The sequence below is a fragment of the Miniopterus natalensis genome, chromosome 15 (genome assembly GCF_054644295.1).
Source record: "Miniopterus natalensis isolate mMinNat1 chromosome 15, mMinNat1.hap1, whole genome shotgun sequence".
NCBI lineage: Eukaryota > Metazoa > Chordata > Mammalia > Chiroptera > Miniopteridae > Miniopterus > Miniopterus natalensis.
This window is the reverse complement of record NC_142095.1, coordinates 9,357,853-9,502,031: the sequence shown is the minus strand read 5'-3', so window position 1 is coordinate 9,502,031 and position 144,179 is coordinate 9,357,853. Positions and strand designations below refer to the sequence as shown.

Sequence of the window (144,179 nt, the reverse complement as noted above, 5' to 3'; positions counted from 1 at the left end):
GAGATAAAGGAGGTGTGAGCGAAGTCTAAACATATAAATCTGAACACATACTGTAGGAAAACTGAAAGATCTTTCTTAAGAGTGGGCTTTGATGATTTGTGAATCCTAGAAGTTATTTAAGGATAATATAATATTAAATATTAATATTTAATATTAATTAAATATCCTTACATAATATTAAATCTATTCCAAAGGAAGGGGCCAGGGGAGAAAAGTTTCCAAAGGTAACTTTACAAATAAACTTTGAGATTAAAACTGTACCAAGAGTACAACCAGAGCGCTGAGAGCCGACATAGGATCAGCACCTCTCCTCAGGCGTGCTCAGGGCAGGGGGGTTAAGAGCAAGGAGGTGAGCATAGAGCCAGAGTAGAAGTTCCTTTTCATCCAAACTGTAAAGGGTCACTCAAATAAAGCCGCCCAAAGGAGGGAGGACTGGAGAGCACCTCAGGTAGAAGAAGAGTATTCGTAAAGGCCCCTGAATGAAACAGCGCACAGCATTGGGGACCTGCAGGAGGCCCGCTGTGCCTGGGGGTGAGAGCGAAAGGGAAGGTGAAGGGGCCTGAGCTCCGGCTGAGCGGGAAGCCAGGGGCGCGGGGAGGGCAGGTCACAGACGCGGCCCATCCCGCACACCCCACAGTGCTGCAGCAGGAATTTTACATTTTTCCTGTGTTAATATTAATGTAGGTAACCGATCATTTAAAATTTGGTATGCATCGTGATTTTCCATTTTACTTCAATTTTTCACTGAACATTTTAATTATATACCCTGCTCATCAAACTTAAAAGTTGCTTCTTGTTTCACCCATCAGCATAAATCCTGTCAAGAGTTAATTTCCCCAACTTGTTGTTGCAGGTTCACTTGATGTTGGCACCAGCGTTTTATCAATATGTGGATATGTGCATATAAACATGTACGCAATAGACGTCCCCAGACACCAGTGTACAAATGTATGCATTGAGTCAGCTCCGTGTGTGTTCCTTAATGCGTTGAAGTCGGCATCAGCCAGTTGCCATAATTGTCTCAGGTAAGCACAATTAGGCACAGCAGATTTTTTATGCTAGGCTGCACAAGTCACTTGTCAGATCAGATTTGCTGGTTCTTTACGTGACAGCATTTCTTGCTCAGGGATGTCCCAGCGTTTGGAAAACAAGTGACTCAAAGGACCATTCCAGAAATAAAATGTGGGCTCCAGGTAACTGACAATAAAGAAGTTGAAATTGGCAATTAGAAAACAAGAAACGAAGCATTTTGTTCCAGGACCTTAATGAGTTTTAACCTGTGGCCTCAAAGACCTGCTGTGGCCTAATGGAAATAGCAACCTAATTTCTCCAGGTGAGGAAGGGAAATGAGAGAAATCGGAGCCTTGTAAACTGGAATTCAACTCTGAGGAGCACACCAAGCTTCCGTCGGTGAATAGAGTAGTGTTTGCAGTGCAGTATTTCTGACCATGTGCAATTCATGGGGAAGCTGCGATAATTCTGACAAAGAGTGTCCACCAAATAACACTTTTTTCTCCCTTACAACCATGTGGCAGCCTTCTTTGACAATAAGGTTAAAAAAGTATTTGTGATAAAATTCTTCTTAAACATTTCCATCCTTTCACCCAGAAGGTTTTTACTTTCCTAATCACACTGACTATTCCCATAGTTTTCTCCCTGTTTATTTTATTGAGAGTTATAGATTATGTTTTAATTTATATTCTATACATGATAATTTCCTACACCAGGGTCTATGATTCCCAAAAAGGACTGTGGACATATAGGGTGTCCCAAAATATATATATACACACTATAACAGCTGATAACTGTTGAATGATAATGAAATATATTTTAATAAACACTGCCTTTATAATTATTCAAAGTGTGTGTATACATTTTTGGGGGGAAACCCTGTATACTCAGCCCTTAAATATATCAATGAGATTTAAAGTTATGTTATATGAGCATTTGAAAATATTAACTATTTTATATCTGGATCTAAGTCTCCATACACAATTTCTGTGCCTATGTTGATGTATGATCTATCAACAGAAAAAAGGAAAGGCCGTCTTCACTCTTAAAAGATGCTTTCAAGCTACATGAAGGCAAAGCGTGAGATGATGTTCCCACAGTTCTGGTATGAGAAGTGAGTCACCACTCAGCCCACAAGAATGAAACAATCCTGACCTGGAAAAAACACACCCGGCCACAGCAAGGTGGCCCAGGTTCACTCTGTGCGTGTCGATGTGGTTTCTACAAAATCATGTTCCCTATCACCTTAAAGTTATTAATTTTGCATAGGTATTTTAATTTATAGTTTCCTTTTATTTAATTTGCAAACTGAATTTCACTTTTATAGGAACAAAGCCATAATTTCAAGGTATATAACTTTAAATATTTATAGACATATATAGGTAACACAATCTAAAACCATTTTAAACCAACCTGAGGGGTCTGAAATATTTTTTTCCTTCATAGGGGTCTCTGAGCTCCTTGAGTTTAGACGCCCTGCTCCTCAAGATGTCCCTTGTTACTTCAGTTAGAGTCTGCGCTTCTCGGGGACAAGCCCCTGCCCCTGCCTTGATATCCCCCAGATCGAGAGCTGTGCGCATACTTGTTAAATTTCCAAGGAATGGATGAGCCATGTTCTTAAATGTTGTTTTATGGTCTTGTGCACCTGGATGCTGCCCTCTGGGACCCAAATTAATATCCCTGTGAGGCACCACACCCTTCCATCGCGTTCCACCAGTGGGACCATGCGGGCTTGTCTTAGCAAATGCGAAGGTGAGACAAAATTCGGAATGAATTATCTCAAGAGTGTTACAAAGCCTTATTATTAGTTAACTTTGTCCTAAAGAGAAAACTTACTAGTTGTAAGGTCTAATTTGCCACATGTATTGATTTCGTGGGAGTAAAATTCTAAAAGTCAAAAAACACATTCTTGCATACTTTGGTTTTTCTGGAAAATAACTTGAACTTGTGCCCCACTTGGCTGCATTATCATGGCCCCGACTCCCAGAGGAAGTGCTATATTTTGATGTAGCAAAACTTCTGATTCCAAAGCCCTGACATAAAATGAAATTTCCATGTGGAGAACTCAAACCCACCAATTAAGTACGGGCACAGCGTAAAAATAACTTTTAAATCTCAGATACCATGTTGTAATGGAATATGCTAAAAAAAATTTCCAGAAAGTAAAATACAAGTATCAGTTACTGAAATCTTAAGGAAGCAGATACATAGTCTAAGTACTAAAACTTAAATCCAGAGACACAATAGTCCCATTCATCAAGCCTCATTGGGGAACTCTGAATAAATTTTTGTCAGGACAAAAATTTGAAAGTTACCCACATTATATCCTGAGACATCAATAAATGCTTTGAAACACATATTTTAATGAAATAGGAAGCCCACTACTCCCTACATATAAACCAGATGACCTGAAATAAGCTAGAATAAATTAGCTCTTTCTCAGTAACTAGATTCTGGTTCAGAAACATCAGGTCTATGAATCAGAAATTTAAGTACTGATTTTGCCTTTGATTTTTGTCTTTTGGGTACTTTTTTGGCTATTTGAATTGGCAGTTTATTATAGTAAACTTATAATACATATTATATAATGGAACATTTACTCATCACGCACATTCAAATAAGATAGGAGTAGGTAGAGAATATGAAAGCTACGGTCCTTTCTTTTTCTCCTCTCAAATCCACTTTCTAGAGTTTACTACTATGTACAGCTTGGTTTTATCTTTCCAGACAATTGGCCACATATGGAAATCGCTGCTGCAAAAATGGGATTGTGTTATATGTACCAGTTAGGGTCACAGGTGAACCAGCACCCTCAAATTAAAATAAAGTGAGGGGAGTTCCGCAGCCAAATTAGATATAAAATTGGGGCAGTGTGAATGCAGGGAGAATACGGAACTCCAAGGCCTGACCAGCGGTGCCAGCAGCTCTGCCCTCTGCCCCTTCCCTTGGGTTCCTCTGAGCTCCCAGAACCCGAGGGCAAGGGTGGAACTTGAGGTCAGCAGGGCCCCAGGGCCCCAGGGCAGGGTGCAGGAGGGCGGGGGCCGAGGGAGGGTCCCACCGTTGGACTCACTGTCCTGCAACTCCAGTTTCTCACTGATGGATGAAGGAGGGACACTTTGCCCCATCGGCTCTGTGACTTCCCCTCATCCCTTTCTCCCTGTGACACAGAACTCCAGTGTGCGGACTTAGGCCAGCAGGCGCTTAGTGATGGGCTCTGGGTTCCCAGCCTGTCGCCGGCTCCGAGCGTGCTGCGGTGTCAGCCTCCCTGCTCACGCTAGGCTGAGGTCTGCGGGACACCTCTCTCCGCAAGCAGTTGCTGAGCCAGAGGGGTTGCCGCTTTCTGAAGACACTAAAATGTTTTCCAACCTCCTCTTTTTAGAAACTGAGACTCCCAGAGAGCTACTGCGCAGGAAATGGTGCAATGACCGTGGCCGTGGCACGTTGCACCTGCCGGCTATAAACCTGAAAGGTAAGGAGTGGTAGACAGAGCCAGAGGCAGGAGAAGCCCCTCCCCGCGCCCCCTGCTTCGCCCACACGCCCTGCAAGGCATCCTGAAGACCAGGCCTTCCCGGTTCTCCTCTGCTCAGAGTATCGCTCCGAAGCGGTACACGGGGAGTTCATTTTCTGAGACCCTGCATGTGTGAAAATGCCTTTAGGACTGCGCATAGAATTCCCTGTGGGAGATCCTTTTTTCTCCATGTATCAGGTGTTCCATTGTCATCTCTTTCCCAGCCATGCTAACGCAGAGTTAGGGTCATTCTGATTCAACTTTTATTTCTAACTCTCTTCTCTTGATCTCTAATTTCATATATTTCTAACTCTCTTCTCTTGATCTCTAATTTCATAAGCTACGCTGTCTCATACATTATTGAGGACGGAAGGGAAGTATCATCCAAATTTGTCTTCGGGGACTTGCAGTAAGTCCTGCGCACAGGTTCACGTTTCCTCCGCGAATCCGGGGAACATACCGCCTTCTGGAACGAAAGAGGGCCTCCTCCTGGGCCTCGCCACGTGAACTCTGGATCCCTGGGTCCTCACATGTCGAGAGCCCCGAGCGGGCCCTGCGATTCCCGACACACCGGCTGCCTGTGGTTCCCGTGGCACCGCCACCACCTTCCTGGGGCTGTCAGAACCGAGTCTCCTGCGAGGGCGGAGGGCAAGTCCCCTGCAGAGCTCCCGACAAACGCTCAACATCAAGGTGGCCCATATCTGGGGCAGCTCCACGGGGCCACGTCTTCACGCGTGGAATCTATTAGAACGTTGATTTATTGTGAGGTCATTTTTAAATCATATGCAAAAGGCAGGATAGGGAGATATGACATCCCCTTTTCACATTGTTCACTGGGCTCCCTGTTCACACACACACACACACACACGGCTGCTGCTGGCTTCCTACCCACACCGATTAGTCTCCCTTTTCTTTCTTTCCAGCCTCAGCTGCATTGCACTGCTGAGTGTTGTCGTCTCTGGGACACAATACTAAAGGGCGCTACTGCTGGGCCTGGGGAGGGGAGCAAGGAAGGATCCAACGCTCCTTGGGGAGCAAGAGGATATTCAGCAGGACACCTGCTCAGCAGCAGGGTAGACCCCGAGTGTCTAACGTGAGGATATGCCGGGGACGGAGGCAAAAGCCCTGTCTCCGTCTCTCTTGCCTTGACACGTTGCTCATTTCGAGACGCTTAGGACTGAGTCAACTTTCAACATGTCTCAATTCCCTCAGGAAACTTTTACAAGAAATTCGCCCATTGCTGAACAATATCCTTTATTACAGTGCCAATGCAGCGTTTCATTTTGTGTGTGTGGGTGTTTTCATGGATATTTCAATGGGAAGATCATTAGGACACTAAATCTGCTAACGATCGCAAGTGAAGCGCCTGGAGCTTTAGGGATTATGTGTTTTTATGGGTCATCCCACGGGGGCCGCTGACTATGAACTGATACAAAGAGGAAGTGCAATTATTTTTGGCGCCTCTGTGCTGAAGGACCAAATCTTTCCCATGGCCTTTGGGTTGGCTCCTTGAATCTTCTCTGATAATTCTTCGGGCACTGAGTTTTATTTCTTGAAATGCTACCCATGGAAGGTCTTCAATCAGGCCATCTGCAGCCCTTTGCCAGGACAGCATCTTCCTCGTGTGCTTCAGGGAGGAATGTTAGCTCATTTTTCCTATTCTGCTTTATCTGCTTAAATGTTACACTTTAGGCAGGTTTTCATGAAGCTATAATATCTTCATGAGGATTAGTTTAAATGTCAGCACAATATTTCATCAAGAGCCTGTTCCACGGGTAATTTACCATTTGCCCTTATTGGGGGATATTCAACTTTGTTTTATTTTCATGCATTATAAATAGTGCCATAAGTGAAAGACTCATGCGTAAGTAACATTCTTACAGATTTTAAAAAATTTTTAGCTTCCAGAGAGACAGATTCTTAGGTCAAAGGACTGAATACTTTTTAAACTACTGTGGTTCTCAATCACTGTGGGGCCATTGCAGCTCACACAAAAGTGCTTATTTCTCATGAGTGGATTTTTAAAGAGACAAATCTCTGTCCTCAGCCTGACATTCGGTGCATTACTCATTTGGACAGCCACTATTGCTCATATTTTCAATTTTTTTTTAATGATCTTGGAAATGTGATTCTCTCGCAAATGCCCTAGGGGCTGCTGGGGTATTTCTGCCTTCACACACAGGAGGCAAACACGCCCTCCTTTACAAACATGACAGCGCCCTGCAGTCAGGCCAGTGGCACGGCCCTGTCACCCGTGAGCTGGGTGCAGGGGAAGCTGAGCCCTACGCCACAGCCACTATCGATGCAGCTATGCGGGCACTGGCTCCTGCCAGGGCTGTGCAACACAGCCCTGGCTCTATGACCTTATGCCCTTTAACCTCATTGAGCCTCAGTATCAGACCCTGAAAAATAGAGGTGATTTGGAAAAATCAAACAAAAAATTATTATCAAGTAGACATAGAACTAATTATAATCCTCCCCTCAAGTTGGGTAGGGAATGCTACCATTTAAAGGAACCGTATGTAGTCTTTTAATTGCCTATCACCCCGCCCCAATTATTTAGTAAATGAACTCCATGCTTCACCCTTAAAATCCAGATTTGTATATATTTGTCTTTATTTAGAATTCTGGTAAAATCCTTCCTATTCCCACCTCCTCCCTTCTTCTCATAATGCAGCACTTTTGTCAAATGTCACCTCTCAGCAGCCTTCTCTAAATCGGTCTTCTCCTCTAGGCACTCTCCATCTAGTTACCCAAGTTAAATGTTTTCATGAAGTTTACCATTTCCTGGAATTGAGCTATTCGTAGTGGTGTCTACTTGCTGATCACCTGTCCTCCGCAGCTAGAATATAAGCTCCAGAGGGCAGAAACTGTGTCTACCGCCGAATGCCCAGAGCCTAAAACAGTGCCTGGCACACCCCGGGCATGCCGCAGGTATCTGTTGCTTGGGAGCCCAGCTGTAACTCATGTATTGCATCATGAAAAACAAAAATTGTTGACTATTTTTTCAACGTTGCTGAATAATTTTTTTTATTAATCACCAACCAGTGACATATGGCACTGCATATAATAAATGCACAGCAATGGACAAACTTTAGCTCTTGGAGCAAAGCTCTCCAGATTTCTCTTTCAAGGTGCTCCAACTCCGTGGGACGGATGACTGATGCCGGAGAGGATGCTGACGTTTACAAATGGCCTCATCTGAAGGGGAATGGGGTTCGCCTGATTTTTTCTCACCAATTCCGTGAGGCCTTTAAATAGCTGCACCTTCTCATGATGGTTGGGGGACAAACTGTGGAATTCATGGGCTTGCTTTCTTAGGGACTAATTTTGAGATTAATCAAAGCTCTGCTTTCATTTGATTTTTGGTGATGCCTTCCCATCCTCCTTGCTATTACAACAGGCTGCAAAAATAGCCCTGCACATAAATTATGCATTAAGTCTTTAAATATCCTGGTCTTTTTCTCTTCTCCCCCCCCCCCACCTCCACCCCAGGAGGAAGTCTGCAAGGCTCTCATGAAGTCCCTGTGTTCCTGCCACTAGGCCTTCTTTTCCCCTGTCCTAGATTACTGTCTTTTCTGAAAGAAACTGATATTTGATGAGACTCTTTCTCCAAAACAATACACGCACACACACGCACACACAACATGCCAATCAAATACATTTTCAAAACTCAAAGTATGAAGTCAAGTTCAACATTAAGACATTTTGCTAGGGCCAGAAAATTCGAGGGAAGACTTTGAGTTGTGAGTGAAACTAAAATTGTGTAGTCTGTCAGTAACCAAGGTGCAGGTGTTAGAGGCTGGGTTTTTATTTAAACAAACAAGCCAATATCTTCAGGGAGGCAGTAGGGATCTGACAGTCAATGCCCTGACTGACTGAGCTCCCTGCATAAATAAGTCTGGGAACGATGCCAGTATGTTCCCATTTGTACGAAGCTCACACGATCAGCCCAAGGATAGGACCAAGTGGTTGGTTGGTGAGAGCCCTGGGACACGGCAAGCAGCAAGAAAGCAATGTTTCTAGACTGTGATCTGAGAGAGTGGGGACTGAAAATCTCCAACACCTTTGTGATGTGGAAACACAAAGTAGGAAACTAATGCAAAAAATGTGTCCAGAACCTGTGAACCACAAAAGCCAGAGAAGAAATAACTCAGAAATTTCTAATAAGAATGTCTCCACAAGCTGAAACCTCATGAGACCAGCACAGACGAGGATTCCTGCCGAGAATGAGCTCACAACCAAGTAGGATAAAGTCATGAGCAATAACCATCAGAAACATCCACATGGAAGGAAGGCATCGTACTCAGAGATTAGGACACAGTACAATTTGAAAGGACACTACTCGATTCAATAAGACGGGGATGGCAAGGTGTGGGAGTGGGAAGCACAAACCTTGGAAAGAAAGAGACCTATTATGTACAGATGACGTGTTTGTCTACACAGGGTATAAGAACCAATAAACAGGTTTCTGGGTGCAAGACAATTCACAAAAATAATAGCATTCCTATCAGCCAACAATAGCCAAATGCAAGCTTTTAAAGTTTCTGTTCACAATAAGAACAGGAAGCATAGGACACTTGGGAACATATCTAATAAAAGATAAGTGTGACCTTCATGGAGAAATCGTCCAGTATTATTTAGGAGACAAAGGACACATGGAGATTCATGAATAAATAAAGAGGTATGTTGTGTTCATGAGTGAAATGACTCAGTCTTAGAAAGATATTAATTCTCCCCAAATTCACCTAGTTTTCTCAACATCACCATTTCTGAAAGTCATAAGACAGAAGGGTCCAGCGACAGCAATTCAATGCAAAGAAATGTAACAAAAAGCGGGAATATCAAACTACCAAAACTACCAATAAAGGTGCAGTAATTAAAGCATTAGTGCACTGCTGTGGGAAGAGCTAAGGGGACCTGGATCAATAGGTCAAACCTGGTAACCTAATAACATAATCACATTATGGAAAGGTGGCATCTATGGGGGCACAGGGCTGATGGGGTACAAAGAGGACTTTCATTTGTCACGTTTTATGTCTTATTTTTAAAAATAAGTACAATATAATAGAAAGCTAGATTTTTTACATTCCATGACAGAATATATGTAGATGTATTTTTATATTTAATTTTTCTAAATTAAAAAAAAAAAAGAAACAGACTCATAGATACAGAAAACAGACTAATGGTTGCTGGGGGGGAGTGAAAAAGGTGAAGGGATTAAGAAGTACAGATTGGCAGTTATGAAATAGCCCCAGGGCTGTGAAGGACAGCGTAGGGAACAGTCAATAACACTGTAATAGTTACGTACGCTGCCAGGCCTACTTGAAATATCGGGGAGATGACCTTGCAGAGTATATGATTGTCTAACCATTATGCTCTACACCTGAAACTAATACAAAAATAACTCTGAATGTACATTGTAACTGAAAACTAAAGCAATAAAAATTTTATAAAGCAATAAAATTTTATAAAGGAAAAAGTTAATATTCTCACTCCAAACCTCTCTTGGTTAAAGTGGGAGGGCATGAAGCAGATAAATAGGGTGGCCACGTGTGGAAGTGCTAACACGTATTAAGAATTTCCTGTATTCCTGGGGTGCAGGTGCTGGCTCGGCTGCAGGAAGCTCCCGGCCGGCAGCGAGGCAGCGGGGTCCTGGCGCCGGAGGCAGAGGAGAGCAGAGCAGTGTTTCAAAGGGTGCAGCTCTGGGTTAGGAACCCCTGCTCTAGAGGAGGGGCACAAGTCTGTCATCTCCGATAAAGCCCAAAAGAGCAGTTTGTAGCACCATAAGCTTCAGGCTTGGTTTTTATTTTAAGGTCTTATTCTATTTATAAGATTTTTAAACAACTAGATAAATTGAACTGTAGAGCCTGAATGAGATTTTTTTTTTTTTTTTAATTATGGAAGAACATACACAGTAGCACAAAAGTTCAACTTGGAATCAAGCTGGAAAAGAGTATGCAATTACATGATTGAGCGCATTTGAAAAGATGCCCTAAACAAGATAGTGATTTCAGTCTATGACCACCACTCACAAAGATACTTAGTGCTTTCTTATTTTAGAACCAAATGATTTTAATGGCACTGCGAAGCAGGGTAATATTATGGGTATGAAAAAAATCACATTGTCTGCATTTGTGTGTATGTATATAGATATATGTATTTATCTGTGTATTTAATTTAGTTAAATTAGAATTCAGAACTCAGCTACAAGGACTAGAAAGCAAAAGACAGAACAATTATGTACAGATGCTGTGTCTGTCTACATAGCATGTAAGAACCAATAAGTGAGTTTCTGGGTGCAAGAAACTGAGCATTTCCAAGAAAATTCTCAGAAATTGTGGATCAGAGACTTTTTACGTGGAGGTTTGGCATAGCGAACAGCAATGGGCTGACTTACTAGAAAGGACAGATTAGGCCATGTTTTAACGGCCTTTTATCAGCAGCAGAAATTCAGTGGGTCAAACCCAAACATCTCATATTGCTGTCTTCTCTTAGCAAATAGTTATGGTGCCTATTTAACTCTGGAAGGGATCTGCTGAGGACACCTAACCAGAGCCAGCGCAGTCAGTGAGCCCCAGGAAGAGGGGTGTGCTGGCTGATCATTTCCTCCCAGACCCCGCTGCGCCTCGCCCCCCTAAACCTCTGAGCACGGCCCTGCTGGACGTGGCTCCTCCTTGAAGCCGTCTCCTTGGTTCCTGGGCTGCACCAAGAAGTTTTCTCTCCCCTCTCTAGAAACTCAGCTTTCTCTTTCTCTCCCTTTCGTGACTTGCCCTGGACCAACTCTTGCTGACTCACACCATCTATTTTTCTAGTGCCAGTTTCTTTCCTAAACTCTAGAGACACATATCTCACTGTCCAAAGCTGAGGGTACCACTCTGAGAGATCGTGGGGGTCAGACAAGGTGGTGGACAAAAGAGGGTTCTGGTGAGTGGGTTTATCCTTGCCTGGGTCGAGTGGGGCCCTGCAGGGGGGTCATTATGGGTTCCCCCTATGGTTCAGTCTCCACTCCACCGGTTGCCTTGCTCCAGCGGCTTAACAACGTAGAGCTGGAGGATTGTTATGGACAATGCTGACCCCTTAGGGTACTTGAGATTACGTTAAATAAAACAACACACGAAACAGCCTGAGGCCACAGGTAATTGTTAATGTGTCCACCCTGCTCTGGCCCTGGGGGGCCCCCAGCTAATGTGGGAGACAGCAAACCAAACCACCACGTACAGCATGGGAAGTGCACCTTAGAAGTATGACCGCAGTGGTGGGAACTCGGAGATGGGATCAGCTCACCCTGCCCAGGGCAGCTCCATGAGGGTATCCCGGGTCCATGTAGTGGTTACATATTTTTATTTTTATATCCCTAAACTCCTATACCTATGTCCTGATGATTTGTTTGGGTTTGAGAAAGGATTTGGGGAAAGGGAAGAAAAGATTGCAGTTCTGAGATTAGTAGGGAGTTTTTATATGATTCAGTTCAGTGAGTCTCAGCATATTTTCTTGGAGCAACTATACCGTGATTAAAGTAGCTTCTTATTAGAGAAAGCGCTCTGCTCGCACGTCAGTCCCTCTCAGACCCTGGGGTGGCCCCGCGGGAGGCCCATCTGGGCTGGTAACTCGTAAGGAAGAGATGCGCCGGTAAGCGGCGCCTTGTTCATGAGTGCTCTCCGTCGGCTGGGTCAGCACTGCCCGAGCTACTTCATCAGCCATCTCCAGAAGCGTGACCAGTATCTTCAAAAGGACTGATGCAAACCCTGTGCCTTTCTGTTCACCTGACTTCTCACAGAGTTCAGTGTGCCTAGACCTGCCCCAGGTCCTAGGGGGGCTGCTGTGAACCTCCCCTGGGGCAGGCCCTGTGTTGGGCACAGATGGTGACCAGGAGCTACTTCTGCCCTCAAGGACCACGCAGGCATTGTCCAGTGTGATGGCTTTCATTTTTAGTAGACCTCAAACACCTAACTTGGAACCGCAATAAAACGGACTAAAATCTATAAAACATAACAAAGAATAATAATTCTGATTGGAGCAATGGAGTAGGACCTGGAGTCACTATCTTTGAAGCAAAATTAGAAGAAAATAGGTCTGGTGAGTGAGGGTGAAGATGTTGCCTGAGTTTTGGAAGAAAATTTGAAGAGCCCTCAGCATGGTGGCCTGAACTATGCTATTGACAGGAAACAAACAAGTCAGTCCTGTCCCCTTACAACCCTTCCTCCAGATACAGTCTCTTCTGTCCAAGGCCCCTCCAGGGGAGGCAGGCTGCTACACCATATGAAAACTGTCCATTCAACTTCCTTTCTCCTTTAAAGTGAGAAAGTTTAATCTTTTTTCACTTTACTTTCCAATCTCTCTCTATCCATGCATGACCCCTGGACTCAAAACTTCATTTTATGGAGACAGTTATTCCACTTCACTTCAATGGTTCCACCTGGGGCCCCCAAGGACTTCTGTTCCCCTGTTACATCAATTTGCACTGCATCTGCTGCGTTGGCATTGCCCTTAGTCACTGCCATGTAGGTGAAGTACCCACACCCAGATGCGAGCTCTTAGAGGAGGTCTCGGGCGTACCCTGCCTTCCTTTATTCCCTCCCACGTCTGCTTGCAGGAGGAGTGGCTGGCCATCCCCCCAACGCCATCATCGTGTCTAGAGGCATCCCAGTACCCCTTTCTCCCATGAAGTAGGCCCGAGGCTGCTGCCCTCTTTTGTTGTTGCAGCCTTTGCCATAACGTAAATGTTATTTTGTATTCCTCCGTCTTTCAAAGGACGCGACTTGTCAGCCATCCGCGTATCCCCAGCTCATTACATCATACCTGGCACCGGAGCTCAATAAATACTTCACAATACTAAGGGAAGTCTCTACGCTTCTACATTAGTTTCTACCGAGGTCCCTGTTGTCACAGACTCAGTGGTGTCTTCTGATCCAGACTCTGTTATTTCTGCGTTGAACTTGGGGCAAGAGAATCTTTAGGAAATTTAGGAAAGCCTGTGATGTTCATTCTCTCCCTCTAGGTGAACAGCGCAGGCTCACCCACTACAGGCCTTGCCTTCTCCGACGGCACCATGGCTCCATGTAGGGTGACCAACCATTCAAGTCTGCCAGAGACTTTTGTGGTTTTAAAACTATACGTCCACATTCTGGGAACGTGAACCTCTAACTTACTTCAGTCATGGTGGGCTCTAACTCTTCTCTGGCCTCATAGTTACTCCACTCTTTCCTCACCAGCCAGGACAGCAGGCACCAGCTCTCCAGCCATAACCATTCGGAAGAGCTGATGATAACATCTGGTTGCTAGCCGGCAAAGGTGGAGGCAGAGAACCCAGATGCTGGTTACGCAGATAACCAGCCAAGGAGGGAAACTACCAAAGAAAGCCTAGCTAATTAGCCTGCCCTGTGCATACAAATCATTTCGCCCAATGCCCGATACACAGTAAACAGTAACAATTATTACCACTCCTGTGGGCCGGATGCAGTCAAAGCAAAATAACAGGGATCTTGGTCTCAATGGCCTGGCACTCTAGGAAGGAGGGAGAGGCAAGAAAGGAGTTGTGTGCGTGCGTATTTTAAGTTAAATCTAACTCATAGTATTTATCTGGCCTGGTATGTGTGCGTTGGAGAAAACTTTTCTGGAGTCAAGAAAAATTGATAGAAGATGGGCAGAGTTTATGGTGTGAAGCCGTGTGCTACTCAGGCCGGGCACGGGCAGAGTTCATGGTGTGAAGCAGTGTGCTACTCAGGCCGGGCATGGGCAGAGTTCATGGTGTGAAGCAGTGTGCTCCTCAGGCCGGGCACGGGCAGAGTTCATGGTGTGAAGCAGTGTGCTACTCAGGCCGGGCACGGGCAGAGTTCATGGTGTGAAGCAGTGTGCTACTCAGGCCGGGCACGGGCAGAGTTCATGGTGTGAAGCAGTGTGCTACTCAGGCCGGGCACGGGCAGAGTTCATGGTGTGAAGCAGTGTGCTCCTCAGGCCGGGCACGGGCAGATTTCAGGGTGTGAAGCAGTGTGCTACTCAGCCGTGCATGGGCAGATTTTACGGTGTGAAGCAGTGTGCTACTCAGCCGTGCATGGGCAGATTTCAGGGCGTGAAGCAGTGTGCTACTCAGTCGTGCATGGGCAGATTTTATGGTGTGAAGCAGTGTGCTACTCAGGCCGGGCATGGGCAGATTTTACGGTGTGAAGCAGTGTGCTACTCAGGCCGGGCACGGGCAGATTTCAGGGCGTGAAGCAGTGTGCTACTCAGGCCGGGCATGGGCAGATTTCAGGGTGTGAAGCAGTGTGCTACTCAGTCGTGCATGGGCAGATTTCAGGGTGTGAAGCAGTGTGCTCCTCAGGCCGGGCATGGGCAGATTTCAGGGCGTGAAGCAGTGTGCTACTCAGGCCGGGCATGGGCAGATTTTACGGTGTGAAGCAGTGTGCTACTCAGCCGTGCATGGGCAGATTTCAGGGCGTGAAGCAGTGTGCTACTCAGTCGTGCATGGGCAGATTTCAGGGTGTGAAGCAGTGTGCTACTCAGCCGTGCATGGGCAGATTTCAGGGTGTGAAGCAGTGTGCTACTCAGTCGTGCATGGGCAGAGTTCAGGGTGTGAAGCAGTGTGCTACTCAGCCGTGCATGGGCAGATTTCAGGGTGTGAAGCAGTGTGCTACTCAGGCCGCGCATGGGCAGATTTTATGGTTTCTCCTCGGGATAGCTCCTGCATCGTTTCTCAAGGGCCTCTAAATCTTCCTTAGTGGCTAAAATGAAATTCTGCTTCCTATCTGGAAACAAAACAGGAAGGGAATTCTCTAGATGCTCACTTTATTGATCTCCAAATGCGTTCTAAGAGTTTGGGGACGTCTCATCATCTACAGTTAATGGGGACAAGGTTTTAAAAGTGGTTTGTTGTCTTGCACTTTTCTAATTAGGTCAATAAGCAAATATGCTAAAGAAGTGTTATCTTTGCAAGCTTTTGCTGGCTGTGCATCTCCAGATTGCCCTGGAGACCCTCACTTTAATTAGATTCAGTAGGGGGTCTAGACACTTTTATTGTCTTTAGAAATTTTTGGTGTCCCACTTCAGGCACGAATTTAGGAAATGGTGGCGAACACATGTATATAAAAATATAGATCTATTTCTCATCACTTGGACAATATCCTTACTAAAGCTCTGAATGGTGCTCTGCTTCACAGATATCTATTTTCCAAATTTAGGGGATTCAGTCCTGTTTGCCACAACATTGTTGATCAGAGTAAAAACTGGCAATAGCCTAAATGTCAAACCATAGACAGGTGGTTCATCTGTAAAATAACCCTACAGCCATTCAACATAGAGACCTGTGCATACATATACTGACACAGAGAAATCAATGGGAAGGACAATATGTATATTAAAATGCTACTTTTGAACACAAACATGATGAGAAATAGGGATGCACTGGGAACAGTGTTAATGTTTATATCTGAATTATTGGAATATGTTGATTTTTTTAATATCTGAATACTCTATTTTCTGAATGCTGGTAAATTACTGGTATATGAGTAACTAGCATAATTAAAGCTAAATAAAATAATATAAATTTGAAGATAGAAATTAGTTTCTGTTGTAGCAGAGAATTGCTACTGACTCCAGTGCCCAGTGGGCCTGAAAAGTAACTCAGCAGGAGGGACTGAAATTAGAGCCCATCAGATCCAATGGGACCCTGGAGACCCAACTGTTCTTCCTCATTTCATAGTGAGGGAGCAAAAGCCTTGGAAGCTAAACATCTTGCTCTAAACCCTACTGTTCATTCATTCTCAAAAAAAAATAAATTTTGGTTCTCAATGTTATTACTTTCCCAGAAAAATCAAATTTTGCATTATATTAGCTTTGCCATGTTTCTACTTTTTAATGTAATTTTTTCTATTTAATAAAACATTGAATTATAAAATATAATACTCATGTAGAAAGGTAAAAGGGGCATGAAATATAAATGCATAACTTCATGAATTATTGTACAGTTAAAACTTGTGTGACCAGAACTCAAGTCAATAAATCAGACATTTCCAGAAACCCTGAGCCCCAGACCTGACCCTCTTCCAGTTTCAGCATCATCCCTCCCCCTCAGAGCTAAACACACTGACCTTTAGGTCAGCATCCCTTGCTTTTCTTTATAATTTTAACACTTATGTAGGCAACCTAAACCTTATATTTTAACCTACATATTTTGGAATTTTATACACAGAATCACAGAGTGTGTATGCTTAGATTATTTTATGTAGCTGTGTACAAGTGAAGACTTAATTTTGTTGCTAAATAATATTCCATTGTATGAATGTACTATTGCTTACTTATTTTATCTTTTAATGAGATTGGCAGTATTTCCAGTTTTTCACTATTACAAACAACGTTGTGAAGTACACTCTTCTACTTGTACCCTAATACACACCTCTGTGCAGAAGTCCTTAATCCTTTGGTCCATGGATAGAATTTAGAGAATCCATGAATTTGAATGGGGGAAATATTACATCTTAATATTCATTAACATCAACGTGAAGCGCAGCATTTTATCCCATTACAAATGGAGGCAAAAGAAAAACACCTGTACCTGTATCTTTGTCTCAGGTAGCTTTATAATTTTGTCATTGATAGAAATAACAGATTTTATATCACATCATGGTTGCAGATATCTAGAAATATCATCTGCATTCATCACTATTTTAAAATTATGATAGTTATTAGACTGACTACTAGAAGTTGTTACTTACATGTTAATAAAGATGTATAATTTTTACCATAGAACAAATTTATTATTTAAATATAATGTAAAGTAATAAAAGGCCAAAAAAAACTATCAAGGTAGAATTCAATACCCAATAAAAACATTTCAAATGTGAAGATGAAATAGCTCCACTTCAGATATACAAAAGCTAAGAGAGTAGATCTTAAAAGTTCTCATAACAAGAAAAAAACCTGTAACTATGTGTAGTGATGGATGTTAGCTAGACCTACTGTGGCGATCATTTCACAATATGAACTTATATTGAATCATTATGTTATACACTTAAAATTAACATAATGTTATATATCAATTATATCTCAAAAATTTAATCAATATCCAATGATATGCTGTTTACAAGAAACATTTGTATGTGTTTTTTACTGATTTTAGAGAGGAAGGGAGAAGGAGAGAGAGAGCAACATCGATGGGCTGCCTCCTGCACAGCCCTCCAGGGACCTGACCCGCAGCCTGGGCAGTGCCCTGGCCGGGAATCGAACCGGAGACCTTCCCGTGCATGGGACAATGCTCAGCCCACTGAGCCACATCGGCCAGGCTGCAAGAAACACATTTTAAATAGAAAGACATATATGGGTGAAAATTAGAATGGAAAAGATATGCTACACTAACACTAATCAAAAGAAAGTAAAATAAGCTATATTAATATCAAAGTAGATTTCAGGGAAAAGAATGTTACCAGAGATAAACAAGGCAAAACCAAAAGCTGGCTCTTTGAGATAAATAAAATTGATAAATATCTAACCAGGCTGACAAGGAATGAGAGAGAAGACAGGAGTTACCAGTATCAGAAATGAGAGAAATGACTTCACTACAGTTTCTAAAGATATTAAAAGGATAATAATGGAATATTATGTATAGTTTTATGCAATAAATTCAATAATTTAGATGAAATAAACAAATTCCTTAAAAGGCACATAGATCCAAAGCTCACGCAAGATGAAACAGGTAACATGAACATTCTTATATCAAAGAAATTGAATTTTTAGTTAAAAATCTTCCCACAGAGAAAACTTCTGAACCCATGGATTTATTTTTTAATTCTACAAAGCATTTAATGAAGAAATAATATCAATTAAACTCAAACTCTCCCAGAAAACTAAACAGGAGGAAATGTTTTCTAACACATTTAATGAGGCAAGCATTACCCTGGTATCAAAATCAGATGTGGACATCACAGTGAAAGAAAACAACCAACTACTATACCCCATGGACAGAGACACTAAAATTATAAACAGATTTTAGAAATTCAAATCAAACAATATATCAAAATAATGTTATGACCAAATTAGATTTATCCGAGAAATGCAAGGTAAATTAAACATTAATATTAAATCAATAGAAAAATAGGCATAAATCTTCATGACTTTGGTTTATGCAATGATTTCTTGAATATGACACTAAAAGCACAAGCAATAAATAAAAAAGCACAAGCAACAAAGAAAAAAGTAATTAAATTGACATAATCAAAATTCAAACTTTGTGCTTCTAAGTTTAAAAAAATGGAAAAAAAACACAGGAAGGGGAAAAATATTTGCAAATCATCTGGTGAGGGACTTATATCTAGAATATATATTTTAAAACACTCTTACAACTCAATAATTACCCATTTGAAAATATGCAAAGAATCTGAATAGGCTCTTTTCCAAAGAATATATTTAAATAGCCAATGTGCACATAAAAAGATGCTCAACATCATTAGCCACCAGGGGAATGCAAATCAAAATCCTGGGATACCACTTCACATTCACCAGGATGGCTATAACAAAAATGACAGGTGACAGCAAGCGTTGGTAAAACTGTGGAAAAGCTGGAGCCCTCAGACGCTTTGGGTGGAAATATAAAACACCGTACAAACAGTCCTTCGGAAACCAGCATGGCAGCTCTTCAAATGGTTAAACATAGTGTTGCCTCATGATTAAGCATTGGAACACGGCAAGAGAAAAAGCATAAGGATTACAAAATAAAAATAAATTGTCACTATTCATAGATGACATACCAATGTACCTAAATATCTAAAAGAATCTACAAACAAACTATTATAATTGCCGGATATGGGTCATTATTAAAAAATCAATTGAATTACTGTATGCCAATGACACATTTTGACATCACAAAGTAAACCTAAAACTATGACATGGGATTTAGCAAAATATTTGGAAAATCTCTATATCAAACTACAAAACAATATTGAGATAATTTAAATAAGACCAACATAAATGGAGCTATGTGTCATATTTATGGAAAGGCTCCTTATTACAAATATTTCAAATGTCCCCTACGTTGCTCTAGCACTTTGATGCAATCCCAAATTCTAAACATGTTCCTTACACGCATTGACACAGTTCTTAAAATTTAAATGGAAGTGCTAAAATTTGAGTATACCCAACACAAAATCAAAGAAGAATGAAGATATAGCATATTATGAAGCTATAATAATTAGGACAGCATAGTATCACTATAAGGATAAAAAATATGACAAAACTAAAATCAGAGTCCATAAAGAGGCCCAAATATATATAGTCACTTGATTGATGTGAGAGATGACACTCCAGGGCAATAGGGCAGGTAGGCCTTTCTGTAAATGGTGCTGTATCACTTAAATATCCATATGAAACAAAGAATCCTATGTGGGCCTCTTCTTACACTATATCCACCCTCAAAAGACATTCCTATTGAAAAGCAGATCCAAATGTGAAAGGCCGCATAATTATCTGTGCGTCGATACTGCTTTATCTGCTGTATCCCAGCCTTCTCCGTGTTGAATAGAACATAGATGGGACTTGGGACTGCGGAGGCAGCGAGGAAGATGTGACCACAGGGGCTGGCCTGGGGAACCAAGGTAGGACAACTGGGGACAAGCCCTGGGGGCAGCTGAGGGTCAGCAAAGGACCAGGAGATCTCTTCATCAAAAACCACCTCCTGGATCCAAAATAAGCTCATCAAACTATGTAAGGCCTCATTTAAAAACTAGTTCAAAAACAAAATCATTTCCTTCTTTGTCCTCAGTTAGCCACAGGAAGAATCCCATGTGCAGGACTATTCTTTCATGTTTTTACATTGAAATTTCTCAAACACCCTGTGTAGCATCTGGGCCTCAGCTGTGTGTGTCTGTCTGTTTACAGAGCAGAGGAGGCACGTTCTCTCTCACTTAGCACAGCTGTGCGGAGCCCACGGGAGAAAACCAACTCTCCAAAGAAAGAAAAATTTCATATTAAAGTTACAGGATTTCCTGTGGGCTGCTTGTTGAGAGAGAACTGATGACAAAGATTATAGGGGAAATGTCGCCGTTTTTCAAGAAAGGCTCACTATCTGTATGGCATGAAAGAGAAAATCTGTTGCTTTCTTCTTGAAAAATGAAAATAGAGTCACAATTCAACGGAGAAAACCTGAGACTGAAAAACGATTTGCAAATCCTACCCTTTTAGAACTTTTTGTTGAACGTATGCATGAATACCAAAAAATGTATGTAAGCATCGTAAGTTTACAGCTTATCAAATTTTCATCAAATGAACACCTCCATCCAGCTAGCACCCAGATCAAGAAACCGAATATCACCAGCACCCAGGACCCCCTCCTGTGCTTTTTTCCAGGCAGTACCCCACACCTGTCAAATGCCACATTCTCCTAATCCCCGCTAGCAAAGATTAGCATCGGCTGTTTTTGCACTTTTGTAAATTGAACCATGCCTCGCATACTTTTTTATGCCTATTTCCTTTCAGAACATTCTCTTTATAGGGATTATTAGTATTATTGCATATTGTTGTAGACCCTCCATTTTCACTGCTGTCTAATATCCCATTATGTAAATATATCACAATTGCTAATAGTTGGATTGGTGTTTGGGTAGTTACTAGTTTGGGGCTATTAAGAACACTGCTTTTGTGGACATTTTTGTACAGTTTCTAATACATACATTACACACTTCAGATAAGAACAGACCTAAGAATGAAAGCTTACTTGAGAAAAGAGGTGTGAAAATTAGAAATTTACTGGTATAATGAACAATGTATTAGAGAGTAAAGAAAATACAGACCATCTCAACACATGCAGGAAAACCATTTTTGAAATTAAACATATATTCATGATTTACATTTTTTTGAAAATAAGAATAAAAGAAATCATAAGCTATGGGCTGAATTGTGACCCCCAAAATACCCATTAAAGCCCTAACCCCCAGTACCTCAGAGTGTGCCTATGTTTGGAAATATGCTCTTTAAAACAGGTGATGAAATTAAAAGGAGGCCCTTAGGGTAGACCTAATCCAGATGAGGAAATATAGACAAAAAAGGAGACACCAAGGATATATGTCCCCAGAGAAAGACCACATAGGGACACAGTGAGAAGGCAGCCAAGGAGAAAGGCCTCAGCAGAAAAACATCCTAGTGACACCTTGATCTTGGACTTCTAGCCTTAGAGAAAATAAATTTCTGTTGTTTAAGCTACCCAGTCTGTAGTAATTTGTTACAGCAGCCCTGGCAACTAACACACCATACATTTTTTTAATAGGGCAAATATTTTATGTTGAAATATCAAAAGCATTTTTGATATTTAGGAACAAGGCAAGGATAACTGCCATCACCTCCTTTACTTAGTATTTTTTTAATATATTTTTATTGATTTCAGAGAGAGGAAGGGAGAGGGAGAGAGAGATAGAAACATCCATGATGAGAGAGAGTCATTGATCGGCTGCCTCCTGCACGCCCCCAGCTGGGGATGGAGCCCGCAACCCGGGCAAGTGCCCTGACTGGGAATGGAGCCGTGACCTCCTGGTTCATGAGTCAACACTCAAGCACTGAGCACGCCGGCCTGGCTCCTTTACTTAGTATTTTACTCTGAGTCCTAGTCAGTATCATAAGGAAAGAAAAAAAACAAAATGAGTAATAATCAGAAGAGAGGACATACTCCTGACACTATTGCAGATGACGTGAGATGTATATGTGAAAAACTGAAACTCAGATAAGTTATTAGAATAAATAAGAGATTTTAGCAAGACTGTTAACTATGAAAACAATATTACATTTTTTATGCCATTAACACTGAAAGAAGAAAGAAGGAAAAAAAGAAAGAAAGAAAGAAAGAAAGAAAGAAAGAAAGAAAGAAAGAAAGAAAGAAAGAAAGAAAGAAAGAGAGAGAGAGAGAGAGAGAGAGAGAGAGAGAGAGAGGGAGGGAGGGAGGGAGGGAGGGAGGGAGGGAGGGAGGGAGGGGGGGAGGGAGGGAGGGAGGGAGGGAGGGAAGAAAAGAAAAAGAAAGGAAGGAAGGAAGGAAGGAAGGAAGGAAGGAAGGAAGGAAGGAAGGAAGGAAGGAAGGAAGGAAGGAAGGAAGGAAGGAAGGAAGGAAGGAAGGAAGGAAGGGGGGGCCCATTCATAGACTCTCACTTATATGGAAGCTTCTGTTATTATATTACACTGTGGGCATTTCTGACCAAAGGAACACTGATTGATTACTTTTAATAATGGCCCTGGGGTCATTAAACATGTATGTCAAATTAATGGATCTTAATCACAGAACCTAGCCAAAAACACAATTCCAAGTAGCTTAAATATATAAATATGAAAGTAAAATATGTTAAACTTACGTCGGTCTCTGGGTAGAAAAGTATTTAAGACTTTAAAAAAAAAAAAAGTAAACCATAATAAAAAAAAATAAACTCAACTACTTCAAAAATAAGAATTTCTAAATACTTGGCAGCCCCCATCCATGGAGGGCAAGGAAGGCCACATAGAGCCTGGCCACTCAGGATGAATAGGTGGCAGATTCGGCAAGAAAGGAAGCGTACTCAGGAGGCTTGTCCCCTGGGGCTACAGGACAAGTTGCCCCCCAGACCCCCCGCCAGGATCTTAAAAGTTTACATGAGGCCTCACCGCGGCTCAGCCCCGTGCTCCGTCCTGGTGGCCTCAGCAGCGCTGCTCTGGAGGCTCCAACCTTGGGGGTGGGGGTGCATTCTGGGGGCAGGAGACGGGGTGGGGCCCGTTCCGTGGCCCAGGCCCAGCTGCGGGTCACCTGGTGCTCTCAGTCTCTTGACCTCCTCCAGCCACCATAAAAAAGTCAGAATGAGTTTTCAAATTCAAAAATTGGTAAAGGAATATTATCATAATTCGAAAAAGTGTCAGAAAAAAAAATTAGACAACTCAAAAGTGAAAATGTGCCAAAGACATGAACCGATGAGGAAATTCAAGCAGCCAATAGACATGCTTCAACTTTACTATTTCTTAAGGAAATAGAAATTAAAACCGCAAGATACAATTTCACTCCGTCTCGGTGGGCAAAATTGTAAAGTGTGGTAGCAGACGTTGGTAAGGCTTTGGAACAAGAGCAATTCTCACTTTTGCTGAGAGGTGTAAACTGTACGGGGACTTAAAAAACACACTATTGACAATTCCCTTTTGACATACACGTAGCTGACAACACAGTACCACTTCCAGCTGGACATATACTGTTAAAACTCTTAACAGCCTGCACTGAGAGATGTGACCAAGAATGTTCAAGGGAGGAAGGAAAAATGAAAATTACCCAAATATTCATCCGGAGACGCTTACCAGAGCCTTGGTCACTAGGATCTGGGGGGAGGTCAGCCTGTAGCACCTGCATGACTGATCTTAGCTACTCGGTGAGAGCCAGAGCCTCTGGCTTACAAAAGCAGGCACTCACCATAAACCGTACGTGTAGTCCTAGTGTCCCAGGGCCAAGGCCTCAGGCAGGCACCAATGCTTTCATCGGGCAGACTATCCCAAGAGTTCAGAGCTCATAATCCCAGCAGCCAGCCACCTGCCGTCCTGAAAACAAGCCTTTCCTGGGACTGCAGGGTGCTGAAGCGACCCAAGCCCGATGCGCTAACCCTGCCCTGCATAGTGGCACAGAAAATAAAGAAAACAGGAAAGGAGAGCAAACGCTAAAAGTCAAAGAGCCAGACAAGAATTAAATGATAAATAATTTTAAAATGTCAGTAACTAAATCTATTCAATCAAAGCCAAGATTCTCAATTGAAATACTAATGCAGGGAATCAAAAGAAGGGAAAGAAGGGAGTGCAATTCGTTGCAGACAGGCAAGCAAACAGAAGGCTCTCAGCGGAGAGGCTGGCGCAGGAGGAGAGAGAACCGGAGACGCCCGTCCAGCCTCCACCTCTCCCAGCTTCACAGGCCCAGCAGCGTCCTAAGTTCTTACAGCACCGGCCACGAGACATCCCACCCGGTCCGAGGGGCCCCCATCCAGAGGCCTCAGGCCTGTGCTCAGCTGCCCTCCTTTCTCTGGGAAGGCTGCTGGCTCTGTCATGCTCATAAACCATGTAGCGCATTCACGCGGGCACCTGGGATTCGAATTGGGTACCACTTGTTCTGTGAGTCCAGCCTCTCCCCACCCCCATGTATCTACATATTACAGGAACGCAGAGGGGGCCATTTAGGGCAACAAATAGCTCATGAACACCATGTCACTGTGAGCAGCAGATGTCTAAAAGTTTCCATGCTAGCCTTCAACAGAGGGGACAAATGAGAAAAAGAGCGCCACGGGCTTTTGAGAGCCTGTTATGCGCCACTGCAAGGTGCAAAATGCATCTGCTGAAAGCAAACTGCCACCGCTTATGAAAAGCTATCAGGGCTCCGAGTCCAATTAAGAGAGGGGGGAAAAATCAATAGCGATCCACTTCCTTGTTAGAGGAATTGATTTTCCTGATAAAGTTCACAATATTCGTAGAGTTTGTCTTAATCATTTTCTGGCAAAATGGAACAGCTCCAAGTCCCCCAAATTGTACAGTTAAACTGAGATCAGTGTTTTAGCCATACAGGGAGTTACAAATGAATTTCATCAAAGAGGACAACACATCCCTCAGACCCAAGAGAAGCAAAAGTACCGTCCAGTCATCCTACTCTTGCCAAATATTCAGATGTTTATTTTATCTCTTTCAAAAATCTAGTGAAGGGCCATAATCTTCCAGTTATCGTTCAGACCTTAGTATCGAGATTGGTATCTGGTTACCTTTTTCTTTTTCCGATAAATAAAACTGTGTCCTTGGGTTTAGAAGACCTAAGTCATAGTCCAGCTCTCTTGCTGAACACATGACATTGAGAAAATCATAACACTTCCCTGAATTATTTCTTCACCTTTGAAGAGCTTGGATTTGCCAGTGCCGTGCTTGATATATATTGCGGCTATGAAACAATTATGTGTAATTCAGCAATTACATACAATTAAGCAATTACATATAGTAGACATTGGCTAAGTGCATCAACTCATTGAACCTGCATAATTATCCCATGAAAAAGCTATTATCATAATTCTTTTTTAAAGACAAGGACATAGGCTCTCAGAAAGGTTTAGGTATTTTACCCAGTCTTAACTGTTATCCAAGGGTATGTGTGAGCTCATTACTTGTGTGTTTTTCTGCCGTGGTTATCATGTTTTATTTCTCCTCTACATATCCTAACACACTACCATTTCACTACTGTGTGACACATTAAGATGAAAAATTAAGCATGAGAAAATGTCCTCTCTACTTTCAAAAAGTTTAATGTTCACAATACCATCAAGCAGTGTGTGTGTGTGTGTGTGTGTGTGTGTGTGTGTGTGTGTGTACATCCTATGGCCCAAAGGTTACACTAAATCCTGCCCTCCTGTTTTTATACATCTCAGGACCTAAGAATAGATCTTACCTTTTTTTATCTATTTTAATGGTTGAGAAGGGAAACATGAAATATGTTGTGACAAGTAAAAATTATATAAAATTCAAATTTCAGTGTCCCTAAATTTCATTGGGATACAGCCACACTGCTTGTTTATATACAGTCTGCAATACGGCTGCTTTCTTGCTATAACAGCCTAGCTGAGCAGTTTGGATAGAGACCGTAAGGTCTGCAAAGCCTAAAATGTTTACTATTTGGCCCTTCACAAAAACGTTTGCCAATTTCTGCCTTATGCTCACGCTTTGCATACAATGTGTTTTGGCTGAAAAAATATAGTTTCTTGAATGAGCAGACATCTGGGGTACAAGCTGAGTTAGTTTTTTTAACTTTTCTTAATTTATCACAGAAGGCTATGATACAGTTTAGCAGAAATCTCAGGGCTTTGGGCCTGGGTGTGAACCTTGACCCTGGTTTCCTTAGCTGTCTGGCCTTGGACAAGCCATTTAACCACGCTCATCCTCAGTTTCCTTATCTACAAAATCAGACTCCTAGGAATTTAGCCCTGTACCTACCAGAAAGCAATCACCTGATAAATGTCAGGTTCCTCTCTCAGTGTCCCAGCAAGATCCGTGGGGAATGCATCGCACATGGATTCCAGCCATTCATCTTGTAGTCTAGACCACAAAACCATTGAAAAGTAGGGAGCAGACATGCTTCCAGCAGCATATTTGCAACACTTTTCATGTCAAGCTGACCAGAAAAAAACAATCTATGTCAGACAGACTATCTGATTTAGCCATGCCTTCCCGTAAACAATCACTTAGCGTTGCATGTGCTCCTCCCTGGAAAGGTGCTTACATGCTGGGCCTCCAGCCAGCACCTCCTCCTGCCCAGCTCAGAGGAGGAGCCCTGGAGGACGTCGGCACAGCATCGCCGCAAGTGGGAAAGGGTGGGAGGTAGGGCACAACTGGGGGGCTGGCCTTCTAACCGCTTAATCAACAAATGACGAGATGAGCCCCTGTCCCTGCCCGAAATGCTTGGTGCTGAAAACACAGGGGACACAGCAGGCTTTGCCTGGCCACTCAGCTCAAGCGCTCCTATGCCTTCCCAGATGTCTTCATGGCTGTATTTCTGCGGGGTCAGAACCCCTGTGTGCTGGATGCTGCGATGCGTCCCCCAGACCCTCTGCGACAGGCTGATGTACCCATTCCCAATAGTCTATGAGTGATGTCCCTGCTCAGGAGGACTGCCCTTGACCAAAACCTTACGGAGCAGCCAAGAGCTGATGAATAACTGGACAGGGGCACAGAAGGCTGCCCTCTTGCCTCAAGACATGACAACTGCACTACTCTCTGCTCCAAGGCTGCTTGCTCAACCCCGTGGATCAGACCAAGGACAGACTTCTCCTGACACCACAGCCTTGCTCAGCTCCTCCCGCTTTCCTATCTTACTACTTTAGTCTCTCCCTATCAGATTTTTCTTTTAATTTTAGAAAAGCACTCCTTCATTAATTCATCAATCCCTGTCTCCGTCTCTGCTTTTAAGAAGCTTAACCTGGGAAGACATCTCGAGTCACCCAAAGAACCCAGGACTGGACCAGGTCTGAACAAGGCATATTTCTTCTGCATCAGATCAAACGTGGCCACCAGTTATCCTAACGAAGGTGACAGCTCCATCAACCCACCCTGAGGAGAGGCCCAAGAGAGGGGCCTGGGAGCAGGGGCGAGCCCCGTCCCCAGGCAGACTGGCTGCGCTGCTCGCCCGATGCAGCCTCAGGGAATGCCCTGGGCCTGGGCCGGCGGAACGGGCGCCACCCCGCCCAAGACGAAGCCTTAGTCACAGCCAGTGTACATTGGATTGATGACAGGGCCAAGTTTAGATGCGGGTGTGGCGAGGAAAAACAAGGGAGCCTCAAGGGAAGCAACTCAAAGGTTATTCTACGAGATTGTCATCTTGGACTGAACCCCTGAAGGGGTGGTCACAGCTTGAAAGCTGGTCTGAAGGGAAGCGCGGCCGTTTTGCAAAGTTAGGCCAAGGTGGGGACCGGGAAAATACAGCAGAAAATGCAGAACAGTCCTGGGAAGAGATGAGAGCCGGCAGATCTAGCTTAGCCCATGGTCAGCCAGGACGCTATCTGACCAAATACAGCACCAGCCTGATCCGAGAGGGAGCTGAGAGCCACGTCCAGCGGAAGCCTCGGTGGGAGAAGGGAAAGCAAGCAGATTTAAGGCCACCCCTGTTCTCGATGACAGAGAAAGGACTGGGCAAGGCCAGCCTGCCAGAAAAATGGTGCGACACAGTGTGGCGTCGGGTGCAATGTGGGCTACCCGTTAAAGTTGTCAAAGGAACTGTACGCGACAAGTTTATCCAATTGCAAAGGCACATGAAAGAACTGTCGGGGGAGGTGACATATTCTATATGTTCATTGCAGTGCTGGTTACATAAGGTTCATATTTTTCACAAGTTACCAACCTGCGCACTTGAAATGTGTGAATTTTATTGTATGTAAGCTACACCTCTGTTGTTATACCTCCATAAAGTTGTGGGGGGTTTTTTAAGTTTATACAATAAATACATACTGATTATATGATAATAAAAGATTATTTTACCTAAAACTTTAATCAACTAATCAGTTGCAATGTATGTTAAATATTGGTCTTGAAACTGTAGAATTGTATTAATTGCATTGATAGCTAATTGAGTTTAAAGAGATACTATTCAAAGATAGCAGCATTTACTGGAACGAAAATGTACCGTTTCCACATTTTAATAATGAGCTACCTTTTTCTGAAATTTCTCTGTGAAACAAATGTGGATATGTGAGCTGGCTGGATAAATAGGTTGCAATGTTTGGGCTAAATGTATGAGATTGTTTTATTATTTCCAGATGGCTTGCAGTCCTCAAGTGTACTGAATCACAGTGGGCACAATGGGATTAACTAGAGCATCATTATTATCCACAATGTATTTTTAAAATTATGAGCTCTGTGTGTTTTCAATAATTATTTCTTGTATTTCAGACATAAATTTGTTTTGGAAAGAGAAGACTCGTTGGGTCAAAGCTGAAAGAGATGGAAAGAGGGTAGAGATCAGGCATTAATAAATGGCATTATGCTTAGAACAATAGTTGTCAACACGATTTTCCCTTAGCTGAATTTTGGATGGAAATTTTTCTGTCTTTTGGCCTCTTTTATATTCTGTGGCTTGTCTAATAAAAGGCTATTTTAAAAAATTAAAAAGATTTACAAATACACATTGAGAACTTTTCTATTTGGAGACTTAATGTTAAAATCTTTTCATAGAAACAAGCAAATGAAAAGGTGTTGGAAAATGTGTATAATAAAACAGGAGAGCTAACATTAAGAAATTCAAATTCTTTATCATCTGCTCTAAATTGGAATGGGAAAAATATTTGGGGGCATGTTTCAATTTTTGTGGGTCACATCTTCTCACATTCCATTGTCTAGATGTCAGTCACATGGCCATGCCTAACTGCAAGGGAGACTGGGAAATATATTCCAGCTGTTTCACCAGGAAGAAGAGAAGAATTCAGATTTTTGCAAAAAAGGTAGCAGATTCTGCCAGAAGGCTCCCTGCTCCCTCCCTCCTTTATATATTTTTATAGCACCTGCCATTTCTCCATCACAAAGCCCAATGCACACGTTATATGTGAGACTTATAAAGTCTATAAAGGCAGGGACTGAGTCTGCCTACTCCCCACTATATTCCTTGCAAGCCTGGCACATAGTAGGTTCTCAATAAATCTTTCACATGTTGAACTATGTGAAATCAATGTTTTATTTGTCATAAAGTTCTAATATCAGCAATTTCAGGACAACTTTTAAAGGCGCACCTTTGACAAACGGGTTGTTTAGCAGAGCATCTTTCACAGGTTGGTGAAAAGCTATTACACAGAACTCAACAGTTTCCCAGGTTGCTTCTTTCCACTTGTTTTAAGACTTGATAGGTAATTAAACTCCTTGCCAGGGAAACCTTGGTAGAACAGTGTTTTGTAGACTAACTGTGAAGTCATACAGCCTGCAGAAACTTGGGTGGGGGTGAGGGGGCCACTGACACACAGAGTCCCACTTACTCTTAGGAGAAAGCTCGGGCCTGCGTGCTGATGAATGACAGGCGTTCACTTCTATCCCAATGAGGCAAACATTTGTTCAGCATCCACCATGTGCCAGGGGCTGGGGCCAGAGCCAAGGTCACAAAGATGATCGCTTCCTCCCAGGAGCCTATAAACTTGCAAGGGACTCATGATCGGTTTGTTTTGGAAATATCCCTTCAGCAGTTTCCAGAAGAATGGGCAGAACAAGAGAAAGAGAAACCATCTGGGAGTTGATTTTAGCAGGCCAAGCAAGAGGTGGCGTCCTGCATTATTTCCTTTCCTTTCTTTGAAGGGATAGAAGGTGGGAGGAGCGGTGGTGACGGGCTCAGGGGCCCGAGGAGCACAGCTGCTCAAAGAGGAAAGCAGTTGTCCTCTGCCTGCTGAGGACGGGAGCAGCTAAGGCCCAGGATGAACGGGCGGGGGCTGTGCTCCAAGGTGCTTCAGCTAAGAAGTTCCCCGCTCCTTTTCAACCCCTTAAGATACAGACATCTGCCAGCCAAGTGAAGAAAAATTGGGATGGCAGGCATGAAAGGCACCCTTACCCTGGGGCTCCACCTGAATGGAGCTGAGCGGGGTGCGGGGGAGGGAAGGGAAGCCCTCCCCAGGGCATGGGCGCCCCATCCTGTCAAGCAGGAGCCGTCTTTCTGCTGGGTCTTTGTTGCTCTCAGGCTCTGAGCTAAAAATAGACTTTCCAAAGAAAGCTCCCTTTAGGTGGTCCTACCACGGCCATTTACACTATCAGCTTTGAGCCTCAAGACCAACTGGGAACACTCCTGCAGCTGATGTGCTCCCGGTTTTTCTCAGGGGTGACTGCTTTTCCACGACAGATTCCAAGGAAGAGCTCACACAGCCATCTCAAACCTGGGGCCCCGAATTAGGTCAAAAGGGGAGGTGGGGAGGGCTGGCATAGTTTAGGTGCCAGGTAAACGCCAATAGGAATCTCTGCACCAGGCTATCAGCCTCTTCTGCCCACTTTTCTCCTACCTTTTTAATTTTTTAAAATATCTTTATTGATTTTTAGAGGGAGAGAAAGGGACAGAGAGAGAGAAACATCAATGAGAGAAATATCAACCGGTTGCCTCCTGCACGCCTGGGGATCTAGCCTATGACCCTGGCATGTGCCCTGACTGGGAATGGAACCACTGACCTCTCAGGATGACACTCAACCAACTGAGCCACACCAGCCAGGACATTTTTCTCCTATTTTAAGGTTAAAAATATTTGCCTACATAATTATATTCCCCTGAGCTTTCTACTAAACCCAGGAAATTGGTGGGGTCCCAATCCCCTTTCAACATTCATGGGGTAACGAGTCAGTTGGAGAGGATTCTGCATCCGTCCCTGTAGAGGCTGAAACAGCACTGACCTCAGAGCACAAAGATCCTGGAGGCAGTCCTTAAATTGAGTCCTCAAATTGAGTGTCATGTCCTATTAGGTCATTCTGAGCAGTGTCAGGGAGCCCGAGCCTGAAACCTGGCTTCGTGGCTGCCTGCTCGGTTGTGGAGCCTGCCTGCCATGCCCGAGATGTGCCTGAGTCCCCGGTTAAATAATCAGCTGTCAGTGTTGACCCTGCCCGAGTGACCCCTTTCAGTTGCCTGACTCTACTGACAGCTCTGACTTCTATTACCAAAGGGCTTATGTATAACCTGCCACATTGTAAAAACATCTTTCAAAGACAATTTATTTGGCCAGTTTTACAACTTCATAGGATGACGTAAATTCTAAAGGTGAGGAAATGAAAACTCAGGAGAGTTCATTGACTTGTCCAAGTTCAAATTTGCCCCAAATCTCAAGCATCAGACTAACGGAAAGAAAATTGATAATTATTTCGGTGACACTCAGCATCTATTTGGCAATATGTCTTCCCATCCAGAAACAAGATACCTCTCCCCATCTGTTGAGCTCTCGAGTTCTGCCCTCCATTTACTGGTTCGACAGTTACAGACTAAGGGCCTAGTGTGTGTGTCAGGCATGCAGTAGCTTTTGTTGTTACAATTTTGTTTTATTTCATTTATTATATATATGTTCTGCATAATTTTATGAAGTCTATTTCTCAAGATTTTGAAAAAGTATTCTTGTTGTTGAAATGAGGCCTAGTTTGCATTATATTTCTCATTTATTACAGGTAGAGAGGAAAGCTATTGCCATTTCCACTTTAATTTTCTAACCACCCACCCAGCTGAACACTCTGATGGACTTTAATAGCCTTCAAGTTAGTTCTCTTGTGCTTTTCAGGTAGACAACTCTGCCATCTGGAAAGACCAGTACTGCTCATTTTAAATTTTTTCTGTATCACTCCCTCTTACACCCTTCTCTTTCTCTCTGCCCTGACTACCTTCCTGAATTGAACTGTCTCATATCGCTAGAAATAAAATGTTCTCTCTATGTTGGAATGGGGATAGTTGAGGTTCAAAGAAAAATTCAATATTTCAGTGGCTTTCAGGGGTGGAGGCAAGACACAAAATCTGCTCTAGCCAGATTCTGAAAAATAAGCTTAGAGGGTGCAGTCTTTCTGGGAGAGCTGGAGGCCGTGTGTCCTATTTTGCGCAAGACAAACTCTAGGCACAAGCATGCGCAGGAGTGCCCAGCACCTCACTTGGCAGGAAGCAGCCCCTTTGCCCAGCACCACACAGACTACTTCTCCAGATGCCACATAAGTTGGCTTATCTCATTTGGTCCTCGAAGTTGACCCACAAGATCAAGAACAGCTCTCGCCCGGCTGGTGTGGCTCAGCGGTTGAGCATCGACCAATGATCCAGGAGATGGTGGTTCGATTCCCGGTCAGGGCACGTGCCTGGGTTGTGGGCTCGATCCCCAGCAGGGGCCGTGCAGGAGGCAGCCGATCAATGACTCTCTCGTCATTGATGTTTTTATATCTCTCTCCCTCTCCCTTCCTCTCTCTGAAATCAATAAAAATATATTTAAAAAAAAAACAAAACAGCCCTCAACTGGGGCAGGACATGACCCCGTGGCATGATAGGTAGGCACATGAGCTCTGGACTTCACCTGAATGGGCTCAAACCCTGGTCCCACCACTTCCTGCCTATGAGACCACTTGGGAAATTTATCTTTCTGTGCCTAATTCCTTAGCTGAAAAATGATATATTTATACCCACCTCACAGGGCTCTAGGGAGGAATAAATGAGTAAATATATGTAAACAGTAGAGCTCTTTTCATCCCTCCACCTACAGAGTGTCAAGGGGAAGGACTGGTACCAGGAACCTGGAAGGAGCAAGTCCTATTTTTAAAAAAGTCTCTGTGAGAAGTGGTGAGCTTCAGCCAAGGAACAAAGCCAGCCCAAGGTGGCCTCGCACAGACGGAGGCAGGAACATAAACCTTTTGAACTCCCTCCTTTACTCCCTGTTAGTCCCCTACTGGAGCCCCTGGTGGTGGATCTCAGCCAGAAACCAGATAGGATGAAATAGGGTTGCCAGGTTAAGCAAATTAAAGTGCAGGACACACAGGTAAATTCCAATTTCAAATAAACAACAAATACATTTTTAGTATAGTAAATCCCAAATATTTCATAGGATATACTTACACTAAAAATGTATTTGTTGCCTTGGCTGGTGTGGCTCAGTGGTACAGTGTCAGATTGCTCGCCGAAGAGTCTCGAGTTCAATTCCCGATCAAGGGCACGTACCTGGGCTGCAGGCCGGATCCCAGGCCCCAGTCAGGGCACGTGCGGCAGGCAGCCAATCCATGCGTCTCTCACACAATGTTTCCCTCTCCACCCCTTTCCACTCTCTCTAACAACAACAACGTATTTGTTATTCTTCTGAAATTTAAATTTTTTTTAAATTTAAATTTTAAATTATCTGCCAATCACAGATGAGAGATCATCGGTGAACTCCACGTAGGTCGGCCTCCCTGAGCAAAGAGCAGAGAGCAGAGTGGAAAGTCCAGAAGAGGGGTGGAAAGGAGTTTGAGAGGCAAACGCGACATAATCTGACACACCCACGAGCTCACCTCTTTTGTCCCAACACATCCAGTATTTCCAACACAGGAAATACAAGAGATCACAAGAGCTGTCACATCATCATGGAGTAATGCCAGTTAGGGCAGAGGCCCCTCTGAAGCCACCTCCAGGACTGTGAGAAATACATTTCTGCTATTTTAAAGCTACCCGGTCTGTGGTGCTTTTATAGCATCCCAAACAGACTAAGACACCACCATTGTTCATCTCTATTAATTGGTCCTAGGAAACTTCCCATGAAGCTGTGGGTTGAGGGGAGACAGTGAATGTGTTGATGGTGTCCTATTTTTAACTGAATCATTGGTACACAATTCAGTTTGCAATTAATATTTATGTTATATGTCTTATCTGGAGGAAAATCTGAAAAATATACCCAAGAAAATAAAATATGACCAGTTAACTAGGCGAGTGGTTGTTTTCTGTATACTAACCAGTAATGGAAAACTGAGTTACTCTTTGATATCAACTCTGAGAACAATGTTTGAGTCAGTCACTAAATCTCAACTTCCTAAACTTTAGAATGAATTCCTAGTACCTAGATTGCAGAACTTGGGGTGAGTTTAGAGAGAAAGAATATATAAAAACTAACACATTCAAAACATCAAATAATGGCTTATTAGCAATACTAAGAGCATTCTTACCTAACAATGCGTAATTTTAATATATTGTGTTCTATTGCTACGACACAATTATGCCACATGTATTTTTTCCAAATCAATTAGTTTAAAAAGTCTGATGAACTTAATAGTCCAATCCCTCTTGACCTCCTGGTCGTACACACAGAAGATCAATTCTAAAATTGCCAGTCTCCAAGGATCATAAGATAGGAATTACAAGGCCAAATTCTTATCAGCATTTTGCTTTCAGTTTTAGCAGTCATGTCTGCTTTTTTCCATTTAGGCTATTTTATGTATCTTCCTCTAGGCATTAGTCATTGTGTTTATAATTTTAGCAATGCTAATGTTTATGTGTTCAGTGAAAAAGTAACATAACTCAGGCACCCACACAGAAAATGTTTTAAAACTCCAATAGCACTTAAATGTGGTTATATTAATAAGAAAAAGGAAGCATAGGACGCTCACCCGGAAATATCTTTGTGGTGATTCTTACGGAATTTTTAAAATTTCAACTATACAATAAACAAAGTAGGTAGTTGGAGGTGGGTGAATATATCAGGTAACAGAAGCTGAGCTCAGAGAGGATGCGGGTAGAATAGCAAATAGCATCTCTCTGAGGCCCTGATTTGACCAAAAAGGAAACAGACCTAAGGCAGTGAATAGATGTGTCACGTTATTTTTGCCAAGCCACTGCAGTTACCTTTGGCTTTATGGTAATTGCCAGCTCGGTTCTAAGTCTCTGCCTAGAACCTTTAATCAAGAAGGACAAATGCTCTGAATTGAGAGGTTTCCATAATGCCAGAGCAAATGACTGCATGTGAAAGAAGCGTATCTGAGCTGGCGATACTTGGACTCAGTGTGCTCCAGGAAAAAGAAATGTGTACTGTACTTATAGAAATGGCACCAATAAAGACGGCGCCCATCTTTAAGGTGAAGGGTAGGAGGTTCCTCTTGGATTTCCTGCTGACACACTTGTTTTTCCTGCTCTTGGTTGAATCACTGGGGTCAGGCTTATATGGAAGATTCAACACAATAAATGCCTACAGGTTACACCAGCTGGTCCTGCCAACATAAGAGGTTGTGCCCAAGATATGTGACCAAAGCAAGCTTTAAAAGCATGCAAATGAATCAATGAAACAGAAGATCACATGGCAGCACACGCATGCCCAGTGGAAATATATGCCGCAACGGGACCAGAACCCAACTGTGGTCTTCTGGAAGCAGTGGTAAAGTGGAAAAAGAATGGAGTGATAGCTGGAAGATCTGAATTTTTAGACTTATTTCAGCATTTTACTGGACTTGTGAGATTGAGTAAGCACTTGGTTTCCATGAGAGTCAGAGAGGGATAATAATGTTTGGAATAGGCTTGGCATGAGGTAAGCATTCAAAATGTTATTTATAATAATTAGTATTTTATTATCATAATCTCCCAAGATGACTGTGTTAAACAAAAATGCATATATGAACCCAACTGCTTACCTACAGACTTCAAAGAGGAAGAGTGATTGTTATCCTAAGCACTATTTGGATGTGATTTGTTAAAGAAGGAAATCTAACTGGTACACTCCATGGCTCTGGATAATTTACTTCGCCTCTTTAAACTTGGGTCTCCTCATCTATAACATGGAGATAATAATAGTACTTGTCTCCGAGGTTGCTGAGAGTATTAAACAGATGATGCATGGAAAATACTTACAGTGCCCAGCACTAGCTAGTGACTAATAGTATGATTGCATGCTTATGCCCAGAATTTAATTTTTCCAGAGATCAGAAGTGGCCCTATGGGATGCCGTATGTTCTGTAACTATGAGAGCCATAAAATTCCTTGGGACATGTTCAAAAAGTAAACAGGGGGGATTTTTGTTGTTGTTTGATCAATGGATTGTTCAGTGTATGTGTATGTTTCATATATGTTAGTAGGTATTAAAATGCTATTTGGTGAAATGCTAAGTTTTTGTGGGTTTCCTTTTTCCTAAATTCAACTCTTTCTTTTTTAACCATTGCCTTTGCACAATGAAGTCTGAGCAGCTGACTTTTCTGCTTTCTGCGACTTCAGTGGAACATCATGTCTCCCTGATTCATCTCCCATGGGGAGGAAAATCATACTTGACTGCATCACGGGAAGGATATGTGGGTTTATTAATGGCCTTCTGAAAAAATTAAGTGCTAAGTGGTTCGATCCTTTTCACTTCTCTATCTGCAGCATCAAGGCTAACAGACTTAATTTTTTTAAAATGAAAATTCTGTCCTAATGGAACACAATTAGGAAACTATGTGAATGTTCCCTGTGTAATAATGTAGATTTAATTTCTTTTAAGTAACTTCAAGTAATATCTAACAGACGTGAGTGTTTATAGTCCAACTGAAGTCAGAAATTGATGTAAATTTAAAGGAGCTACAAATTATTGCACAATATTTACATTTGGAGATTTTCCCCTTTTCAAAATTAGTTATATGCTAATATTTCACAGCTTTGAGCCGAGCTCCACTGGACCCTCAGTGTTCCCCTCAATCGTAATAATCTTGAAATGCAAAAGTTGGCTCAGAATAACATGTTTGTCCTTCAAATAGAATTATCAAAAGCGCCTCCAGCAACACATTTACAAATAGCAGCTTTCGGTAGGCAGCAGCATTATTGTCTCCTTAGTCTAAGTTCCGTCTGAACCTAAAACATGAACATTTGTAAAAACATACATAAGGGCTACAAAACCAAATTTCTAGCCACAAAGACAATTGATGAGAGAGCTTGTTTATGTTCAGAGCATCAGTTCCTCCACTTGTTTGAACTGATTATGCCATAGGTTCTAATTATATGTGCCTGTGAATAAAAGATACGGCACTAAAGTCATAAGAACACTTCTGAATCTCCAACTTGTATTTCGCATCCCAGCAGGGGTTCCCTTTGGAGGCCGTATGGCATCCAAGAGTATGACCCTGTAATCAGAATGCCTTCACTTGATAGCTCTGTGCTCTTGGGCAAGATGTGTCACCTCTCTGGGCCGCAGGCTCCTCATGTGCAAAGTGTCCTATTGCCTCCCACACTTAAGCGAGACAATGCACATAAAAGCACATAAAACAGTGGCTGGCCCAGAGCCAACGCTCAGTGCATGCTTGTTGAAGTCGGTAGTGCATTTGACCCTTGTTGAGTATGTCCTGTGACTGAGATGGCGTGGCTCAGATGACCAGCGAAAGGGAAGAGTGACTAATGACAGGAGGAACACGGCAAACGTGGGATTAGAATGCGGTGGTGCCCATCACTGGAACGGTGGAAGATTATGAGTAGAGAAACCAGTGAGTCACAGACCATCTAAATCACTGGTTGTTCTGGTCCTACCTAGTAGTCTAGACTGTTTTTAATGAACCCAGTCAGAGTTTACTCATAACAGTCCAGGAGATGCACTGAAATAAAATGGAAACAAGGAAATAAGCCATTCGACCCCCAGGTAGGTAAGGATCATCAACATTTTAAATTAGAGATGACACAGCAATTTTAAACCATATTAGGAAGTTGTAGGGAGGTTTGTCACAACACTTGGAACAATGGACCCAAGGAACAGGTCAATGTACATAGTGCTTCCTTAGTCAGCAGTTAGGTCCAGTTAAGAGATGGTCACCTATAGGAGATAAGATTTGGCGAATCATACTTTGTGTGGTTTAGGATGGGGAATTGTAATAGGAGATGTTGTTATTCTATCCGTGTTCTGTTGAAATGGTGAAGTAATATTAAATATGTGTGTTTGATGGGGGAAAACTAACATTTTTGGAGAAAAAATTAATTTAGAAAGGTGCATATAAAAAGCGGCAGACTATCAAATAGAAGCCATTAATCAGAGAGAGTATTCATGAAAAAGGAGAGAACAGCATTAAGGAATTGCATTAGAACATTCCGGAAAATCCTCTACAGCAAGCTGCTGCTACTGTTGTTAATGGAGTCACCTCTCAGTGTGCTGTAGTTTCATGCTACTAACCTATCCTATTTCCTAATGAGTGAGGTTTATAAATTACCCCCTCTTTTCTGAGGCTTTTTCTTTACTTAGACACATGAGTGGCTTCAGTCAAATATTCCTCGTATCTGACACACACACGCTTTCTCATATTGTACATCATTTCCCACAACTGTAATTTTTTTGTGTGAGAGCACTTTTCTCTCATTGATTTTTCACAATGATCCGCTTCCTAAGGGTTTACTTTCTCGAAAACAGGAGCAGCCACATGACCCTCCCTGTCACACGACCTCCAGACCACTTTCCTGGCCCTGGGCCCCCTGAGGGAGTGCAGGGGATTTCAGTCTTCGCTTAGATGCTGTGATGAGAACAACTTTGATTTTCAAGGTTCTCCATCATCCATGGTCAGTGATTGCTCTATAATTAGTCTGATTTCCCGAGTCTGGGAATCATGACTTGGTCCACAGTAAAAAATAACTTTAATTTAAAATTTTTCTTTAAAAGTTTGTTTTTATATAATAATTTCTCGTTTAGGCTTATAATTCCTTTGTTACATATCATAACAGCTAAGAATAATCCATCCAGTCATTTCCATCTCCCTGAAATATAATGTGAGTGGCAAAGCACTCCCAGTAGGACTTCCCATGAAGAATGTACTTGTACAACAGGTAAAGAAACAGCAATGTAGCCTCTGAATGAAAATTTTATGAAGCAAGAAGTGTATGCAGTTTTTAAAAAATGTTCTCCAAAAACCCACAAAAAGCAGTCTTTCTGAGTTTTTCCCTTTCTCAGCAGGTGCTTTGTTTCATGGTTTTTCTTTCCTTTGTTTCTTTTAGTAGAAGCCTAGAAGTTTGAGGAGATAAAGGCTGGCTATTAAGAAGAGAATTTTAAAAAAAAAGACAGGGATGTCACTTAGTGGAATGACTGGGGATGGAGGGTTGGATGGCCTTGGAGAGGTGAGTCACCTGCTCAGCTTTCTCATGGACTGATTACCTTCTAAGATCACTTCGAACCCCAAAAGTCTGGGGGGGGATGATGTGGAATCGGGGGAAAGTAAGTCCCAAGAAGAAAGAAGAAACAGTAGAAAATAGAAAAAGAGTATGCAAACGTAAGAATTGCTTCTCCAGTTTCCTAAGGATTTTTGGGGTAGATACAGGAATCTGGGGGTTTTCACTATAACAAGAAAGCCGAGGTAGTGAAAGTTGTCTGTGTACTCAGAAGTAGGTCAGCCCATCAGACTATCTAAAAAGTTACATTTCTTTTTTTTTTTAAGTAGGAGTTAAATCACCTGAAGGTGCTCAACTTTGTTGGTCATCGGGAAATGCAAACAAAGCCAGAGAGATAAAGTCAGAAATCATGCAGGATCCACACTGGAGAAAACAACTGGCGGCCGTAATTCATGTTCATGCACCAGCACCAACAGTCACATTCAAGAGCAGTCGGAGCAGCACCGGTCACAACAGGGAAATGGAAACAACCTGCCAGTCCGTCCACACAACGGCCCGAATGCACCGTGGGCGCCTCAGACAGCCCAGCTCTGCACACGATCAAAGAGAAGGCGCTCAGCAGCATGGGTCTGCGCCCATTTTAAACCATCTCCGTATTTTACTTTTAATGTTGTTAAAAAAATCAACCCGTTTTCCTGAAATAAGTTAGAAAGAGGAAATATACTATAGCACGATGTTTGTGCAATTTAAAATACTTATGCACGCTAATGCAGTCCACATATGTCCACAGAGCCATACGAATATCCACACGGGGGTAAGATATGTATTTTTAAAACATTGTAGTGGGTGGCATTGAATGAAGGAAATTTTGAGTGGGAATTGGGTCAATATTTGGGATAATTAATAAAACTAATTAAAATGAGAAAGAACTTGCAAGGAATGATGATGACAATTCTAGGTCCCTTCACTACCCCCAAAGTAACACTAATAAAACAAATAAACACAGAAAATATAAGCAGAGAAGTAGACTCATCTTAAGATGTCCAGAATGACCTTCCTCTTCTCCTTCTGGAAAACTCTTACCTGTCAATATTACATTTTTTCCTTTGGTGAACCTTCCCCCAGCTCCTCAGTGGAATTAGCTTGTTCTTTCCCCTCTCTTCCTCCTCATGGTTATTGTTTGTCCCCAGTTCTGCCTTCCGCTTATAGCTGAACTTCCCTTTGGTCCAGGGAATCTGCATCTGTCTCTCTATATGCCTAGAATTATAAAGTATCTGGTACATAGCAGGGCTCAGCAACTGTTGATAAATTAATCAAGAAATAAAATAAGGACTTTGTTTAATTAGATCTCTCTCTACCTTATGTTCTCAAATATCTTAAGCTGAATAATAGCTCCTTACCACCACCACCACACGAGAGGCAGAAGCAACAGGCCATGGTGACTCACTAGATGGCTTCCCCAAAGTACTAGACCGTTGCCTGTAGACTTGGGCCCCGCGGCGGCAGCATGTCAGGGAGAAAAGAGGGGACTAAGGCGCAGTCAACAACCGCCCCGGGTCTGTCTGCACAACAACCCATTGATACTCTCTCCCACTGTCCCTGCATCTGATGAGTTACCGTTATCAACAGAAGAGACACAAATCCCCATTTTCTGACCAGCTCTGCAATAATAAAGACAGATGAAGCAGGTAGGCTTTCTGAGTCCAGGCTTTAAGGGTGTTTCCCTCAGCTTTGGAAGGAAGAAAATGGGATTTGAGGCTTAAGGCCTGAGTCATCTTTTCCAGGCCACTTGTCAAGTGCCTAATGGATGGCTCCGGGCTGCCAAGTCATTGGAGGAACACAGAGGGTTACAGAAGTCAGAAGGACAAAGCGGTGATGTAACCCTCCCTGGAAAACGCTGTAAAGAGAATTTTTGAGATTCATTTGTCCCCAGCACGACTCTCCGTGCATTTGAAACACATTTCAAAGTAAGTGCAAGGCTTTTCAGAGAGAGAACAGGAACTATTCCCCGTTTTGGCTCCAGTTCTTGTTCTCTCCTTAGAAAGTCAGTCCTACTACTCACTTCTAGGGATGTCATTGAAGATACATCATGACAAACAAGTTGGACGTTCATAATCCTTTAGAGATTATAAATGTGCAGGTGACAGGTGTGTTTGAATTTCAGGGCCCTATATACAGAAAGGGTTCCTGTCTCTCAAGGAACCAGAGATCTCTGCGTCTCGCTGCCCAGTATGAAGATTCTGTGTATCTGTCAGAACTCTCTGCATGCCGGCCCTTTCTTAATCTGTGACCCATTTAAATCTCCAGAAATCCTCATGATGCTTTTTCATCCCTCTGTTACTAAACAGAACTGTCCCTCCCAGGCTGACAGAGATCCAGCTTCCCCAACAGCCATTTGTAAAAGTACTTAAAACTATTACTCAAAGAATTTCTCCAGCTCCAGCCTTTCCCCCTTTTTTTTTTTTTGCTTAAGCATTGCCTACATATCAGTAAACGTTAAAAGAAACTGTCCCTGGCCAGTGTGGCTCAGTTGGTTGGGCATCACCCAGTGCACCTAAAGGTCACCAGTTCAATTCCCAGTCAGGACACATACCCAGGTTGCGGGCTTGATCCCCAGCAGGGGGCGTACAGGAGGCAGCGATCGGTGTTTCACTCTCACACTGATGTTTCTCTCTCTCTCCCTCTCCCTTCCTGTCTCTCTAAAAATCAATTTTAAAAAATGAAAGAAAGACAATAAAAGAAACTGTGGTGTTTAAGAACCAAACCTGAACATCCCCTGCATAAGCACACCTCTATGTCTGTACTGATACTGTATATTCTGCTCAAGATTCCTTCCGGAGAAAATGGTAGACACCTTTCCAATTCCACTGGGACCTTCTCCAGCATCCTTCCCATGTGGTGGACCTCATCCATCCCCTGCCCGTGTTCTCAGACCATGCTGGGCAGGCTCCTTCTACAGCAAGGATCACTCAGAGGTTTACTGTCTGCTGACATTGAGAGGAGCCTGAGGTTTGGAGTCTGACGATGGGGGCTGGGCTCTCTGCTTTGCACTTTCTGTAGCCCATTAGGGAAGTCATAAAGCTGCTCAGGCTTCCGATGGCCTCATCTACAAAATGGGTCTAATAGGACGGTACCTCGCCAGGTTGGTGCTCAGGAATAAAAGAGATAATGCGTTTTTAATTGTTCGCTAACAGTTCCTAGCAAAAAGCATAAGCAACCCTACATAAATAAATGATGGTGTGTCTATATAGTGGAAAACACTGAAAGAAAAAAAAAGGTAATGTACACTTATATTTATTTACACAGAACTACCTCTATGACACACTATTGAAAGGAAAGGAAGTTACAAAACACCTAGTGTCCTGAGGCCATTTTCATGTAAGTATACAAATTTTAAATATACTTATAGATGCATGTGCTTCTAAAAGAAGGCTTATCAAAATGCTGGTAGCTATTAACAAGAGGTTATGGGATTTGGGAAGATTTTTAATTTCTTTAGTATTCTTTTTGAATACTGCTTCACTAATGATAAACCTATTGTTCTGGAAAAGTGTATTTAGAAATACTATGTACAATATCCTAATAAATTTGAAAACTCAGGAAAGAAACTTGTGCAGCTGGAAGTCGGGCCATATGCTCCAAAGCTGAGTAAAGCAATGACCATGGGACTGGTGAGCAAGTAAAGAAACATGGGTTCATTGTGTCCTATATCAACAGGCTTTGCACAAGTACTTAACCTGTGTGTTTCAACTTTACCTTCTACAAAACAGTTTTTCCTTAGACCTATAAGTTCCTCCCCAGCACTGACATTTTCTCTTTCATTCATTTAATAAATATTCACAGAGGACCTATTATATGAGCACCTAAGCATCAAAGATATATGATGAAGAAAAAAGATAAGGCCCTTGAGTTCATGAAGCTTATATTCTAAAAGACACCAAATGAGAAAAGAAAGAAACAAGATGTTTTCAGATTGTGGGCACTGAGGTTCAAAACCGGAGGAGAGCTGGCCAAGGGGAATAGGCTGGGTTCCTCAGATGCAGGGGACGGCCACAAGTACCAAAGCTGGGAGAGCGAACAGAACAGGCATTTCTGAGGAGCAAAAATGCCAGGGTGGGCTGCATCTTGTGCCTCTTAAACCGTTACCCTGAACTCATAAAAGAGAGTTTGTAAAGTTAAATGCTAATGACTAGTCAAAGGACAAAAATTTATAAGAAACTTTTATCCAGATTTGGAGCAAAGCAATGGGAGAAGGTTGAAAGCGTCACACACTCTCTGTTGAGCAGTGTTACTATGAAAAGCAGTTGTATGTGATCAGGAGGAAGGCTTTGCCCTTTTTACAATTAATGACCAAGTAAATGAATCAGGAAGGGGAGCTTCCAGTGCAAGCTGGTGAAGATAAATTTCTGCACCCCTCACACTTCAGCTGGCTTGATAGTTAACCAGCAACCAGAGTGAAATGGACCATGAAAGGAAGCTACAAAAGTCACAGGGTCCTTAAACAAATTCAAGACTTAGGATAATTAATTGCAACTTGAATTTCTCCAGGTTTCAACGGCCTATTGTAGGAATGAGGTCATCTTAGCTCAAATGTCTCTGCAGCTGCTAATACAGGGCCTCCAGTCTTCTGTGAGGTCTCAGCCCCAGTATAACTGGGAGTCCTGAGGGGATATCACTCATGGGGCCATGAAAAAGTAAACATCTGGCCAGCTGGCACAGCTCAGTGGTTGAACACTGACCTACGATCCAGGAGATCATGGTTCAATCCCCCATCAGGGCACATGCCCGGGCTGCGGGCACAATCCACAGCAGGGAGCGTGCAGGAGGCAGCCGATCAATGACTTTCATCATTAATGTTTCTATCTCTCTCTCCCTCTCTCTTCCTCTCTCTTAAATCAACAAAAATACATTAAAAAAAGGAAAAAGAGAAACATCTGCTCAGTGATGCCCACGCTTTATCAGTTGTCAAACACTTTGCTGGTCTTCCATCCACTGAGCTCCAGTATATGAAGAACAACAGTCCTCTCCACTGCCCTCGGGCATCACCATCAACACATCAATGTCTCCTCAGTACCAGGTCAGGGCTGGCCTTCATGACAACGTGGGAGGGCTCTCATCCCTCCAGGACTTAGAATCGCATGGTCAGATTCTAGTCCCAAAGCAGCAGTGTGCGTGACCCAAGCCTCAAGGCATCCTACTCAAATACAGTGCCACCCACTGCCGCCAGCAGCCCTCCCCACCCACTCAGACCCTGCAGCATCCTGTCCACGCCCACTCCTATTCCCAGACGAGAGCTGTGAGCCTAACGCCCTTATTACAGACTTTTACCTTGTGCAAACCAAGGAACCCCACGCCCACAGACAGCCACGACTCTGCTTAAGACCCTCTCAGTCCAACAGAGACAAAACCCTTACTATCAAGGAGCGTGTGCAATTGTAAATCCCGCTGCTCTCTAGAAACATCTGGTGTCATCCCCCATTCAGTGCACGCGGGCGCTTGGAGTAACAACTGCCGAGGCTCCGTGAAGGCTCAGGGGGCTACAAAGGCCGCCACCTTTCACCATCTCGCTAACTAACAAGCATTGTGCCAGGGGCTGAAGAGGCAAGAGGAGCAGACGCCACGCCACGCGGCAGGGACCAGCGGGGGGCCAGGCAGCGTCCTCATTGATTACTTAGGAGAGGTTGCCATGAGAACATGGTCTGAGAATTTAAAGCAGACAAACAGGGTCAAGAAAGGAGATTTCAAAAGTAATAAATGTTTGGAGATATGTTTTGAAGAATAAGAAATGTTAGCTAGATAACAAAAAAGAGGTGTTTGGGGGGGGGGTGATTTTTGTGAAAGAAACACATGAGCAAAGTCCTGATCAGTTTTGGAACCTACAGGTAATCCCACAATTGCCCAGAACAGGTAGCTATTGTTTATCAGACCAAGGATTTCTGTTATTAGACAGGGGTGGAGTGAGGACAAAGGATATACAAGCCTCTTTAAAATATTCTTCAGGCCGGGCGTGGCCCAGCACTTGAGCATCCACCTAGGATCCAGGAGATCAGGGTTCGATGCCCAGTCAGGGCACATGCCCGGGTTGCGGGCTAGGCAGCCGATCAATGACTGTCTCATCATTGATGTTTCTATCTCTCTCTCCCCCTCCTTTCCTCTCTCTGAAATCAATAAAGATATGTCTTAAAATAAATAAAAATAAAATGTCCTTCAGGGCGACAACATTTAAATTTATCGACTATGGTTAATCAGAGTGAAGCATTGACTGAAGTGAAGGGTGGCGTCTTATAGCACCTCTTCAGTTCCTAAAAAAGTAAAATAAGACCCAAGGATGAAAAATCCCTTGCTGTAAGCCACGATGAGCTTGCTCACCAAGAGTGGAACGGCCCATAGGCCCCGGGGGGTTCACTCCCTCAGAAACGCCTTCTCTGGCCTCCCCTTAGATCAGGCTTCACGTCTGTACACACTCCGCGTCCTGTGCTTTTCCTTGTGACAGTTCACGAGAAGCGTGTGTGTGTGTGATTTCATTCATTGCTGTCTCTTTCACCAGGCTCTAAGTTCCAGGAGAACAGACTTAATCCATGTTTGCTCTCTGCTGTATCGTCAGATTCTAGCGCCAGGCCTGGGACAGGAGAGGTGCTGGATGAAGATGTGTGGACACTGCCGCCCCTGTCGTTGCGCGCTCTGTTTGCTACTGTTGTGACTTTGGCTGTCAGAATTTTGTCTCTAGGGAACAATCAGGAAAGGCCCTGGTTATTGGGTTAGTCACCATGGCCTGGTCAAATGAGAGGGTCGCTACGGTATTTAGAGCTCTCTGAGAGCCAGATGTCGAGTGAGGCTGTCACTCAGAACAGGAGTTTTCAATTGATGGAAAAAAGTAATAGGTTCTTTCCAAAGGACATGCACAAAAGCAAACATTCAGGATCAGATACATAGTTCACAGGGTCCAGTGCAAAATAAAAATTGAAAAATTATTAAAAATTTCAAGCCAGCCACAGAAAAGCATTAAACCAAGCACAGGACCCTGGGTCGTGTCACAGGCTGCAAGCCCACGAGGCTGGCCTTGCAAACATTTACAGTTAATAAAGAAAATCTGAACTTAAGTTTACAACTCTCTGTTAGAAAATTAAAGAGGGAGTTTCGTATTCATAAAAAGAAAAAAAAAGTCTTCTAAATCTCCAGATGTATTTCCTTTCCCTATGTAGAGGTTGTATCTTCAAAAAATACTGGATCTTTCTGCCCCTTGATCCAACGGGGCCCTGTCTATGTTTCCAAAAGATCTGTTAAGGCAGAATGGTTGGCCTCTCTGTGGACAGCCCTGAACCCACTGCTATCCTGCAACCCAGATAGATGCTCTACAGCTATGAAGATCTGGCCCAGGCCTGACGCTCCACAGTCCAAAAAGCATGGATTCTGAAGCCAGAATGGGTTCCAATTCCAGCCCCACCATGATAGATCAGTGACTTAAAGCGACCTAAAGCAAATTACTCAGCCTCCCTAAAACCTCAGTCTTCTCACCTATAAAATGGCCCTGGTGGCACCTAGCCCAGCAGTGTGGCTCCGAGGATTCTGCATAAGATGGAAAGCCGGAGGGCTGGGCACCTAAATGCACACAAAGTGGGGACACAGCGCATGGCGCTCCCTCCCTGCTTTAGCGCAAAGCTGAATGGGGGGAGCCGAGTGCTCTCAAGCCAGGGAACCCCAGCTTTCTTCCCGATCTCGTCACTGAGCCCTATAAATAACTTAGCTAAGTCACTGCCTCCCTTTGAGTCGCTGTTTCCTACGGTGAGGAAGGAGGGAGTTGTTGCAGGTGGTTCCTCCTGGCTGAGTCATTCACGGGTTTCTATCCATTCGGGGTTTGCTCTGAGTTCCCGCCGCCCCGCTAAGGAATCACCGCGACCCGGGGGGTGTGCGCCCCGCCCCGGCGCCGGCTCTCAGCCGCGCAGCCCCACCTGCCCCGGCCACGGGCGCTGCCCGCGCCCCCCGCCCGGAGCCGCCTCCCCGCCTCCCGCTTCCCCCGGGCGAGAGGGCGGGAGCCCGAGCGCGCTCACCCGCTGCCGGGGGCAGTCACGACCGTTCCGGAGCCCGCGAGGTGGCGGGGGCGCGGCGGGGCGGGGCGGGGCGCGCTCTCCTCTCCCCGCGGGAGCGCTGGGGGGGCCGTGGGCAGGGCCAGGGCGCGAGCGAGGCCGGTGGAGGGCGCGCGGCGCCCGGGCGAGGATGGGAGTCCCCGCGCCCCGGAGCTGAGCGACCCAGCGCGCCGCGGGGAGGGCGCGCCCGAGGAAGGCGAGCCTGGCTGTTCCTCCCGGAGCGCAACACCGTTCCCGCGCCGCCACGATGATCCCCCCGAGCGGCGCCCGCCAGGACGGCGTGGACGGGCTGCCCCGGGAGGCAGCGAGCGCGGAGCAGCCGCCCTCTCCAGCATCCACCGGCAGCCAGGAATCCAAGGTACGGCGCGCACTTGCCCCAAGAGAACCCAACTCTCCTGTCCCTCTCTGTCCACCTTTGTTTCCTCTGAACTGGCGCTGGCGCGGGAGGCTGAGGCGCGCCCCTAAGTGGCCCAGGGTTCAAGGACTGCCCTCCCTGGAGACTCGAGTGTCCGGCTTGACTCGCTGCTAACGGGGCTGGCCCAGGTTCCTGCGGACCCAGCCTCCGCGCCCTCCCACACCCCGCGGGCGCACGCGAGCCACCTGGACTCCGGGGTCCGAGAGCGCTTGCTTGGGGTGAGGGTGGGGTTTGGGGGCTCGGTGGTTCTTTGCCTGTTTGTGTCCCAGACGCGTGTAGGTATTAGGCGGCTTCTGAAGGCTGAGGGGCAGGGTGCCCAGGGATACTCCTCCAAAAAGCCAGGGCGCGCGCGGGCCAGCCAAGGGTAGCCTGCACCCCTAGGCTCTCGGGGACCCTGTGCCCAACAGGGCTCGCCCCTAACTTCAGGTGCGGCTGGTTTCAGAAAAACTGGGCGAAGGGAAATGCCGAGATCGCGGGAAAGCGGGCGCTCCTCTGGGTGGAAGTTGATACTCGAGGAACTTTCCTTTGCTTATGAGAGTGACTCCGGCCCCGACGCAACCCGACCCCGCAGCACCGCTCCCGTCGCTGCCGCTCTGAAACTCGCTGGGTGCCAGGCACACGCTTGGAGACCTTGGCACGGGATCAAGCACGGTGCCGCCGCTGGCAGTGAGATGCCATTTGGAGTGGAAATTGTAAGATGGAGTTGTTTGTAGTTATATGGATTGTGTTAGAAGCGCAAGGTTCCTGGCTCTTGATACAGATCTCCCAGCTGAGTCCCCCCAGCATCTTTCCAGTGGGGGGAAGGCAGCGTGTAAGAGCGAAGGAAAGAGGGGTGCAGGTCCCATGGGGCAAAGGAGAGCCCCCGCCCCTTGTCTCCCTTCCCACACATCCCTGGAAGCCACCGACACATCAGCAGGAGCAAAATCCCAGCTAAGTGGCTCTCTGTTTAAGTGACGCTGGGCACTGTGCGCGTCCCAGCCTCCGGAAGGTAGAGGGTGATCCAAGACACAGAGCTCTGCCTTGTTTTTATTTTAATGTATTTTTTTTCTGATAAATGCCTGACCTGGGGACATGTGTCAACTTTTCTAAAACTCGGTTGGAAATAGGGACAAAGCCTCACTTTCCAGAGTCACTGCGGGGAATGCATGAGATGACCTGACCTCCGCCCTGAGGAAAGGAGATGGCCTCCATCTCCCACAGGTGATCCCTCCAAAGCAGCCCGGCACCCCACACGCCTGTACCACCTCTCCTCCAGCCAGGACTTTCTGGGCGTCTCATTGCCCATCCCTGACCACGAGTCACCTCAGTGATATGGGTCAGTGGCCATTTCAGAGGTGATCTAGGATACTGTAAGTGAATGCCGCTAAACTCAAGAGTAAACTGCATTAAACTTTTCTTTTAATCCTCACTTGAGGATATGTTTTTATTGATTTTTAGAGAAACACTGATGAGAGGGAGAAACGTCCACCAGTTGCCTCCTGTAGGCGCACCAACCTGGAATCAAACCCGCAACCTAGGTATGGGCCCTAACCGGGATTCGAACCCAAAACCTTTTGGTGCACGGGGTGATGCTCCAGCCAACTTAGCCCCCTGGCCGGGTGGCAGTAACCTTTTTGAATTGGGCCTGTTGCTCTGCAGTCGGTGTGTTCTGGAAAGGGCACAGCATCTGGATATACAGCAGCGGGGTTCACGCGCACCACATGCATTTGCTATTTATGGATATCCCAATGTAAATTCTTTGGCAAAGCAAAAGCTACCTGTGTAATACCCGTAATTAACCACCAATTTATCTGGCTTATGGTTCTGGATTTGTACACGTCCGTTTTCCTCAAACATACCCAAAGTGTGTTTATACATTCCTGAATTTGCTGAGGTGCTCTTAAATCAGTGGACGTGGGCTGTGCGTTGCAGGCGGGGGGGAGACATGAATCCCAGGATATTGAAGACGAAATAGTGTGCCTGAATGAATTTTTCTTGGCATAGCTTTGTGAGATTCTCCAAGGGGTCCGTGCCCCTCCAAAAGGCTATATTTCTGGTGAGGACTGTGTGCTAAGGAGGTAGGATGGCGAGAAACGGGGACAGGGGAGGCTCTGTTCACCCCACCCCAGGAACACCGCGTCTGAAGGCCCGTTGGCATTTACAAGAATCTTCCTACAGACGAGAGCCTGGCGAGGAAAATGTGAGCAAGGCATTAGTAATCATCCCGTCTTGCTCCTCGGAAGTGGTCTGTCTGCCAAAACACCGAGCGGGGCAAGCATGGGCACTCAACTTTCTCAAGTAATGTTTTTAAAACAACTTTTGAATAAAACTTTTCTCTCTGATAAGAGTAACAAATACTTTTTGTAGAAATTTGCAAAGTCCAAACAAAAATAAGGAAAAGAAAAAGATCTTTTTTTTCATGGTCCCAATCCACAGGCAACTACTGATAATATTGGACCTATATTTTATGGGTTTTTCCATCTCTTTTATATTTGCACAGTTGAGAGGACACTGGCGAGCACCTACTGAATGCCTGCTACACGTCAAGCACAACTTGACTCTCAGGATTACCCTAGGAGGGCGATTGCGCTAATATTTCCATTTTATGGATAGGGAAGCGGAAGCTCAGAAAGGTGACTTACCCAGGAGCACCGAGTTGAGTGACACAGTAAGGACAGGGACCCAGGTGGCAGTCAGGAGTGTGAGTTTTCAACCACAGCACAGCATCCCTCATTTCACCTAGCATCCTAACCAAGTATTTTACATGCCCCTGAAAGCCAGAAAGCCATTTACAACACCTTTGGGCTTCTCATCTTAAGAAATATTTGAAAATGAATTGAGCTACATTATCACGTAGAATGATTAAAGATCAATTCTTGTCCAGTTTCATTGCTTTTGGTTTTGCTGCCCTTTCCCCGAAAGTATATTTATGGAAGTAAATAAATGGAATATCACAGAGTCATCTGGAAAATGGGGCCACAGCAAACCGTGCAGTCTAGAGGGTTCATCAGAAGAGAAATGTTGATGATTCAGTGCCCTGAGCACATAAAATGTTTCCAGAAGTACATTTCTTTGCAGATTCTTGGAATGCTAAGTCATCGGATGTCAGAATTGGAAACACTAAAGATCATCTATTCCAGGTATTTTTAAATTATGGATAATTTTTATTATGTAAATTTATTTTATGGTGGAGAATGTCAACATACTCATAAGTAGAGAAAACAGTTTGGAGAAACATCATGTACCCAGTCACCTGGCTTCATCAATTACCATCCATCCTCTTGTTTCATCTATTACCCCACACACACACACTGGATGACTTTAAAGCAAATTCCAGACATCACCTTATCTCATCCATAACTATTTCAGGTCCCATCTCTAAAAGGCAAGGGCTGGTTTTGTAAACATGAGTACAATCCCATTATCACGTATTCCAGGTGTCTAAATTAAGGGTCAGTATATCCTTTGGAGGTTTATGATGGTCTTGGGAAAGACCATGAACAACCAGAACATTCAAAAGTGTGCAAATACATGCAAATGTGCATCGTCTGGGGAACAGATTATTAGCTTCTGTCAGGTCAATAAAGTGTCTATAGCCTTCAAAGTTTATTTAAATATCCCTCTTTCTTTTCTCTCTTGAGTAAATCCAGGCCCAGAGGGAGGCAATGGCTTGCCTAAGATCACACAGCTAGTTGCTGGCAATACCCCTGTCTAACAACCCTGTCTTGAAGTTTGGACACCCCAGTACAGTTTCCTCAGACAGTTCCTGTAAGCACAAGTGGCAACGTAGTTTACATGGTTTTCTTTTTCATAAAATTAGTTGAGTTGAAAGAGTGTGAAAGCCATGGACCTCACCCATCCATCTTTTCACTAACTATACCAGAAAAATCACAACCTAATTTATTTTCTATGTGCTTGACAGAGAACATTGAATACTAAGAAAAAAATTCACATTTCAGCATCCCTAATTTCAATGAATGTCTTTTCTCCTACCAATTTATTTACAACCTAGACACCTCACTAGGGTCTAATAAGAAGGTTTGGTATGGCTGCCCTTTACCAATACTTATATGACCCAAGGTCACATTGTGGTAATATGAAGGGATTCTAGGTTTTGAGGTCAAATGGACAAGAATTCATATCTCTGCTCATCATTTGCCACCTTTGTGACCATGGGTAAGTTACCTAACCTGTCTGAGCCTCAGCTTCCTAACCTCTAGAATGGGGATGCTAATACCCAATTGGCATGATTTTTTGCAAGGCCTAAGACTATGTAAAGCAGCTAATATGTTATCAGCATATGTAACCTTAAAACATTGCTTACTTTCTCTCCCTGCTTCAAATTAGATGGCATCTGTCACTAGCCAACCCCAAATGTCATCACTGGAAGAATGTCAGTAATCAAAACTGATATGCCAATAATGTAACTGAGTTTTCCTCCCTTTGGAATTTTAGTTATGCTATTGATTGCAGGGAGATTTCACCTGAGCTATTTTGCATCCCCAAGAAGATAAGCCATAGACTCACCAACATGTGACTTCAATTTTGAAAGGGTGATATAAGCCACTCAGTGCCTCACTGGAACCAGGGACCAAGGTGCCCCTCATTCCAGGACATGGTCCTCTCTGACCTGGACCACCATCCAAGCTGGAGAAAAGAAACCCCTAACCATGAGGACATGCCCTGCATCTTCCAGAAGGCTTTTGTGGCATCAATCAGCAACTGTTTATTGAATGCCTGTTTTGTGCCCAGTGCATCCCATACATAAATATGAAGCTACTACTATTGATAAGGAATGTGACTTCTACTCAGGAGGGGAGATGAAAGGAAGTCCAGGTCAGAGGCTAGACCTGCTAAATTGAAATCGCTGAGTGAGGGTCCCAGGCATCAGTATTTTTTTAAAACTTCCTTAGGGATTTCATTGTGCAGTCAAGTGTGAGAAACACTAGTCTAGACTATAAAGATTGTAGAATGTCAAAGAAAGCAAGATCGGTGACCATTGTGTACTTTTTAGATCCTAATGAATGTGAAATGATATCTCATTTTGATTTTGATTTGCATTTCCCTAATGATTAGGGGTATTGTGCACCCTTTCATGAGCTTATTGGCCATTTGTGCACCTTCTTTGGAGAAATCTCCATTCAAGGCCCGTGCCTATTTTTTCATTGTTTGGGTTTTTTTTGTTTTTACTGAGCTGAAGTATGATAGCCTTTTAAGTCAACAAATTTGAGGGACAAAGATGTATTGAATTTTCTTATTGTTTTAATTACATTTACTCACTAGAGAGGATTGTTTTTCATATTTTTCAAATTATTTGTCTTTTTTCTTTTGTGAATGCTCCATTGTCCTTATACATTTTAATAGAGCATTCATCCATTTCTTACTGATTTTTAAGAATTTTTTATAAATATTAAAACCATAATCTTTCATATATGTTGCGAACATTTTCCCAATTATTTGTTTTCCATTTTATTACATTTTCAACATAGATTTCTTTTTTTATGTTGTTAAATGTCACAAATGTATTCATGAATGATTTCTTCTTTCCATTTATATTTAGAAGTCTTCCCCACCCTAGGAGCAGATTAAATATTAACCCATATGTTTTTCTGGATCCTTAATATATATATTTTTACTTTTATCGCTTTAAGCCACCTGAAATTTATGTTCATATGTTGTATGGAAGGAATCTAATTTTTTCTAAGTGATTAATAGGTATTTCTAAAACCATTTGTTGAATAATTTATTCTTTTTTTCCCCCCACTGATTTTAAATGTTACATTTGTTATGTAACAAATGATAATATGTGCTAGGTTCCCTTTTAGAGTCATCTGTTATATTCTAATGACTTTGCATTTATTTTTATGCTGTACTTTCGCATTACTGTTATAATGTTTTAATTATTGTAGCTCTAAAATAGACTGATAATTGATAGTACAATTACCCTCTTAGGAGTTTTATTAAATTTATTTATTTATTTATTTATTTATTTATTTATTTATTTATTTATCTGCAGTCACCTTTTTGTTTTTCTACCAAGTTATAAAAATATCTTGAAAGTAGCTGCATCAAACTTTTATGATAATGTTGGTGAAATCTTTACAAATAATGAAATTCCTCATCCAAGAACATAGTATATATCTTTCATTAGTTACTGAAATGTCTTTTATGCCATTTGTATATGCTTGGGAATTTTCTTCAAATAATTCCTACCTAATTCTCTGTTAGCTCTTTCCTGGGTGTTTTATACTCAGGGTTACTCTTAAGAACCATCTCTTATACTTTCTAACTGGTTATAACTGACATAGGAAACTTGCTTTATATTAATTTTATAATCTAAGATACTTTAGATTATATTTCTTATTCATTAGTAAAAAAATAAAAATTAAAAAAATAATAAGACACACAGTGTTACTTACTAGTTCAGAGCATGGGCTCTGGAGTCAGACACAGCTGTATTTAAACCCCATGTGCCACTCTGGGATGCCACTTAGCAAGCTTCTGTGTCCTTTACTCTCCTGAGCATCACTGTTCTTTCTGCAAAGTGTAAGAATGTCCTCTGAAGCCTTGTCATTGGGGTTAAGTTAATGAGTGTGTGCTTAGTGCTTACTGTAGCACCTGATACGTAGTAAGTAAATGTTAGCTGTTATACTAGATCATCATAATATCGACAATAATTTTGCTTTTCTCAATCTCTCCCTTTTTGAGGGGTGGGGTGGGGGAGAGTAAGGTAGGTAGAGACAAAGGTTTATTATAGTAGAACTCCCAAAATATGGTTAAGTATTAGTGGATGACTCAATTTAAACGCCTCCAATGTTTTGCCGTAAGTGTACATTGTCTATAAGTGTACATTGTGCAGTGTTGGTGCTAAGGAGTAGTCTCGGCTCTATTGTATTTCGAGCCGCTCTGGAAACCACTGCAAATTTAGACATGCAGCCTGAGAAACATAAGGTGGTGCTTTGCAAATCTGACTTCAAGACAAATCCATTTCCAATGAAATCATTCCTTAAGCCCCCCCTCCACACAAAGTCCAGACTCCCCACTCATGTGGCAATTAAATTGAGACAGTCTTTCTTGTGTGCAAGAGGGGTAATGCTCTTAGCTTACTGAGACTTCCATCAGGAATGGATGTGGAATTGTTTCGAATGACTTTTTGGCAAGTATCAAGGTAATCATGTGATTTAGGCAGCGGGGAGCCTTTGGCCTCTTTATGTGATGGATTATATTAATAGACGGACTAATATTAAACTCTTCTTACATTCCTGGAAAAGGTCCCAGTTGACCATGGGGATTTTCTTTTATTAAACTGCTGGGTTTTGATGGCCAATACTTTATTATTTTTACCTCCATATACATAAGGGAGATTGTTCTATGACTATAACTTCGTGTCCTTGGTCAGATTTTTATTTTTAAGAATATGCCGAGTTTCAAAAAACCATTTGGGAAGATTCCATGGATGTTTTTGTTTTGTTTTCATTTTTCCTCTGGAACAGTTTATAGAACCCATATCTCCTCTTTGAATGTTTGAGAGGGAAAAAAAGCTGTCAATAATATCTAAACCTAGCACTTATTTTAAAATAAATTTTGAAAACTTTCTACTTTTTTATTCTATTTTTTTCTTAGTTTGCTCAAGTCAGGTTGGTTAGCTTGTATTTTTCCAGAAAATTATTCATTTCATTTAAATCTTGTAACCTCTCTGGGTGAATTACTGTAGGACAGCCCTGGCACTTTCCTTCAACTTCATCTCATCATCACTCTCTCCGGCAGGATTGCCAGGTGCTCCTATCCTGTGAGCACCCTTTTGTGTAGTTCTCTATGTTTATATAACATTAGTTCCTTAGATCTGGATTTGGAATCAGGAGAGTTAAACAGCAGTGCTCACATTTGCACTTTGAAGGTGAGGATAAGAGGAACCATTAATGTTGTATAATATTTAAGTGAGGGACAGACTATCCTAAAGAGAGCCCAAAGCCAGGGAGGTGAACAATTCAGTCCTGAGAAAATGACAAGGGGAAGTGGGGAGGGAGAGAAAAGAGCAGACCGGAGAGGACTTTCAAAGACAAGTAAAAGTGCCCAGATCCTCCTCAGAGAGCCATCTTCACAGAGGTTGCATTAGGGGTGGACGCTGGGTTCACCCAGGTGGGCTTTTATCTGGCTGGAGACTGTACAGATCGGGTCAGTGGCCAGAATAATTGAATAGCAAGATGAAAGAAACACGGAGACAGGAAAATCTCACAGGGTGGGGTAAGAAGGCAAGAGAGCGTAAGAGCCAATGTTAGCAGTAAAGAAAATAAGCAGCAGGATGGAACGAGGTAGGAACAAAGTCATCAAGAATTCAGACTGTGAACATCTTGTTTTACTGAAGCCCTGTTTTGCTATGTTGTTTGGTCCAGACAGTCCTTAGTTAGAGGGGTCGGTTGCTAGTCACAGTAATCTACATTCCTATCTCCTCGTGTGGCAAGAAGATGGCAACAAGGACCAGACTCATCCAATATGAAAAGACTTTGATTACCTTTGATTTGGGGCTTCCATAAGCATAGGCCGTCTCTCCACAAAATTTAAAACCAGGTGCCAGTCAAGGAGAAAGACCCTGGATTGGAATCATTTCCTTCAGTCAGGGAGTCTTGCTGGTCAATAATAGCTATTATTTCTATCATAGAAAAACCTCCCTGATGATAGTTTTGGCAGAGGTCTGTTTTCTCCTCCCCTGATTAATCTTTTTCTAAAAACACAATGGAAGTCCCCACCCTGGAGAGTTTAATAGGTTTAATGAGATTTTTAGACTGTTTTCTTTTTTTTTTTTTTGGTTACCCTCACCCAAGGATATTTTTTCCTTTGCTTTTTCAGAGAATGGAAGGAGAGAGAGAGAGAAAGAAACACGAATGTGAGAGAGACACATCAAGTGGTTGTCTCCCCTGGAGCCCCTACCAGGGCCAAGCCTGCAACCGAGGTAGGTGCCCTTGGCTGGAATCAAACCTGGGACGCTTCAGTCCACAGGCCGACGCTCTAACCACTGAGCAAACTGGCTAGGACAAGACTGACTTCTTTAACTATATCTTTTCAGCAGTTATTGAACCAAAGTTTCGTTAATCGGGGTATGTATGACTTGGATATACATACAAAAAGTCAATTATAAATTGGATCTGTCTTCATTGAACAATATTTTCCTACTGAGTTTCATTAAGAAATTTCAAATGAAGTTCCTTGGATAAATTACAAATATCATATGGCACAAATGCAGTGTCTCTTTTAAATGAGATTCATGATTGAAAATTGCTAAAATAATTTTCTGATAACACATTATTACTACTATGCAAAGTTAGTTGCTACTTTTCTTCCTGAAACATTTTCTTGGACTTCTACATTTTGGGGGAAATGAGTTCTTTCTGTCGCAAAGAAGTCCAGGGAAACCTCATCAGGCAAGGATGCTCAAGAGAAGAGGCATCCTGGAGAGTCAAGCCTTCCTGAGAACAGAGAACATGGCCTTTTGTGTGCCAAGCATTTCCCTGTTGGGAATTTTGCTTGCAAATTTTTCTATAATCCAGTTTCTGTTTCCCTGCTTTCAAAAGCAGGATATGCCACAAGAATTTCATTCATATACAACAGAACTGCAAATGCTTTGTAAATTTCAAAGCAATTATACTGTTTTTGTAATTTCCTTTTCCTGATTACTCAGGATCGCCCTCTTAAACACCGGCTATTGAATTTTTTGCTGTATGGTTCCAACATTTTTCTAACTCCCCCTACACAAAGACCATCTCTCTCTGCAGGCTACGTTGAGAATTCTAATTTGCTTCCTGTAATTTGCTTTTGTACTGGAAAATTAAATCATCAAACTGGTTAGAATTTCATGTTCCTTAAAGCAAAATAGAAACTGAACCTAATATCAGGGAAGTTTATAGAGGATTTGCTTGGGGGCGAGGAGGGCGAGTAGCATTTTTTTTAATTTTTACTTAGTGATTCGTCTGGTAGTGATTTATCAGACTTTTTGCTTATGTGTCCTAGTTCTTGGCTGCATTTTCTCTAAGTCAGTTGCTGAGTTTCCCTGATAGGTTTGATATTCCTCAATTCTTAGTTAAAAGGCAAAGTGATTAAGCTAAAGCTGCTGGTTTCACTAATATGTTCTTACTGGGTGCTTAATATGTCAATGAGTTAGCTAGTGCTCATCTCCAATGGACAGGACCTCTCAAATGACATTTTAAAAGATAAATTCCTAAATATGAGGTTTCTATTATTATCAGTTTCTATGGAGTGATTTTTTTTCCTAACTACTATAGTGGACTCTGTCTCGTCTGGGCAGGTGGGTGGCCTGTAAGTGAAAGGATCTAAACAAGTTCCGCAAATGAGTTGCACAGGACAGAAACAAAGGGGGGGGAGCAAAAGGGGGAAATCAAAACTCCAGCTTACAAAATTAAAACGTGCCGCCTATGGTCCTTCTGATGAACACAAGAAAGAACACGACGTAAAGCCAGAGGCTTCTTGCCAAACACAGCGCAGCCCGTGGCAGCCCCTCCAGCGCAGATTCGCGGTCACTGTGAGGGCCCTTCCTCCAGAGGAACTTCAGCTGCTCTGATAACCCCAGGGCCCTAGAGTTCTGTGGCCTTCGTGGACTTGTCTCAGAAAGCCACATGCGTTGTTTCGTGTGTGATTCGTTTGTTTGTTCTTGTGGTTGGAATTATTTTGGCCAGGTTCCTATCATAGACTGCCCATAAGGTGACTTTTGCAGACAGCAGGAAGTCAAAAACCTGATATCTAATTTGTAATAAATCATGGGGTTGAACGCGGGAGATATTTTAAACTTGTGTACCAGGAGCCAAGAGCAAGATGCCAAACCATCTTCCTTCGTGGCAGGACCCTTTCTGGTTCTTAATCGGAGCTTCGCGTGTAAGTTTGTCGGCAGCCTGGCGGGAGAGCTGCAGGGAGAGCCCGAAGCCAGCACCTGCGCTCGGACCGGTTCCCGGGCGGCAGGCAGAGGCCCGTGGAGAGCATCGGCCTTGACCTCATTTCCCGTGGTCAGATTAGAATACCGCCTGCCGGTTTCAGCTTTGCAATAAGACTATTCTAGTACCATCTATGAAAATGTGTTAGGAAGGAAGGGAGGGAGGGGCGGAGGGGACATATAAAGTTGCTGTAGCCGCAGAAGGTACCGAGTTCGTATTTGTCATTATTCCTTAATCCTGCACCGTAAGTTGGGGTCTCTAGAAGCAGAGCCTGAGGTTCAGAAGCATGTCATTTATTGAGGCTGTGCTCGCAGGAGAAACCTACGAGGAGGAGGGGAGGCGACAGGACAGGAGGTGGTGTTGAACAACAATGCGGCCTCAGGTAAAGCCTTGGCCTGATGCAGAGACACCACCAGAGCTGTCCCTGCCTTAAGGCAACGTGGCAGGACCTTCCCCTGTATCCGTCGGTCTTTGGCACAAAGTTTGGGGGAGGGGGGTGCATAATCTCTCCGGGGAGATAGTTGCCATTAGCTGAGGGCAATTCTTGGAAGAAAGAGTGATCTGTAGACCAAAGCAGCTGAGCGGTGGGTGCCAAGGTGCCAGGGCCCCAACGGCACCCACTGCCTCAGGTTTCTACCTGCCCTGGGTCAGCAGATGCAAAGCAGGGATGGTGTTGGCAGCTACCGGGTGAGTAATTAAGAGCTTCCCACAGTACAGAAGTCCTGTCATTCCTCCTCATTCCCCAAGAAGACAGAGAGCTAGAGACCCAGGCTCCTCCTGCCTGAGGCTAACACCTCAGGATTGCTGTCTAAACTACCTGGAACATTAGCCTAGGAGGCCACCCAGAATGGATTCAGGGGCCAGAGCCCAAGGTAGTTCCAGACTTCAAAAATCATAACTGAAGGAAAATAAACAGAAGGCAGCTCTACCCAGAATAAAATACATGAAAACACTCAAGCCTCAAAGCAAAACCCTCTATCCACTGGCATTTGTGGGGTCTCCGTCCTGCTTGATCCCCGCCTGTATTATGTCCTAAAGCAGAGGCTGCCTGTCAGCCCTCTCAACCCCGATGATGCAGGGGGAGCTTGACTCGGAGCCTTACCCCCAGAGGAAACTCAGCCCAGCACCGATAGGACCAAGCTGACTCCTCGCACATCAGTGCGAGAGATGACTAAAGCATGAATGAGAAGGACCAGTGTCCACAAGCCAAGTAAACAAACCCAGAGAAATAAGAGTTTGCACAAGGAGCTTGACTAAATTTTAAAATTTTCTCATTGGTATCTTCAGAGAGGCTCAAGAAGTATAGTGATCATGTCAAAAACTGGTTTTGGGGGGGTTTTTAAGGGACAATCAATGCATGAGAATGAATTTTTGGAAAAATAAGAAGCCTTCAGTTCCTCACCAATAAAGCAGGGTTCGTATTACTCTTGTCAACACAAGAATGTCTAATCCTATAGAGAATGTTTATGAGTTTATTTGAGCCAAACTGATGATGTGTCCAGAAGTGAGATCTCCAATGCTCCGGAGAGTGACAGTTTTGCAGTTTCTTTTTCATACATTTGGAATTTAGGAGGGAGCAGAAGGAAGATTACATGAAGGTGGGAAGGTGGGAGAAAGCAAGGTGGGGAAATCCCTATGACTGGGTTACAGGATAGTTAACAAGACTATGTGCTCCCTTGGGGTGGCTGTGCCCCCGAGGGGTCTGGGAAAGAGGATTACTTCTGGTATTTCAAAGGTGTGTTAACCATGATGCACAAGAACAGACAGGGCTTACTTAAGATAAATCTTTGATAGACCCGGCTCCTGACTACCCACCATGTCCTGCCCAGTTAGGACTTTATGATCAAATCACCCTGTGAGGTTACTTTGGGCCACTGAACTTGTACATAGCCCCTTTTTCATTCACACTTTCTTTTCAGGGTCTAGTAAACATTCAATGAGAAAGCTTATATGGATTAATATCACAGTACCTGGCATTAACATCATGTTCACTTATATGAGAGCTAGTGGGTCTATTCAAAAAGTTATATGACATTTTAAGGCTGCAAAAGGCTGGACTCCTACTTCCCTGTTTGAGTAGATTAGATGTTAGTGTGCTTGTTTCGTTTAAAAAAACAAAAACAAAAAAACACACAATAAAAAAATCCTTAAATCCTGCCAATCCTATCAGAAATACAATGCCTTATCTACTGCATAAATGTGACAGACAGTCCTGATGGTTCTCAGAGGTATCATGCTTTATGTATCTGGCCCAGATTCTAATTAATTGGAGCAAGCCAGATCCCATAAATGAAAAGTGCTGTAATTTGGAGGTGACAACTAATATATCATTGCTATTCAGAATTCCATTTCATTATCAGGTACAGCTGTGCTGTGGGCCAGCCCCAGAAGACCATCTCGAGAACAAGGTTTCCAGCGGAAACAGCCCCTGCACTTTGATGGGGCATTTACTGCCTTTATATGAGCATTCTTATTAATGCCATCATATTTAGTTAAGGAAATGCTAGCTGCTATGAACTGCCAATGCTGAATGGCTTGCCACAAAGAATAAGTTTATTTCTCTCTTATCCAACAGTCCACAGTGGGTATATTAATTTCTGTTCCTGCATAACAAAATGCCACAACTTTACCACCTTCAAACAACACCCATTTATTATCTCACAGTGTCTGTGAGTCAGGAGTCTAGGTACAAGTCAGAGTCTAGGCCCCTTTGCTTAGAATTTTACCAGAATGAAATTGAGGTGCCAGCCAGCACTGCAACCTCATTTGAAGCTTGGTGTCCCTATTGTTTAAGCCAGGTTGGCTCTGGGTTTTTTAATACAATACTTGCAATGGTAGGTACCTAAATGATTGTGTGTGTGTCAGTGCAAAATATTATGGTTTCCTTACTTCACATACTATGGTTGGAAATATTAATGATGATGATTACAATAAAGATAATAACGGCATTGATGTAGAGAGGAGCTACCTCTGTCCTGGGAATATCAAAGTCACCAGCGTGAAACGTGCAAAATCCATTGCCCCTGATTTTACTGAGCAACATCTAGGATACAAATATAGATTGGACATATTTCCTGTAGTCTTCCAGATTCAGTGCTCCCCGGTGGGAAGACCCAGAGTAAGTGTGCCGAGGCAGGCGTTAGAGGAGCTGCCAATGATCTGATATTAAGATCTCTCTCTTTCTTTTTTTCTTTTGAAATTTCATGAGTTTATTTGAGCCAAACGGATGACATAGGCTGTAGAGAAAGATCCAACTGCTCCTTTTAACACCTTGATTGCCTCTTTCCAGTCCAAATCAGGGGAGCTGGGTGGTCCAAATCAGAATTTAGTTAGATTATGGATATTAAGGTTATAAGGAGATAAATAGAATTCATGCTTAGGCTCCATTAGCACTGGGCCAACACTGTTGTTTTTTCTAACATATGGTGCATTCTAAATGTCGCTGTATTTGTATTTTATTTATTTATTTATTTGCAAAAAAAACATGCATTGCAGCAGTAGAGATGAGGTGAACTGAGTGGTCCTTGCCCCAGAAAGCCAAGTGAACTCTGGGGAGTAGTGTTCATCAAAAGTTTAGTTGGCCTATAGTGCTGAGAGCAATTCCTCTGCTTCTACACAGTGACTCTGACTTGAAAGGTACCCTGTACCCGTTCGGTTCATTCACGTGAATCTGAAGGAAGACAGAGCAGGCAAGTCACACATTAAATTATCAAGGTAAAGTGCTCCAGGTAAAAGGCTCCCTAAAGCCAAACAGAGTGAACATCCAGCTGACAGGGCTGGGAGAAACCTGCCACATTTCCATCTTCTATCAATCCAATAACCAGGTGAGGCAAAACTAGGGCACTTTGCAAAACGGGAGAGATTCGTTCCTTTTCACCGAGTCGCGTTGCCTGGGACAGATCAGCATAAGTCTCTTAGAAGAAGGGATTGTTTCTTTCCTCTCAAGGTGTATGGAAATGAGAACTGGAGCTAAGGATCAGCGGGGTGGTCTATTTTTAGAGAAAGCGATTTCCTGAGAGTATCTGTCACTCATTGAGGAGGACAGCCAGCCGTGAGCCGTGGCAGGCATCCATAGTGACAGGCAGCTTTTGGAAGAAAAGGGAAAATCATCTTTCTATTCTTGAAAAGCATGGAAAGGTAACGTTACCCAGGCAGAGGCAGGCGCGACAGGCAGCGAGGGAGGGAGAAAATATAAGGCGTTTTCTAGGGCATATCGTGCGTGTACCGTAGAGGTAGATTTACTACTGTGTTCACCAGAGCCTGGGTGTAAAGATACGGAGTCAGCGAGTTGCGTGTGTCTGTAGCACATGCTTCTGTGAATTTAAGAAACAACAGCTAATATTTATTGGGTTGAAGCTATGTCCCAGACTCTGTGCTTAGAGCTTTATGGAAACTGTCTCTTTGAATTATCTCAACAGCCTATGTTTTCCATTCATGAAGAGGTTAATAGAGCTATTAGGAAACAAAACCAGGCCTCAAAGCCAGGCAGCTTGACCAAGGGGGCAATCATCTCCCCAGAGTGCTTTGGCATTTTCACGCTGCGTTACAACCATGTTTATACCATTTGTGTTTGTTTTGGAGGAAATCTTTACGGGGAGGAGTTCTCTCTGTTGTCTACATTAAAATAGGATCAGTGCATATCTCAGGCTGAGATAATTAACCAAACAGATACACATGCCCATCTTCTTGGTAAGGTATTGATGGGTTTGGCAGCAAACGGAGGCTGAAAAGCTAGACTCTCAGGGTGTTTGTAATTCCTGATTGGCCTTTGTCTTCATCTTCAGACACATCTCATAATTCATGCTGTCCACTCTGGTGCCTTGCCATCTGGCCTCTGGCTTATAAATGCAGTTGGGTGTGGTGCTTAGGACTGTAAATTTAGAGGATTTAAAGTCTCTTGACACCACATCTTCACATGAATATCTAAAGTCATCACAAAATTAACCCATCAAAACAATTGCCCCATATTCATTCCCTCCTCTCATCAAACACGCTTCTTCCTACTGTCCATCATCTCAGTAAATGGCAACTGCTCGGACCAAAAGCCCTGGACTCACCCCTGGTTACTCTCTTCTCACACCCTCCATCCAACCCACTAAGAAATCTCATCGACTCCACTTCCAAATATGTCCACAACACACCACTTCTTACCAATTGCATTGGGTCCAGCAGCCTTTTTGCAGATAATCATTTTAAAACAATTTCTCATTTTTTATAGTAATTGAGCTAATCAGCTATTCTACCATTTCTAAATTAATCTTAGCAATTTATATTTTCTTAGAAAGTTATCCTTTCAAACCAAATTTCCAAGTATCAATAAAGGATCTCAAATCACTTGCATTTGTGAGTCTACCTCTTTCCTCATTCAAAATTTTGTATATTTAGTGGAGACATTGTTCCATTCTTCCTAATTAGACCAAGTATTTTTCTATTTTAGTATTTTTTCCAATAAACTAGTTCTTGGGTTTATCTAGTCCATGATTTTCTTTCATTTCTGCTTTTATTTATGCAGCGCTGTCCCCTGATTTCCTTGTACTTTTGTTGTTATTTCAATAGTTTTGGGGTTTTTTAGTTACATTCTTAGTTCACCAACTTTCATTGTCATTTGTAACAATGAAAGCATTTAGGGCTTTGCAATCACTCCTGAATACAACTGCGATTATATCTCTTAAACGTTTATGATTCTTACTCCCAACGTTATTGTCTGAATACTCTGCATGAGAAGCAGCGGGTGTGCACATGCAAGCTATTGAGAAGGGGGGTTCATTTCCAATTGGCTAGGTGTTTTTATGTTATTTGCCTATGTTATTTTAGGTTATTAAATTCTTGTGTTACAGCTCTGTGCTCATCGTATGTAGCCTGTCTAATCATCTATTTTATGGAACTCATTGAGGATTCCTTTGTGGTTGCTTATAAGGTAATTTTTGGCGGGTGTCTCATAGGCCCTTGAAATGAATATGTATTTCCTGAAGCGTGAAGAGCTTGGTACTCGTGATTAAACATACATTATAAATTCAACTGTTCAGATATTTTATACTTTCTTTTACGATGTTAGATTTATCACGGATTTGGAGAAAATCAGTTAAAGTCTTTCATTACTGATTCGTTTCTTTCTATTTCATTTTCACAGTTTAAAAGTTTTATATATTGTGAATGCTCTGCTATTTGGTGTGTAACAGCTCCCCACTGTTGAAACTCCTTTACGATGGCTCCATCCCCACTGACTAACTTCCCACGCTGCCCCACCGCCTGCTCTCAGCGTAAATTCTGTTCCAGATGACGGCGATACTGCAAGGCCCTCTCCTTCGCCAGCATTCGCCACTTATTTAATCTCCAGGAGTTATTTTGGTTTTAGTGGGGATCTTCGAAACTACATTTTAAATGGATTTAATGAGAAACCTAATCGTGAGCATTTACTGTCATATGTTTGATTTTTATCTCTGTTATTTTATTTTCTGTTTCTGGAAGTTTTCATGCTCCTGACTCTTTTATTTTCTTTTTTTTAAAACTATTCTTTGCTATCTGAACTTTTTCCCCAATCAGCTGAACACAATCCAATTTTTTACATATACTAATGGCTACTTTTAAAATTCGACTAGCACTTACTGCAACTATGTGCTCCTAATTATCAATATTGAGAATGGGCACGCCCGTCTCCGTTGGCATCCTGAATGAGCGCAATAATAGCAGGGCCTCTCTGACAGGGCGAGTTGGAGGGTAAAAGAGATGATTCATCTGAAGCTCTAAACCGCATGCAACACGCAGTTAAGGACTCTCGTGTCGGCTGTAACGGATGCAGGTGCCATTGCTGTTGTTACCTGTCCTCCATATGAAGTGAGGACATTAGCACAACCTGACTTTCTCCCGCCCCCCCCCATCCCCACTCCCAGACACCCCCCACCTCCACTGCTTTGTTCTGTTACTACAAGTCATGGTATTTTTATTACTGCTAAGTCACTTCTAAATTATGTGTCATCTGTTTCATTACGTATTTATAACAGGTGAATTTTGTGAACTGTTTACAGCAGTCACTTTTAACTCAACCATGTTTAAATTATTCCAAGCGCAAGTCCTTTTAAGCTTCGTGTTTTCCATAGTTTCCAATCTTTTGTTTTCTCTGCTCGTGAATGCTAATTTGTCTGGCTTAAGCATACTTGGGTCATAGCTCCGTCTTGCATCGTTTCATATGATAGAAGAGAAAATCTGAAGTGAGCCTCGGGTTTCTCTCTCCGTGGATGACCCGTTCTCCTGCCTGCGGGCTTGGATGTCCTTCACTTGTGACACCCCAAGGTTCTGACAGGCCCCTTAAGAGGCTGGCAGGAGAAGAGGTGTCTCTTCTCACTAGGCTGACCCGACGCACGGGCCTCCCTTCCTCATTTAGCCCAGGAGCTCTCTTATCTTTGAAAGCTTCTGCTGTGGTCATTCTGAAGTCTTCTTTGGAACCCAATTCTTTCTTTAGATCGTCTCTACTATTATCTTCTCTACCGGTTTTCAACTCCATTCCCTTGGTGTTCCGTGGAGTGTCACAAACCTGCCTCCCTGTCCCTGAGCAGCCTTTCTGCAGGGCTGCTTTCCTGGCATTTACCTTTCCCAGTTGTTTTAAATGCTCCTGGGCTGTCACTGTTCCTACAGATTCTTCCTTTCCAGATCCCTCCCTTCCTAGCCCCCTTGGATCATCTCAGCTCATCTTACTTTATATTTAGATATTTGTACACTAAAATTATATTTCTTCAAATTTATTGAGAGCACACAGTAGAGAGCATGTAAAAATTACTTTTTATTCCAATAGTCAGTGTTTTTATAATTATGTTCTTCCTTTACTGCCTGAGTGTTCTAATCTCCACTCACTTTATGTTTTAGACGCTTCCCAGGCCCCATATTATTGGTGTGTGTTTTATGTCCCTTCATTTCTAAATGAAAAGAGGTTTTCAAGATCTGGAATTTGTGCTTAAATATAGTGAGGAAAGTCCCCTGTGATCACTTTAGTATCCATGTGCTGTTGTTCGAGTCCTTGTATTATACCTTAAGCTAGACGGGAGGTCGTGTAAGTTTATAGCATTCACTGAGTGATACAACAGCCTCACGATCACATGAAATAAGCAAATAGTAAATCCCCAATAAGTGCCAGCCATGATTGTATTAGAGCAGCAGCGCCGTAGATGAATTTGACTCCAGAAACATTTAAATCCATCCACCGTAAACATAGTCGGTGAGTGAAGTCAAAGGTGAATGACAAACTGAGAAAAATATTTACCACACAAATGGCAGAGTTTTTATAAATCTGTAAAACATTTACATATTAATAAAAGATCTATAACTTACTAGAAAAACTGATTCAGTTTTGAGCATTTAGTTTCTGCCCATGTGAGGCACATAAATTGGCTTATAAACATTTAAAAATACATTTGGCTCTACTGATAATTAAGAAATTGTTGAAAGTTTATAAATCTTTTTTTTTTTTTTTTTTTTACCTATTACCTAAAATTAATTACAGGGTGGGCCAAAAGTAGGTTTACGGTTGTTTATATGAAAAATAATGCAATAATTGATAAATAAGAATATAAGAATAAACTCTGTGTTTCATGTATTCCTAACTGTACTCACAACACATATGTGGACAACTAATTTATGACGAGGGAGTCAAAAACATCCAGTGGAGAAAGGAAAGTTTCTTCAGTTAATGGTGTTGGGAAAACTGGACAGCCACGTGCAAAAGAGTGAAACTAGGCCACTATCTTACACCATACACAAAAATTAACTCAAAATGGACGAAAGACTTGAATGTAAGACCTGAAACCATAGAATATGTAGAAGAAAACATAGGTGCCAAGCTTCTGGATATCAGTCTTAGAGATATTTTTGTGGATTTGACTTCAACAGCAAGGGAAACAAAAAGGAAAATAAATAAAAATAGAAGGACTAATGGAAATAGAACATCACCATTAGGCAAACACCAGGTAGTAAGATTTTTAGGCAAGACTCATCAATGGATGTTGAAATGAGAGGGCAAACACCTGATGACAAACAGGATATTTGCATAATCTCAAAGTATTTTCCACACATGAAACTTATTCATTATAAAGAGAATACTAGTAATTTTACATTGGAACAACCTGGCAAATATCACCTAACCCAGGGAACAAAGTGAACATCACCCGTAATGGGACATACTGACGTCAGGTACTTCCTAATAGGCTACACTGGGAATGCATCACTTTTGTCCTACTCTTACCAAAAATATATAACTTCAATCTAACAGAGAGAAAGCATCAGACAAACCCAAGTTAAAGGACATCCTACAAAATACTGGCTAGTAGAGCTTCCAGTCAAGACGGCAGCACAGGTAAACACGGTTCTCAGAACCTCCCACAGCCACATCAAAATTATAACTAAGCTGCAGACTAACCATCACTGAGAACCACCTGAAACCTAGTTGAACAGAAATCCTACACCTGAGGATAAAAAGAAGCCACAGAGACTGGTAGGAGGGACAAAGAAGCAGAGCAGGCCGGTCCCACACCCATGTGGCAGATAAAAACCAGAAGAGACTTTTCCAGCCCCGCATCTAGCCCCCCAGCCCAGGGTTCCAGAGCTGGGAAGAGAAGTGCCCATGATCTGTGGCTATAAAAACCAGCGGGATGGTGGCTGAGCTAGACAGAGGGCTGCTGGAGGCCCAGGCAGTTCCCCCTAAGGGGCCCACACATGGACTTACCTGAACTCATTGCTCTAACCTCCAGGGCCGGGCGGCAGCTCGAAAGGCACCAGGGACATCTGCGGAGGAAGTGAGTTGTCAGGCATCAGGAGGAGGCCTGGAGGGGCAGCTTTCTCCCAGACAGAAGTGCTGGCAGAGGCCAGTGTTCCTTTGCTGAGCCCTCCCCCCCCAGAACCAGCAGGCCAGTGCCATACCTGAGACTCCATCAGCCTGGCCGGCTGACTCAGTTCATCTGCCCTGCTGATTCCCGGAGGCCCTGCATCACCCAGCTTATGGGCCAAATCCAAGCGCTTTCCAGTGGCTCTTCCGTACAAAAGGCCTGTCTCGCCTCAGGCTTTGGACTTCCCTAAAATCACTCAAAGGTTCGCAAACCCCAGATAAGCTACATCTGGCCTCAGCATGCCCCTACATCTTGCTAAGTGGCCACAGGCTTGATTAAATGCTCCAATCAAAAGACATATGGATGAAACAACACCCATATGTACGCTGTCTACAAGAGGCTCACTTCCAAGCAAAAGACACACACAGATAAAAGTAAAGGGGTGGACAAAGATATCCCATTAAAATGGAAACAAATGAACACAGCTCAACCAACCCTGGGGTAGCAACACTTATACCAGACAAAATAAACTTTAAAACAAAAAAGGCTATAACAACAGACAGAGAAGGGCCCAGCAGTCCCACTTCTGGGTGCTTACCTGAAAAACCCCAAAACACTAAATCAAAAAGACAGATACGCCCATGTGTTCACTGCCGCATTGACAAGAGCCGGGATAGGAAGCTGCCTGAGTGCCCATCAGCAGCTGAGCGGGTCAGGGAGAAGAGGTGCGTGTGTACAGTGGCATAGGCTTCAGCCGCCGAAGAGTGAAAGCTTTGCACCCGCAACGCGGGCGCACCTGGAGGGCGCTGCTGCTTGAAATAAGGCAGACAGAGGAAGACAAGTGTCAGATGGTCTCACTTATATGTGGAATCTAAAAAACAAAATAAACAAGCAGAGCAGAAATAGACTCACAGATACTGAGAACATTTTGACGGTTGCCAGGTGGGAAGGGGGTTCGGGGGATGGGTGAAAAGGGTGAAGGGATTAAGGAGTACACATTGGTAGGGAACAGTCATGGGGATGTAAAGAACAGCATAGGAAATACAGTTAATGTTGTAATAACTATGCCCAGCCGGGCGTGGCTCAGAGGCTGAGCATCAACCTAGGATCCAGTAGATTGTGGTTCGATTCCCGGTCAGGGCACAGGCCCGGGTTGCGGGCTCAATCGCCAGTCGGGGGCTTGCAGGAGGCAGCCAATCAATGACTCTCTATCTCTCTCTCCCTCTCCCTTCCTCTCTCTGAAATCAATAAGATATATTTAAAAATAAATAAATAAACCGAGTCTGGATTCCTCTTGCTGCTCTGATTCTCCAAGCAGCCTTTGAAGCTGCGAGCTGTCTAATCAAAAAGCATTTACTAGGTACCTGTAAATCTAAGCTTTAGAGGTGTTCCAAGGGCTTTGAAAATTAAAAGCCAAGGATCACAAACAGTGTAGGAGATACACAAAGGATTCAGCATATACGTTGACTTTATTAGCCATGTTTTTCAAGACATCAATATTATAATACAAAATATCAGAACCAGGCTATGGGAAAGGTCTCCAGATGTGAACTCAGAAGCTTGGATTCAAGTTCTGCTCCTGCCTCTAATTATCTAATGTATGTGAAAATAACTTAGAGATAGGAAACCAGTTGATTAAGGGCCTGAACTCGATGCAGTGCCCTCAGCTTTCAGCCTTATTTTTCCCCTCTCACACTCTTCCAGTTTGGTTGGTTGGAACTTTGTTTGTTGCCTCTTAACAACATTTTGGGCATATGTCATAGCTTTCATTGTTGATCATAAGAATCTCATCGTCAGGTATTAAAAGTTGAGTCCATCTGAAGCAAAATGTTAGTCTGATAGTTAATTCACTGCTGTTCCCCTCATTCCCCCCAACCTACTTCTTGCCTCGATCCACAGACACCCCAGCTCAGGCCTAGCCCTTGGGCTGAGAACCTGCACTGGGAAAATGAGCTGTGGTCTGTTCTTTCACGCAGACCCCCACCTCTAACACTACTATACTCGCCCACTTCTGAATCAACAAGGAATTTTACAAACAAGAGCTCTAGGACTCAATCATGTCCCACCTCGGATAGGAGATGAGTAGAGCTGAACCTTCCCAATGCTCCTGGGGCTAATGTGACTGCTGAGAGGCCTATGGGCCTGCGAAACACCTCAGCCTTCCTCCACACCTCAGTGAGCATCCTATGGCATAACATCCAGCCTGCAAGCCTTGCAGGTCCTCCACCAACCAGCAATGCCACAGGTCCCCGCTCTGCACAGCCTTCAGCTGCCCACTGCAATATTCCCTCTAGGCCAGTCTTAGAAATATGTGCCTGAGAGCCCCAAGGAGGCATTACAGAACTCATCCGATCTGCTCAAACCTCTTCAGGCTGCCTGGCATGTTGTAACGAACTGCTCAAGAATATAGCAGAGGGAAAATTTTCTGGAACTCTCTGGAGGATGCTGTGGTGAGCAGTTTTTCTTATGGTTAAGTTTACTTGAGCTTTAGAACTAGTCACACCTGCATTTACTCTTTCAATATTGAGCACCTATCACGTGCCAGGCTTTCTGAGTTTAACCCACTCACTGGTCTTGTCCGACCACCACTGCAGCTCTTCTACCTTGACTGTGTGTCACCGCGTCTCCCTGCCCCCTTTCAACTTGACGAATGGAACTTTTCCTTTGGTTCCAGGATTCAGGGTCAACAGGAATACACTCATCTGTTTGCAGACTGGCCTGTTGCATGCTGGGGCTGCACAGGAGAGAAAGCCCCAGTCCACCCGCAGGGAAGGTCAGGCAAGATGCCAAAGAGAAGTTAAGCAGTTAAGGAGAATCAGGCGTTTCCCACATACACTGAATTAGGCATCTTCCAGGATTGAAATGAGGTCATCAGAGAACATTCGATAAGCAAATGTCCAAATGTCGTCTCATCCTGGGTGCCCATAGGCACTGAAGGCCTTTGAAAATCCTTGAAAATCTGGGGGCTGGTCTTAGTGTGTCTGTGTGCCTGGGGTGGAGGAGGGGTGAACAGACATAATGGTGGGCAGGTGGGTGCCCACATCCATCAGGAAGGGTCGTACATCCCACAGAAAGGAGCCTGGATATAACCTAGAAGCAAGGGGGGCATCAAAGCGCTTCAACAGTCGAGTTACATGTTTTAAAGTTGATTCATCCATCAAAGTTTGAAAGAATGTCTCTGACTACTCCAGCCCCCATTGATAGCTCTCCTTTCTGTCATATTGGAGCAGGCAGCAATCAAAACACTCCACTTCTCACTTGATAATACAAATATAGGGTCTTGTGTCACCCTCGGACAGTTTTAAGCATTGCTACTTGTCTCCAGAATTAGATCTTCAATTTCCTCTGAGTAGACGCTGTTGCCAAGTCTTGTTCCCTCACTGTGCCGACCTGCCCGAGTTGGAGGGAACTTTGCAGCCGCTGAGCTCATCCTGTCCACTAACTGATGGAACCCAAGCCAAGGAGCTTGAGGGAACTGCCCAAGCCACACAGCTCACGGTGGGGAGCGTGCAGTTGGTCATATGCAATAACTGTTGCTTTACCGATATATTCATTAACAACCGGTTTTTGCGGCTGATTGTGACAGAGCCAGGTAGATGCAAGAAGACGATATCGGACTTGAAGCCTCCATCTAAACTGAATCAAATCAGGAGCTGGAATGTATCATGCTTGCCTTAGAGGAAATGAGGCTGTGGATGGGTACAAATGTGGGTGAGGAAGTTAGTCTTCATCACAGTTATTATATGTCTAAAGACCCAATACTCACTCCCTGCCCACAGGGCCCTGTGTAAAATATTTGGGCGAGTGTGGGAAGAGCTCTGACAAACCACAGCCTAACCAGGAATAGAAGCGAATCTGCCTGGCTGATGGGGTGTGAAGGGAGCTGGGTTCCGAGGCAACTTACAGGGACTGTTCTGCTTGCTACAGCGTGACAAATAACCTACTTGCTTGTCCTATATCGATTTGATAATGACGATTCAGGAAAACCAAAGGAAAGAATGAGCACTTCGAGCAAAGGCACAGCCCTCTTTGAGAACATCTAAAATGTGAAAAAGAAAAAATTGTTCATCTTAATATCAAAGACGTAGATCACATATGGGCATCCAGGATGAGACAGACGTTTGGACATTTGCTTATCGAATGTTCTCTGATGACCTCATTTCAATCCTGGAGCGAAAGCCAGTGCGTTACTGGTGTGGTCTTCAATAGGGAAGAATATGCCCGCAGAGGCGACGTCATGGTTCATGTCAACAGGCAGGAAACTGAGCTGGCATAGTGACTACGCCTCCCGGTTTGTGCCTGCGTGGGCTGAGACGCGTTTGCTCTCAGACCTCCCCCCTTCCCCACACAGTGCAGACTTAAGATCCTGACTGTAATGATCAATTGCGTGCTGGTTAATTAACTTTACGGGCCACTGCAGAACAGACTGGTAAATCGATAGGCACGCCAGCACAGCCACCTTCCGGCTGTACCTCTCTGTGTTCCATCGCTCTGATGACGCCTGATTTCCGCTCTCCCCCAATGCATTGCCGTCGAAGCGCTTCTCAACACGCAGCCACGTGGATGCCTGCTGAAACCCCGGCTGGCTCCCAAGCACACTAAGCAGGGGGCTTCCAGCAGGAAGAGGTCGGGGGGGAAACCTTCTTCTGCAAGTCTGTTTGGCTTAAGGGGCTTTGGAGTTAAAGACGCCCACATGTGGATCTTCCTTCAGCAACCGACTAGCCATTTAACTCTGGGCTTCGGTTGTCTCACGGGTAAAATGAGCTGACACCCTGAAGTGGACCCGCTTGCTGCCCTCCCGTCCTTCCACCGGGCCTTGCTCTAGTCTGTCCCCGCTCTGCTCTCTGAAGCAGCTCGTGTGTCTTCTCTCCCTTCCAGCTTCCATCATCTCCCCCCTCCACTTCCCCTCTTCTGCTCACTCAGGAGACAGGCTTGTTTCCGTTTTCATGGATGAAAAGAGAAGCAATCATAAGAAAGATCCAACCAGCACCGACTGTTTCCTTCTGCATCTCTTGAAACTGCCTCGTCCCGATTTAGAGTCAATCCTTCCTCCTCGCTGCACCCCTCGCCTCTCCTCTGCTCAGGGATATCACTGCAGCATTTCCCCCCTTCTCTCCCGAGTCCTTAAAAACACGCTGAAATAATCTCCCACTTAAACAATACACAACATGCTGGAATGATCTCCCATCTTTAAAGAGTACAAAAGAGAAAGCCTCTCCTGAGGCTGCATGCCCCCCAGGCTGCTTCTTCTTACCCGCCCCCTTCGCAGCAGAGCCCCCTGCTCTGCCCACACACACCTCCCCTCCAGCCCTTCTTTCCCGAAACCTTATCAGTGGGGTTTTCAGCCCCACCGCCTCGCGGAATAGGGTAAGGTCCTGTTGAGGCTCCCACCAAGGCCTCCCCAAGACATCCCCTCAGCCGGCCCGACAGCCACCCCCTCCACTCCCGTGGCTCGGGACCCGCCCTCCCCGGTGCCGCCGGTCGCTCCGGCTCCCCCGAGTCATCTTCTGCCCCTGGGCTCCAGAGCATCCCTCTCTCTACTCCTTCTTCCTTCCGCACGAGCCCCTCCTTCTCACATTTCTCTGTTTGTCCTTAATCTCCTTGCCGTCCAAATTGTTTGTTCTTAATCTTCCTGATGTGCAGGGCTCTGTCCTCAGATCGCTTCTCTTGAGTGTCCACATCGCTACATAGTGATCTCATCCAGTCTCACGGCGTCACATGCCATCTACATGCTCGTGACTCCCCACTGTGTTACGGCAGCTTGGACCTGTCTTCCAAGTCCCAGAATTGGATATTTAACTGCCTGTTGGGCAGCAAAACTTGAATTCAAAGCAAGCGTTTCAAACTTAGCTTACCCAAAACTCTGCTCTGACCCCCGTCCCGCTCCCTACACCAGTGTCCTTCCTTTCAGTAAGTGGCCTCCACTCACCCAGTTGCTCAAGTCGAAACTCTTGAAATCATCATTGCCTCCCCTCTTTTCCTCATACTCTCCCTCCAGCTCCTCAACAAACCCAGCTGGTTCTACCTTCAAATTGCGCCCCAAATACGCTTATTCTTACTATAAGTATATTTAGACAAGCCAGAATTACTTCTCACCAGGATACTTGCAAGTCTCCCAACCAGTCTCCCTGCTCCCATCACGCTCTCCTGTAGTCTACTTTCCACACAGTAGCCAGAGTAACCCTTTTAAAAGAAGGGTCAGGCCCTGTCCCCCTTAGGATAAACTCCAAAGCCCTTGCTCTGTCCTGCAAATTCCAGCATGAAGCTGGCCCTTGACCTCTCTGCTTTCTCTCCCTCATTTCTCAGTTCCAGACACACTGACCTCTAACAGATCCTCAAACACACCCATCTTGCTCTCCTGTAGGGGCTTTTGCCCTTGGTTTCCCCAATACCCAGGAGGCTCTTCTCCAAAGTAGCTCCCTCCCTCACTTCCTTTGTGTCCCTGCTCCAGTGTCACCTGTCCGAGAAGCCCTGTTCACCACCTTTTAAAGCCTGGCTCTGCTTTTATTCTCTTCATATCCCTTATCCCTACCCAAATTTATATTATTATTATATATTTTTGATTACCTATTTATTTTCTATCTCTACCCACTAGACATTAAAACCTTAAGAAGAATTTTACTTTTTTTTTTTATTGCTGCATCCCCAAAGCCAAGGGCTAGGTCTGACTCAGAGTAGTAGCCCAATAAGTATTTATTGAATGAATTATTTTAATGAATGAAGGAAGGATCCTCTAGTCATAGGCTTACTGGGATGATTACAGGAAGGAAACTATTTAGAGCAGGTTTTAGCACATGGTAAAGTACTCGAGAGTAGCTGTTCCTTTCACCATTATTATTAAAAATAGAATGGATGGGCGGTGGCAGTGGTGTATGGAAGCTAATCATTTTGCAACATCTGCTATTATCAGGTGTTGCTTCTATTTCTACACTTCATGTGTTCCCATCTGGCCTCTGCTCTTTTAGGGATAATTGGAGAAAGCATGTCCCTTTGAGCTCACTGCTCGGAATTTTTAACTTGTAGGCATTTCTCTGAAGCTGTCCACTTGAATAAGAAATGTCACATTGGCTACCAGGGAAAATTCTCAAGCTCTAGAGGCAGGCAGGCTCTGAAGGTCTGACAGAATTTCCAGCTACATCTCTCAGGGCAGAGTCTTCATTGACAAAATCTTGGCAGATTCTTTAACTTCCTGGTCACTTTAATTTATTAAAATCTGTCTAAGATAAAGTTCCAATCTCACCAAGTCTCCTTCCCTCCAGCACCAGGCCAGCATATAGCCAGAAGGACCTGAAGTGCAGAAGGTCTGTTCTGCTCATTTGCTGCTTCCAGGTCCTCACCTCGGTGTGGCTCAGGCTCAGAGACTGATTGTCTCATTCCTTTGTCTCAGGTACATTTGCTGGAGATGGAGGGTCCACCTCCAAATAAGTGCTGTGCTCCCAGGGGCTCCTGGCTCCAGTCTCCTACATCCGTCAGGATGTGCTAAGTTATGTACGGTAACAACTCCAGAATAACTCAGGAGCACCTCCCTCTTCCTGCTTCTTCCACAGCCCCAGCTCCTCTGGCAGGTTTGGGCTGTAGGGCAGAGGGAAAGCGACAAGAGAAAAGTCTTGGCTGGCCCACTATTTCTGACCTTCCTATGAATGATGGTGCTGCTTCTCTGGCTAGCCCTTTCTGGCTGGTGATGCCCCATTGCTGGCCCCAGTGGGGCTTCTCTAGAGGGCCCTGCAGGGCCTCCCCTCTGTACAGTTACATGAAGTGGAGAGTTGGCCTCACATGGCCACCATCAACTTCAAATGAGCAACAAAGTACATTCCCATCACGTGCTAGGAAAGTGGGGTGAACAGCATTGTCTTGTGTACACACAATGGACACCCAACTTAATGGTTTAAAAGACTAGCCATCTCTTTAGTTGATGGTTCTGTGGGTTGACAATTTGAGCGGGACTCAGCTGCACAGTCCTTCTGCTCTCATCTACACTCCTGTAGCCCTTGCAGGGAGGCAGGTGGCTCTGCTTCTGGGGTCTCACTTGAGTGATGGAAAGTGACTGGGCCATGTGTCTCCCATCATCTTTCAGGCTGAGCTGGGTTTGTTCATATGGCAGTTTGGCATATTTCCAAGATGGATGGCAGAAGCATGGGAGGCACCTTGAGGCCTGGGCTTGGAACTGGCTGAGTCGCTCTGCCACTTTCTACTGATCAAATTCCCAAAAACCAACAAGATTCAAGGAGTGGGAAACATGCTCCACCTTTGATGGGAGGAGCTGTAAAGTCACATTGCAAATGGCGAAAGGTAGAGAATTACAGCATTTTTGAAGTCTACTGCCCAGCACTGAAGAGCATCACGTCTTTCTGATCTTCTTAGGGAGAAGTTGGGGGACTGACGCAGAGGTGGCTAGGCTTGGCAGCCCAGATCAACTACTTTATGTGTCCTGTAGGGGGGTTGACCACACTTGATGCAGGCCTTTATTAGAATAATGTGCTTAGAATCTTTTGTCTGCAGCTTTTAGGCCATGGTCATCCATTCCAGGCAATAGGCCAAGTCCCTATGAATGTTCAATTACAAAAGGAACCATCTAAAAGGCAAAGTGACCTATTGCATGTCAGGCAGCTATTAAGTGGTTCATTTCTTTTATCTGGGCAGAGGGAAAACTGTATACTAAGGGCTGGTGATAAAAATGCATTGTAAAGCCCTGGCCAGTGTGGCTCAGTTGGTTGGGCATTGTCCTGTGCACCAAGAGGTCGCCAGTTCAGTTCCCAGTCAGGGCACATACCTAGGGCTGTGGGCTTGATCCCCAGTGGGGGCTTGCAAGAGGCAGCCAATCCATATATTGCTCTCACATCAATGTTTCTCTCTCTCTCTTCCTCTCCCTTCTTCTCTCTCTAAAATAAAAATCAAGACAAAAATGCATAGTAAATACCAGAGACTTTTTAAAGGCCACTGTGGCTGGGATGAACAGAGCAAGGTAGACAGCAGTGCACGCTGTCATTGGGATCCAGAATTGGCCAGTCGCTGGAGCCCATGACAATGAGCTTTTCTTTAAATTTAAGAACAAAGGAAACTTCATGAAGGACTTTAAACACATGCTCACACCTGTGTTTCCAAAAGACCCGTCTAGCTCCACTGTGAGGACTGGATTGGAGGTTCAGACTGGATCAAACCCAGACTTTTGGAAGTTAGAACTTTTCCAAGCCTCCTTGTGAGTCCCAAAGGCAAAGGAGAAATGGCCTAGTTTGCCAAATGGCCAACAACAAGCAGCAGGGGAAGGGGAAGAGCAGAGAATGTCAAATAGATAATTCCACAGTGCCCACCTCAAACACATACACACAGAGAGAGACATCTGAGCACACAAAGGTTACTCACCCATATGATTTAGACCCAAGCAGGCCTGAGAGTTTCTGGTTTGTGTTCTCTGGATGGTTAAGCCAGATTGATTCTGAGTCTGACAGTGGCCTCTCCTGCTTCGCTCTGTAAAGAAACAAACGGCTGCTAAGTGACCATGAGACAGAAAGGCTGGCAGAGACTTGGGCATTACAGACCCAGCCTCTGAGCCCAGGAGTTTGTACATGTGATATTTCCACAATTCAAATTCAAAAGGCAAATGGTGTCGAAGCCCAGTGTCATGGGATATTTTGACAGCACATTAGAGGGACCTCAAGGAGGAAGGGAGGGGGAGTAGGGGCAGAAGCTGACTTTCATTGAGGCTGGCGGTCTGGGATTTGTACCCCTGCATCGCCTCTTACTAAGTATGGGAAGGCCCTGGGCAGGGGACATCACTTTGAACACCCTCTTTCTGCAGTCTGGCTTGGCAGGGGTGGGCTGCTGAGTTCCCTCTGGGCACTGGCGTCAGCCCACCCACAAAGGGACATCTATGCCCCTCTGGGAGGGCTGAGGGGGTCGTGGGGACAGTGCAGTGCATGGAGCGGCCGCCACCCCCTGCATGAGTCTGCACGATCGATCGTAAGAGCGTCTGTTCTGTCGTTGCATTGCAGCTCCAGAAACTAAAACGATCACTTTCTTTCAAGACCAAGAGTCTACGGAGCAAAAGTGCTGACAACTTCTTCCAGCGAACCAACAGCGACGCGAAGCTGCAAGGGGACGTGCTGGCTGAGGTCAGCCCCAGCTCTAGCCCACTCCCCGCCCCCGGAAGCCTGACGTCCACTCCCACCAGGGCTGGCTTGCACCCAGGCAACAGCAAGGCCCATGCCTTCCAGGAACACATCTTCAAGAAGCCCACTTTCTGTGACGTCTGCAACCACATGATTGTGGGTAAGTCTTTCCCCCACCACCTCCTCCAGGTCCCAGCGTCCCCTGGAGAGCCAAGGGAGAGCCGTGTAGCATGGGTCCCGTTTCCTGCAGACAGACTGCACCTCAGAGGGGTACACGCAGGAAGATTGTTTGGGGGGAACAATATTTGTGAAAAGGTGAGGGAAGCAGGTAACAAAACCTTCAGCCCATCCTCCAGGGAGCTTTAAACCTTTGTAGTCCAACTTGCATTGAGGCTGGAGGTCTGGGATTTGCTCTCCTGCATCACCTCTCACTAAGCATGGGAAGGCCCTGGGCAGGGGACATCACTTTGAACAAAACAGCTCTTTTTAGCCAAGGCCAATTAGCAGATGGGGAATTAGTAGGAGGCAACCAAAATGCTGGGCACTGGGGGATAAGTGGTTCAGTTTTGCAGGGGGACCTAAGTGAGCATCCCAGCATCCACCACAGTGCACATGGGCCGTCTATCTGCGGTAGTCTGGAGATAGGGGACCTCAATGAGTTACTGGTGAATGACCCAGACAGAAAGGTGTGGGGGGGGGATGATTCTGGAGACAGGGGACCTCAGGGAAGTACTGAACCAGGCAGAAAATATGGTTCGGTCACCATTACAACCCTGGACCCTGAGAGAACTCACGGGGCCTCAGAGAAAAGGTGGTAGCCTGAGAGTCTTAGGGGTTGTACCCAGATGGAGAGAATGACCTATGCAATGTCCCATTTAGAAGGCAAATGTATGCCATTCAGAGCCACAGACACAGAGATTCCACTATTCACACTCCCCTACATCTCCCATGTCTGATATTCTTTGAAATGAAACCTGGAACATCTGTTGCTTCCCAAAGAAGCCAATGGCTTTCATCACTGAACTTGAATTGGTGGTTTCCAACATGGCCAGGAAGGCAGAATTCTGCAACTCCCTTCACCTTTGACCAAGATCCATTTAAGGGGTGGGATATTCAAAATGGGGAGCAATGTCAGCCCTTCTTGTGACCGTACATACAGGGCTATCTTCATCTCCAGAAAACCATTGTCTACTCACAATCTCATTATCTCGTCACTATTATTTGTGCAATTCCTTCAGACAGGCCAAATTTAGGATCAGTGTTTGTGTCAGTCAGAAATTTCCACAGTAATACTGTGTAACAAATACTCTCAAACTCTAGCGCTTAAAGTAGCTTTCACTCTCACTCAGGCATCTTCAGGTCAGTTGGGGCTTGGCTGATCCAGACTCAGCTGCTACCTCTTCTTCTCTCCATTCCTATTTCTCACTCTTTCCTTGGACCAGCGGGCTAGCTACATCATGGCGAGGACCGGTGGAAGCATACAAATCTTCTTAAGGTTCTGGGTGGGAGGTGACACGTCCCTTCTCCTGGCATTCCACGTGGGCCAAGCCCATGTCAAGGGATTTGGAGAAGTGCACTCTGCCTCGGTACCAGGGACTTCAAAGCCACCTGGCCAAGGGCATGGGTACAGGGAGGGGTGAAGGATGGGGTCAATAATTCAACCTACTACGGTGCTGAGGACGGCCTCTGGATTCGAACCTGTTTGGTTCGGTAGATTCTGCTGAGCCTTGGAGCCACACCACCCCTCAAATTCACTTCTCCACCTGGAAGCGATGCCCGGCATCTGGCTGCGCATGGTGGGGAGGAGGCCTCACCATGATCCGCGCCCAGAATTTGGAGGCAGTTTGGCTTCCAGCTCCGTTTTTGTGCCTGTCTCCCTAGGTTCCGAGTGTGACACGCCCCTTTAATTTCCACCAGGCCTTTTCAAGACAGCGCTATTCATAACCCCTAAGCAGGTGATGCTGAGTCTCTATTTTAAATCTCATTGGGACCAGTGTGAAAAGACAAACAGAACACATGTTTTTAAAGTGAGTAAGGGAAATGAGTTCACCTCTGAAGAATGTCACCAGCATTACCCTAAAGAGACTTCTAGGTACACCTCAAGCACAGCAACAACTGTGAAAGACTTCTGTTTGAAAAATCACGGACAGCATGCCCCGTGCTGAAGAGGATTGCACTATACTTTTATCAGAATTAAATTTATATCATAGCTGCCTTTTTATCTTAAGGAAGGGGGAGAGGAAATAGTCAACAAGGCATGCAGGTCTTTTCAAAGCTAAAATAAAGTAAACCCAATAGTAGGCTCCTTCTAGGAAAGAAGAAAGGGGGTTAGAGAGGCAGGAGGGGACAGGGAGTGAGGAGGGGAAGAGCAGTAAGTGAAGCAGAGGCTGCTGAATGTTCTGACCTCCGGAAACAGTGCTTAGGCCTGTACTCTGCGATAAAGGAGCCCGGAGCACACGGTTGCAGTGGGCACATGGCATCCCAGGCAGGCAGGACCCCATCTGGCCGAGAACAATTCTCTGAATAAAGGGCACCCTTGAGCCATTGGCAGCCAACACTCACAGCATTCGCGTGACAAATAAGATGTGGACAGGGCACCAACAGCGTCACCACCTCTGTGAACACACTCCAGTGCCACGAGATGCTGTATAAAAGCCTCCCCCTGGGATGAATTTAAAGTGCTGATGGGCCCTGGGCATTCCTGGACCCATAATGTTGTGTTAGCGTTATAATGGATATTACACATGAGGCGATATTACAGCGCGGGAGTCCAGGACATCCCTGCTCTGCTCTCGTTTGACCATTAGTGTAATTGTTTCCTCACCTATTCTGACCTCATCCGATTGCTCAGAAAAAGCCGGATCAACCAAACCTTGAATGGAAAAAATACACACACACACACACACACACCCCTAAACAAACGAAGCAGTGTTCGCTCGCCAATTAAGTTGTCTCTTGGTGAGAAAAGCCAAACAGGAATCAAGGGGAATGTTAAAGAGCAAATGTCAAATCTGTGTATTCTCAGAATGGAATTAAAACTCGGAGGTGCCATCAATCATTTAACTGGACAGTTGTTTTAGGAGCTGTACAGCCTAAGTAAGAAAATACAAACGTTCTCTGGAAACTTTTTCTCTCATTTCACATATAGACTTCCCTTTGAGCCACGCATGTGTCTGTCTTAAAACGCAGTACCCAGACCTCAGTGGTTTGTCCAACGGGATTGTTAACCTCTGGTGTTTCAGCTGCTTAAAAGTAGCAGTAACTTAACTGCTGCATTTTTACTAGGAGACAAAAATGCCATGGAATGCCCAGTTTAACAGAATTCATTCCCTTGGATTCTTGGCTCACCTAGTTCACTTGAGAGACTCATGTTGATTCTGGGTACTGAATTTAGTTATTTAATTATGTAAGACAGTACCAGTCTTTTTTTTTTTAATATGTTTTTATTGATTTCAGAGAGAGGGTGAGATAGAAACATCAATGATGAGAGACAATTATCGATCGGCTGCCTCCTGCACGCCCCCTACTGGGAATCAAGGCCGCAACCTGGGCATGTGCCCTGACAAGGAATCTAACCATGACCTCCTGGTTCATGGGTCCATTTCTCAAGTTATTAAAAAGTAAAAATAAATATGGTATTTTGATTCCTCTGTTATTCCAGATATGATCATCAAACTTTTAATCCCAACTTCCATCCCACCAGCAGTGGAAGTTCTACTTCTTGCTTTCGCAAATTAAGTATAGCACTCTTATCAATGCAGATTTTTATTGTTAGTCCAATGTTTTGCAATTCAGTCCTTTGACTGAGAACAAGTCTTAAGATATATGTACATTTTATGACAAGATTTATTCATGTATTCAGACATTTCTAGATTTGACTGATTTCAACATTTACCACCAGTTCCTATTATTACATAACATCTTCAATCTTAAGCTCTTATTTTTGTCTTGTTTCTCAGTTGTGCAGTGTATATTTTCTGTAATATTTGTCAAGAAGAGAGCATGAGCACCAAAGACATAAGTGAGTAAATTGCCACAGGACCCACACGCTTGGCTCATGAATCTCTTGCAGATTGGGGCTGATGGTGACGAGCCCAACTCTGAGCTTCTGTGGTCTCTACTCAATGTCCCTCTGCCACATTCTGTGGCTTCATGTCCCTGCCCACACTGCTTTTACCAAAGCTTGTAGCTCACTCTCCCCTTCTAAATTAGTCCATGAAATCCAAGGATCTGGAAACTGCTGCTTTATGGCAGTAACTAAATCATCTGTAGTGTCATTTCTCTAATATAGATTTTGATTGTGAAGTTTTCATTTTTGTTTCCCTACATACCCCAAATTTCTTCCTTTGACTCTTTTATAGTAATAGCCAGTCCTCTTGTATTTTATTGTCAACAAAAAGCAGGTGCTGTCTATAATTGTCTTTTGTTTAACATAATTAAACAAAATGTGTCTTCTCTTATGGCATTGTTGGCAGGAGTAAAGGAGACAGGTTATGTAAGGCAGTCACACCGACTAGGGAAGGGCAGATGTGACAGCGTCAGCTCCAGAGGGTGGAGGCTGTGATGCCCTGCTGTGTCCACCGTAGAAGCCTAGCACTACTGCCTGGCACCATTTTATAATAGTCGTTCAATATGAATAGATAAATGAGTGCTCTATCAATAAGAAATATTGTCAGAATTATGATTATTTTTATGAAACACAAAGCAAAATATTCAGAATTAAGAAGGTAGGACTCTAGATAATCTCAATAACTAGTTATCCATCAAACACTGAGCACCAACTGTGTGCCAGGCCCTCTGCTGATATCTTTGTAAATTCAAGTGAGGAGACTAAGAGTTCGCAAAGGGAAAGGGAATAGAAGTTACCTAGAAACTGGAAGAAGTGAGATGGAGCTCCTGTCACTTTAAGCTGAGACCTGTTGGGCCTCCCTCAAGGACAGACTCTGCAGTGTCCAGAGAACAAGGTGGGTTTAACAAGCCTCATGATGCTCTCATTGGCCTTCTTCCAAGGCCATTCCATTCCCTGCTCCCACCCAGGGAGGTGATCAGACTAGGACGTCCTGAAGCCAGACCACTGACGTGAAGAGATCTGAACCCCATTTGGGGACCCATGTGGGGAAGCCAGGAAGCCAAGGGAACTGTTAGAATCTAATTAGTCTCAATGATGGTCGTCATACTTCTACATAGGTTCCTAATTCTGTTTTACTTTTCTTTTTTAAGTTAATAAAATTTTATTTAAGGCATGTCACATGTTCTGGGTCTTTTCACTGCCTTAGTCCCTTCTCAGTTTGTCTTAATCACTTTTTTGCTCAATCCAGTTGTCATTTCAGTCAGTCCACAATTCTTTTAGCTGAGCTTCTTTGATCTACACTTGAATATGGGCATAGTCTAAAAATTCCCCCTTATAATCATGGGACCCAACTTCAAGCAATTTACTTTACGGCCATGGTTAGGGTCTGAGTAGTTGCATCTGCCTGGTTTCCCAATTTAAGACGCCTTCATGAGTAAGTTCATATCCTATTTGCTCCTAAGCTACTGCTCCCTAGAATAGTACAGATCTCAGGATATGCTTTTCTGAGTGCATACGTAATCTAATACCAAGAAAGCGTGGACTGCCTCTCTCCTCCGCCCCATCATGAAACACCTCATGACTCTTAAGAATAAGAAAGGGACCAGATGGTGAAAAGAGAAGCTTTGTATGTGCGCAGTTTCCCAGAAAATAAAAATTTCCCACATTGCCAGACATTGCCGCTATCTTATCAATGTTAGAAAGAAAATGCGGAACTTCATTCCTGTGAACCATTTATTTTACTAGTAATTGAATGAAGACTTAAATGGTCAAACTTGGGGAAAATCATGTTTAAAAAGTCAGCCAAAGGAAAGATTGTCCCTCTTAAGTTTAGATCATGATGTTTGCAAGTGCTTTGGTGATTTCCTGAATCATGGCATAGAGGTGATCTTTCAGAAAAATAATGTGTTTTTGTGCCCCAAAGAAGAGCTTTGTAATTTAGGAGCCTTCTAAGACCATACCTTAGCAGAAAGGACTATATAGGAAAGTATTCTCACTACAGATATAACCCACCAGAGTGGAGATAACAATAATTTAAGGTGGTCTTTTGTTAAATTTTTCGCCATTCCCTATAGGTCACCAGCTAGATGCTCTTTAGTAATATCATAGCAAATATATACTGAATATATACATTTCCATGGTCTTCTGACCTACTGTGCTTCGTTTGTCTCATCTGCCAAGAAATAAAAATGGTGCCCAGGCAGAAGGAAAGGAAGAGAGATCATCCAAGGTGGAGCTCAGGGACAGAACATAGACACTACTGTGAATCCTGGATACACTGGAGAGTTTTCTCATCTTGAAGCTGCAAAACCTTTTCGTGACTGTGCTAGTGCAGGTTCATGCCTTCCTGCTTGAGGTTCAGGCCAAGCCATGGCAGACAAATGTAGACAGGCTGCCTGCCTTCGGACCCATGAGTAGGTCCATGGTGGAAGCCAGGGATCTCTATGAATAGCCATCTCCTGCTATAAACACAAGGAGATAAGACCTGTGTCTCCTGCACTTCCATTCAGCTGCCGTAACAGGGAATGCTCCACTGACCTACTTTAGAATGGTCACCGTGGCTGTGCAGCCACAGTGGATACCACATCATAAAGTGACAGAACTGAGACAGTGTAAAAATTGGGACATCCCCCTGTGTGTGTCTGAGGCTCAAAGCATCAGGCAGGGGATGAGTGAGGAGTATCTGTGTGTGTCCATGGGAGACACTGGACATTGTGACATTAGAGAAATACATAGTGAAATCTCACTAAGGCATTTTGTTTGCAGCATATCAACACTGCCTGGTTGCACAACCAGGCAAACAAAGCATAGATTATTTTTTCACACGCTAAGCTTACCTGGAAGGAAAACCTTAAAGCCTCTAGCTACCCTGCACTCCCCATCCCAACAACATGAAAACAAACAAGCTCATGAGTGCACACACTTACACATGTGTGTACATGTACACCCCAGACATGCCCACACCCACCTTGCACCACACAGGAAATGTGTGTTTCCATTGACGTGGCAGGATCCTGGTTTAAAGAATTCACTTCGACTTCAGCCTGTGACTGATCCCTTATGATCTGAGATCCCTGCACCGTCTTCACCCTGTTCATCATGCCAGAGAGAAGTAACAAGGGTCACCTATCACCGAAACTAAGGAGGGACAATGAACCAGCCTGAATATACTCGGCCCAGAAGGACTCTGTCCTTTGCATGAGACCTGCCTGACACCCCTGTTTGCAAAGATGATGTGAAGGAACACTCCCGAGCACTGCCAGAGGCGGCAGAGGGATTAAATGAGGCGGCGCCCCAACGCTGCAGCGTTCAGCTGGTAGTAACGGGGTCCCCGCTTCTCTGTCTCCCTGTCCTACCGCTGGCCTGCCTCTCACCCAAGGGCTAGGCCCTCACTTCGGCCGCTAGCACGTTGCTGCCCGGACACCTCGATGCCGAAGCCCTTAAGGGTGTCCGCAGTGGAACAGAGCACCTTCTTCCCCATGCAACCTGCCGCTTCACGGATGTCCTCTCCCGCTGGGGCAGGTGGCACCTGGCCAGAACCTCGAGGCCCTCCCAGACTCTTCCTTTCCCCCTCCCTCCAGAAAGGCCATCCATGAGCAAAACTGGCGATTCCCCTGTGATTTCTCTGCGGTCAGGGCCCTTCTCTCTCCTCCGCTGCTCCCGCTCCAGTGCGGGCTCCTATACACCTCCAGTGAGCTGTTTCAAGAGCTTCCTAAATAACGTTCTTTCTGTCCATCTCTCCCTCCTCGCCCACTTGACACACGCTGCCAACCCTCTTCTGAAAACAAGCAGATGTTGAATGACTGCTCTCCTGAGGAATGCTCGCATTACCTCATTGCCTAAGGACTTGCTCAAAGCTCGCTTATAACCTCTAGTAGCTGAAAGAGTAAGGGCTTTGTCCCATCTCATCTGTAGAAGGTGAGACTTCGTTCACTACCCTCGACGGTCCCTGGCGAGCATCTATAGGTGGATCATTACAAACTCAAATACAGACGGGCAAGAGGGAGTCAGGAGAGGGGCAGAATGGTGCAATGGAGGCCACAGGTGGATGCCTGCATCTGGCTCTGCGCTTAGTAGGTCAACTGACCTTGGAACAACTAATTTACCTTCTCTCGATCCCAGTGTCTTTCGAATGACATTGAAAATAACACCACCAAATTCATGGCATTTCTGACAAATGAAGTGACATAAATGAATGTTCTTTGTGAACTATGAAACATAAAAGCTGCTCACTATTATTAAAGCTATCGTTATGCGTGACAGGCTGATAATAGGAGTGTGCCCAATTCCTAGAAAAGCACTTTGGGGATGGAAAGGTGTAGCACATAGATCGGCCAGTCCATTCTTGGGAGACAGGATAAACACAAATTCTCGAGGCTTAAGCTGGAAGGATAATTGTGAAGAAAGCAAATGAGACTGTAAAAGCTGCAGCCCTCAGAGAAGGGAAGGCAGAAAGCAGAGATTATTAATACCGAGGTCGGGGGTGTCAAGCCCAGATAGTTCCCAGATGGTCAGGAGAAAGTGATCATCTCCAAGGACGTCTCCTCTCAGAATTTTAAGCCAAATGCACATAACGGAAGGAAAGCTTGGCGGCCATGATATTACCATGTGAACTGATGACCCGGGGGGAAAGGCTATGGACTCCAAACTCAAAGCTCTGAGCCAACCCAACTCCTGCTGCTATTTTTAAAGCTCAGTGCGGGTGAGGGGCGGGGGAAGCAGGGAGAGTTTTTCCACTAGTAGTCAAGAACCTAAATAGGAAAGATCAACAGAGGCATTTATAAACAATGAATGCCATTAATTTTTTTGAGCTAAGAAGGGGATTGGAAAAGTTGTAGTGGAGCAAGAAGTGGGGAATATAAGTAGGGAAAGATGGCCCGGGGGGCCTTCACAATTTTAATGGTCCTTTCTGCTTGCTGGATGGCATTTCAAGTCACTGGTGAATGACTACGCTACTGAATTTCCCGGAAAACTTGGAAACCATATTGTTCAATTGAACTCATAGTACGGAGGGATAGGAAGGGTTATTTTTAATCAAGGTCCCATGACTAGAATTCAAGTGTAATGGAAAATATGTTTTCCCCTTTTCCCCTTTAACAGAAAGCTTTCTAACTATTGAATGGTGTCTAAAGTTTGGGAGCAGTTTAGGCTGTATTGCTCTAACTCCAAAGCTCCAGCTCTTTGTCACACACCATTATGGGGACATTGACAGGTGATCTAGGGCTCCCGTTAGGGTGGTGAGAAACAGGTCATTGTAAACCCTGGTTTGAGCTACGTCTGCTTACCTTCCCAGCAATGAGAAAACCGTTAGCTCAAGAGGCTGGGCACTAGGATTTTAATACCAGCCCTGCCATGAAGGAGCAGTGTGATATTTGTCAAAGCCCTTTGTTTCTTTGAGCCTCAGTTTCTTTATCTGTAAGATGAGGGGGTTGGCTACATCTGGGAGAGCAAGCTGATTTGCAAACTGATTGACACTGATTGCCCAGAGAAGCTTCTAAAGCGGCCCCATAGCTCAGTGAGAAAATTATTGTGATTCATTAGTGATGTCTGCCATGTCCACAAAATGAAGTTCTTCTTCCACATTATTCTATGTATTTTCTATCCCTAGGCTACTGATCTCTAAGGTGGGACATCTCAAAAAGTGAATATTCTGGACATGAATATGCATGAAATCACCTGGACATCTTGGTGAAATGCATAGCCTGATTTAGTGGGTCCAGGTTGAGTCCTCAGATTTGCATTCCTTACAAGGTCTCAGGTAAAGCCAGGGATGCTGGACTATGGGCCACACTAAGTTGCAGGGCACTAAGGTATCTTCCTAACTAAATTCTGTTACACTTTTAACTCAGAAAGCCACTAAGAATTAATTATGGCCCGGCCGGGCGTGGCTCAGTGGTTGAGTGTCTACCTAGGATCCGGGTGATCAGGGTTCGATCCCCGGTCAGGGCACATGCCCGGGTTGCAGGCTCAATCCCCAGTCGGAGGCGTGCAGGAGGCAGCCAATCAATGACTTTCTCATCATTGATGTTTCTATCTCTCCCTCCTTCTCCTTTCCTCTCTCTAAAATCAATAAAGATATTTTTTTTAAAAAAAGAATTATGTAGAAGGCCTTAGGTGTCTATGAAAGAGAAAATGAAGTACAGAATTAACAGAGAAAAGAGCTAATTTTACATTTTTATAAGATTTCTAACTGCCTTTTGCATAGATATTCATTCTATTCTTTCTTTTTACAGATAATAAATATGGGGTACTTAATAAATATATGGGGCTGTATACATGTAAATATCTAAACTAAGGCATACACGAAGTGCTGGGGAAACCTAAGTGAGAGGACAGTAGTTCTACTGCAAGACGAGGTTAATGAAAGTTCCATAGTGAATGTGGCATTTGAGCCGGGCTTCAGAGGGTGACTAGGAGTTCGCCACTCTCTACTAAACTCATTATAATTCTTAGAAAGAATTGAGTACAAAGAACAAAAACATGCCATATTGTCTTTAAAAGAAATATGTAACACAGTGAGCTCTGAATTTCTCAAAAGCTCATGATATAGCCTACAGACTGAAGCCAGTTAACCACTGCCTCTCTGTTCTTTTGATAAACTCCTCACATGGGAGGCACCACATCTAAAAGGTAAATCAGGTGGTTACACTACTTGGCTTTGGTCTGCAGTGGTATCTAAAAAGAGTTCTGGACCAGTTCATTCCTTTATCCTCAATTCCCAAATGTGATGGATCAAAGATCTGGTACCTTGATGCGAGCAGAAACTGTTCCCGTCAAACCTCGTTGATTGAGAGGAAAAAATAAATCAGCAAAGAACACCGGCCAGAGATGCGCTGTCAGGTGTGGATTAAGTCAGACTTGCTTTAGAATTCCAGTGCTGCCACTTACCCGCTAAATAGTCCTGGATAAATGATTAAGACTCTCTGATGCTCAATTTTCCATCCTCTTAAATGTGGAATAATAACTAACCTTAAGGAATTGTTGTGTGAGAGAGGATTTATGGAAAGTTCTTAATTCTTGGCAATCCTGAGCATAGTTCTTATATCAAGTGGCCCTAATTGGGATGGTCTCTCAGTTTTCAGCCTTTCAGGAATAAAAACGGGCAGTTCTTTCACGTGCAAGAAGGGAGAAGGAATTTGTAATCGGGATTCCTGGGTTTAGGTCTCACCTCTGCACGCTTTTCTCCAGGGGCCTTAGACCACGGACTTCCCTCCCCAAGCCTCAGTTCCCTCAGCTATAAAAGAGCTAAAATAATTGTTGTCACAGTTCAGGAGGAGGTACTACTGCATCAAGTGTGAGGCCAGGACTGCTGCCAAGCGTCCTACAACACACAGGACAGCTGGCCCCTACACACACACGCACACACACACACACACGGCAAAGAATCAGCAGGCCCCAAGTGTCCATCGTGCAGAGGCTGGGAAACTCTGGTCAGAAAACTTAGATTTAAAAACAAAAGTGCTTTGCAATCTATAAAGCGTTGAGAGCTATCCATTACCTGTTGAAGAAAAAATAAAGAGAAATGGGCACTGCCCCCTTGTCAATCAGAGGCCATTAAGGTGGGGTAGTCTGTGAAGTCTGCAGCTTGCCATTGGCCTACAGAATGTTCTCTGAGTAACTCAGAGGAAGGCCCAGCCTCGAAGGACGTAGTTCCAGGAAAGGAAAACAAAGCCTGCTGGGCATGTCAGCACCGCAGGGCGCAGGGCGTGCAGCTTAGGGAGGGGCCGGGGCCATGCTGAACAGTGGCTGGACCTGTGTCCAGGACAACGCTCCGCCCACGTCCCAGGTCACAGGGTGGAGGTGAGGATAGTTGCTGCCACTTCTTTTCCCTAAGCTGTTGGACTGACGCAACCACAGATTCCCAGCAATGGACACTCTGAAATCAAAACCGCCAGAGTGATTCTTCTCATCTCAGCATGACCCTAGAATTCTTCAAAAACGAAAACACTTCCTTTCAAAACATGTAGCGTCTTACTTCTTATTATGAAAGGAAAACATGTTCTTTCTAGAAAATGAGAAAATACAAATAAACAAATCAAGACCTAAAAAGCATTTGTAATCCCAGCAACCAGATAGAAATCTTATTAATGTCTTGGCATATGCCTGGCCAGCCTTGAGTTTTCTAAATATTTTGTATTTACCCTGATTTGACAGTTTGTGAACATCATATTATGTCAGTCATTATTAAATAAAACATTATCTCAGTAACCAAAAAGTATTTTGTTTATAGATGGACCAAACTTCCATCAACTAATACCCTACTTGGTGATAGTTTAGTCATTTTCCATTTTCCAACATTATTTGCAAAGCTGCAGTAAGTATCTTTATAGTTAAGCTTTTGCAAACATGTTTAATTATTTTCCTTAGAACCATATCTGAAGTGGAAACTGCTGTATCAAAGAATTATGCAAATGTTTAAATCTTTTGATGTGCATCCCCAAGTTAAATTGAAAACAATGGTACCACTTTCTGATCCCAGGGGCAGCGCCTGGGAGTGCCCGCTACCCCACAACCAACTACTTATGGTTATTTTTTCATTTACGTTTCATCTTTTTACATTCGACAGGAAAAAATGGATAACTTGTTATTTTTATTTCCAGTTCTTTGATTACTAATTAAGTGTGCCATTCATTACATCAGTGATTTTCAACCGGTGTGCTGCAAGAATCTGTAAAACATGCAATGCCTGACTATTTAGTCAGGGGCACTGACCTCTTTTCCCTGAGATTTTCAAATTAAAAAAATGACAACAGCCAACACAACAATAGTCCAGTGTGAATGAATCAAAGTTATACCTATTTCTTTCGTCAGATTGGCAAAAATAAATTTTGTTATGTACCATTGATTTTTAGTAATTAGCTTATCTGTGCCATGAGATGGAAAAGGTTGACAATCGCTACATTGCATGCTTAGCTTTCAATTCCATGTCTTTTATAAGCTGTCAGTTTATGTCTTGGACCATATATTTTTGGCTTATTTATCTTTCCCTTTTAATTTATTAAAAATGCTCATAAATCTCATATAATTCCCTTAATTTTATAAGGCAAGCATTTTCCCCAATTTATCTACCTTTCAATTTTGAACTAGTGAATTTATTTTTATATAATCAAATTTACCAACCTTTTGGTATATTGTTTTCACTCATAAAATCTCACTTAGATCTTCTCTACTCAATAAATAAGCTGGTATCTATGTTTTCTTCAATTAATATAATAGTTTCAACTTTTATGTAAATTTCTTAACCCATCAAAACTTTTGTTCAGAATATGCTGGGAATTAAGTATCTAGTGTTTTCCCCAAATAATTTACCAGGTGATCACCAATATCTGTTGAATAAGCCCCCTTTTCACTGCTGATTTGAAAGTCACTTTTATTGAATATTAAATTCTTTAAGATACTTAAGTACATTTTTAGGTTTTCAATTTATTGGTTATTTTGTTAGGTCAGCACAACAATAACTCTCGTGGTTTACGATAGATTCTTTTTCAAAAATATTTTGCTCTTCTCAAGTATTTACTCTTCAACATTAATTTTAGAATAATTTTGTGAAGTCCCCAACCCAAATCCCATTGAGATTTCAGCTAGACTTCTGGTATATTTACAGAACTATTTGGAGAAAATTGGCATCCCTTCAATGGATTTTTTTTTTTCTTATTTAATAATAACGTGCTGAGTATCAGGCATCTTTGTCTTCTTTCCAACTTAAATAAGAATTCATTCAGCCACTATTTATGGGGTATCTTCTCTGGGTCAGGTTTTGCTCTAAGCACTTTGGCTGCATCAGTGAACAAACCAGGCAAATATCTTTGCCCTTGTAGAGTTGGCATTTTTGTTGGTAAGACAGTGGATGGATGGATGGATGGATGGATGGATGGATGGATGGATGGATGGATGGATGGATGGATGGAGTTACCTAAGGTAATGTAGAAAGAATAATATTAAGCAGGGTAAGAAAGATGAGAAGTCCCCAGGGCAAGGGGCAAGTTGCTGTATCACATGAGATGATCAAGGTAAGATAAGGTCTGAGCAAGGCTTGAAGGTGAGACAACTCTTAGGAAAGAGCATCAAGTGAAGGAAATAAGTAGAGCGAAGCCTAAGACAGGAGCACGCTGTGCTAAGTTCCAGTCAGGCAGCCACCGTGGGTTACAGCGGAGTTAATCAAGAGCCAAGGGGAAAGAAGGCAGAGACCTCATGCAAATCTGTTGGTCACTGTAAGGATTTGGGCTTTCACGCTGAAAGGAACTATAGGACTTTAATATTTGCAAAGGGCCACTCTGCCTGCGACGTGAGGAACAGGCTTTCCTGGGATCCAGGCAAGGACTGAGGCAGGGGGGACACCCAGGAGGCTGTTATTACAGCAGTTTCGTGATACAATCTGAAGTCCCCAGCAGGACTATCTGCACGGGGGCTGCCTGGGAAACAGGGACCAGGGGTGCTTCCAGGGCTGCTGGCCCCAGTACCTGGAAGGGTCACGTTGCCATCAGCTGAGACAGGGAAACCGGAGGCTGAATAGGTTAATTTCCTACGAAACCTTTTGTGAGCCGAAATGGCATCAAGCAAAGAGTAGCCCACGCTTTCCAAAAGTTCGCTTTGTGCCCCTTCACTATTTCTTTATTTTCAATCCTCACCCGAGGATATTTTTTCCATTGAATTTTCTAGAGTGGAAGGGAGGAAGGTGGAGGGAGAGAGAAACATACATCAGATCGAGCCCACAACCAAGGGGCGTGCCCCTTCCCAGGAATCGAACCCGCGACCGCTCAGTCCGAGGGCCGGTGCTCTAACCAGAGAGCCAAACCAGCCAGGGAGCCGCTTCGCTTTTAAGAAAGACCTACATTAGTACGGTAACAAGACTTTTCCATGAAAGCAAGAGTCCTCCTCGGATTCCTGTATTTGTTTTCACGCGACAGCAGCAGCTAAACAGGTGCAATGGAAACCGTGTGGCCTGCGAAACCTAAAATATTACCCTCTTGCCCTTTACAGAGAAGCTGTTTTGGCTCCTAGTCTAAATCCTCAGAAGGAAAAAGAAAAACCAAAAACAAAAGAACCCCTTAAATTTATGTCCAAGGTCTTTATATGTCATATATGCAAGTACAAACACATATCAACGTAAAAACATACAAATGTAACACAGCTCAGGCCCGGAAGCTTTAATAAGTTGTCAAAGAGCTGCCCTGCTGTCGTGGTCTTCCATTTCTACTTCTCCCCCCCGGCTCCAATCTTCTTTTAAAAAGAATCAATGGAGATGAGAACACTGTTTTTATTAAAAAGCATTTATGACATCGATGTCATTTTCAAAAGGAAAAATAAGTGCATGTCAAAGCTAGAAACAGCGGCGTACACTTCTGCCGGCTAATGCATTTGCAGCCTTGCTCCTAATGCGTTATTGACCGCGTGAGTGATCCCAGCTCAGAGGGCTTGGCAGTCGGGCCTGCCGTGGCAAGGACTCTCTATTCCTGCACTTTCCTTCTGGAGGCTTCCAAGGGCCTGCACTGAGCGCTAGAGCAGTGGAGCCTGTAGTCCCACATCTTCATATACCAAGGACCACGTTATTCCAAGGGGTCGACTTGACCCAGTTTCCAGCACTTTATTTATTTGCTTTTTGTGGCCGTAGTACATGAGACTAGTTTAAATGTGGTACTGAAAATTCTACAATGGAAACTCTTATCCTACAACCCAGACTAACTTCCAAAGAGCAGCCGCTTTCAACCTTTGTCTTTTCTGGCATTTATTTCAATATTTCTAAACGCTGTGCTTCTACTACTATTTATTGAGTAGTCAAACATTTATTGGCTTTCTGTAAGAGAAGATGAGAATTCAGCTCTCACCCCTCCAACACCTTCTCGCGGTTCCCTTCCTCCTTGCTCTCACCTTCCCAAAAAAGTTATATTACAACCTTTGCTCCCTTGCTCTCATCTTGCCAAGTAGTTTTATCACAATTTTGTGTTCGCTAGATAGTCAGTTTATACACTATTGCAAACTTCTGATTCAAGCATCGTACTGTGATTACACTTCTTTCCTTGCCCAGGTTTTGTATTTCCTCACATTTAAAATTTCCTTTTCATTTTCTTGACTTTCATGCACCTACAATTTTTTTTTCCAGTGTTCCCATAGAGCTGTCAAATGTCATATCTATTATAATATCCAAACCTCGAAAGCAACACTAAACTTTAAAGTTCCATTTTTCCCCAAGTCTGCTGTCTTATTTCATCTTGCAGCACCTGTCTGGGGCTATTGCAGAGTGTTCGATGGACATATTATTGACTCCTCTGTGTCAGTTATTGTGTTGCGCACAGGATCTGACAGTTTCCTTTTCCTTGAATTATTCCCTCATTTCTCTAGGGCACATCCTTCATTAGTTTTCTAAGAAATGGTATGAGGAAAATTAATATTTTGAATCCCCAAAGATGTGAGTAGGTGTTTATTCTGCTTTCATATTGTCAGAAATTTGGCTGGATATAAAATTCTAGGCTAAAAATGAATTTCCCTCAGAATTTTGGAATTTCGCAGATTTTGAAGGTCGATGGTCTCCTAGTTTTCAAGTTCCATTTGGGAAATGCAATCTTTCTTTTTTCGTGCTAAATTTATTGCCATTCCTCCAATTGCTATCTTCTAAACCTATGTTCAACTCTCTTCTACTTTTGCTGCTCTTCACAGTAACCTTGTTATTTTGGATTTATACCATTTTTTAATTGCTGGACTGTAATTTTAATGGAGTTTTGGTATGAATAAGTGTTGAAAATCATGCGGCCAGTCTATCATGTTTAGTCAAAGTCCAGTGACATCTTTATGTTTCCAAGTATTTCAACCCATACAGTCCCCTTTGCATATATTTTGACACTGTAACTATTGGAAACCCTGGGAGTAGTTAGTACTATTCCCCTTTAATGGAGAGACAGCTGAGGCTCTAGGAATGGTAATAGTTTTCTTAAGTTTAAAGAGCCAGCATAGGACAGATTTGAATTTAAATTCATGTTTTTCTCACTCTACTGAGGCCTCGAGGTCACGTTCAGTGATGTCTTTGTGTTGGAGGTAACTATTAATAGCACATGTCAGACTATAGCTTTCCCTCATCTTGCCGCAGTAAACTAACCCCATGCTGTGATGTGAGTTATTCTTTTGAAATATCCTCTGAGCCACAGCATACAAGCTTTCCTCTTCAATCACCCTTGTTAGTCCAGAGGAGAAATCAGAACGCCTAAAACCAAATAATTGCTGATGGTCTGACTCGTACAAAACAGTAGACTGTATTAGAACGAACAAGGAAAACGGAAATTATGGTGTTCAGGTCTGAAGGAAAACATCCTTTTATATATAATGGTGCTACTTCAGAGTCCAGCAGACAATGAAATAACTTTCTTCTCTGAAGCTTTTACTTACATTTTCACAAAGGGCACAAATAGCTTTTCCTAATCCAAAAACGAAAAATTAAGTGGTTGCTTTGGAAGTCCGTCCTTTTGAAAGCATTGCAGTCTTTCAGCTAAGGTGTTCTTCTCAAAAATGAAAAAAGACTTTTCAGCTGGTATTTATGAGCAAGCACACATGCCCAGTAATTTATGGTGTGTTTATATGTCACTTCGACTTTCTGTGGTTATAGCAGCAGACACGCTTTGTGTTAAATGAATCTTTCCTAAGAGGATTTTCCAGGAATTACCCCTAGGTCCTTGCCCAGTCAAAAGTTGGCCCATTGTTTTTTCCAACTGAATGTCAGGCTTTTATCCTCAGTTATTTTATCATCTTCTTTTCCCCAAGTACATCTTCATGTAGGTTAAACAACCCAAATAAATGGAAAACATATTTGGGTCCATCAGTGAAAGAGTGAAACTAGGCAGGACCTTCTCTGATTTGGGACAATCATTCTGCTTAGACCCTCAGGCTGCTTATCTGTAAAATAATGTCATATATATAAATGATCTTTAAGTCTTCTTTTAGCTCTTAACTGTCATTTCTAATCCACCAATAAGTCAACTTCAATTTATTACCTAAATCAGGCGCCACTGTTTCAATACATGTGTGACTGTGAAATGATAAGTTTATTAACTTATTTAATGCATTAGCCATGTTACTCAGAGCTGGTTGTACAGTGACAAATAAACTTAGCCTCATTGCATTTCTAGTCCAGAGGAAAAGGCGGACAAAAACACTCAAATAAATGATTGCGATTAAAAATACTGTGACAGAGCCCTGGGAGAAAGAATGACAGGGGGAAAATGATTTAGACAGTGGAAGGGGAATGTTTCCAAGAAAACTTCATAGGAGAAATTACAAGTGATTCAAACGATGAGGAGTCACAAGACAAGCGAACGGTGATAGAACCAGCATTCTGGGCATGTAAGGCAGCATGTACAAAGGCCCTGAGGCATTAAAGAGCTTGTGCTTTCAAGGAACCTGAAGAAGATCATGTGGTCGGAGCATAGTAAACAAGTGTTGGCCTGAGATAAAGTTAGAAGTGGGCTCCCATCAAATCATACAAAACCTTGCCACCTCAGGGAGCATTTTACATAACATCAGGAAGGCAGGGAGAACCTACTGAAAGACTGTTAAGAGAAGGAGGTGATTCGAGTACATTTTTAAAAGATTACTCTGGTTACTCTACACAGATTGGGGGAAGGCTAAAAACCGATAAAGCCAGTTCAATTGAGGATTGGTCCAGACAAGGGATGATGGTGGTTTGGATGAGAAGGCAGTGATGGAGAAGACGGTGGGTGGCACATAGCTTGAGATAAGTTCATTTTGCATCTGTCGTCAGCTGTGATACACCGTGGGATATCTGTTCTCCCTTTACTGGTTGTTTTTCTGAGCATTTACCCAACAACCCAGAGACGGCGATAGGAATTTGAGTTAAAATGTGCAAGATTTCAGGACTCGCACTACTCAGCAGCCCATACAGAAGAGCAGGAACTGGCGGCCTATATAAAGAGCAAAGAAAGTGGGATCTGCTGGCTTGGATTGAGGGAACAATGAAAGTGGAGGCAGCTAAGATTTCTCTGGAGTAATGAATAGGAAAGGAGTGGGAAAAACCAAAGCTGACACCTTGGGTAAAAAGTGGGGGGGGGGGGGGGTGGAGGTAAAAGAATCCACCATAATATTTTGTCCCTTTTGAAAGGTTCATGCAGAAGTCACAGAAAAGAATTCCCTGGGTTATGATTTCCAGCGATTTCATACTAGTCACCAGCAAAGGGTAGGTTGTGTCCTAATCAAAACTCACCGTATGTCCGACAGGAACAAACGCTAAGCACGGACTGCGCTGCAAAGCCTGTAAGATGAGCATCCACCACAAGTGCATGGACGGCCTGGCACCCCAGCGGTGCATGGGCAAGCTGGTAAGGGCCCGGCCTAAGAGATAACTCCGTTCAAAGTCCTTCCCCGCAGCACCGTGAGAACAGGACACCAGGAAGGCAGCCCCAGAACCCCTGGCCTGCCAGCTTGGCTTCCCTGTTGGGAAAGTGACAGGGTAGAGGAAGAGCTTTGTCAGCCTAAGGGATGAATGCTCCATATGGTGACCAATTTGTCCCCAACTTCAGCACTGGAAGTCCCACATCCTAGGACTCTCCAGGTTTTAAAAGTGAAAGTTAAGCACCCAGGGAACCGTATCCCACTCTAGTAACTTAATGGGCTGACAACTTAGTGGGTGTTATGAATGGGGTAGAGATTAACAACCCTCCCAAAAGTGAGGAGAGTACTAAAACTCTACAGCACTTTAATAGAACCATGGTGGCCCATCCAAGGGAGGCGGGTACCCCGGCCTATTCTGGACTGATCAGGCCTCAGGCCTGTGGGCTTCAGTACTGGTGCCACACATCGTTAAAAAGCAACCCGGAGGACATTTCAAAACTAAGATGGCCCAAGAACTGTAGAAGGAACGAAGAATTTCTACCCTAGAAGATACTGAGGGCATGACAGCTGTCTTCAGAAAACCTGAGGCCCTGTCACACAGAAGAGAGATTCTGTTGTCCTCCGAGGCTCAGGAAAAAGAATCTAGGATCAGTAGGTACCAAGTCTTAACAATCGGAGATAAGTCACCAAAGACCTGCCTCCAGCGTGAACGGGAGCTCCCCCACCCACCCTCCATCGCGGGCAATGTCCATGCAAAGGAGGGTACCACTGCCAGGAACATTGGAGGACTGTGGATTCTAGTAGAGGCTGGGCCACGAAGTGTTCTTTCAATACTGGAATCTTGTAAGTTGAAGCTCTTAGCGAGTTCATCAGCTTACTCTGATTGGCAGAGTCTTCTTCTCGAGGACCACCCTCACCCGTTCCCCTCCCCGTCCAAGGGTGATTCTTACAAGCCAAGGCAAAAGCCATGGATGAGAGGTCAGAAAAGCAGAATGGAATCTAGAACAGAAAGCAGATGGCTTTGGGTAGAGCTCATCAGACAAACAAAGGCCTTTAAGCCTATCTCTGAGGTTTGCTTTCCCATTCCCAGGCCTTCTATGATTTTTAACAAGCCACAATAGTAAGCTGTGGTCAAACAAGGCACAATGGTCCTTCTGTATCCTGGGACTTGAGGGGGAGCCCAGACACAAGGGAGGCTGCAGTGGGCAGCAGCGAGGGAAGCAGCAGGACGGGGCTGGAGCTCGCTTTCTGGATGGAGTGTGGTTTGCTTATTGCCTCCCTCCAGGGGCAAATTATAGGACAAGCCAGCACCTTGAAGGGAGACAAGGAGGTGCCCCTAGAAAAAGTGACCGGTTTGATTTTTAGAGTTCTTGTGTGGTTATCTGCATCTCATCAGTGACATTAAGCCCTTCTCTTTCCCCCTCTCTCCCCAGCCAAAGGGGTTTCGGCGTTACTACAGCTCCCCCTTGCTCATTCATGAACAATTTGGATGCATTAAAGAAGTTATGCCCATTGGTGAGTTGGGACATTGATGGGTCAAGCTGGGTTTTGAGCAGCAATGTCCGCTTCATGGCTGCTGTTCTCCCAGGGCTGCAAAACCCTCGGGGTGTGTTTGTGCATTCATTTGGGGGCTGATGGTGTTATGACTGTCTGTGTCTTGCTGGAAGGGAAACATAAGGGGGATCAAATTCTGCAGGAAGATTCAACCTCTCCCTGCTGAAGCTCAAACAACACCCAAGTCCCAAAGGCTGCTGATACACTACCCCACCGGTGCATCAGCAGCACGGTGGAGTAGACAGAGCGTGGGGTGTGGCATCCCACACAAGTGGTTCAAAGCCCAGCTTCCCGGCTGATCAACGTGTGTCTGAACAAGCTACCCAACCTGTCAAACCCTATAAAATAAGAACAGTAATGGCTGTTTTTCATAAATGTTGTAAAAAATAAATATAAATTATAGACCAATGCTGGGAAGGAACTCAGTGAATATGTTATTCTTTTTTCTTTTTTTTTTTAATATATATCTTTATTGATTTCAGAGAGAGGAAGGGAGAGAGATAAACATCAATGATGACAGAGTCATTGATCGGCTGCCTCCTGCACGCCCCCGACTGGGGATGGAGCCGCAACCCGGACATGTGCCTTGACCAGGAATGGAACCCTGATCACCTGGATCCTAGGTCGATGCTCAGTCACTGAGCCATGCCCAGCCAGGCTCAGTTATTCTTTAATGAGGACTAAAAAAAGCCTTACATTCATAGATATTTCTAGCTTGAATTTATTCTTTAATAGTATCATTCAGTGTACTTCCAATTTTTCCCTCTCTTTCAAAATCTCTACTTCAAGGACTGTTTGCATCTTGGCAAGGGAGGCAAGGTTTAAACTAAAAATGTATAATCTAAATGTTTTGCGTTACAATTCACAAAGCCTGGGAATGTCCAATTCTTACAAAAACACTTGCTTCCTACTGCAAACTTTGGGCTTCAAAGGCCTCATACCTGGGAGAGCCTCGCCTCGCACTAGAAGAAGCCCCATTTTCCCAGGAGGCAGTGGGCCCACTGCTCAGACCCTGCTGCTCAGGCCCTGCCGTTCGGACACTGCCACTCAGACCCTGCTGCTCAGCTCCATGCGATGGGTGATGCCTGATGCAACCCAGTATATGTGATAGGTGGTTGGCTCATTCCTGTCAGTGAGGTGAGGAAGCCTTTCTCTCAGATGAGCTCTCTCTTCCATTGCAGCCTGTGGCAATAAGGTGGACCCTGTCTATGAGGCCCTCCGCTTCGGCACCTCCCTGGCTCAGAGGACAAAGAAGAACAGCTCCGGCAGTGGCTCTGATTCGCCTCGCAGAACCTCTGTAATTGTCCTCTTGGGGCTCTTGGGCAGGGTAGCCTGGGGACTTCCAAGCAAGACACAGATAAGCTTTCCGACAGTCTTCCCCACCAGGGCCTCCCAACATGCAGTGATTAGGGTGGGTTGCGGGAGGAGGGCGGGCAGACCCCTGGGAGGGGTCCTCAGGGGCTGCGTGGAAGCAGCTCCCTCACTGGGTGTGGGTCAGTCTGCAAGATAACAGGTTGTAGTCTGTGGTAGGTATGTAGGTCAAGGGGTGGGTAGGTAGGTTTGTAGGCCTCTCACCACTGCCACATGGGTACCCCAGAAGCTATCATTGAACTTGCAGAAAGCCCTGTCCTTCCTACTTCCCACTAACTTCTAAGAGAGATGAACCAAAAGTAATTCTGACTCTTCCTCCTTGCTGAACATAAAATCGATATCAATTAGCTCTTTCCTTTACTACTCAGTCAGCCAACGTAGGTTAAGTGCTTATAATTACTAGCAATGTAGGGGACACAAAAGAGGTGGAGGACAGATGGAGGGTTCCCGTCAAGTTGGCAGGGTAGGTAGGAGCGGTACTCGAAACGTCTCGCAACCACATCAAAATTACAACCAAACTACAGAACAGCTATCAGGCAGAACTGTCTGAAATCTAGCTGAACAGAAATCCTATAACTAAGGATATAAAGAAGAAGCCACATCGAAACTGGTAGGAGAGTTAGAGACGTGGAAAGGGCTGGTTCCACACCCATATGTAACTGTGAAGAATCAGGAGAGATATCTCGGATGCAGAGGACCCACCTGAGGAGTGAGGGGTCCCAGCCCCACACCAGCCCCCCCACACATACTGCCCCAGCCCAGGAACCCTGGGAAGCAAAATCACCATAATTTGTGGTTTAAAACCAGCGGGATTGTGGCTGAGTTAGACAGAGGGCTGCTGGAGTCCCAGGCAAGATAACAGGCTGTAGTCTGTGGTAGGTATGTAGGTCAAGTGGGTGGGTCGGTAGGTTTGTAGGCCCTCTGACTACTGCCCCATGGGCACCCCAGAAGCCTAAAGGGCCCACACATGGACTTACCCAAGCTCACTCGCTGGTTCTGAGGTCTAGAGATTAAAGGGTGCTAGTCATGTCCCTAATGCCACATACCACATTGTGTCTCCTTCCAGAGAGTGAGGAGCATTGCTGCCAACAAGTCACTTCCCCCAAAGCCACATAGAGCTGGCTCTCGACCTGCAGCCACCCCTTCCTTACAAGTCAAGACTTTTTGTAGATATACCCAGTAATCCGAAAGAACAGCACAGACAGTGCTGGCCAGAGCAGGGAGACCTCTGTCCACCTTGACCTGCATCCTGGATGGACCTTTCTGCATCTCTGGCGTGAGCCAAAATATCCTCACCCCACTCCCAGCTTCTGCATCCCCCGGGCCCGCCTGAGGCCGTCATAGGTGGAAGGCAGACAGAAAGCCGGCCAGGGAGGCAAGAGCAGACAGAGGGCTTCCCAGAGATGGCTGACCTGTCCACATCAGCTTCTGGCGCTGCTCCTGTGGGAGCTCTGTGGAGCTGATGAGGCGGAGACAGCCTCAGAAACACTCCCAGCAGGCAATGGCCTTTTCAGCCTCCACATGTTTGGCTCATGCTATGAAGCAGCAAGACTATCAGAGAGGCAATTTGTCCAGTTTGCTTTCATGTATAAAATAGCTTTGTTTCTAGCAATGTCTGGACGGACCCTACGGACTGGTTGTAAGGGCAAAAAAGCATAGTTTTCTGAATGTCAATAAGATGTCCATTTATCACAATCCACTTACGCTTCCTTGGCACTGGTTCCATCAGTCAAGACTGCTTGGAATTTTGCTCTGCGACAGCATTGCTCTGAGACCTGCAGGGAGACAGAGACAAATCCAATTGTGCTTAAGTATCTGTCACTTCACTCTTTCCCCGGAGTCCAACTTGACTGGATGGAAGAAAACAGAAACAATTGATTGGTACTTTAAAATGATTTTGCTTCCTTTCTGCAGGGGCAAATCATAATGCAAACCAGCGTTTTGCCATTCTTGTGCTGTTATGTCCTAAAGCTAACATATTCCAACGTAGCAAACTCGGTCCCATAGGTTGATTTTCTCCCAGGGCTACAGAGGCATTTGCTTTACATTGTCAGGAAGTCTTGCTGCCTGGTTGTTTCTAAATCGTTATGGCTCCTTTAATGGTCTTTCAAATGCTCTAGAATATAAAAGGCTTGAAGGCTTGGGGAAGGCCTGCCACCAAAACCAAATACAAAAAAAGTCTCTGGGAGTTGATTGGCTAGTTTATGAATAATTTTCAGTTTCATAAGATTAAATTAACATAATAATAACAACTTTTGTTCAGAAATAGTGAGCTTCCAAGGAGCAGGATGCAGATGACTTAGAGGCCCTGCAACATTTCTTATTTCTGATGTATCATGAAAGTAAGAATGGCTGAAAAAAATCCTAAAGTTAAATTTTTTGTAATAAAAATTAATCTCTGGAGAGTGATGCTAAAGTGCTCTAGAGCTGACTAGGAGAGGTAGGAAGGGAAACTTGTTCTTCTCTGATAAGGTATAAATAAAATATTTTTTAAATGTGACTCTTCCTTCGAGACCCCTTAAATGCTTCTTTTACAGAGCCAGGCAGATAGAAGTGGAGGCTTCTGGCCCTATGAAAGAGGCAATCTGAAATCAGTATTGTGCCAGTAAATGTTTAACCGCTGGCAGGGACAGGACCCTAATGTGTAGAATTTGCCAATTTCCTTGGTGTAAATTCTCCTGCTATGACCAATTTTAAGCTGCCCATGGTGACTCAAAAGGCTCTTCCCAGCCCATGGGAGTTGCTGCATCACACCACTGGATGAAGCACAGTGCTTATGGGATAACCTCTGGGGTTTGAACCCCAGATCCACCACTTATCAGCTATAGGACCTCAAGTAGACTTATTCATTCACTCTGGGCTTCAGATACCTATCTGAAAATAGATCTATCATAGGGTTATTGTGAGGAATAAATGGGGTAGTATATATAAAGAAGTTATATAGCAACTATTTAGAGCGCTATTATTATGGCTGTTATTGTTATTCTGTAACCTAAATGGAAGAATGACTTCTCTTTTTTTTTTAATGTATTTTTATTGATTTTTTTAGAGAGAGAGGAAGGGAGAGGGAGGGAGAGAGAGAGAGAGAGAGAAATATCAATGATGAGAGTCATTGATCAGCTGCCTCCTGCATGCCCCCTACTGGGAATCTCTTATTTTAAAAAAAGAAAGCAAAATAAATATGAAAACAATTGATTTTTGCAGTGATGGAAACAGCATTTAATGCATACCTAAGTCATACATCGTGCATCTTAGTCTCTAGAATTTATATGTAAAACTCACCTATAGGAAGAGCTAGAGTTCTACGGAAATTTTTAATTGACAGAATATGGTCAGGAATTCTGATTTCTCTCTGTCATCTCTTCCTGGGAGGAAGCCTAACGGTGACCTATTAGGCATCTCATCCAACAGTCACTGAGTATCTGTCCCATGCTGAGCCCTGAGCTGCCACAAACACCTGAGAAAAGGAACGATGCCGTGAGGGAAAACAAGGCCTCTCTGAAGTTAGCCAGACAGACAAGACAGCAGCAACTGGGCACTTAGCACAGCGTCATGCAAATTCTACCCCAGTTGTCCTACTTTCGTGGAAATCTCTGTTCTGTTGGCCATTGCTCACTCCATGCTGTTCCCTCTTTCCTGCAAGACCTCAGACCTTGTGGAGGTTCCTGAGGAAACTGACGGGCCAGGAGGCGGGTATGACCCACGGACACGCAGCAACAGCGGTGAGTGGGGGAATGGGAAACCCGGCCACCGCATCCCTCAGAGGCACAGTGTGACCCGTTAGTCCGAGTTGGCGGGAGGGAGCAGATGTCCAGTCCCCTCGCTCTCTCTGCTGGCTCCGGAATTCATTCTGGGCAAGTGCTTAACATTTTGGACAGAAACTGGGCGTCATGACCGGTGGGTTTCCGTGATCTGACTATAATATTCCCTGAGTTCTGTCTCCTGAGTCCTCATGCCTTTTGGGCTTAACTCTAATGGGGTTTAGGAGTCACTTCCATCTTTTTGTTAATGCGTCATTTCCCCCACTGACCTACCTAAGATCAGCAAAGCCACGGAGAAGCCACTCCGTGCTACACCTGAAGTACCTTGAACCAGGTGGGGGTGGGGGTGCCAGGGGAGGGAGTAGGGGCCTCACACTTGTTTTCTTCCCAGCAGAAAAAAACTTAAGTCTCAGATATGTGCAATCTAGACAAACAATTTTTATTAATATTCTTTAATTTTCTAATAGTTTACGCCCTACTACAGTAATTTCTAGAATAGTTATTAAATGCTGACTGCATATTATTGCTTGCTAACATTAAGAAAGAACTAACTGCCTGTTAAAGCAGACCTGAAGGAAACATAACCAGCCTCTTATGAATGCGTCTTGCCAAGCCACTCTAATGTGAACAACTCGTTTATTAAAGAAAAAAAAATTATGAACCATTTCCTATCACCAGCAAAGGTACCTAGGTCACAAACGCTGTCCTCAGGTTGCTCATAATCTTCAGGCTGCATATCCTGACTGGTGTCATTTACTTGGGCTGGGGGCATCCCCAAGGTTACCCTCCCGACTCTCGCGCCTGCATGGGAAGCGTGGATATGTGCCCCTTGGGTAGGTTTCCCACTTGACTGTTTGCCCTGCCTTTTCCAGACTGGGAACAGTATCCCCTAGCTGCTTTGTCAGCAGCTATCTTGCAGAGTATCACTTTCGCTTCCTCGGTTCTAGGAATTCCCGTGTCCCTTCTCTATTAGGGCTGGGCCTCTGTGAGTCCCAGAGGCAGCACGTGCTGAGCTTCCCTGTGACTCTCCCTGCTAAGTAAACATCAGCATTCAGCACGGCCCCCTTGCCAAGCCTGCACACATCTGCTAAAGCACTCTGCCAGGGTAAGGATTCTTTTGTGTCACATGGGGAAAACTGCACTTCAGGTCAATGCAAATATGCACTGAGCACTCAGCAGTGCCACTGGAGAGACCAATTAAAGAGTGCCGATGGCCAGGGGACGCTCACAACCAGCAGTAACACGGCACACAGCAGGACCAGCCCAGCCCAAATCTGTCCGCAGTGCAGGTTCAGCAACTGAGCTTGGTCCGTAACCCCAGGGTTTTTCAGCATCTGGGGAACAAATTCTCAAGAGACTGGTATATAAACCACACGTGCCGGCACCTTAATGCTTCAGGTCTGGTCAGCTGCTCCATCCCAGAACCTAACTTCTGCTTGTACCCCTACCCTGACGCTTATCACCACTGTGATGGTCTCCTCCTGACTCACCACGCTGGACAGACTTGGTCCTTGGCCCCTCCTTGCTCTGGAGGCAGACTGCTGGACTTCACCTGGTGACCATGTGGCTATCAACTCACTGTAACATAAGGATAATAATATCCCCAAATCCATAGGCTGTTGTGATCTTTAAATGAGATGATGAATGAAAATGCAGTGTACCCACTGATGGCTCTGGAACCTCATTTCCAGCACTAGGTTTCCTGGCCGCCTCCAGACACCTGCAGCCATCTGAGTGTGGAGTAGGCATCTTTAAGTTAACACCGGACCCTCGATTCCTTCACCCACCCACACCTGTCCCTCCCGGGTTGTCCCTGCTCGGTAAATAGGGACTCTATTCTACTAGCGCATCAGGCCAAACCTTTGGCAGCAGCCTTGGCTCCCTCTTCTTCTCACACCTCCTATCTAGCCTGTTAGCAGATCTTATCTGCTGCTCTTCAAAATCTTGCCCAGAACTTGCCCTCCACTTGCCTCTCTGCCTCAGCCATCCGGGTCCAGCCCTACTGATGCTGTTCATCCTTTCCTTTACTTGTTAAGGCCTTTGTATGCCCTGGGGATTTCTTTACTCAAAAAGCAGTCTTCACAGGATTCGATAACATGAAGGAACCATCCATATAGGAATCATCAATATGAAGTGCAATTGCTATTAACTAAGTCATCATAAGGTCATAAAGTGTCAGGTGCAGCTTAGAGCTTCACAACTCCAAGTGTGGCCCATGGTCCAGCCTGGGAGAGCCTGTTAGAGGTGCAGAATCTCAGGCTGTTCTAGAACAATGGCAGAATCAGAATTTATACATGAATCTGTGACCTCAATCTCGTTAAATTTCGAGAAGCAGGACTGGAAGGCGTGGAGCCAACCCCCTCCCCCTAGTACACACATGCACACACATACACACACACACACCCCCACATACTGTGAGATAAGGAACTAAGGCCCTGAGTAATACACTCAAAGACTCAAAGCTGATTATTCACCATCTCTTTTATGTTAAGGGCATTTTAACCAACTTATTCGAAGAAATCTGTTAAAAAAAACACACGTAGCAAGCAATAACCCCCTAAAAAGCTTCGGAGAACTATTAGCCATTCCTTTGATCAGCAGTAGCTTTCTTTATAACCCGCCCCTGGAGGCGAGAGAGGTTAATTATGCAGCAGTTTGCTTCAGAACATTTTCTTTGATTCATTTTAATCCCCTGTCCATGCAGTTTGAAAAACAACAAAGAGAAAACACCCTGCCTATGGGGTCCCGGGTCCCACCGGCCCTCTCGCCATCCTGGCAAGGATGGTACCTACATCAGAAATGTAGGTGGGGAGCGTTGTTGGTCTGCGCCTTTGGTTGAACTGCCAGGGACTCCCCTGGAAGCCAGGTAATGAGCAAAGCGGGAAGAAAAATCTAGGCTGCCTGTTTTCAGTGCGAAATGCCCAATAATGATGTCACTGGCCGCCTTTAATAATTGCATTTCAGTCTGACTATATGTGATCATGACTTTCCTGGAAGAGACGCAGAGGGAAAAGAACAGAAGCAAGACAGATTCCTAAAAATATTTCTTTCAAAGGACTGGGTTAATGGCATTCACTCGAGGATATTACAAAGCCCAGTAGTGCCTAACGTTGCACTAAAGCAAAGAAAGTTTGCCCAGAAAGAAAAATGGCAAGCTCCTATTTGTAAAATGTACCCTTGCCTTCAGTATACACTGGTCCTATATCTCAAATTTTGAGTTGTCACCAAAAAAAAAGGGAAGCAAATGTTCTAATGGCTCTTTTGGCAAATGCCCCTGGTTCTGGTCCCCCTCCAGTGGACAATTCCCAAATTACAGATGCAAGTATTACGGTGTGTTTCTGCAACCTGCCGTTAGTATCTAGGCCATTTGCAACAACATCGATGGACCTTGAGAATATTATACTAAGTGAAATAAGTCAGACAAAGACAAATGCCATCTGATTTCACTTATATGTGGAATCTTAAAACAAACAGACAAACAAAAACAGAAACAAACTCAGATACAGAGAACAAATTGATGGTTGCCAAGGTGAAGGGATTAACAACTTGGTAGTTATAAAAACAGTCACAGGGATATAAAGTACAGCAGAGGGAATATAGTCAATAATGTTGTAATAATTATGTGTCCTGTCAGATGGGTGCTAGACTTATCAGGGTTAGCATTTCAAAAGTTATATAATTGTCTGATCACTGCTGCATACCTGAAACTAATATAATATTGTATGCCAATTGTAATTGAAAAAAATTTTTTTAATTTTTAAAGTTACTATAGGGAAATATTAAGCAAAAGAAAGATTATACAGCTATATTAATCTGTGGGGGAAATGGACTTTAAGACCAAAAAAAGCATCACTAGAGAACAGCATCATTGCATGGTCATATGCACGTCACTAGAAAATATAAATTCTAAACTTCCATTCGCCTAATACATGGCCTTTAAATTATAGAAACTCAAAGAATTGATAGAACTATTAGGAAAATTGGCATTTCCCTTCATAGCGAGGCTTTCAGTCACTGGCAAGGTGAATAGACATAAAGATTTAGTATAGACATCGAGGAAATAAGGACACACTTGACCATTGTAACTGACTTAAAAAGGACACTCCACCTAACAAATGGACAATCACATTCTTTTTAAGAACGCTTGGGACAATTATAAAAATTGATCACCTGCTAGGCCACAAGAAAGCTTCATAAATTAATATTATATAGAACACATATGTCTGACTCCCGAAAAATCAATAGTCGAAAGATAAGTAGGAAAGCCTATAATTTGAGAAACTAAAACACACTTTTAAAAAGCTCATGCATTAAAAAAGAATTCATAATGAAAATTGAAATATATTGAATATTGAAGTATATGACTAAGTAAGAGGGAAAACACTACATATCAAAATTTGTGGAATGCAGCTAAAGTTGTGATTATTTACCTTTAAAACTATTCTATTAAAAAATAAGAAATGCTGAAAAGTAATCATCTAAGCATCATATTTAAGAAGTCAGAAAGAAGAAATAAAATAAAGCCAAAGAAAGCAGTGAGAAAGCAAATAAAAATTAGAAGAGAAATGAACAGATTACAAAGATAGATCATAAATCCTAAGAGTGGATCTTCAAAAAATTGAATTTATAACATTTAACAATTTTTTAAGAATAAAATAGATAAAATAAAAAGTGATAACGAAAAGAATGAATATAACAGAAATGGAAAGGAAAATAAAAGAATTTATGACCAACTTCATGCAAATAAATTTAAAATCTTTTTTTTAAAATGGGTAGATACCAAGAGAAATATCATTGAGCAAAGTCTGACTCAAGAAGTAATAGAAATAGAAAACCTGAATTTGTTTCTAATCATGATAGACATGGAATTTGTATTTTAAATATTTGCACAGTGAAACTGCAAGGCCCAGTCAACTTTGTAAGTAAATGCTACCAAACGTATAAGGAATAGAAAGTTTCCATGTTACATAAGCTCAACCCGTGGCACAGAGGAAGGACAGCAGCATTGTCTTGCTTAGTTTATGAGGCTAATATAACACTGACCTCAAAACCAAACAAAGACAGTGTGGGAAAGGAAAATCATAGGCTGGTCTCCTTCTAAAATATGGACGCAGAAATCCGAAACAAAATCTTAGTAAGCTGAATCCAATAATGTGTTTTTAAAAGATAATGCCTAATTACCAAGCTGGGCTTATTCCAGGAATGCAAATTTGGGTCCATGTGAGATAAGCCAATAATGTAACTGGCTGCATTGCCGGGTTAAAGATAAAAATAGTCATCGCGTTAGAAAACAGTGGTGGTGGACATGGGCTTCACAGGACCGAAGAGCAAAAAGGACAGAATGTGGAAAAGGGACAGAAGAAAGTCCTTTGGGGATGTAGCAAAAACTAAAGATTCATTTTGCATCTATAACATTAGAAAATATTGCTAAGTGAAATAAGTCATATGGGAAAGGGTAAGAACCAGATGATTTTGCTCCTAGGCGGGATATAAAACAGAAAGCAACGAGCCAACAAACAAACTCATAGACACAGACAACAGAATGGTGGTTACTAGAGGGGAAGGGGGCGGAGTGAAAGGGGGTCAAATATGTGGTGGTGGAAGGAGACTAGATCTTGGGTGGTGAGCACACAATGTAATAGACAGATGACATATTATAGAATTGTACACCTAAAACATATAATGTTATTAACCAATGTTACTCCGATAAATTTAATTTTTTTTAAAAAAGAAAATATGCCTGAATAAGAGACATTCTTTGAATACTTGTCCTGGATTAAATTAACTATCACACTATTTTTAATAAAATAAATCTAAAGCACCAAACATGATATATTTTTGGTAAAATGGTTACCTTTCTTCAGTCCTTTCCCTTCAACTCAAAGTCTTAGACTTGATTCTGAAAGGAATGGGTTTTGAAAATCATTTTGACACTATTGGGTGCTTGCAGCCATATAGCTAAAAAAGCACATTTGGGGTCACTTCAAATGATTCTTTAATGTAGTTCACAAAAATGACACACATTTCAAACCAGATACTTAATGGATATTCAACTAAAAGCTAAAATAATGTGGAATTACAAAACTGTAAGCCCCGTCCAAACTGATCATTGCATGTTCACCTTATGTAGTTCCCCTTTTTAGCTCCAATCAAGGATTTTCTAGGAAAATTCTCTTTGTGTGTTTTCATTCAATAGTTTAATATTCTATTAGAATTATCCAGTTTTCTACTTATGGAATCAAGTATTTACACCAGGATTTCAGGCAATCATATTATACCAAAAAAAAGTACTGCTGACCTCTACTCATTTTCAACTGTTAAGCTGAGTGGCCAGATACTGAGGCAGCCAAGGTCCGTAGGACCGGGCCTCTCCTTCCCACTTACCTACAAACCAGAGCTCCTCCAGCAAGTGTGCACTGGCCTCCTAGGGGTAACGGGATTGTGTCCACAGGCTCTGGAACTAGATGTTCACCAAGAATCGGCACGTTTACAGGTCTCTTGTTCTGAAGCATGTTTTATACATCTCGGTTATTCGGTCCATTTTGAGGACAGTGGAGATTGTCGGTGCACTGACTGAAACAGGTGGGAGAGCTTCCTGGGTGGGGGAGGTCTCTTCCTCTACCGACATTTCCTCAGTAATCTGAAGGAAGAGCAAAGGGAAAAATAAAGCTGCAATGTGTCAGGTTTCAATGGCGAGTCACCTAAATGGTAGGTTAGTTGAGACACCATGACTGTACTGTACAAGCTTGGAAACATTTGTGTTTAGGGGGAAGACACGCAGTGAGAATAAGGCTGTGAAGTTTGTCACCAGGGTAGACTTCGCTCGTGGAACCAGCCAAGGCAGGGCCTTCGCACCCACCAGGGACCTCCCACAGCTGCATAACTCCTGTCCACTTTGAGAGGCCATGTCCTTTAGCAAAGGCCACAACATGGCTGCTTCAACACAGAAGGAAGAGAATCATACATCCCAAGAGCAAACTAAACGAGAAACCACGATGTTATTTTTTAATCCCAATAATTGCCTCAATGCATTGACAGTAAGAGATCAAGGAACTATTCTGAAATTTAAAACTAAAGCTTTAATCTGCAAAATAGGATATAGATGTCATTAAGAAACTAGAATCAGGATATTGAAAACAGATCAGAGAATCTGGGGTGTAGCAAAGCTAACTCAGGTACAATGAAATGGGGCCCTGCAGCCCCCTCCGCCCCATAACAAATGCTCTGGTGCGTGTAACGGGGGCAAAGGGCGCAGCTTCTGTTCACGAGCAGAGCTCTGCCAACCGAGACCCCGCTGCAAACACATCTGCAGGCAGTGGAGAGGACCTGTGCGGGCTGGGGGCGGGGAGTGGTGAGTGTGCCGAGCAGGTGGCAGGGGGGCGGGGAAGCCGGGTCACTGAGAATGAGGGGGAGGCAGGGAGAAGGGCCGTAGGCTCTGTGGCACAGGGACTAATAAAGCCACAGCGCTCGGGCACGTTTCCAAAACAGGGTGACTGGGTCCACAAAGCCTCTGCTTTCTCTCGTCTCCCTCAGTATTCACGTACCCGGAGAACGGCACGGACGACTTCAGAGGCCAGGCAGAGAGCGTGGACCACCAGGTATTTGTGGGCGTCAGGGGGCAGGGTCTGTTCCCACAGGTTTGTTACATACAGGTACATGCACGCTCCACAGTGTATATGTCATGTAACCACTTAACCTAGTGACTGTTTCATAGCACGTAAGCATGTAGTTATTATATTTTCATGTTCATTTGTATAGGATTAGACTAGAATCCATAGAAGAGACTAGAATAAATGGACAGAATCAGGAAAATAAAATAAAAGGTACTTGAGCTTTGGATAGCAGAGTGAATGGAAGAAAAAGGGTACAGTTGTGTGTGACTTTTATTTGTTTTATATATAGCATATGTTTATTACATTGTTATATATTTCAATATAGTATACGATTACCATATGCATATATGTGTATATTATGCAATTCTGTTATCTATTATATAATTTTTAACTTATTATATGTATTATAAAGTGTAAACATTTATATAGCATTTACAATTAATTGGTTAATAATAGTAGCTAGTGTTTATATAACACCTATAAGACTCTTCATGGTCTACAAATTGAGGAGTAATGATAAAATCTACCTCTCAGGGCCGCTGTGAGGTCCTGGTATCTCATGCATGTGACATGCTGCCTGGCACACAGTAAGCTATCAAAACAGTAGCTTTTATTCTCATTATTGCAAGGTTTCACAGCCAGCAGATGGTGATTCCGGGATACAAACAAAATCTGTCTGATGTCGAAATCTGTGATTTTCTCACAGTGTGAATGAACTAATTGCCATATAAATATACCTGGTTCTCTCTGATATTTTAGACACCAAATTTTAGGCTAACTGAGAAAAAGTCAATTTCATGGATCGCTTCGCAAATTATATAAATGTCTAACTACTATGCTGTACACCTGAAACTAATATAATATGGAATGTCTACTGCACTTGAAAAATAATTTTTTTTAAAAACCTCAATTTTAGGAAGTGAAAGTTTTTTAGTCCTATTCACATGCCCCTCTTTCTATGGAGACAATATTCTCATTTGGGGCCAAGCCTGTATTACCTCCCATGAACTATACAAAAAATATTATTTGAAGACAATTTCTGACAAAGACCTCTACATAATTATTTTCAAATGCTTTGCAACGAAACCAATCTCAGCTGAGAAATTAAAAATAAACCAATGGCTGAAACACAGTTCTTAGCAATGGTTAGATATTTTAACACTTAAGAGCCCTACACCACATCACATTGCATTCACTTCACCATATCTTTTTTCTTCTTGTTTCTCTCCATTTCTTCCCCCTTCCTTGCCTAATTTTTCTTCATTTTCTCTTTCAGGGACCTCTTTCCAAAGACGCATTACAGATGAACACCTATGTTGCCTTGTACAAATTCGTACCACAGGAGACTGAAGACTTGGAAATGAGGTAAAAACAGTTTTTAAAGAAAAAAAAAAAAAAGAGCAGGAATGAAAGAAAGAAAAATAATAATTTGTGTTAGCTCGGGGAGATTCAGAGCAGCTCTCCAACCCGAGTGTGCAGCCAAGGACCTGCAGGGCTGGTGCGCACACAGATCGCTGGGCCAGCCCTGTGGCTCCTGATTCAGCAGGTCTGGGGCGGGCCTGAGAACCTGTATTGCTGGCTGGTCAGCCGGTGGTCCCGCTGCTGGCTGATGCGGGGCCACCCCAGAAGAAGCGTGGGTTTCCCACCCTGCCCAAGGAACCGCTGACGGGAGTTTTCATGAACGCTGAGCATCGGATGCACTTAGCATCTTGTGGCTCTATTAGAGAGTCAAAAAACTGTATTTCATCCCCAAATTAGCGTTGATTGAAGAATCTAACTGAAGCCATTTGTTTCTCCTGCTGGAGACTGGCTGGCACCTCCCCCTGGCTCACACCCTGATGGTTTCAGGACCCATCCCACTATGGTAACTGACATTCAGGCACGGGAAGGTGAGCTTTGGGGACCCTCATGAAATCGGAACCTTTCTTCTGACCACAGCCTTGGTTCCTTGTGCTTCAGGGGTAGTTAAGCTGGAGTCAGTCCTGTGTTCACATCCTACTTACTGTGTGACCTTAAGCAATTTATGAACATCTTCTTTATGTATAAAAGAATATGAATGACCTCTTCCCCTGCTGTATTTGTGAGGATGACATTCACAATGCACGAAGCACTTAGCATGGAGCTTGGTCATTGTAGACACTTGGTAACTGGTAGTTATTACAGTTTTTATAATATGGTGTGTTCACTGGCCTATCTCCGAGGAAAGGCTTTGCTCTCCCTCCGTCATTCATGACCCTAAAACATAAGTAATCCAGGAGAAAGCTTAGCTTTGGTGTTTCCCAATCCTAGAGCAGGATAGAAAGGGCTGCCTTTCTAGCCCAATGGACCCTTGGACATTGGTTCTTTCCAAGTCCGAAGAGAATGGAGAGATAAATTAACACTGGAAATTACTGAAATGTCAGAGTATTAGTGAAATAGCCTCCATTTGGGGTGGACTCCACTTGTCTGAATGCCATGCAGGGCCAGTCACAGTCACCAGTCATTCCCTGCAGATGGCATCCAGAGGGACCTGTCTCTCTAGCCTACGGTTATGCGGACTTCTCTCCAACCTCGGGCTTGTGCACCTGCCTAAATATGGTCTCCCACCTCAGGAGACCCTCCCTCTCCTCTTCCACTTTCCCCAAAGCCCCTTAAAAGGAGAGGGCTGCCAAAAAGGCGCCAGTCAGACCCGGGTTCCCAGGTTGCATAGGCCCCTGGGTCAGCCTCAGCAGCTCGCAGCCCCTTAGGGCATGGCAGTGAGACTCCACAGCAGACGGGTGCTCCTCCTCCTGGCTCATACCCAAGGTCAGCTTCGTCTCAGTATCACTGTGGTCTGCTCCCAGCGATTCTTGGCCTTTGCAGAGCAGAGTTCAGGGCCTGGATCCCGGCTCCTTAGATTCCTGCAGACGTTCAGGCTCTGAATTTTCTTCATCGCTGAGTAAGAACTGCAGTGCTAAAGACACTGGCTGGAGTTGTAAACACTACCCAAACAGTCTGGCATCATTGCAAGTGGAGGAGATGGCATTTGTCAAGTGCAGCCCTTTTCTAGCTGAGATCTAACAAGCCCTGAAGGCTAGAGCCTGCCTAGGATTCATCCCTGGGGTGGTGCCTGCCCTTCAGCAGATGGTCCACAATGAACTACCTGCTGGTGAAGACAAGGATGACATCTATTTACTTTGCAATAAATACATTATATTTTGCTCTTCTTGAGGTTGTCATTTGGGTATCTAAAATTTTAAATTTAACAACTTCCTATTATGTGGGTCCCACCATTTTATGTTAGAAAATTATCTGAAGTCAATCAGATAAACACAATTCCTGATAAATATAGAATGTTACTGAGGAATGTCGTCTAGCTGCCTGGTGGTGCTCATAACTTTTTGTGCTTATTTTAGTCGGTTGCAGGCCATTAAAAGCCAGATTGTCTGGTCACGAGTCAAACGTTTACAGTCTGCTTCCAGGCACACAGGACTGCTCATTCCCAGGAGTGAAATGTCTGCATTACGTAGGCCACAAGAATGGAGTGATAAATCATACTTGCATTTTTTTTCTTTTGCCAAGAGAATCTAGGTTCCCATTTTAAAAGCCAGCCGCTTGATTTAGAATGGGTAAGGCCATGCTTTGGGGATTTGGTATAATTCCATGAATGAACTGGGTCTTTGTGAATCGTCGTGTTCTCCTTAAACCATAAAGTAGAAAAACAAATTCCTTTTAACAAAATACCATTCTCATCCACCTGCATTCTGATCCAGGGGAGCACGCTGGGTATTGTCCTCAGGAAAGAACAAAAGAGGTGAGAGCCCAGGGAATGTTTGGAGTGTGAGCTTAAAGGCAAAGAAGACCCAGCTGGCAAAGCCAACAGTCACAGATCAGAGCAGATGAACGTTCACGTCAGCAAGCATTTGTTATATACCTGCCAACAGTCCAGATCCCCCTACCGACTTCCAGTGGCACATCCTTACCTGCATGCCCTAGGAGTGGATGGCACATGGCAGCTCCACCCTCCCTCCCCCAAACCAGCTCCTGAGAGTGAATGATGTCACCATCTGCCCCGGCCTCAAGCCAGCCACCAGAGACTTCCCTTGACCTGCACGAATTTGAGCACACTATTTCAGCTCTCCGAGCCTCAGTTCTCTCCTTCCTAGGGTGACTGAGTATTTAATGAGATCATTGAAAATAAAAGCTAGGATTTCATTCCCAGTACAATGCAAGGTGCACAATATATTTTAGATACCTTCTGTTCATAATTTGCATCTTTTCACAGTATGTTTTATTTCCTAGTCTTTGGAACAACCTCATTAACACAACCCTAAGGATATATAGTACAAAAAACACAGTCACAGACTTTCCCTGGCCATTGAGCACATCCAGTGAGACTTCATCTAACAGGTCCAGTGATAAAGGGGCTATGAGTATGTGTGTGTGATGTACTTACATGTGCACACCCATTCCCACACACTCGCAGTCAGCCCTGCACGAGCACAGACACATGCATACACACACATCATTAACACAAGCTTGACAATACATGCTTAGCTTTCCAAAGAAAGTGACTCCTTCCCCCCATACGCACAAAGTAACCAGTCGCATTCTCCTCACTGCTTTTGGGTTCAGAAGTCTGCAAACAGAGCCTTAGAGCCATCGCTTATTATTCAGACCAACACACCTTGAAAAGACCAGTAAGATTGCTTCTATGGCTTTGCCGAGTTGATATATCACATAAGTCATCAGCAGATGTAAATAACTCCGAGTCAACACAAACCCCGAAACATCTTAAGAACTCAGAAATAAGGCATTAAGAGTAAATAAAAGGCTGAAATGCCTATTCCAGTGACCATATAATGCCCATTTCAGAGAATCCATTTTGGCTCCCCACATCTAAGTCATTTTCATTTTTATTAGTTCTCCCCAAACAGATTTATATGATAATGGCCATGTTTCATAAGGGGAGAAAAATGAGACAGAAAGAAGAGGGGGGAAATAAGCTTATGAGCCAAGAGAGGGAAAGCAGGAACTGCTCTTTCAAGATTATTAAATTCTAAGAAAGACTCAAATTCATTGCCCTTCAGTGTATGTAAGAACACCTAAATTGGGGGGCTTTGAAGAAACACCTCTCTTCTTTTGTAACCCCAAACAAGGGTTTAGATTCTTGAATCACCAGACTCTTTCCTGGAAGCAACGAGCCTGATTTGTCCATGGGTGAGCCTGAATGAAACCAGGCAGCTATTTGTCTCATTAGCTAATAATATTCATAAGAACCTCTGGAGATGGGGTGGCCTGAATTCATCTCATTCTGAAGTTTTCAAAGCACCATTTGAAACTGAGTTGAAACTGATTTTAACGCTGGTATAACTGTTTCCGGGACTTGTTTCATCCCTGCGCCACTTGTCACATAGTGAGCAAGCGTCTATTCTGTGCTGGGGGAACAATTCCCAGGCCCTGTCCTCAGAAAGCTCAGGTGGGCATTGGTGGGGGGGATCACACAAAAGAGTAGACAAGAAGGAGCACTTCAGTGTGGGGTCTTGTGGGTGGGGAGGCAGTCCAGTATGCCACTATGGCACCCCAAGGGGGCACCCAAGCAGCCTTGGGAAGTCAAGGGGGGCTTTGCAAGGAGGTGGCATCCCAGCCATGCCAGGGCTTCAGGCTTCAGGCTTCAGGCTTCAGGGAAGGGGCCATGGGGCCTGTGCAGCTCAGAGGGAGCAGTCGTTCCCTCTCACAGCGAGGAAAGGGTGAGGGAAGAACACAGTGAAACAGCAGAACAAGAGAAGGGCTTTAAGAGGCATCAGTGGTGGGCAAACTCCATTACAAACAGAGGCGGCACAGATTGATCACTGCAGGAGCAGGGGCATATTTAGGTAATTCCATTCACTCCAGTCTTCACTCTGAAGAGGCTGTTTTAAAAGTCAGTAAAGCTTAGTGAATGGACTTCACTGTTCAGTTCGTATTCAAATGAGACAATTCATGATGTTTTACATTTAGGGGATAAGGTGGGGGAACTGGGACCCAGAACTCACAGGTAGAAAGTAAAGACTTGAGGCTGCAACCCAGGGAGGCCAACTCTGAGTCCACTGGTCTTTCTCTTACCCCAAGCTTTTCATTCTCCATTGATTGCCATGAAGTTGATGGTTATATTTTAATTAGCAGACTCAGACAGGGTATTAATTTATCCCATGTTAGCCACTCACATTACTTCTCACAAGTCTATTAGGATTGTTATGCTTGTTTTAAGGCCAGGAAATTGGTCATCTATAGAATGTGTTCATGAAAAGTCACTCTGGTTCAAGGATAATCTTTTAAAAGTAAGATAAAATCGTGACTCTTATACAAATATAAAATGAACACACGCCAAAATTTTTACTAGACTCATTAATTCATGAGAGGGCCAGTAATATGTCACAGCTGGTTGAAAGGAAAATTCAAGCATCACACGTATGTAGGCAATCAGGGGTGCTGATGTGAATTTACAAATACATGCAACACCGGTGAGCATTCACAGGGTAATAATTGACTACATTCCACCAGACACAATTCACGTGCATTTCTATGGACAAGAATCATTGGCATTACCATCGGTTTTGTACAACTCGGGGAAGTGAAAACTAATAGCTCAAAGACGCTGAAGGGAACAAGAAGGGGAAGACCTCAGAGGGTGAGCTCAATACCCAGATAAGTAATCTTTTTTGCCTATTTTGAAGTCTTTCACAATTTTCCCTCACATCCTCTTGTGTTATTTTAGCAAATCTGCTGGGTTAGCCAGGCAAATAGTATTTTACAGAGGAGGGAGCTCTGGTCAGGATGGTTCAAACTTGTCAACAATCCATAAGAATCTCTTGGAGAATATTATTAAAACAGAGATTCTGGGCTCCACCCAAGCCTAGAGAGTCAAACCCCATTTAGAAATATGTCTGTTAAGTGTTCCTCTAGATTCTGATTACCTTCCAGATTTGGGAACAATGGGTACGTATCTAAAAATACACAGTTGGCCAGTGGCAGACCCAAAGCCAGAAGGCAGGTTCCCTGATCCTCGACCCTGAGGCTCAGGACACTGGTCCTCATTGGATTTTTGGCCTGTAACTCACATGATGATGTCCTTCACTCTGTAAGGCTTTATACACCTGCCATAAAATAAGAAGAGGAGAGCCCTTGAGAGGGGGAGTAAGACAGAATAAGACTCTCTTGGTGTCTCATTTCCATTCTCTAAGTACATTACTGCTTGGCAAATGCATCAACTTAATTAAAACTAAATGTAATTCTAATGCACCAATTTGATTTAAAAATAATCTTCACAGTCACCAGGACATCAAAATGCAATTAAGGCTATTTGAGGAAAGTCTCTGAAGCATATTATGTTCTGATGCTGCACTGTGTCAAGAAGCCCAGATCTTCCCGAATGTCACTAATGTGTTTAGCAGCCTCCCTCGCACTCAAACGCCTCTTTCAATTAGGTTCTGGAGAGCGTGATCCACGACAGTTCAGGAACATTCACCAATTCCCATCCAAATGGCCCCTTTGCTGAATTCTTTCCCTCCGAGCTGGTCTCTGAGCTTGGGAAAGTGCAGGCAGTCTTACGGATACCAGGCTTAAGGCAAAACCAAATCGCCTCGTTCTGGAGTTCCTTGTTGCCTACTCGTGTTCTCGGACCGTAAAAGGCTCTGGACCCAGAGTATGGAAATTGAGGAATGGGTCTAGTGAAAAATTAAGCAGGCAACCTAAAATTAATGAAGTAGTTTGGCGGGCTCCCTTTTCTGTTCCCCTTAGACTGGTTTGTCCAGGACATCTGTCTTGGCTGAGTGACTATGGTTGCCCTGAGCTTCATTTGGGGTCCTTTTTGCCTAATGAGTGGGAAAGGGTGAGAAATATTAAATATATCTCAAAGTACTGGCAGAGTAAAATAGGTGGCTCTGATGAGTTCTCACAAGACTTGGATAATACAAGAGGCAGCTTGGCCCTGGGAACAATGGCAGGGCTCTCCCTATGGAGAGCAGGTGGGCAGAATGTTTGGATTTAGTTCTTTGATGGCAGGACATAGCACCCCAACACCACGGGAAGGAGAAGAGAGCTACTTTGAGAGCTAGTCTGAGAAGAGAACTCCCAGTTGGGAGTGAAGGGCTGCCAAAGGGCCACACCGAGAATCAGGTGACAGCAAGCTGGAGCTGTGAGGGCAGCTTAGGTATGGCCAGCAGCTGGAGTTAGCTAGGTTTCCCAGACTCCCTGTGAGTTAGCTAATTTGAATAATTCACATGTTCCAAGGCTTAAGGGCTCTCCCTAACTGTTTGGTACCTAGGGCTGGGGGTGGTGCATAGTGGCTGGAGTTTGAGAACCCAAAGGGAAGTGGTTGGGTGTTGACTTAATTGGGTTCCTTAAGGGGAACTCTACCCAGAGTTTCAAAACTGGGTCAAGACACATTTTAAAAATAAATTTAAAACATTATATTACACAGAGTGGCTTTATCTCGCATGCCGGGAGACCACGTTGAAAAGGATTCTGAGTGCGGGCTCAGCAGGGAGCACGCTGAGATGGATGGTTGATGCCAGGCAGGGGGATGGGGCAGCACAACTCCCACAGCTGACCCAGATGCGAGAGGGCTGCTGTCTTGGATTCAAGGGCTGCCCCAGACCTAGAGCAGGGTCCTCCCTACAGTGGAAAAGAGGCATTAGCTGCCTGCACCAGATGACTAGAGCAGGGACTGATATCAGGGGCTTACTCTTGTTCATGACCGCATCCTGCTTACTTCCTTCATTGCCCTTAAGACAACTCACGATTATATATACACATTACATATTTTTTATTTATATATTTGTTAAGTGTTTTAGTATATATTTGCTTGTTTGTTATGTATCATCTCACTAGAATATTAGCTCCAGTGGGGACTTGATTCACCAGAGTATAGCCAGTGCCTAGTCAAATGGCTCTTTCAGAGTCGACATTCTAGAATATTTGTTAAACGCATGGGCAAATAAAAAAATAGTAATAATAAATAATAGTAAGTGGATGAATATAACTCTCCTCACTTACCAAGCAATTCTCTGATTCTGGTGGAGCTCTTTTTAAGGAAAAGACAGAACCTCCATCACAATGTCAGGAGTGTGTCTGGTATTTCTCATAAAATTATAGCTGATATGCCAGGGAGTGCCTTATTCAGGTCATGCACCCAGGGACAGTCCACCTCTAGGTGGGTCTCTAGCTAAACTAGAAAAATAGAAGTTGGATTTAGGCGGCATCCTCTTGCACCCTTAGGAAAAGGTGCCTCCCCCAATCTCCAGTTTTATTTTCTACTTACAGTTTCTACCAAACCATCAGCAAAGTCTTTGTAGTTGGTACTAACGCATGGTTTCTCAGGTTATTAGGTTAAATAAAATCTGCTGGAGCTAGAAAGATTTTCCTGCACTGACTTTCATCCTTGCTGTTTAATTAAATCCCTCACCTGGGAAAAGAGTAATTTTCAGCCACCTTGCATTCTGTGGCATCAGCATGAAACTGTGACTGTTGAAATACCAAAATGCCAGTTGTGTTTAATGTTTCAGGTGCAACAAGCCTGTTCTATTTGGAATCCCCTATGAAGATAGATATTAACAGAGAATTGAAAGTGACAGCAGAGGAGATTGAATCTGAAGACCAAAATGAGCACACAAATTGACTTCCCCTCTTTCTACAATTCCTTAAAATGTCAGAAAAATCTTTTTTTTTAAAGAATATATCCATAACTGTACTAGAAAACAAGAAATAATGCTATCAGAGACCCAAAAATTTTGGGAGTTTCCTGGCAGTCTAGGAAATAGAATTACATTGCAAACAATGATGATGACCAGAGACCAAAGATGCTCAGGAACAAACATCTTTAGATGTAGGAGTACAAAGAGATGCGGGACTCAGCAAAATCACTGAAGCACCAGTGCACCACTTCTCTGTTGTTGTATCCCCTTCTGCTTCCTCACTCACCTCATTCTCTCTTCATTTTAGACCCGGAGACATGATTACTCTTCTAGAGGATTCCAACGAAGACTGGTGGAAAGTACGTATGTCTCTTCCTTTAAAAAAAAAAAAAAAAAATCATTTGGTTACTCTCATTACAATGAATGCTATAATGACAACGAATTGTGGACGCATGCCTTCTTTTTCCTTTCAGGGGAAAATTCAAGACAGGATTGGCTTCTTTCCGGCCAACTTTGTTCAGAGAGTACAACAGAATGAGAAGATTTTTAGATGTGTTAGAACCTTCATCGGGTGTAAGGAACAGGGGCAGATAACACTGAAAGAGAATCAGGTGAGTAAAACACACACATATCAAGTATGACCAAAATAGAATAACCATTTTAATAAACATAGAAGTACCTTTGCAGAGTCATTTCTGATTCCAAGCCAAAGAAAAAAAAATGGAATCATCCTCATCATACTGAGACCCTGTCTCCAATGCCACACGCACCCACAAACCAAACAGCAGCGTCCCCAGCTGGATCCCATGCCAGCACTTCAATCTTCTCCAAGTTGACCTAGTTGTATCCTTCCTGTTCCAAAAATTTGGAAAGTCTTTTAAATGAAATAAATTCGGGAAGGATATTCATCTTTATTGACAAATGATCATTAAGTAATTTTCCTAGCATGTTTGATTTTTTTCTCAGAATAATCTCATGCTTCCCCATTTGAGATTAAACATTGTTTTCATGTTATTTATATACAAATCAGTAAAACCAGAAGGCAAATTAAAATTTACTCAAGTTGATCAATTTCCAGAAGCAGAACATCTGCTCAGTGACTCATACAAATCCCTTGGCCATATTCCCCCAAAAAATATTTTCTGGGAATGGACTCACACCTGCATTCTGGCCTCTCATGGTTGAACTCACAATCTGTGGGGTGGGGGTAATGCACACAACTCAGCCTCTTCGCTGAGACGTGTGTAAGACAGACATAGCATTTCAGACTGAACCCGGAGCCACATCGATCTGCCCGTAATTCTGCAGGGAAGTGGCATAACTCCTGATATTTGTTCAGCTTGGTGTTTCTTAACATGTGGTCTTCTGACCCCCTAAATCAGAATCACTTGGGAGCTTGCTGAATATGCAGATTCCTGACTCCACCCTAGACCTGTGGGAGCAGAACCTTCCAGGGTAAAAGGCAGAGAATCAGTCTTTTACAGACTCCCCAGTTGTTCTAATCAAAGTTAACGGTTGAGAATGGCCTTCATTTTCAGTACCTTACTTTCCTATAGTAGTTCTGTTCCAATTACGTATTGATCAACAAAAGCCACCAAGGTCTCTTTACTGCTACACAAATTCTCTATTTTCAATCTTTGCCAATATGGCAACCAATTTCAGTGTCAGCCACTTGAAAGAAAATTCATATTTTTAAAATCTGTTATTGAGAAAAAAAAAATTTAATTTGTCTCCACTTTAGTATCCTAAATTACTTTAGGTATAAAATTTTAAAACATGCTTGTTAGTTGAGGGGGTATAAAGTAGTACCAAGAACATGGATTCTAGTGTCACATAGAAATGGACCCACATCCTATGTGGTTTTGGCAGAGTCGCCTGTGAATATTGACATTCTCACCCGTAAAATCAGTATAGTAGCATCTCCCTCCTGGCTTGGAGGTGATGGTTAAATGTTATCGCCTGTGTAAAGCCCCAGCACAGTGCCTGGCCATGATGGGAGCTTAGTAAAGTCATTTCCCTTGCTGCCGTCAGTAAGCCTAAATGAGGAATTCATCCACGGTGGCCAATGCCACCTAAAATTATCTATTAAGCATCAAAAATACACACTATGATATTTATAACCCTAAACATATAAAGAGGCAAAAGGTCATTAGCAGGGAAATAGAAGAAATTTGATTCTGAAAATAAATGCAATGCCTCTCTGATTAAATCACGCTCCTGCCTCTGGGGTTAATTTGTCTCGCAGTCATTATATTATTTTTTCACAGAGCCCTTGTTTCCAAGTGGAATTAAGTTACCCTTTTGTTGTGAACACAACTAGAGCCTGCAGTGGCATGAGTATGTTTTCTTTATTGTTGAAATTTTAAAAGTATCCTTATTAAGTCAACTTAAAACACCATAAAAGTATTTTTAGTTTTGTCATCCCTATAAAACTGTTTTCATTGATTCTTTGTGTTCTGTCAAGTTTTAAAGAAAAATAAATTATTTTAGATTATAAAACTAAACTGCATTTATTGTGGATAAAATTTGGAAAAGACCCCAAAAAACATATAAAAAAGAAAATAAAGATCACAGGTAATTCATCCATCAACGTATTATCAACATAAACACTTTGGTATATTTCCTACCAAACATTTCTTCTAATTCATATTTTGATATCATATACTATTTAGTCCCCAACTTATTTTTTTAAACTTGTTCACTAAATGTTTAGGGGGTAAAAATAGTTTTTAACAGTTGTATAACAAACAGGTCATATAAATCAGAGGCTGACAAACCCATGGATCAGATCTGGCCTGGCTTTTAAATAAAGTTTATTAGAACAAAGTTTATTAGAACATGGACTCATACATTTACATAGTCTATGACTGCTTTCACACTACTATGGCTAGGTTGGGTTATTGCAACAGAGACCACATGGCCTGAAAAGCCTAAAATATTTCCTATTTGGTCCTTTACAGAAAAAGTTTGCTGACCCCCAATCTAGATGTACAAGAATGTATTTAAGCATTCCCCTATTGTTGGATATGCAGAGATTTTATTTGTTTAACTATTGTTCATAACTGCAATGAATATCTTTACACCTAAATCTTTCTCCATAACTGATTACTTCCTAAGGATATACTTTAGAATTTATAGGAAAACATATAAAAGATTTTTACAATTCTTGATACATATTACAAAATTGCCTCTAAAAAGGTCGGGTTGATTTATACCCATATCACCTGTTTATGAGAATATTCAGGCCACTACAGCCTTGCCAGAATTGAACATTAGTATTTTTATATCATTTGGCAGATGAATAATATTTCATGTTAAAATGCATTTCCAGGATGGTTAGAGATTTTATCAGGTATTATTAGGCATTATATTTCTTTCCTAGAATAATCTCTTTGAGTACTTTGTCTATTTTCTTACACTATTGAAAAAGTTTTCTATCTCTTAAGAATATTTACAACTGGTCTACCACACATGGCCAGTTTTTCCTGTTTGTCATTTGGCTTTTAATCTTAATGCTTCTCCCTTCAGAAGCTTAGTAATTCTTTGATTGCACCATCTCCATTTTTTCGTACTTCCCTTAGAGTATTAATCTCTCTACTGCTTTCCACTTTGCCACTCTCTGCTTCCTCCTAAGAGGACATTTCATGATACCCACTGCACTTTAATTTTCTGAAGTTTCAATTCAGTCCTTGGTTGCCTCTCACACAGGTTTGAATTTAGCGACCATTTCCTTGTAGTGTTTTCTCCTCTATGAGCCCCCTTTCCTCTGCATGTTCTCTCTGCACCTCATTACATCACTCTTAACCTCAAGGGATTCTCTGCCTACAACATCGAGGCCAAGCCTTCCTTCCACCTACACTGCATTCACTGTATCTGAAAGTTATTCTGTCAGACATGCGCACATATTTTCTGCAATATTTTTAGTGTTTTATAGTAATAGCCTTGATGCATCTGTCTTATGGTAAGCAGACTAACAACCTCACATCCTAATCCCCAAACCCTGGAGTATGTTACCTTAACATGGCAAGAAGGACTCCGCAGGTGTGGTGAACTTTAGGACCTGGAGATGGGAGAGTACCCTGATTTATCCGGGTGAGCCCAGTGCAATCACAGGAGTCCTTATAAGAAAGGCATCGATTAGGAGGAGGGTCGTGTGGGAAGGAAAAAAGTATGTTTTAGCTACATCAGAAAGTAGAGCCCGTAGTAATAGAGAAATGGCCGCCCAATGTGCAGCGCTGGGTCGCTGCTGTGTCTCTGGGCCTGGGACAGACCCTGGAGGAGGAGATCTCTTTTAGGCTGGTGTATTTACCCTCCGCAGCAGTCGGCCACCCTTCAACCCAAAGGAGTTCCTCGGCTCTCCCTCAGCTCCCGCCCTTTTCTACCCATAACTAATCTTCTGAGCTGGTCTTTCCATCCCACCTCTAAGTGAAAAGAAACGTTCCCAGCTCTGCTACTGCTCCCCAACATGGTAGATTCTCAAGCTTTTCCTGATCCTCATGCATCAACCTGAGTCTCAGAAAACATTCAATGCTTGGACCTAGTTCCAAACCCAGGGCTCTGCCTAATTCTTTAAATTTTATTCATTGATATTGAGAGAGAGAGAAAGAGAGAGAGAGAGAGTGAGAGAGAGAGAGATCAATTTGTTGTTCCGCTCATTTATAGTTCATTGGTTGATTCTTGTATGTGCCCTGACCTGGGATCGAACCCACAACCTTGGCGCATCAGAATGATGCTCTAACCAGTTGAGCCACCTGGCCAGGGCTGCCTAATTTTTAATCAACCTTTTCTCAAAATCCCCCCCCCTCCCGACACTGCTCTGTTTTCCAATTGGATGCCCCACTAACCTCAGTCAGCAGCAATTCATGCGGCAAGTTCTGGCTTTTTCTCGTTGACTCCTGTATTTTATTTCCCCGGCATCTAGATCTGCCTGACGTCTGAAGAAGAACAGGACGGCTTCATCAGGGTCCTCAGTGGAAAGAAGCGAGGCCTTGTCCCCCTGGATGTCCTAGAAAATGTCTGACGGCCGGCCCCTCCTCCTTTTGCAGTGGACAAGCTCTGCTGCGATGCCTCATCTCACACTGTGTCAACCCAGAGGAGCTGTCTGTCACACTGACCCAGCCACCAGGGAACAGTGGGACAAGACTCAAGGATCTGAGACTGTGGAGTGTCAGCCACAAGACAGAGGGTCCACTGCACAGCATATCCAGGCTGCCCAAGGTGGGGAGAAGGCTGAGGGAGTCTCTGGCAGAGCTGAGGACCCGACCTGGTGGCAGTAGCAGGGCAGCAACCACAGCTGTCCCCCAGGACTCAACTCCCTCCCTGTCCATGTGGTGTGAGTTAACCCGCTGGAGTGTCCTCCAGTTTGCGGTGTGGCCCCAGTTGCGAGGTTCAGATCCATGCAGCTGAGTGTGATTCTGATTCCAGACCTTTGTCCTCAATACCAATGAGCATCGTCACATTTGAGACCCCCAAGCAGGCCCTCTGCAGAGCGTCTGGAAGTCCCACTTCCTGGCTCCCAACATTCCAGGGCTCCCCCGGGGCCCCTCGCTTGGTGACTGTGCTGTCTCTCCTGTCCTCCGAGAGAGTCCTGGGGGTATGCATTACACGGGAGGGCCAGGCTGATGCAGAGCCAGCTGCGAAGACCTGGTCTGCCCACAGGTGACTGGCAGGCAGTCCCCCCTGCTGCTCTAGGGACCGACAGGTGCCAGAGCAGGACGGGAGGCATAGATACGAAGGGCAGAGCGGGAGTAAGATAGGGCACAGGCCCTTATTTATTGAAGATAGTGCAGCCCTTTCAGTAATGAAGTCCTTTCCCCAAGGAGATGGAGCCGGGGAGAGAATGTGGCCCAGAGCCCATGTGAGGAGCTTCACTCTCACCTTGCACCTTCTGGATTAGGGGAACACTTTCCCATCATGCCATTTTGTGGGACTCCCCCCTCCTGGAGGCTGAGTCCACCCTACAAAGGACAAGAAACCTGGATGAGATCCAACAGCATCTTAGGAGAAAAGTAGTAAATTGGAATCTCTTCGTCAAGGCGGAATATTCTATCTGAGCGGATGTGAGACTGAAAAGAACCCTGAACGCTTCGGCCTCTGAGAGCAGAGGAACTCGGGGCCTGTTTAGCATCAACGAGGGGAGTGTCTGTTACTCTGCACTTGTACTAATGTTTACAAGAATGCAATATACTGTGATGCCTTCCTCATTCCAGCGTCATCCAACTGCTCCTTAATATGGTTAAGCTTCAATTCCCGATGACCTTGGAATCCATGTCAGGTTGATGTAGTCTGTTGCAGAGCAATAAAACCATCTGGACGATTGGTTTTTAAAAGTCTTAAGCGGGTGCATCCTGTGCGTGTAAGCATCATCAGGAAACCGAAGCATCCTTCGTCTCCATTTCTTTCTTTTGTTACTGCTCAGCATGAAGTTGGGAGCTGAAATTGGATGGTTACGGTTTCACAGTAGTTTGGATGCCTTACTCTCGGTTTAAAGCGGCCTCCAGAATGCCCTCCCTCTCTGATGCAAAGTGCAAAGCTGAGTGTACAGAGTCAGGTGGATTCCTTGAGAGCCAGGGTGGGTCATAGGACTGCCGCTCTGTAACATGAAATGCCGGAGTACCCATGCTCTTTCCCTCTAATTCGATATTCCATTTAATAAAAATAACAGTGGCTGGAAGGAGCATAGAAAATGTGTGTCCTGATCTCTTCTTTCCAGTGGAATATCCACTAAAGCTCTTTGGTGAGGTGGGGTCCCATCCTATGCAAATTTAATTTGCATTAAAAAAAAAAATCAGTTTGTCTTTTGAAGTTGAACAGGAAGCTGTGATAGGCAGCCTCCAAAGTGGTCCCCCAATGACCGATGCCTGCCTCGGGACATTGTTGCCCTTGTGTAGCCCACTGCCACATTGAACCAGGGCCAGTCTTATGTGACCAATAGGATACAGCAGGAGTGACATCGCATGACATCTGCAGCTGGGTCAGAAAGTCCTTGCTGCTTCTGCCTTCCTCTCGTGGAACACTCACCCTGGGAATCCTGAGCCACCATGTAGGTTTGCCTACCCTGAGGCCACCGGGCAGGAGGGGCCCAGTGGAGAGATCACACATCACCGAGCAGCAGTCAGCCTTGCTGGGCCTTGCCCAGGTTATAGATTTATGAGCAAGATAAATATGGTTAGGTTTTCTTAAGTCACTAAGTTTTGGAGTGATTTTTTTTAACCTTTACCCAAGGACATGTTTTTGGTTTTTTTATCAAATTTTTTTTTTTTTTTTGAGAAACATAAATCAGTTGCCTCTTGTATGTGCCCCAACTGGGGCTTGAACTTGCAACCTAGGTATGTGCCCTGATCGAGAATCGAACCCGGCACCTTTTGGTGTACAGGATGATACTCCAACCAACTGAGCCTCCCAGCCAGGGCTGGGGTGATTTATATATATATGTATATATACAGAAATAGGTAACTGGAACAGGGACTTTGTAATTTGAGCCAATGTTAAACAGGAGAAAACATACTCTTTCTGCGCAATGAGGCCCAAAAGTATTTGCAAACATCAAGTAACCCTCCAAATGCAAGATATCTAGTGTGCGCTAGAGAGCTGGTCATCCAGATACCAGAGGAAAAGGCAGGTGTTCCTCACCGCACAGACTGCCACGGATGCTTACACACACACACACACACACACACAGAGATTTGAGGAGCCATAGCATTTTTTCTCCTGCCTATCTACAGAAATAGTGAAAACAAGGACAGCTCTGACCTACCAAAGTCTTGAAGGTTTCCAAGACCCAAGAAATGGCTGGACAAAAGGCCACCGTTACAGAAGGCGGGGGAGATGAGGGCCTTGGGAGACAGACTCTGGAGAGGGGACCGGGAAAGGGAGGAAAGTGCTAATAGGAAGAGGAACAAAGGGCCTGGAGGGTATTCTTCACAGTGTGGGGGAGCAGGCTTGTGCCCCTCACCTCCTGGCCCTGCCTCCCGCTGAGGGACGATGCACATGTGCCCGACACTCCCCACCAATGCTGCAGGACGTGGATTCCATCATGGTGGACTTGAAATAAAGAACTGACTTAAACCACCTCAGGGCTCCAGAAGGTGAAGAATGCCACTTCTTTTACTCCCATCACTGGTAGACTGAGGCCCCCTTAGTGTGGGCAGCGGGGCTGCAAAGAGAACCCGCATGTAGATGTCCCGCTGGCTACCAGTAGGGTTGATGGCACAGACCACTGTAACTTCCCAGCTCTCCACCACACACACACACACTCTTCCATCAGGAGAGAGAGTCCAGCATCTGGGTTACACTTTTAAGCAGTTAGTGGGGTGGTACATAGTAGGAGCTTATTAGAGTTTGTCCCCTTTGCTATTAAAGAGAGAGAAATAAACTCCCTGAGGCCGCAATGCGAGGCCGGATTGCCCTGAAGAAGGAAATCACCATCTCTAGTGATAAGTTCAGGGTACCATGGAATATCGGCATCATCAGAAAACCCCCAGCCCTGTCTGTCATGGCCAGCACAATCTCCCACCTCTTAGCAGGTCCAGGTTGTGACACCAGATGATCATGACCTCTACCTATAGCAGATTCAATCGGTCAGCAAAGCCCACCAAGATAGCGATCAAGGTTAAACCGGGACTAGAGATTGGCTTTTGTCCTGTTCTTGGCAGGGAAGGCAGCTCCAGCCCCAGTCACAAGGTGAGGGTGTGATGTTACAGATCCATCACCACCTCCAGAAAAACAATCTAAAGGGCATTTGATGGCAGGACATTTTATAGTTTTTTAGTTTTTTATAATACAGTGAGAAAAGCATGTATTTTTTTTATTTTTTTTTTAATACAAACAGGTTGGGTTGTAGGTTGGAAACCCTGATTTAGTTTCTTACGAGCTTGTGGCCTTCAACAAATTGCTTAACCTTTCTGAGCCAGAGATATTAATACCTACCAGAAGAATTTTTAAGCGAAATAAAGGAGATATTTATATGAAAGGGTATAGTGTAATGACTGGCACATAGAAGGCTGTAAAATTTTCACTGTTGTCTCCCCCAAAAGTGGTATTATCCTATTGAGAGGCTGTTGCCCTATTGCGACCTATTGACTAAAAGTTTAGTCTATTATACGGTAAATGTTTTTAGAACATCTTTGTTCAATATGCAAATAGTTAATGGTTAATAAACCAGAGTATTATATACTGATCTCCTCTGTTTCTCCACTTCAACTTGTCTGGATACAACTGTAAACAGAACACACCAAGGATTGGCCCACGCCCCTGTTGACTGGCCACCGCCTCCTTCAAGAGCTATGGGCAAAATTCTTCATGCTTATATGGTCCTTATGTCTGAAACACTCAAAGCATTTTTCTGGAGATTAAATCAGGGCTCTCATATGACCCTGGTTAATAAATGTCAAGTCTCCAATGTGAAACCTCAGAATATCCTTTTGAGGAAGGTGGCTGACAACATTATCTTTCATACAAATAAACTGAGGCATGAAGGGGATAAATCAGAAGGCTTGTTACAGATTCTTAACGTCTTATGTACACTTTTATTTTATATATGAAGGCCAGTGTTTCCTGGGAACATATGGGGTGTCAGCAGGGATCCCCAGGGAGCCTGTCTGTGGTTTCAATGGGAAAAACAGCCTACCATTCTCTTAACACGGCTGGGTTATGGGACAGGGAGTGGGGGGATGCCAAGAGCGGGGTTGCCCTAATTGGGTACAGAGTTTGGGTCCCTGATGTTGGCACAAGCAGATGAGGTAGAACTCCAAAGGCACGTGGTTGTGGCACCTGTCATGAAAAACACAAAGTCCCCATTTTAAGCTAAGTTCTTATGGTTGCCTTTTCTCAGGAGAAAAAAAATTGCTCAAGAGGACCTAGGAAGGGGAGCCTTCATGCATAGGGAGGGTGACAGTGCTCTGATCGGCAGCTGTGAGAGCCAGCTTGAGACAGTGTGGATAACCATGACAGGAAGACGCAGAAAGATTTGCAGCTTGCAGAGTAAGTGCCTGTATCTCAAACAGGCACCGCCAGTGGACCCTTAATTCAACCACACGTTAGTTAATATCTGTCATTTCCTATACACCCAGTCTCGTTTGATGCTCACAAAAGTCCCAGCAGACGAACAACTGAAGAAACAAGAAAATAGTCCTTTGTCACTTAGATGATGGTGCCGGGATTTGAACAGAGACTGTCTGATGCCAAAGCCTGAGTTTCAACTCTTTATTTATTTCGCCTTTAATTCCATATAATTTGGCTTCTGTCCTCACTTTTTTTTTTTTTTTTTAAGAAAAGAGAGTGTTCTCAATACTTTTAAACATCTTCAGAAAACTTTCCTCCATTCTTCTTCTTCTGGACCTTCCTGAAGCCCCTGATATTTTTCTTATTTCTGTCCTTTAACTATCCCAACTTCTCTTTTCTGTTTCCTTTAGTAGCTCTCTGCTGTCTGTTGTCTACCACACATGCATGCACACACACACACACACACACACACACACACATGCCCACACACAGGTACCACTCTGGCTCCAAATTGCATGCTCATCTCTTCAGACTGCTGGCCCAACAGTGACCCATCAGCCCCTTTTGCCAACCCAGACCTCTGCCATCTCCCACTGAGGGATGCCAGAACCCTTCCCCTGCTACCCTCTAATAGTAAAACAGAAGCAGTCGAACATAAAGCACACAGGAGGACAGAGACCAGATGAGAAAGACAGAGAAGAAAAGAGGGGAAACGGAGAAAATCAGCCAAAGAAAAGGTGCCAGGGGAGCAGGGCAGAACCCAGTGAAATCTTCTAAGACAGAAATCAGCTCCCAAGGGGAAAAAGAAAGTCCAGGATGCTTTTATTTAAAAAAAGGGCCAGATCATAAAAGATGGAGACAAGGGAGAAAAATATAGATTTCCCAGTAAAGGGGAGCCAGAAGGACCACAGCAGGATTGTAGGTAAATTGAACTGAGCAGTAAGAGGTTTTAAGATGAAGCTAAGAGCAGAAGCAGCATTAAGAGAGATGTTACTCCTTCTGAAGCCGGCAGTGGAGCTGGGCGGAGCCAGAAGCTCCAAGGATAGATGTAGTATCTGGACCTGTGAACTCAAGAGAAGTGGTCCCCCAGGAAGGAACTGCTAAATTCTTTGACACTTTGCTAAGTCAAGAAGCATGAACTGCATGTGTGAGTGACCTCAACAACTCCTGAGAGCAGAGTCCGGGTGACTGATCCAGGAATCTGCCTTTTACTGAGAAATCTCCCCATCCACCCATGTTCTCCTGGGAATGGGAACCTGCAGTTTCCCAAGAATGAGGCAAGGTCTTGTGTCAATTTTTCCACATACATACCAATATGACAGTTATAAACACCAAGAAGTAAACAATGAAATTCAAACCAGATACAGAAACAAAACTTGACATTTTTGGCCTCAGTATATTTGGCAAACCTTTGCGGAGGGGAACTTAGCTGACAAGAAATTTATGAAGACATCTGAAAAAGAGGTAAGAGTGAACAAAATGAAACTTTCAGGACTTAAACCCAGTGATCTTAGACCTAGGAACTCTATTTCTGAATTTCATGAATGGAAAAATACTAAATGGAAAAACAGCTTTTCTCCCAAAGTTGTTGAACTAAGTATTATTTGTGATAACATAAAATTGAAAAGTCTATATATGGCCGAAGGGGATTGGTTCTATAACAATACAAATAAACAATACAGCACATCCCTACTATGAAATATAATGCGTGTGTTAAAAAGAATGAAAAGTGTGTGTGTGTGTGTGTGTGTGTGTGTGTGTGTGTGTGTGTGTGTGTGTGTAAAGGGGCGAGAGGAGAAAGAGAGACAGAGGACTACAGAAAGAAATATTGGTAAGTGAAAAGAAAGTTGCATGATGCTATATAGGGCATGCATTCACTCTGGGGAGTCTCTCGGGGGGGGGGGGGTGCATTATTTACCTATGACTATTGTATCCCTAGGAAAAGTCTGGAGAGAAGTATTATAGACCATCAACAGTGGTGACCTCTGGGGGTAGGAAGACTAGAACAGCAATGCCAGGGCATTCATTTTCTTCTTTTTTACACTCCCAAACTGTTTGAATTTTTTTAAATTTAGAGCAGAAACCTTTCCAATAAATTGTGTTCATCCCACCCATTGCTGTATCTCAGAAGCTGTTCTCTCCACAAAAGCTACATGTCCCAGTCCCCCATGGAGCTAGATGTGGCCACATATGCCACAGAATATTAGTAGAAATGGGAGCCACTTCCAGGTCAAGGCCTCTCAGAGATGGTGGGCCACCCCCATGCATTCATCTCCTTCCTCAGTGTTAACCTGGATATGGAAACCCAGCCTCAATTATTTATAACAAGACCCTAGTGGATGGTGGAGCCACAAAACAGAAAGAACTATGATCCTGAATTATCCTGTGGGGAAAAAACCCACCTGGGACTGTTACATGAATGAGAAAATAATGTTTATTGTCCCTGAGCCATTACCTTCAGTCTATGCCTTTCGACGTAGATTCGCCTGGCTAAAATTTCCAGTATTACATTTTTGAGGGTTTTTTCAATTAAATTTTTTTATTTTGAGATTAGATTTATATGCAGTTGTAAGAAATAATACAGAAAAATTCCATATATTCTTTACCCAGTTTCCCCTAGTATAACATCTTGCAACACCATATAGTGCAATTGTCAACCAGAATGTTGACAATGATAGAGTCAAGGTGGAAAACATCAAAACATCCACCATGACAGGGATCCCTCATGTCACCCTTTTAGAGCCACACTCACTTCCCTCCAGCCCCCAGGCCTACCCTAACCCCTAGCAACCACTAATCTGTTGTCCATTTCTATAATTTGCCATCTAGACAATGTTATATGAATGGAATCATAAAATGTTTAACCTTGATGGGATTTTTTTCAGTGAGCACAATCTTCTAGAGATTCATTTCCAGAATGTACCCATAGCTCCTTTTTATTGCTGGGTAGTATTCTGTGATATGGGTGTACCTCAGTTTGTTTACCATTCATTCACTGAAAGACATCTGAATTGTTTTCACTTTTGGGGTATCGTTTCTGATGATAGTATTTTGAATTCAAACTGCTTTTACCCACCATAATTTTTTTAACTTTTAATTTTGACAATGTTTTAAACTTCCAAAATTTTGCAATGATAGTACAAAGAACTCCTATATATCCTTTATGCATATTGATTAATTCACATTTTTTAAATTTATCTTTATTGTTGAAAGTATTGCGGATGTCCCCTTTTTACCTCACTGACCCCCTTCACCCCACATCCACCCCACACCCATACCAATGTCTGTGTCCATAGGTTATGCATATAAGCATGTAAGTTTTTTGATTAATCTACTAATTCACATTTTACTGCATTTGTTTATTTATTTTATCCCTATTTTTTATCCATTTGAGAATAAAGTATAGGCAAAAAGTTTCTTCATCCCTAAATATTTCAGTATTGATTTCCTGAAAACAAGGCCACTTATTTACATAACCACTGTACTGTTATCAAGATTGAGAAATTTAACATTGACATAATTCTATTATCTAGCCATCAGATCTTAAATAAATTCCCGTTTGTCCCAATAATGACTTTTATAGCAATTTGCCTTTTAGCACTTACTGTTCTTAGTGCAAAGCCTGATGTCAGCCTAATTTTTTTTTAATTCCTTTTGAAATATTTACTTTTTTCTCTCCCAAAGGTTTTAGAATTTTCTCTTTCCCCTTAAAGGTTTAAAACTTTACCAGACTCTGACTACATTAAATTTATCTTCCTTAGCACCAGGTAGGAAATTATAGTCCAAAACTTGTGCCTGCCTTTCTAGAGCCAAAAAAATGTTTTATTTTCATTTCTTATAATACTTCCTCTCCCCACGTTCTCTGAAACTTCTGGTTCTTTTATTCTTTCAAGCAGTATTTATTGGGTTCCCTCTGTGTGCCAAACACTGCTCAGTGAAAAAGTAAAGTAATTTAGCCTCAGACAAAGCAACTGGCTCAGCTGATTATTTAGCATTAAGGGCACAATACTTGGTAAAGTGCAAGGCAGGACAGAAAGCCCATGATCCCAGGGAGCCCTGCTCTAAGAACAGAGGTAGTGTGCCCCAGACAGAGGAGAGGCCTTTCAAAGTCCGATGCAGCTAAGCGGGGCCGTTTGGAACGTGAAGGCTGACAATCCAGAACCTTTGATCAGTGCTCTGTCTACTCAATCAATCACTTACATTTTTATATATTAAATACAGAGACCTAGAGATTGGGAACTTACCACAAGGACATGCCTTGACATTATACACACACGCACACACACACAAATGTATTCTTTGTGATGTAAATTGTCAAATCTCTAAAAGTAAATAGTTTCACTATGAACTTGGAGTTTTTGTAAATTTGAGGACGAATAACTTTTTTTTTCTTACAAAACTTCTAAACCACTTGCTACTTGCTCCAGGGGAACTATAAACAGTCTCCCATGGTAATTTACTTCCTTTCCTGCCACACCTCCCCTCTGTAGGTGTGTGATGTTGGAGGTACAGAGAGAGGGCAAAACTGGGATTTCTTCTGGTAAAGATGGATGGAGGCCTGAGCAGGTGAAGAGGTTGGCCACCTGTCTAGACCAGAAACTCAGCTGTGTCCTGGTCCTGAGTTGATCAATCTCTCATGGGCTTACTCAGACTAATCAACCTCACCAGCATCTGAGACACTTAGGATAATCACTTTACAATAAAAAAGTCAGGGTACCTAGACTATCAGAAGGACTCCTCACTCTGTGAAGAGCTCAGACTTTGAAGATTAACAGACCTGATTTCAACTCTCAGCTCCACCCCTAACGAAAGTGTGATCCTGGGCAGCGATTTAACTCCTCTGGACCTTGATGTCCTCATCTGTGAAATGAGGACAGTAAAAATACTTATCTTGTAAGGCTAATGTGGGATAAATTAGTATAATGCATATTAAATGCTTGACATAGTACTAGCACAATGGCAGGGATTCTATAAGTGGTGACTGCTAAAAAAGATGAATACTCATATTCACAGGTAGACATGTTTCCCACACAGGCAAATTTACATGGTGATATAAATTATAATCATAAGGTTGTATAATGTACAGAAAAGCAGGGAAAAGAGGAGTTTGTGGCAGATCCCAACGCCTGATGTTCCCATCCACCAAGAGCAACATGGCAGCCAAGAGGACTAGACCACTGGTGCTATTGACCCCCTTACCAGACCTCACAGACACTCTTCTGCCCCTTTTGGACCCTTTGGGTCTGCTCATAGTGGCATATTCGCCAAGGTTTAAGCTGACTTTTGTGGAGGGCTCACTACAAGCACACCCTTTTGGTTTTATGTTGATCCCTCAGAGGATCACTGCGCTCTGGGGTTGTATAGACTCCTTACTGACCACCCCCCTCAACTACTGAGTCACCACAGATAAGGGATTATTTTTGTTCTCTGCCCAAACCCTCATTTCTCTACCTGATGGACCCATAATTTTACTAAGAATCAATCAATCATTATGAAAAATAATAGGCAATGGAAAAAATAGGTGTCTCATAATTCACTCCCTGATCTAAAGGCACAGTTCCATCGGTATACATTTGCACCATGAGTGATTCTATCATCGGGGAAATATGAGGTAAGCTTGCCCACCAGTGAAGTTAAAAATTCAAAAAGTTCAGGCTTTTTCCCTTCTTTTCTTCTTGTATTTCAGAAATATCCTTAAATTCTCTTGTAAAAGATCAAGTACCTGCTCATTTGGATGAATTACAACCTATGCCAGATGCTGAAAAAAAACAGGCTGATTTCCTCTATTTCATGGCTACATGAATAATAAAGAAAAAGTATGAACTTCTAACATGAGAACACTAATAATAATACTTAACTCTTTTTTATGCATTTGGGTCCTCCCCCGAAATACTCTAAAATATATGATATAGTAGATCAATGCATATAATATGTTACAATTAACCATTAAATGTGAGTCTTCTATAATCATTTTGTCAGGGATTCATATGCAGCATTATATGTATTCAGAAAAGGTAAAATGGGTATTTTAAAAATAAAGATTTATGACAATTTTCAGCAATGCAGATAAAACTCACCCACATTTGTAATACAGTCGGTTTGTTCCAAAAGGTATAATCATACAACAACCTAGGTAGTAAATGCCAAGAAATGTCTTTCCTTGTATTGGCTTTTGGAAGTTTATTTTTCCAAAGCAGTTTAAGCTATGTAGAAATTAAGATCCAGTAAACAGATCACATTTCTGTTTTCTTTCCTAAAAGTTGTAATGTGCAATTTAAGAACATTTTCTAGGCCATAATTGACAATTTCTCTCTGCTTGCCTTTAAAATGGTTGTATCCCTAGATGTAAAATCATTCCTATGTTCCTATTTGTATGTATTTGCCTTCAGTTGGACTTCCATCCTTCAGATGGAAATATGAGTTCCATCTTTTCCCATATTACTAATAAACATAAATATGGCATCCATTTTTAAATTTGCTTCAGCTTTGAGCTAAGATTATGGAATATTCAAGCTAGAAGTGGGAACAGTCTGGGTTGTGGGGGAAGAAGGTTACTAGGAGGAAAGGGCAGAAAGACCAAGTTCTCTTTTCAATTCTACCATTAACAAACTAACCATAAATAAGGTTTTACTAAGGTTGTATGTGTGTATGTGTATATGTGTGTGTATGTATGTATGTATGTGTATGCTGGCATATGGGTGTGAGACAGATAGATAATAGGTAGAAAGATAGATGATAGATAGAGATAGAGATAGATATAGACAGATGATAGATGATAGATGATAGATAGATAGATGATGATAGATAGATAGATAGATAGATAGATAGATAGATAGATAGATAGATAGATAGATGATAGATAGATAGAGATAGATAATAGATATAGATAGGTGATGATGATATAGATAGATGATAGATCTCCTATTGATTTGTTTTCCCTGGAGATCCCTGACTAATATCAAGAAGGATAGCCATACCACATCTTACAGCCCTTTAGCTTCCCACAGTGGACATCCTCCCATCCAAGGCTTATTCAAGCAGCTTCTCTTTCTCTCTCAACTATCTTTAGATCTACGGTATCTCATCTCACCTAGTTCAGACAACAGCATCTGAAGTTAGCATCATTAGATGACGAAGCTGAAGCTCAGGAAAGGTCAGCGACCTCCTCAGGCTCCTAAAATTAGTCAGTTACAGTGACAGCTATGCATCCATAATTGTGTAAGTGTGAAACACACCCTTCCAGTTACTTTGCATCGATTCATCTTTGTAAGGTACGCAGTGTCTGGCACGATGCTTGACAGCATTAGACACCTACTATGTGTGCCTCTTAGACTGTATGAAACCTTAGTGTTATTCCCTCACTGGAGAGTGTCATTCTAAAAACTTGTCTTTATGATTTCTTGAGCTTCTTGACTGCTGATTTTTAAAATTATCCTGATAACTTCTCTACTTTCCACTAGATAACCAAACCAAGTTTTAATGTCCAAGTCTTGGTGGCAATGATCTACTCTATTTATTCACCTCCAAAGAAATAGACACCCCTATGCTACATCATAAACTTCAGGAATTAAAATATTAAGAAGAGTGTTCATTCAGCTATTAACCCTTGCCCTATGTTCTTTAATAAGTTTGGATTTTGAACATATTCTTTGGCTTTCCTCTAAAGCAATGATGCAAACTCTCCTAGGATTTATGTTTAATGGGAGAACTATGTTCTTCATCCGGTAAGTGTTTGTGGGCATGTATTTAACAAAGATGTAATTCATAATTGGTTTTCCATTCAAGGATCCCAGTTTGAGTTTAAAGTTCACTTCAATTAATTTTCCTTTTACAAATCGTTTGCAATGGAAAAAATTTTTTCACATCCCCACTGGCAAATGAGTATGTGTCTAATGTTTCTTGTCAATTGAAGTCTCACCTTCTTTCTTTCAACTTTGTAAAACCATGTTTCATGCCTGTAACTCTTGAATTGAGATTTCCTGCCTGGTTGTGGGTTCAACAGTCAAGAGAAGCTTTAAGAGTAGCGCTTGTCTATCCGGAGAACAGTGAAGCCTTCGGGGTCTATAGATATTATCTGTCTAGCACAGGTCATTAATGGCTCATTATGATTGAAACCTTCTATGTACCAGAAACCAAACTCTATGGTTATAGACACATCTACAGTCCTTAACTGGGGGAAGAGATGATGATTCTAAAAGGTAACTAAAAAACAAAGCAGGAAGAACAAAATTGTCATACTAATGGAATAGAACAAGTATGGCACACATAGGGCCACTCCCATCACTGAGCTCATTGGCTAACATTGACAATATTCTCCTACGCCCAGTGAGCCAGGACGAAGCCTCATTTCAACACCTTCTCAGCACAGTAGACCTGGGCACCATGCCAGTCAGTCAGTGTAGGCATATGCGATGACATCTGTTTGCTATTTTTATATAGATAATGCTCTAGGCATTCATAAGAGGATGGGATGATATAAGAATGGAAAACTTGGAGAAGGCTTCTTGAGGAAAGTGAGACGAGCTTGAAATAAGAATAAGATGCAGCTTAGTGGAAAGAAGAGCTTAAAGCATTCAAGCAGAGGCACGTGGGAGCAAAGGCACGTCAGTGAGAATTGGCTCAGTGGGTTTGGGGTGATGAGAAGACCTTGCAAATACGAAAAACTTTACCAGCCCATGGCCTAGCTCAGTGACTGCTTTCCTATATCAGAAAAATAGATAGAAAACAAAACTATCTCCCTCTCTTCCTCTCCTTCAAGGATTTTAAGAATCAGAAAGAAACATCCAGAAGGAAAAAAATGACTTAAAACATAAAAGGGCAACATTCTCAGAAGCCTGCAAACTTCAAAAAATAAATACCAAATGAAATTATTTAAGTATATCGGAGAAGCTCCAACAGTTGGACCCTCTAATCTGCACCAAGAACGAGTTTCCTGGTGCCCTGATTCAACCCCAAAAGGGACTGGTTTTCAATTCAGACTCCAATCAAGATCATTTTAGGGGGAAATAAGACATGTGTAACACAGAACAAACTGGCAAAGCCGCAGCATGTGGCTACAGGCTCCAGACAGATAGCAAAGGCCCCCAAAACAGAGAAAGGAACTTTTCCCCAACAATAAGGATTTAGCACTAGGCATGCTTCCAATTATTTGACAATAGTTAAAACAAACTTCAAACAAGTATATATGAAGAAACTGCTCCCCCTACATACCTGCAAAAAAAAAAAAACTCGTGTGAGCCAAGAGGAGCAATTTACACTCAGCAGAACATGGGCAAAGAAAGAAAGGAAGTCCAGACTGAATGACAAGCAAGAACAGTAGTCTCTTTTATTTTTTGTTAGATTCCACATATAGATGAAATGATATGGTATTTGTCTTTGAGAAAATCTATCTAGTCAAAGATTCTACCCAAACTTTAAGTGAAAATAGAATAGGAAATTAGTATATGAGCCCCTTTGCAAAGTATTCATTGTTGTTGTATGTACTTATGTATAAATTAACTTCTTTGAAAAGTCTATAGAGTTGTTATTCTATAAATGGTTTCCATTGTGCTCAAATAGTCTTTATAATATTTTCAAAAATCCATTAAATGATTTCTTCAGATACTATTAGGGATGGCTGGTTCACTAAGATAGACCTTGCTGGGCTACTGCATTCAAAAGTCTGTACTCACAGTGAACCAAACAAGTAAGCAACCTATTTAGGTCAATGTCCCTAGAAGCAGAGCCAAGGATCTGGGTACACATGGTTTCCTGGAAAAGCACTCTCAGGAAAAATCTGTGAAGGAAGGAGGGTAACAAGTGGGGTAAGTAGAGGAGACTAGCAAGGATATGGTCTCAGGTGTAGCTTGGCCTTGCCCTGATCTGCAGAAGACTATGGAGTGAAACCCACACCCTGGAAGACTGAAGGAGCTTCCCCCACATGTTCTTCTGTCTTGCCTATAGTTGGCCCTTTTGAAATTTACATTCATCCAGCAAGACTCTAAGGAGCACCAGATGCTGTTTATGGCTGTCCAGCACCCAGGGGAAGCTTGGCTAAGGTGCCAATGTTATTCTGCCCACAGAGTTGTTTGGGAGAAGAGCAGCGGGATATAACAATTTACACTTGGATTTTTCCTTTATTGGCTCACAATTTGGTGTCCCCTTCCATTTCTCCTCCCTCTCCTTTCACCCCAGTTCCAATTAGAAAACCTCACTGTACAAAATTCTACTCCACAGGAGCCTATATCAAATTTAGGAAGCCTTTGGTATATAAAGAACCCTCATTTCAAGAGAGTAGAACAGAGTGTGCCATGTAATGAAAGGCAATTAAAGACATTCACACAATTGTGAATATACATCCTTTGCATACACAATTCTGGAGAACTGTTCAGAGAGCTTACATACTAGGGCACTGCATGGTTTCCAAACGGCACTTAAGGCATAAGAAGCACTTATTTGGGCCTGTAAACATCAATTTTGTTTGTGTTCTTATGAATGTTTGGCAAATACAATGCAGACTCTGCTTTCTGAACATTTGACCCTAAATAAAAAGAAATGTGTTAGCAAATCCACCAAGAAGTAACTAAACCCAAAACATCTTCTGTTGGATCCAGAGGGAGGCTGAGGTAGACTCTGTTTGTTTTCCAGCTCAAGGCAACATCTGGATACAATCGCCAAGAGTTCTGGCTGCTTTGGCCACATCTAGCAGAGAGGCAAAAAGCCTTACCAAAGGGCCCGTGTTTTCACTGCAAAGCTGCCCAGTGCTTAAAGCACAACTGGAGTCAGTTAGGAGGGGGAAATGTTCACATGAGCAGGATGATCGATCTCACTCTGTGCCTCTCAATGACCTCAAGCACTTGCCATCTGCTTCAGGACGTGGAAAGAACCATCGACATGTGTATCGGATTTCTTGGGCGGTGGGAGTGGGGAGAGGCAGTGGAGAAAGACATGTTTCTTTCGGCTCCATTTATTAAATAAGAAACAGCCAGAACTTTATAGTCCATCTACCTGGCTGAAGTATCAACTCTGCTGGCTCTGTGCCTAAGCAAGTTATAGAACATCAGCCTCACTGTCCTCATAGGTAGAGCAAAGATAATGAAAGTGCCCGACTCAGAAACTGCCGAAGACTGATCAGATGAAGAACATAAAGTGGCCACAGAGGGTAATCTCTCAAAGAACGTAGGCTAAAAGCGTTACATTACTTTATCATATTCTCCCTGTATTTTCTTTTTGGCTCCAATGCAGAAAAGTTGACTCCACCTATTTATTTATTTATTTTAAATATATTTCTATTGATTTCAGAGAGAGGAAGGGAGGGAGAGAGCTAGAAACATCCATGATGAGAGTCATTGATCGGCTGCCTCCTGCACGCCCCCAGCTGGGGATCGAGCCCACAACCTGGGCATGTGCCGTGACAGGGAGTGGAACCTGGATCTCCTGGATCCTAGGTCAATGCTCAACCGCTGAGCCATGCCAGCCAGACTTTACTACATCTTCTTATAATTCATCATGGTTCTTCCAAGAAGACATCTGAAAAGTCTTTTGGGGTAAGCTACACCAAACAACCCCACTCCCCCTCGTAAGTCATACTCCTGTTCCATGATGCACCATCAAGACGGACCACATTTATCTCCCCAGAGCAAGCCTGGCAAGAATATGTTCAGAAAATATTGGTCATGTTATCTTTCCAAAAGGTTAAGACAAGGATTTGCTTATCTATAATGATTTATGGAACTGACAAGCGGGTGCACCAATGTGGCCAGGAAATGCATACGGATAGACAGAGCAGCCTATAACAAAGCCAGTAGCTTCAGTGTACAATAGGACAAAAGAACCGGGATTCATAAATCACATTTGTCAAGAATAAATAAAAAGAGAACCAGACAGACAAGTGCCCTTGGTTGTTTCCATCTCTATCATAATTCGTTGGCCTGCCCTGCCCTGCCCTGCTTCCATCAGAGAAAAGGGCCCCTATTGCTTCCTTGCTATCTCCAGATTAGGTCTGAACACCAATAAAGAAGTCGCACTGGCTCCTATCAGCATGCCCTGTCATT

The 144,179-nt window shown here is 43.5% G+C and overlaps 1 protein-coding gene across 1 annotated transcript; it reads left to right on the top strand.

Annotated features, from left to right (window-relative positions):
• The first annotated feature begins 47,807 nt into the window (after positions 1–47,807).
• STAC (SH3 and cysteine rich domain) lies at positions 47,808–128,816 on the top strand. Its single transcript, XM_087824876.1, has 9 exons — positions 47,808–47,918; positions 78,696–78,972; positions 100,950–101,065; positions 104,783–104,861; positions 112,434–112,498; positions 113,790–113,878; positions 122,453–122,504; positions 122,619–122,756; positions 127,067–128,816. Exons 1-9 carry the CDS (start codon positions 47,808–47,810, stop codon positions 127,163–127,165), a joined length of 1,026 nt encoding a protein of 341 aa, XP_087681002.1. The 3' UTR covers positions 127,166–128,816.
• Positions 128,817–144,179: the final 15,363 nt, after the last annotated feature.

Excerpts from the sequence above, each read along its gene's own strand:
- STAC (XM_087824876.1), top strand. The coding sequence starts at position 47,808 with ATGATCCCCCCGAGCGGCGCCCGCCAGGACGGCGTGGACGGGCTGCCC. Across the intron at positions 47,919-78,695 it reads CCGGCAGCCAGGAATCCAAG|CTCCAGAAACTAAAACGATC; the intron begins GTACGGCGCGCA and ends GTTGCATTGCAG. Across the intron at positions 112,499-113,789 it reads CAGAGAGCGTGGACCACCAG|GGACCTCTTTCCAAAGACGC; the intron begins GTATTTGTGGGC and ends TTTCTCTTTCAG.